The sequence below is a fragment of the Podarcis raffonei genome, chromosome 1 (assembly GCF_027172205.1).
Source record: "Podarcis raffonei isolate rPodRaf1 chromosome 1, rPodRaf1.pri, whole genome shotgun sequence".
Lineage (NCBI taxonomy): Eukaryota > Metazoa > Chordata > Lepidosauria > Squamata > Lacertidae > Podarcis > Podarcis raffonei.
The window spans coordinates 15,143,266-15,258,679 of record NC_070602.1 but is presented as its reverse complement, the minus strand read 5'-3'; the positions used below and the strand labels follow the sequence as shown (position 1 = coordinate 15,258,679).

At 42.1% G+C, this 115,414-nt stretch overlaps 1 protein-coding gene across 7 annotated transcripts; it reads right to left on the bottom strand.

Annotated features, from left to right (window-relative positions):
• Window positions 1-13,683: 13,683 nt before the first annotated feature.
• On the bottom strand, window positions 13,684-105,355 carry CDC42BPB (CDC42 binding protein kinase beta). 7 transcript variants are annotated; one of them, XM_053367842.1, is made up of 38 exons: window positions 104,551-105,354; window positions 80,161-80,252; window positions 70,248-70,331; window positions 68,598-68,693; window positions 66,546-66,694; window positions 63,474-63,567; window positions 62,695-62,895; window positions 61,928-62,176; window positions 61,131-61,210; window positions 59,677-59,843; window positions 59,448-59,567; window positions 56,753-56,886; window positions 53,691-53,933; window positions 52,789-52,899; window positions 51,073-51,320; window positions 50,779-50,884; window positions 50,130-50,254; window positions 48,756-48,861; window positions 44,924-45,072; window positions 43,331-43,425; window positions 42,062-42,141; window positions 39,046-39,096; window positions 37,595-37,684; window positions 37,088-37,162; window positions 35,549-35,654; window positions 34,938-35,074; window positions 33,062-33,201; window positions 32,516-32,597; window positions 30,212-30,428; window positions 29,217-29,279; window positions 25,305-25,901; window positions 22,210-22,307; window positions 22,013-22,097; window positions 21,377-21,497; window positions 21,133-21,250; window positions 19,554-19,659; window positions 19,399-19,469; window positions 13,684-15,652 (listed from the first exon to the last, which is right to left on the bottom strand). In XM_053367842.1, the coding sequence occupies exons 1-38, from the start codon at window positions 104,726-104,728 to the stop codon at window positions 15,521-15,523; spliced, it is 5,196 nt and encodes a 1,731-aa protein (XP_053223817.1). In that variant the 5' UTR covers window positions 104,729-105,354; the 3' UTR covers window positions 13,684-15,520. The 7 variants fall into 7 exon arrangements, with proteins under 7 accessions (XP_053223817.1, XP_053223897.1, XP_053224097.1 ...); XM_053367922.1 differs by having other exon boundaries at window positions 21,377-21,494; XM_053368122.1 differs by lacking the exon at window positions 37,088-37,162 and having other exon boundaries at window positions 104,551-105,355.
• Between the last annotated feature and the right edge of the window lie 10,059 nt (window positions 105,356-115,414).

Sequence of the window (115,414 nt, the reverse complement as noted above, 5' to 3'; positions counted from 1 at the left end):
TAATAAATTATTATTATTATTATTATTATTATTATTATTATTATTATTATTATTATTCCCCGAGAGCTTAGGGTAGGCTTGGGAGTCAAGGGCAGGTGGCATGCCGAATGGCACCCCCCTCAGTGAGGACACCCGGGGCGGTCCGCCCCCCGCCCCCCTTCCTACGCCCCTGCTTGCATGCAGAACGTCCCACATTCAAACGCTAATATCTCTGGGTAGGGCTGGGGAAGACTCTCTGGCTGAAAACGTGTCATGTCTCTGCCACTCAGAATAGACACAGTACCGAGCTAGATGGAGCAATAGCCTGGGTCAATATATGGCAGCTTCCTGCATTGCTGGACTTCTAGCTGAACTCAATAGGTTGGAATCTATATCTGAATTCTCACAGAATTTTGGAACAGTCTCTCTCTTTTAATGATCCTCACCATCAAATTGCTGCCTTGTAGAAAGGCACCTTGAAAGGCGATGAATTCAGGCACACACACTCCCCCAATGAATTCTCAGTGAGAATTCGCATATTTTCTTCTTCTAGTGCTTCGCTCAGCATTGTAGGGGCTGCATATGCAATCAGGCAGTGATTTGTGTGAACAGGACTGGCACAGATAAGTTTCAATGTCACTTGCTTGTTCCTCTGGCTGCTTTTAGAGAGATTATCTAGAGATTTTCTCGGCAGAATTCTTAGCAAGTGCTCCCTTCCTCCCGTCTTTTACTTACGCTCAGATTTTCTTATTTCATTTTATCGGAGTCTGACATTTGGTCTCATAGCTTCTTTGGGATTCTCCAAACAGTTCTGATGCCAGAAGAGAAATACGTTTGCAGAATGAGAAGGTGAAGAGAGGTGAGGTGCAAAGGACCCTGGGTAAGATCACAGACACATTCACACATTGCAAACCCAGACCTTTAAAACAGGGGCGGGGAAGCCTTCTGAGCCCAAAGACTCAGCTATAACATTTTAAACATGTTGTAAAGTGCAATATACAAATGTGACACCAGATGGCAACAGTGAGCTATGCCAAATTCAATGTATTTTTCAAAACACGTTTTTAATAAAAAGCATTTTTCTATGTGTGAAGATTCCACCTATGTCTTGCTTTCCATGGTGGGGAACATTTTGAGAGATGTGGGTCAGTGACAGGAAGGGGCAGAGGAAAATGGGGGCAGAACAGTGTATGTGACTCTTACCTCAACACAATTCACTACTTTCCTTTCATGCAAAGGTCACCCAAACTCCTTGACAGGAGTGAGCCAGCAGTAAATCACACTGAGCAAGTTGAAGCTAATTCTTTATTAGCAAAAACAGGATCTGCAGAGGAGTGTCAGGCCTAATGAGCACAGCAACTCATCTCCGGCAGGTCTTGCCCCCATGAAGCCATGGCTGAGATTGAATGTCCCCACCTTCCCACAGCTGCCTCCTCTCCAGGGTTTTCCTCAAGCAACCTGAGACTGAGCTTGAGTGAAGCTAACTTCTCCTCCCTCTTCATGCCTCTCCTGATTCTGGGAGACCAGGAGGGAGGAGAGCTTGTCACCACAGGAGGGGGAAACACCTGTGACTCTCCACCAGCCTGACTCTTCTCTGCCTCTTGGCCTCCCTCCTCTCCTGCTTCAGCTTCTGCTCCTGATTCTGGACTGCTCTCTGCCACAGACTCCCCCTACCCACTTGTTGTTGTTTAGTCATTTAGTCGTGTCCGACTCTTCGTGACCCCATGGACCAGAGCACGCCAGGCACTCCTGTCTTCCACTGCCTCCCGCAGTTTGATCAAACTCATGCTGGTAGCTTCGAGAACACTGTCCAACCATCTCATCCTCTGTCATCTCCTTCTCCTTGTGCCCTCCATCTTTCTCTTCTCTTCTCATGAGGTGGCCAAAGTATTGGAGCCTCAGCTTCACAATCTGTCCTTCCAGTGAGCACTCAGGGCTGATTTCCTTCAGAATGGAGAGGTTTTATTTTCTTTTTTTTTTAAATAAATATTTATTAAGAATTTACAAAAGAAAAGATTCATCATTTCAACATGTATCGTTTCCATACATAAAGCTCATATAGAAAACACATACAACAGAAAAACAAAGATATATAGCAAAAAGAAATAGAAAAATAAAAAGAGGGAAAAAAACCACTTTCTTAAATTTATGAAGTTCCATGCCCCTCTGTCTTGACCTCCTCACATCCCCCTTTTTTGTGTTCCTCTTTATTCCAATCAAATTCAGCAAGTTCAAAACCTTATTTTAACCATAATTAATTTTATATTCTTCTAGTTATTATGTCCCAATTTTTCATTATTTTAATCCATACCTCATCTTATATACTATGACATAATAATGTTCTGTTCATAGCCCCCTATCCTTTTTAACATTCTTCTTTTCATTCACATTTAACCAAGTCACACAAACCCTGTTACCTTCACTTCCCACATCATATTAACACTCAACAATTTTACAATATTTTTGTAAATAGTCTTTAAACTTTTTCCAATCCTGTTCAATCAAGTCTTCTCCCTGATCACGGATTCTGCCAGTCATTTCAGCCATCTTCATGTAGTCGATCACTTGCATCTGCCATTCCTCCACGGTGGGTAGATCTTGTGTCTTCCAGTACTTGGCTGGAAGTATTCTTGCTGCTGTTGTTGCATACATAAAAAATGTTCTATCTTTCTTTGGCACCCATTGGCCAACTATGCCCAAAAGAAAGGCCTCTGGTTTCTTAGGAAAGGTAAATTTAAATACCTTCTTCAGTTCATTATATATCATTTCCCAGTAAGCCTTGACCCTTGGGCATGTCCACCAAAGGTGAAAGAATGTTCCCTCGGCTTCTTTACATTTCCAACACTTGTTGTCAGGCAGGTGATAAATTTTTGCAAGCTTAACTGGGGTCATGTACCACCTGTAAATCATTTTCATAATATTCTCCTTTAAGGCAATGCATGCCGTAAACTTCATGCCGGTGGTCCACAACTGCTCCCAGTCAGCAAACATAATGTTATGACCTATATCCTGCGCCCATTTAATCATTGCTGATTTAACCGTTTCATCCTGCGTATTCCATTTCAACAGCAAGTTATACATCTTTGACAAAATCTTAGTTTTTGGTTCTAACAGTTCTATTTCCAATTTTGATTTCTCCACCTGGAAGCCAATTTTTTTATCCAAATTGTAGGCCTCTCTTATTTGATAATAATGAAGCCAATCTCGCACTTTGTCTTTTAATTTCTCAAAACTCTGCAGTTTCAATCTGTCACCTTCTTGTTCCAAAATTTCCCAATATTTTGGCCATTTGGCCTCCATATTGAGCTTTTTCTGAGACTTAGCTTCCATAGGTGACAACCACCTTGGGGTTTTGCTTTCCAGCAGATCTTTATACCTTGTCCAGACATTAAACAGAGATTTCCTGACAATATGGTTTTTAAATGCCTTATGAGCTTTAACCTTGTCATACCACAGATATGCATGCCACCCAAAAACATTGTTGAAACCTTCTAAATCCAAAATGTCCGTGTTCTCAAGAAGCAGCCAGTCTTTTAACCAGCAGAATGCTGCTGATTCATAGTACAATTTAAGGTCTGGCAGGGCAAATCCACCTCTTTCTTTTACATCAGTTAAAATTTTAAACTTTATTCTGGGTTTCTTGCCCTGCCAGACAAATCTAGAAATATCTCTCTGCCACTTCTTGAAACAATCCATCTTGTCCAAAATTTGCAAAGATTGAAACAGAAATAACATTTTTGGCAAAACATTCATCTTTATAGCTGCTATTCGACCCAACAAGGAAAGCTTCAAGTTAGACCAAATTTCTAAGTCTTTTTTAACTTCTGACCAACATTTCTCATAATTATCTTTAAATAAGTTCAAATTTTTCGCAGTCATATTTATCCCTAGGTATTTCACTTTCTTAACCACAATTAAACCTATTTCATTCTGAAACCTGTCCTTTTCCATTGGAGTTAAATTCTTCTCTGGAGAGGTTTTATTTTCTTGCAGTCCATGGGACTCTCAAGAGTCTCCTCCAGCACCATAATTCAAAAGCATCAATTCTTCGGCAATCAGCCTTCTTGATGGTCCAGCTCTCACTTCCATACATCACTACTGGGAAAACCATAGCTTTAACTATATGGACCTTTGTTGGCAAGGTGATGTCTCTGCTTTTTTGCCTTTTTTGTCCCTGCCCACTAAGCTCTGTTTTCAGTTTATGACAACTCCTCCTCCTAGCCTTCTCCCTCTTCTCCCTTCGACCACTCATTGTGGCAGGACGGGGCCTGGCAACTCTTACAATCATCCCATCTTATGGTGTTTTCCCAGCGTGATGGATTGGGTGGGAGAGAGAAAGAAAGAGAACATGTATCCAATCAGCAAAAGGGTATGCAAGGTATTTGCATACAGCCTCGGTCCTGTATACCTGAAGGAGCATCTCCACTCCCATCGTTCAGCCCGGACACTGAGGTCCGGCGCCGAGGGCCTTCTGGCAGTTCCCTCATTGCGAGAAGTAAGGTTACAGGGAACCAGGCAGAGGGCCTTCTTGGTAGTGGCGCCTGCCCTGTGGAACGCCCTCCCAGCAGATGTCAAGGCAATAAACAACTATTTTACTTTTAAAAGACAACTGAAGGCAGCCCTCTTTAGGGAAGTTTTTAATGTCTGATGCTGTATTGTTTTTAATATTCAGTTGGAAGCCGCCCAGAGTGGCTGGGGAAACCCAGGCAGATGGGCGGGGTATAAATAATAAATTATTATATTATTATTATATTTGCCCCATTCCCTGGAGTTGATTGTTCAGTAATGTTCCTTCATGAAAATGGGAAGGAGAGATTAAAAGGGATTTCCCCTCGGTTCTTCTTGGACAAGTTATAAGCATCACTTCATAGATTTGACAGGAAGCTTAGGGCTTTGCAGGAAAGCAAGGAGGAAAGTCAGTCCTCCGACCTTTTACCCTCCCTCCCTGAGCATACACACAAACCCTGCCATATGAGGCAACTGCCTTACTCTGCCAATTGATAGGGCCGGCTTTGAGCAGCAGCAGCAGGCAAATACCTCCAGTTTCAAACCAAAGAGAACCAGTTCTTCCCTCACATTGGCATTGCATTACAAGACTTCATTTTTAAAAGGCCAACAGCAGGATCTTCTGCAAATGGGAAAGTGACGAAAACACACACGCAACTGCGGTTTATTGATGGGAGCCTGCCGGCAGATGATCTGCACAGGAAGTTATGGCAACTTGATTCTCCCCCGCCCACCCTTATTCTTTTTTACTGTTATTATTTTAGTGGCTAGAATCCCTCTTCCTTCTCTCTCTCTCTCCCTTTGGAGAGGAGACCTTGGAACTCATTTTGATATATATCACGAGCACTGCCAAAATGTGACAGCTACTCTATAGCATTTAAAAGCATTGCGCACCTGTCTCCAGGATAATGGCTCGCTGGAGATGTGCGGATGAAAATTGAATTTGTCTTCCAATATGTTTCTAGCCCAGATCAGATGTACCTCCTTTTCCAAACCTTGGCATGGGCTGGTTTACTGCCATAAATGGGAGCAGGAGGAAAGCATGGACACAAATGATGGGAAGGTCTTTCCAATGACCTTCAGGAAGGCTTTTGGAAATGCAAGCTAAGCATCAGAAGCAGTGCTGGATCAAGTGGGAGGGCAGAAGATGCTGTGGTCGCTTGCTCCCTCCTGATTTCAAACCACATGTGATTGGTTGGTGGGAGATGGGGCAGTTACAGCTCAGGGGGAAGAACGTAGCACCCAAAACAGGACATGCCAGGATGGTATCGGTAATTCCAGGATGTCCTGGTCAAATCGGGATGGTTGATGAGTATGGGAAAGTGCAAAGCTAGGCTAATAAGGGGTGTAACCTGGGGAGAGTTCCGGGGGGGCCAGGCAGAAAGACTTGGAGGGCCACATTCGCTCCCTAGGCCTGAGGTCACCGATCCTGGACTTACAAGGTTGTTGTAATAACTAAATCGTACACGTGACACATTTTGAACACTCAGAAAGTGCTCTACAAATAATAATAATAATAATAATAATAACAATAATAATAATGATGATGATGATGATGATGATGATGATGATTAATTTATACCCCGCCCATCTGGCTGGGTTTCCCCAGCCACTCTGGACGGCTTCCAACAGAATATTAAAATACAATAACCTATTAAACTTTAAAAGCTTCCCTAAACAAGGCTGCCTTCAGATGTCTTCTAAAAGTCTGGTAGTTGTTGCTCTCTTTGACATCTGGTGGGAGGGCGTTCCACAGGGCGGGTGCCATTACTGAGAAGGCCCTCTGCAAATGTTGTTTGTTTTATTTTCATGCCAGGGAAAGCTTCTCTGTGGCTGATGTTATAGGCAAAGAAGTAAGCCAAGCTAAAAAAAGAAAAAGTTTGCACATCCTATGGCAGAGTTGGGAAAACATTTGTGTGTGTGTGTGTGTGTGTGTGTGTGTGTGTGTGTGTGTATTCCCTTCCGTGCAACCTACTGAGGGTTACACGCCTGTGGTGGGTGGAGCCAGAGGTAAAAGTGGGTGGAGCAACCCATGCAAATTTTCCTTTTGTAGTTTCTGCGTTCCCTTGCCCTCCTTTCTGTATCCTCCTTCCAGCCTGCCAAGAGGTAGCATCCTAGTTGAAGGACATATTCCCACCTGGCAAAAACGGGGGGGGGCGCTAAGCAGGGCCAGTGAGGGATGTGGCTTGGGGAGGGTTATGAGGGCCACGTAGAGAGGCCTCAGGGGCCACTTTGCTCCCCAAGCCTGAAGCTCCCTCTAAAGTTCTGCTGTACACTTCCGCCTGGAAACATTTCAGCGTTTCCTTCCGATCCCTTCTTTCCCGCATTTTCAGTCTGTTTCGGCTCTCTTCATCCTTGCAGCTACTTGTGTCAGTGCTTGGGAGAGAAAAGGAAAGAAAAGCTGTCTGCTGAGCACAACCCTGACTAAGGGGCCAGGAAAAGAAAAAAGCAATAATGACAGGGACCGTTGCCCAGCTCAGCGGTGAAAGGCAATTTCTCAGCCAAGAGGGTGCAGCAGGTGAGGGCATCTTGGTACAAATATACCAGCGCGAAATCGAGTGAGTCACGCAGAGGGATGTTTTGATCTAAGGAGAGCGTGTGCCAGGGATAACATGGCAAACTGCAGGGTATGTCAAGGAGGAGGAGGGCTTCAGCCGGCGTGAAATTTATGCCACCTATCAAGGCAGGTTAGCGGTTTGGTATTTGGGAGTCAGGATTCCCTCTGCAAGCGAGGATGATTTCGCAAGGCATTAGCATCAGCGGCGAGAGCTTAAGGTCACTTACTGAAAAGACTTTAATTAAAGCGGTGATCAATTCTGTCAGCGTGCTAACAAAGCACATTCTGTTCCCTTCCTGAGGGAAGACACGTCCCATCACCCACTCAGGGGCTTTTCAAAGAAGTGGGAGGCCGGGCTGGCTGCTGTGAACTTGCTGGAAATGGTGGGGTGCCCTGATAAGCTGGTCTCACTCCTTTAGGTCTAAGCTGCATGCCTCTGCAGCCTCATCCTTGGAGGGGGCTGAGGGCCGGAGGGAAGGATGGGAAGGGGTGCGAGAGGCATTTCCTCCATCAGAGGACTGATTTCTCTCGCAGAAAGAGTTGGGCTACAAAGCTCCCGGGCGATTCCTTTCCATTTAAAATTTTGTTTATGAATTTCCCAGAAACGCAATACAATCAGTTCCAGTGTCCAGTGTCCCTTCGTGATTAACTTCCCTTCCGTGGTTTCCTCAAATGATTATTCTATTCCTTCTTTCCTCCATCTTATTCTCAAAATAACTTTTTCTGCTGAGCATACTCCAAACTGGCTAGCGTTTTAGCATGTTTACAATAATTTTTTTTAAAAAATAAAAATCTATGGTTTTCAATCCTCCTTGAAGGCTGCCTCATTTGACGAGTTAAACTTGCTGATTCAGCATATTCCATCCATTTCATCCACCACTCCTCTTTTGTAGGTACTGCATCGTCTCGCCATTTTGGGGGCATATAATACGCTCAGGGACGTGGGTGGCGCTGTGGGTTAAACCACAGAGCCTAGGACTTGCCGATCAGAAGGTTGGCAGTTCGAACCCCCTTGACAGGGTGAGCTCCTGTTGCTCGGTCCCTGCTCCTGCCAACCTAGCAGTTCGAAAGCATGTCAAAAGTGCAAGTAGATAAATAGGCACCGCTCCGGTGGGAAGGTAAACAGCGTTTCTGTGTGCTGCTCTGGTTCACCAGAAGTGGCTTAGTCATGCTGGCCACATGATCCGGAAGCTGTAGCCGGCTCCCTTGGCCTATAGAGCGAGATGAGCGCCGCAACCCCAGAGTCAGCCACAACTGGACCTAATGGTCAGGGGTCCCTTTACCTTGAATACGCTCATTGCAGTCATCACCCACCCACCCAGGTTCCTTTGATTCTTCGGTAGACCACAGAGATTGCCAAACTCGGTGCTGTGAAAAGTTTGGAAATGTGCTGTGGGGGGAAAAGCAAGCCATCACATTGGATACGTTGGGTGCTCTGTTACCAAATCTTTTGGGCCACTGGGTGCATTTAAGATTATGAGAAAGTGTTGTGGGTGCCAGTCACAAAAAAATAGGCAGTGCATTTAAAAAAATAGGTAGCATCACAAAATGGTGCCAGAATGGCTTTATATCAGTGGGGAAAGAGCACTGATAACCATCCTTGCCACTCACTCACAGCTCTTGGTGCCTCTTCTCTATTAAGAATGGGAGGGTGGGGGTGTCTCCAATCCTGGCGCCCATCTCGCTTTCAAGCTGAGGGAGCTGGCATTTGTCCACAAACAGCTTTCCGGCTCATGTGGCCAGGATGACTAAACCACTTCTGGTGCAATGGGACACTGTGACAGAAACCAGAGTGCACGGAAACACTGTTTACCTTCCCACCACAGCGGTACCTATTTATCTACTCGCATTGGTATGCTTTCGAACTGCTAGGTTGGCAGGAATTGGGACAGAGCAACGGGAGCTCACCCCTTCGCGGGGATTCGAACCACTGACCTTCTGATCGGCAAGACCAAGAGGCTCAGTGGTTTAGACCATAGCGCCACCCGCAATGTATTCAATACAGGAGAGGTGGAGCCGGTGCAAACAGGAAGCGAGCAGGCAGAGTACACAGTCTCACCTGTACTGTGAATTTTTAAAGAGGATATTTGCTGAAACCTTTTGTGGGTGCCATAGCAGGTACCAGCCGTCACCCATGGGTGCCTGAGGTGCAGCATTGAAGACCCTTGCTTTATGCCCTCTGGGAGACCCAGTGTAGCCCTGAATATTCTCTCTCTCTCTCTCTCTCTCTCTCTCTCTCTCTCTGTGTGTGTGTATTAGGGGCAGTAAAAATAAAAGAGAAACCCAATACTCATAAATTGCTAAAAGTGCCACAGGTGCCAGCACAGGTAAAAGAGCTATCCAATTCCATTTAACCCATGTCCTGTGTGCTTCAAAGTCAGTATACTTTTGTATAGAATGTAAAAGCACTACATTTGTAGCACAAATATGCCCGTAATTTTCATTGCCCATTCATTTTCATATGCCCATAATGTTGACCTTCTGTTTCACTTTTTTGGGCAGCGGGGAGCAATATTTTTCAGCGTATGGATCATGTCATTTCAAACGGATGTTGACCCTTTCAGGCCTCTGAAAAAAAGAAACCCAAATTAATCATAGCTTGTCAGTGGAAAAAGATAACCTTGGATGCCTTTGTCACACCTATGTACCAGCCTCGCTCCCTGCCTCTGATCACTTCCCACTCCCAGCCAGAAAAGGCAGTGCCTGGTCATGTTATTATTGTTGGAAAGGACTGAGGTGCCGGAACTGCAAGGAGTGCAGCAGATGGCTTATCTCATCCATTTTTATACTGTAGCTCTCTGGATCCAAACTGACCTCAGAATAGCTTCTTTGCTGGTTTACACAGCCGCCACGCCAAGTTCGCAGGGTGTAGGGAACAAGCCTTCTGTGATTGATATTGTCCTGAGCGTGCTGACACAAGGAGGAAAATTGCTTTGGTAATCTGTTTTGCCTCTGGGTGATGTATAGGGAACCAGGAGATAGCAATGAGATGGGCTGGTGGGAGGTTTATTTTATTCCATGGTCCCCCTTCTGGTTGAGCCTGTGGTTGGCACCCAGAAAGATTTTACTTAGAACAGACCCACTGAAATCAATATGACGAAGTTCAATCCATTAATTGGAGTAGGTTTGCTCTGACCAAAATTTTGTTGAATACCACCCCGTGAACTGCAGCTTATCAAAGTGTTGGTGCTGACCTTTAAAGCCCTGAATGGCCTCGGTCCAGTATACCTGAAGGAGCGTCTCCACCTCCATTGTTCTGCCCAGACACTGAGGTCTAGTGCCGAGGGCCTTCTGGCAGTTCCCTTGCTGCGAGAAGCCAAGTTACAGGGAACCAGGCAGAGGGTCTTCTCGGTAGTGGCACCCGCCCTGTGGAACGCCCTCCCACCAGATGTCAAAGAGAACAACAACTACCAGACTTTTAGAAGACATCTGAAGGCAGCCCTCTTTAGGAAAGCTTTTAATGTTTAACAGACTACCGTATTTTAATACTTCGTTGGATTCCGCCCAGAGTGGCTGGGGAAACCCAGCCAGATGGGTGGGGTATAAATAATAAATCATCATCATCATCATCATCAATCGCTTGTAACAAGAGCCCTAGGGGCCACTTTCTGTGATCCTCCCGGTGGCCATTCCTCCTCTGGTCACTGATGTGGTTGCATGACCTGTCTGTCTGTCTTCAGGCACTGCAGTTGCCTGCAAGAGATTCCCACACGGAAGGGTTAATGTTGCCAACCTTCAAGTCAAGGTTGCAGACATCTGTGTATTGCAGACTTGGTCTGAACAATGGGCCTGGTGCCTGAAGCTAGCTCCCTGCCATCTTCCATTCTGATGAGGACACAACCTCTAAGGTTTTCCTCATAAACTAAAGGTTCAATTCAAGGGCTAACCAAAGGCAAATCAACAGCCCGTTCAAATATTCCCTTTGGTGTTCTGTATATACAGAGCTTGCCCTAGTTTTCAAATTGCACCATCGAGCATTGGGAAGGTCTTCCCCCTTGGAAACCCTAATTTGAGGCCTAAGTTAACTCTCAGCTCTCTTGGGACTCTTACAAAGACTTTTAGATAAGAGGTTTATTAACCATCTTAGTTTATACTTCAACAGTAATAGCCAATCAAGCTTTTAACATACTGGCTTTTGATGTTAATTCTTGAAGACCAGTTCAAACTGAGTAGCTGTATACTGTCTGCTTATACTTTCTTCATGGCAAACTCAATTTATGTTCTCAAGGAGGAAAAGCCTTTAATTATGACATGGTCCTCCACTAGGATGTTGTACATATGACCATAAACCTCATAGACAATAGTAATGTCCCTTCCATTTTTCCAGTTGTGTTTTATTGTAAGACACATTTCCCAATCCACCTGCTTTGTCTTAGGTTTTCCCCTGTGGGGACAACTATTCCTGGAAGTAGGTCTGGAATGCTGGGGGTGTGGCAAATTTTGCAATCTGTGCCTAAGATAAAAGGCTAGCAAGTTTTCAAGAGATTTGTTTCATCATTTAATTCCTCTATGCTAAAGTGCTCTTCTAAATATGTACTTCTTCTTTGGTTTAAGGCATATTCCAACCTAGCAGTTCGAAAGCACGTCAAAAGTGCAAGTAGATAAATAGGTACCGCTCCGGCGGGAAGGTAAACAGCGTTTCCGTGCGCTGCTCTGGTTCACCAGAAGTGGCTTAGTCATGCTGGCCACATGACCCGGCTCCCTCGGGTACACCGGCTCCCTCGGCCAATAAAGCGAGATGAGCGTCACAACCCCAGAGTCGGCCACGACTGGACCTAATGGTCAGGGGTCCCTTTACCTTTACCAGTTCTGCTCTAGCTATTCAGTCATTTTACAGCATGGCAAAGTTACTGAGAATGAATATAATCTGTTAAAGTGCAATCCTATGTATTGTTTACTGCCCAGAGAACTTTGCTGAATGGGAAGTGTACATCTGTCAATGATAAAAATAAATTCATGCAGAAGCAATTCCCACTGCGTTCAATAAATCTTACTCCCAGGAAAAATGTATTTAGGAATGTAGCTTAAATGACTTTTAGAAGATCCTGGGTCTAAAATAAAGCAAAATTGTGCAGCCACATCATGCTCAATTTACTCCAGCTTTGCCATTAGCGTGAAAATATTTGGAGAAGCAAATATTTGGTGGCAGCGAGCTTGATCTGGCACTTGGTGTCCATGTTAAAGCTCCTGGCCTGTTTATGAAGTTATGCCTTGGTTGTATCCGAGTGAAAATTCAGCAAAAGAGGTCAAAGTATACTAGCATTTATTTGCTAGGATACCTCATTTCAGTGATGCCTTTGCATTAGTAAATTGTGGTTCAGGTCCAGCCTGCAGCTCTCACCTGCTCCCTAAATGCTGCAAATAAATTGACAGCTTTTCAGCCAAGCGCTGTCCCTAGATAGAAGAGGGCTGCTTAATTTAAACTTCCTGCCTTTGCACATATTCTTCACTGTCACTCTCTGTCTCTAAGTAGTGGATTCATGTGGATTCTTCCGCGATTGCTGTTATGTCTGCAGTGCAACCTGGAACAAGTTGTGCATGATCAAATCCGCAGTGTTAAATTACGTCTAGAGGGGCAGCCAGTAGTCTGTTGCAGCAAAACCAATGGAGAATCTTGTGGCACTTTAAAGACCAAAAAGTTTATTGGCAGCACAAGCTTTTGTGGACTGGAATCCACTTCATTGATGTAGAACAGGGGTGGCCAACTCCCAAGAGACTGCAATCTACTCACAGAGTTAAAAACTGGCAGTGTTCTACACCCTTTTTGGGGGTTCGGGGTCAAAGTTGAGTTTTTTCAGGGAGGAGGTAAAATATTGAGCTTTTTTTAGGAGAGCCAGTTGTTCAGCTTCTTTGGGGGGAGCCAATGTTCTACCAGTGATCTACCGCAGACGTCCAGTGATCTATCGGTAGATCACGATCTACCTGTTGGACATGCCTGATGTAGAATATTCAACACCAGAATTTAATTCCTAGTTCTCACCCCTCTCCCACCTTAATTTTTCTAAGTTACTTAAAATATATTGCAGCAAATTTGTTGGGGTGTGTGTGAGAGAGTCAACAGTCCTTTAAAAGCTTCTGCATTTCTGGAACAAAATCCCACATGAATGTTTTTCCAGGGCCTGGTCAAAATGCTTGTGGGTAATACTGGCAATGCCCCATTATGTGCCCCCCCACCCAAAAAGAATAAGAAAAGTGCTTTCCATTTGCATTGAGGAAAACAACAAGGTTAATCAAGACTATTAATACCACTCTCATCTAGCTATTATTTCCAAGACAAGCTGCCTGCTGTCTACTGCTCTGACCTGGCCTCAAGTCTACTGGATGACCCTTGGGCCAAAGGAAAAGAGCAACAGAACATCAGCAGCAATTACCACTCTTTCTGCAATCTCTAGTAAGGAACTGAAAGACTACGGCAAGCTGCAGGAAGCAACTTCAGGTGCTGATACATTTCTCGTCCTCAGAAGACCACCCAAGAGTTGCTGTTTGTATCGAGGTTGCGTATTTGGTTGGTTGAAGGTGAAACACAGAACACAGGGTTGTTCTTCCCCTTTCAAATCATGTCCTGGTGACTTTCAAATGAACCAGACTGGTATAAGAGGCCAATGCATGCTTGTCCAGAGAAGGAAGACAGGAGCTCCGGGTACTTTTTAAAACCTTCCTCTTCTGCTTTATTGACAAGTAAATTGTTCAAAAATGTTCTCACAATTCAATAATTACAAAGACTTCAGACTTACATTTAAAAAAAAAGGTGTAAAAACCAGAAAACCCCAAAAGCAGTAGTGTCCAGCTCAAATTGAGCTTCATTGATCAAGAATCTGAGAAAAGAGCAAGTATTGTCAAACACTTAATGTAACAGGATTAAATGTTGACTAGAGCCACTTGATTTAAAACTAGGGATAAGTGCATGTCCTATACAGTGTTTCAGGAAAGAGTATTAGCCATTGGTATAGCATTAGCCCATAGAAACCAGATTTTTTTAAAAAACAATTGACATCCAACTGTCATCAAATTGGCACAGAAGGCACACTAATGTGACAATGACAAACTGGATATGCCAGCCACAGAATTAATTACACACGCATTTTTAAATGAAACATGATCACAATTCCTCCCGCCCCCCGGGAAGGGGGTGTGGAGAGGTGGAGGTGGGGAAGAGGGAAAATTACTAAATGTATAATACATGGAAGCATGAGATTAAATATACACGCAATATGTCACCGCTGCACATGGGCCGTAGCAAAATATACAGGAGTGTGCTGTGCATTTTTCCTTTTTTCTCTACATGATCAATACTTTTGATTAGCAATCATGGGGTCTTCATGCAGGCGAGGATACAATGAACTGGGGAAGGTGGTGGTGGGGAAAAGATGAGGCACCCTCATATACACATCCTTCAACGTTTCCACTTTGGTTACCAATCAAGATAGACCGATGGTTTAAGTACTACTACACAATCCCTTCGCATAAGCAGCCTTCAAGGGAGCGATCCCAAGAGAACGCTCCCTAGCGTATTTTACTTTATCTTAATGTAGTGTATCTTTAACACTGGAACAAAAGCAAAACAAAAAGAGGAATTACAAGAATGTCCGCGAAGGTGGTAGCAGGAAAAGCAAAGTAAAACCTGTTTCACAGCAGTCTTTTTTTCTTTTCATCTTTTTTTTAAAGCCCTGCCCCGGCTAATGATGAACTGAAGAGGTCTAAAAAAGCAGGGTAAGGATAAAATGTTACCGGCAATAGTTTTATGTACATGACTAAAAAGTTGGGAGAAGGACATTTACAAAGCTGAGAATGTATGTAATGGCTAAATAAGTTAAAAGGCCACAAACTAGAACCTCGGTTTTCAACTTCCTGACATACTTCTACTGATGCTGGGAATGGCCCTACAGCTTCCTATCATTCTCCTAAAACTTGAAAAAACACACAACCAGAATATATTTAGAATATATTTAGCCAAGGATGCAACTAGCCTGCTTTTATAGCCTGCTTTTTACTTCCCACTCAAAAGGACCATTTCCCCCCCTAAAAGGATTTCCTGTTAACGAGACATTACATCATCCTATAGAAAAATATTCCTGACACCGCACTGTAGTAAAAAAAAAACTACCAGCGACTCTTCTCTATTTTCTTTCCAACTTAAATATGAAGACTGTTTACCAAAAGCCTGTAGTGTATGTCACATTAATATCACGTCTGTGCAGAAATTGATCCACCATAGGGTTAAGAACAAACAGTTTTGCATAAAAAACAGTAACAACTTGATCCGTGTCGTAATAAAGAACTCGCTCCTCCTTTTTTTATTCTCCCAAATCTACACCTCTAATTATAGAATTTACTTTTGTGCAACACTAGAAATTCAGTATCAAGTCTTGGCACAGTTGCTGGAGAAGGGCCTCCTGCTCTTGAATACTCCGTGGAGTAGCTGCTCCTGATGCCGATGGTCCCGAACAGGATTTGGGGAGGGAGGGGGGAGCCGTAGTGTTATGCATCGCAGGTCGACTGGTCCAACCCATCTAGCGTCAGCTGATTCCTATGTGGGGAGTTGGGACTTGGGGGCCCGCTTGGGTTCGAGCTGTTGGAAGGAGTCGAGTGTTTGGTAGAATCTGAGTCAGGCTGCAAAAAAAAAGGAAAAGAAAAATACTGCATGTCAAGCGCCTGAAACCATTAGGATGCTTCTGATGGGAGACAGAGGCAGTGCAGCAAGAGCTCCCAAAAGAACTGGGCCCATATTGCACCTATTAGTGTGGACAACTGGCTGACAGTGTGATAAGAGGGAAGGGAGAGACAGGAAGAGGAGGAAGGATGAAAAGAAAGCCTCTCTTTCTTCCCAGCATAGTCCTATTGCGGAAGGCCCTGCCAAGGAAGTGTGGTGTTCCCAGGGGCTGTCTGAGAGCAAATCTTCTGAGCCATTTAGATGGTCTTGGGGAAAATTTCTCAGAGTTTCTGGATTTGGGGGCAGGGGACCCTCAACCCAGCCTGAGGAGAGCTTTAAGACTAGCCCATCTCTAGTTCAAGCAGCTGCCTTGTAGGTTTCTATGCATTAAACCGTCTTCAGTCAGAAGCCAGAGCTCATCATTTCCCAAGTCCTTGCACAAAGAGCACCCAGCCTGCTGTCTTGATAAACATGAAGCCAAAATGGGAGAAAAAGTGTCCTAGGAAGCGGCTGCAGAGGGAAAGAGAAACGGCGGGGTGAGGAGTGTTCAGTACAAACACCCTCCATAGATCCTTCTGTGCTTTATGCTGCAGCCTTCCTACTTTAGAAAGGTTTGAGGCAAAGTCACTTGAAGAGGCAGGCTTGGATCCTAAGACAAATTAAACTAAGGAAGCTCATGGAAGGAAAGTTTCCTGTCTCTTTCTCCCCCAGAACTCCATCCCACGTTGTTCAGGATGGTGCCCTGATGCTTCCAGAGAGGCTTCTCAAGGGTTGCTGGAGAGGAGAGGAGAGGATGAGAAGCCTTCCTTCCGTTGTTTGAACTCGCGGGGTCCAAGCCATGCATGTGATAAGCAGCAAATGTAGTTTGGGCCTCAGCTTGTTATGGAACTCCGATTAGTCTCTGTCTCTCTCTCTCTCTGTGGGGCGGGGGTGGGCATAGGAGCACCTCTTTCATCCACAGGGAGAAAACATTATGGGCATACATTCACCCCCACAGGTGGGAAAGGAGTGGGGCAGGATTGGACAGTATTAAAGGCAGTGTATCCACTCCCGTCTCTCTTCCTGCTCCTGACAGCAGCCTTGGATGGCTGTTTTACATTAAAAGCAACAACAGCAACACACCACCACCCCAAACCCCAGATAGGGGAAAGGAGCACTCACTTGTGAGTAGTGAGTAGCTTGGAAAAGCAGGGGCAAAGACCATTATGTAAAACAGCAGATGAATTTGTCCACCGGTTATTTATGTTATGTCCTTGACAGCCAAAAAAAAAAAAAAAAAAGCAAGCAAGCAAGAAAGAAACTGAAGGTTTCTGACTGCAAATGGTGTCAGGGAAGACACAAATGGCAGCCCAAAATGAGGAATTCACTGGACAGTCAATTGTGCCTATCCAGCCAGCATTATTTTCTAGATTTGTTGCTGATGGCTCTGTGGTGTAGCCCTTCCCTTTTCACTTCAGCCATTTGCTTGGACATTTTCCCAGCATTTTGGAATGCAGTTAGCTCTTTGCAAAGTACAGCAGAACTGTTGCTGCGCCAGCCCATTTAATTGGGGGAAGAAGAATTTATATTTAGCCAACAGATTAAAAGGCGATATCACTGAGAGATACCATCAGCAAGGTTTTGCTGTGGGTGTAAACAGCAACTTCAGACAATCGTTTAGGCAAGATCTGTTAAGGGAGAGCTGTGACAAGGCAAGGAGCCACCAAGCAGAATGACCCCGAGTTTCACAGCGCACTGTTGGTATACAGGCAATAGCTCACATGCTCTGATCTTAACTATTGTAAGCATAAACTGAAAATGCCACCTCAAAACCTGACACTTATGACAACCTGCTGGGCTACAGCTGCAAGAATCATAGAGTTGGAATAGACCACAAGGGCCATCGAGTCCAACCCCCTGCCAAGCTTCGCCTCTTGTTTGGGTCGCCATGGATGGAGTCTGCAGCCGTGTGGTTTCTGCAGTCCTCATGGGGCAAAATCAACAGAATGCTGACCCAAGGTGCAGATGGCAGAAATTTAAAAAAACAACAACCACCACACACCAGTGACAGCCCACAGCCCAAAGGGTGCTGGATCTTTCCACAAGTGCGGCTCTCTCTAGTGCAGTATTCAGTAGGAAAGTGGCAAGGGTCAACAGATATTTGGGGAGTTTTTAGTAGATGATTTGAAGCTCACTTTCACCCTTTCATATGCACCTTCCCGACTCATGCTTCTTTCCCCCACGAAAACCACCAGGCACTATTGTTTATTTAAAGGTATTTTTTATTCCACCTCTCTCAAAACTGGAAGCGCCTCCATTAATGGAAGGAATAGGAGGGTGAGGGAAGCAGATGGCAAACATGACCCTCAGAGCCTGATGCAACTGGACTGCCTCCTCCGCCATGGGCAAACTGGAACATAAGATGCCAGCTCCTGCTCCAGCCTGTCTGTTTTGCTTTGAGCATGTCATTTGTGGCGTACCCTGCATTTTATAAATACTATAAAGCACTTTCATGACTACAGTTGAAAACTGACATATAAATATACTACCTTAAATTTTGTTTACTATTGGCCGTTACTTTAGTCCCCAATGGCTCCTTCACTAACAAAGAGGCTACAATCACTACATATTCATAAAACAGCCTCATCACTGCCACTGCTAACAGTGCTAGAGGGTATCGGAGGAGGAGGAGAAGGAGAAGAAGAACAGATTTAAAAGCTGCAGGCTTCTTAAAAAGGTCCAGCCATCCAGCGACTGCTGTATTAGCATTCTATGATACAACTGCAAAAATAATTTTGCAAGAGATGGAAGGAAAGCATTTGTGCGAACCCACAAATTAGGAAACCAGTGCATGGCTATGTTTGCTCCTGATTTCAGTCTCAGAGACATCCTCCACCGGGAGAATTGTTTTCCTTTGATTAGAAAGGGCTGTAGCTAAGGGTAGAACACAAACTTTGCATGCAGAAGGTCCCAGGTTCAATCCCCGGCAACTCCAAGCAGGGCTTGGAAAAACTTGACTGAATCCTGGAGAGCTACTGCCAATGTGCAGACGATATAGAGCAGATTAGCCAATGGTCTCACTCAGTACAAGGCAACCTCTTATGCTCCTTGTACATGTCATTAAAATCAGCCGTGGCAGCTCCTGGGTTTTGATGAATTAGGAACCAATTTAAAAAATGCAGCTGGTACTGTTTGATAATCTCTCTAACACTCCAGAAACGTTGCTAAAAGTTTATGCAAGGTGGCAGACCAACTTGCTGGCAAGAGTACTCGGATAAGGAATCCAGGCTGTGTTCTTCTAAAGCAGTGCTTGCAAAACTTGGGTCTCCAGCTGCTTTTGAACTACAGTTCCCATCCTCTGCTAGCTAGGGATGATGGGAGTTGTAGTCCAAAAACAGCTGGAGACCCAAGTTTGGGAAACACTGTTCTAAAGCTTATCACCTATTTTGGATCCTCAGTTATGAACTGTTGCCAAGACACCCACAAAGTGTTTGAGCGTGTGTTTCTTGGGAATCAGAGCTTTCAAAACATTTCTCCCTAGTATTTTGTAGTGAAGGAGTCTTCTAGAATCAAGATTCCTGAAGCTCTATGAAACCTGAGATCTGGCACTTGAGATATACACAAACAACCAAACAGCTGCTGTTTACGTAGAAGGCTCTTTCCAGACTACATAGAGAGCTATGCACCAATATGAGGAAACCAAAGGGTGTCTACAGATAGATCTCACCTCTTTGTCAAACTCCTGGTCTGGATCAGACATACTCCTCAAGGGCATAGCTGCTCCTAGGTCACTGCCACCTGTAAAGCAAATATGTCTGAGACTCTCCACTCCGATAGGTTTACAAAACTGCAGGTTATAAATAGATCCATTTCTACTGTTACCTGAAGATGGCCACGAAATGTAGCTTTTGTTTCTCTGAGGTGCTTGGCGTGAAATGTTGGTCGTGGGAGGACAAGCCTTTTCATCTTGTGAAGGAGGTAAGACACTCTGCAGCAGAAATGTAGCCACAGACAATTAGACAAGACACTTTCAACATTATTTTCTGTCTCAGTGAAACATTTAGCAGAGTTTTTTTAAAACACCGAAGGAATACTGCTTTCAGAGCTATTGTATGGTGGTATTTTTTACAAACTAAGCTTTGCTTGCTAAAGAGGGCCATTTAACACAAAGGCACATCATTCAAATAACCGACAAGGGGGCAATTTATCCCTCCTCTCCCCCCCCCCCCCGCCTCCCAAAAAGCAAGCGAAACAAAACTGAGTCATCAGTCTAAGTTCCTTCCAAGTGCTGGAGGCAGGATAACAGAACTCACCAGTAAACCAGACTGTGTAAAAGAAAAGAATGGAGTTTGACTGCAGATCATGCCTCAAGGTTTTTTCCAATTACAAACATATGAAAATTGTTTCTGAGCTATGGTATATTTGACACCTGGAACAGTAAATACTGCTTTCAAAGCATTCTCCAGTGAGCTTTCCCTTTGCCACCTGCTGTTGGAAGGACCATAATCTAGTCTGTGTAGGGGTTTAGCAGGACAACCTGCTAACTGGAGTGGAGGATTCAGAGCAGCAAGCACTAGTTTATATATATATACAGGTTAGTAATTCTCTGCAAACTGCTAGTGCCCCCTCCCAACTTTTCTTTAATGTTGGCAGAGAGGCATAATGCCCACCGTCACCATCCAGTTCCTAAAGAGCTGCTCCTACCCTTGCTACAGAAGCAGAGGAGGGACAGGAAGAGGAGGAAAGCAGTGAGGAAGAATGGTCACTCTGGAGAAAGATTTCAGCAGAGATAGGGCTCATGTGATAGACGTGCTCAAAGCCTGTTGGAGGTGATATCAGAGCAGAATGTCGGGAGAGTGAAGGGGAAGGAAATTCGTTCTGTTATTTTAGACAAGACAAACAAGAAAAAGGAAGGAGGAGAGAATAGTTATTTAGAAAACACTATTGCACTCTTGGCAGTGATGCCTGCTTACTTTCAGTGCCGTGTGCGTGTGCTGGCATTCTCAAAGAAAGTTTTCACACCGCCTGCTCAGGCATCTGCCTCCCCTCCCCTCCCCCTCCTGGATAAGATTTGTCGCAGGGGTTGGGCTGGCATGCTTGCTCCTCTCACTAGGGAAAGACCTGGGGGGTTCCTAGGAGATACAACCCCTTTTAAAAGGGAGTTTGATTTCCCAGGGTTAGAAGACCTCCTACAACTGAAGAACTATCCTGTCATTTGCATCACCCTACAGTGACACGAGCTGAAGAAAAGTGGGGAGAGAGCAGGCATGGCCAAGGCCTCCTCCTGATACTTTCCAAGAGGCATATTAGCCCAGATTAAACATTGCAGCTGCCCCTTAGAAAATGAACAGCCGTTCTGCTCCAGCTATAAGGTTCTTCTGCCGGCTTGTTCCCAAGATCTGCGGGTTGTGGCTGAGCACAGGCCTGCCTATCTGCTTTCCCTAGGAACAAGAAGTTTTACCAGTGGGAGATCCATGAGCACTTGCATCCCATCTCCTGGTCCCATATGAGCCACGTGGTTGAAATTGGTCGGATTGGAAATCATTTTGGATCGGAGTTCAGGGTCTCGGAGCATCTCCCTAAACCAACAAAGACATTAAATGATGGGTTTGCATAAGTAGAGTCTCCTTTACCACCAATTGCGGTGTGTGTGTGTGTGAGAGAGAGAGAGAGAGAGAGAGAGAAGAGAAATAGTAAAGCCACACCTTCTTTGTTGTATTCTTTCTTCTTCGGGGACTTTAAAGACAAATCTTCTCTTGCTTCTGGTGCGAAGCATTTGCTTCTTGCTGTTGTCGGATGTCTCCGGCACGCTAAGGGCGGCTCCTGCTGTAACAAGACATAATGCAGTTTATACAGGTTCTTCCCCTCTTTAGTAGATCCTCACAACAGAACAGCCCTGAGGTAGGTTAGGCAGAAGGTCTGTACAAGCCCTGCTACAGTGAAGGAGACTCATGCAGGAGACCTTTGTGGAATCCTTAAGCTCTTTTTGCAGAGGAACCTAGGAATTTACAAAGCATCAGGTGGACTCTTTGCTGAGTGAGGCAGGGTTACAGCCCTCTCATATCTGATCTACAGAGTTTTGCCCTGCATGCACACATGTGGAGAGTGTGGGCTAACCCCATCCACTACCTGCATGCAGCCCCTAGAGGGCAGGCAAGGCTGAATGTGGCCCTTGGGGCGAAGGAGGCTAGCCACCCATGGCTGCCTCTGTAATTTTTTACACGTGGCTGTAATTTTACACAGACTCTACTTGCCTTCCCTGCATCACCAACACATTACAACCACTCTTCTTTACCCCTTTTCCTTTCTGTCCCCACCCCACCCCCACCGAACGCACTAACCTGAAAACTTGTTCTTGAAATAGATCAGTCGAGGAGGTTCACAGTTAAGGAGATTCAGTGTGCCCATCACATTTAGGGGTCTGATCTGTTATGGAGACAAAGTAAGGGAATCTTAAAATTCATCCTCAACACACTGCCAAGAAGTTTGGAGTAAACGAATAAGGCCCTGTGTTTTACAGTACGGGCAAGCTACTTACCTTTCTTAAGCCGATAGTCTGAACCCATTCCATGGTGCTGACATTAAATACATCGACACCGTATTCACTGTAGACCGTTAAATAGAATGGACTGCAGCCTAGAGAGAAAATACGAAAGCTGGTTATGGCTGCATACTTCTGAGATAAAGCTGAGCACCATCATTATTTCAACTGTTACTGTTTCTCAAGCCATCTCTCAGGTCTAGTTCTCGCTGATATAAGTAAATGAAAAGGCATTGATTCTGGCAGTCAGCATATTAAGAACTCTTCTTCCTGACATTTAGCTTTTCATGTGGGAAAGATTTATTGTAAAGGGAGCATTCCATCATGAGAACACCCTCCCGCTCCCATCCTGCATTGGTACAGCCTAGACAGATTCCTATCTAGGTATTTGTCTATTTGAAACCCTTTTTATACCTCCCATCATTCTATATAGATTTTCAGCACAGTGTGCCATCAGTTATATTGCAACACAAATACAATGACAAAATAGATAAAACCATCAATGACAATAATAAAAAATGCACAAAAAATGAGCAGGTGGACAATTTTTTTTAAGGGGGCACAAAAAAGATAGCAATGTGGCTATACTACATACCATAGTTGGGGGACGAGTGCTGCGAAAGGCCTTTCCTCTGTTGCCACAGACCATACAGAAAAAAGGTCGTGAAGCAGGTTGTAGATCAGGCCTCTCTGGAGCAAGCAATTTTGTTGCAAGTATTTCATTATAGATCATCAGCAGTTTAAATCTGCAGGGTCCTTTCCAATAGCCCCTCTCCACCAGCCTGCAAGGCAGGTCATCCTTCCCATTTAAAGACAGAAAATGGAAGCTGGAAGATTTCTCCTTGGTCCAGCCTAACAAGCCACCCTGCTATCTACCAGCTATGCCTTCAAAGGGTTAATTCTTTGAAGATGGGAGGAGAGTCTTATTTTTCTGAGAGAGACTGGAAGGCTACAGGAAAGCCAAGATTGCTTCAGAAGGTGCTTTTAAAGGCACAGTACTAGATATGTCTAGCAACATCTCTAGAATGAGAAAAATATGTAAAAAAAATCAGTTAGAGGTGTAGCTATGCTACACGCCTTCATTTCTGCCTTTTTGGAAAATACAGCCCTTTGCCTGAGTAGGTGTTTTGATTTATGGTTTCCAAACACCAGCTGGCTATGACACACTTTCTGGGAGATGCATTTGACTTGCTTTCTGCTGTATAAAAGACACCTGCAAAGAAGAACAAGACTGACAAGTCCTTTTACACAGTAGCAAGGCAGAAATACCTATTCCACTGGCAAGATTATCTGCGTAAATACAGAGGAAGAAGGAAAGACGTGGGCAGGGCTGTCACTTCCAAGAGGCAAGCTAAGGGAAGGCGAAAGGGCTCTCCGCCTCAGCCCCTCTGCCATGCCTTGCTCCGAGGAAGGGTCAAGGGGGACCTTCCTCAGAGGACGGCATTCTGGGTATGTTAGAAAGTTTAAACAGAATTCCCAACTGCTCTGGAAGAAAGAAAGGGGGGGGAGCAAGGAGGAGGAGTGTGGCATAAACTCTTCGGCTGCACCTGGTAGTGAGGGGAATAGAAAGGTCATTGCACTCAGTCGCTGAATGAGGATGAGGTGAACTCCAGAAGCTATGGGGTTTTCCCAAAGGGAAGTGTGGTGTGCTATGGTCATAGGAAGTTGCCTACACAAGAAAACCCCTTTCAGAAGTGATTCAGAGGAAACACAGCAGACCATTTCTCCCAACGCGTGGTTGGGTCCCTCGTGAAAAAGAGCCCTCCCCCATAGTTCTAGTGTGCAATGGTCTTTACCAATGGTCTTTCAAAATGGAGCGCCAGATAGCAACACCTCTCCTATTTCCCCCCCCCCCCCGCCTCCAGCTGGAACCATCACAGCTAGCAGCTACTGCAGGGGTGGCACTTTTGTTAAGGACAAGCTCCTGTGCCTTAAATCGTTGAATGAATGAGATGTGCACCAGTTGAAGTATTTCTCATTATTGGAAAAGGTATAGCTGCTGCAGCTATGTTTGCCATACAGCTGCTTAAAGCACAGAAGACTCAGGTGGTGCTGTTTTTTTAAGGGAGAAAAAGGAAAAGACGTGGCAAGTCTAAGCCACTCTTTAGTTTTGTTGACTGCCTTACTCACATTTCTTAAATGTTTCAATGTTTCAAGTGTTTAATCCCCCCCCCCCCAGAATAACTTCCATGATGTTATGTGAGCCCGCTTTGTTGGAAGTGGTTGCTACAGATCGCAGTTGTGAGGGCAAGCAAACTGCAAGAGAACAAGCCCATACAGGACTAAGCATGCCATAAAAAAGGCCCACGGACAAGGCTAACAAAGGTTTGCAAAAATGTGGGAGGGCAGGGAGTACTCCCTCTGTGCACTAGCACTATCAACACAACAGGGTACACATTCACACAGTACAGTGTTACCTCTGGATGCGAACAGGATCCGTTCCGGAGCCCTGTTTGCATCCTAAAGCGAACGTAATGCGCTGCGAGTCACGTTTCACCGCTTCCGCGCATGCCATCATTTTGAGCGTCTGCGCATGCACAAGAGGCGAAGTGCAACCCAAAAATGACTGTAGGTATGACTGTACAGTGATTAGGAGAAGATGGGTTAAAATCTGCCTTTTAGAACAAGACATTTGAAAAGGTCAGTCAGATGTTTTAGGGAGTACACATTTACACACTGTGCTTGAAGTTGACTGAACTAAACTATTGGTTATCAACATGAGAAGTACATGTTTTAGGGGGTGGCTCATATCTTACAATTAAGCCTTTACTACAAAATCAGTGTTCTCCAAGAGCACCTGGATTTGGTCTGTGAACACCTGCTCAAGAACCTTGCCCAAGAAGAGGAGATTGGTAACTGGCCGGTAATGAATGTTTCCTCTCACCCAGCCACCTAGCAGCTGGTATGTAGAGCAATACAGCCTTCACTTAGCTGTCATAATTAGTAGGCACTGAAAGCCCTATTCAACATGTATAGGTTCATCAAAAACAATGGTGGTATAGCGCGATTTAAAACTATGATGGTTAAAACAGTTATTTGCCGATTATTTTTCAGACAAGTGAAGCAGCAACAGAAAAAAAACATATACATACTACAGGCAGCAGGAGTTGCAGGCCACATTAGCTCTTGCATGCGTGACCTTCGACCTTGCGCATCAACGTACACTCCCAAAAGGCTGAAGCAAAGCAGGTATTCCTCATTGCTGAGCTCCACAGCACAAAGGGCGTCAAGAGGCTGTTGTGAGAGGAATGCAAGCGATGGGTCATTGGAATTTACCAGGTTTATAGATTGTCCGTCACCCTGGATGTTCAACAGAGAGAAACCAGATGGGTAGCCAACACAAAGCCTGTCTTTGAACACTGTCATCCACTGTATGCTGCCAGGTGCCTGGATTTCACTGAACTTTTTATGGAAAGGTTTAGTCCTATGAATTTCATAGCACAGAACCTGCCGTTTGACTGCCACAAACAAACTTGTTGAAGAGCTCTTCTTCAGTGTCCCAGTTGTAATGAACTGGCAGCCTTTAGTTTCAGGAAGCTTAACATCAAGACTGCCTTCAGATCCATCCAGAGAGGACCAGGGATACAAGTGAACGTGATGATTCCGGCCACAGATAAGGATAATGATTTTCTCTTTGGGAGCCAGCTCTATCTGGTAGACCTTCTTGCAGTCAGCAGCTCGGACGATCACTGTGAAAACAACAGCTCAATGTGAGTAAGTGATAGGAGTGCAGACAGGCTGAGCCATTTTAAGTGTCAGCAATGTAATTACTTAGGATATATGGATATTTCCATAGTGATAGCAGCCTTCCTCAATCTGATGCCCTCTGGATGTTGTGGTCTACAACACTCGCCTGTTCCATGTAGCATGGCCAATGGATAGTGATGATGGGTGTTCTAGTCCTCAACTTTTGGAGGGCCACGGGTTATGGGAGGCTGGTGGTAGGAAGACATAGTTTTGACCCAGTCTCACTCTCAACTTCCCCTTAAAACTGTACAACAATATTGTAATAGAACTTGTTATAGAGAAATAATATTTTGACCTCTTAAAAAAAATGCAATTTCCATGGACCACTGGTATGTTTTAAACATACAAAGCAGGAGTACATACTCTCATCTTTTAACAATAAGGTATAAATAAACTGTGTCAAATGGTCCTATATTTCCCTTTCTGGATTAGTCCACTCAATCCAGTATTTTTGTAGGAAACATAGTACTATGCTGTCCACCATAAATTAGTTAGTGGCCTTCCAATCAATCATCCCTGATGTAGAGTGAACATATTTTTAAGGTACCCACCGCCGACAGACAAAACCTTCCTATTTTCTTATATCCAGGGAAACGCCAAGTGCACTTTACATTGTATTTTAAAGGTCAACACACATAAGTTATTATTCTATTAATAACTCATTTTTTTTATAAAGGAAAGGTTTTTCATTATTAATGAACAAATGGAACGGGGAAGAAAGATATTGGGAAATGCAAAGATAGGTGAGGATGATGCAGCATTAAAGAAAAAACAATTATTTGACCCAGTTGAAGGGGTCTGACAGCAGGCATACACACGGAGTGCAAAAAAAGTGAAGACTGAAAGATAGGATGGAGTTCAACATTACACTGAGCTTTACTTCAAATAAAATATTCTGCAATTACAATATATGAAATACTAAAACTGGCCAGATGCAATGTGAATGTCAGTGAATCCCATGAAAGCTAAATGCAGCAATTTAGGTCTGAACTATTTGTACCATTCTGAACATATATTCTAGTAATGCAAACATTGGGAAAAGAATTCCCCAAATGGGGAGCCACTGAAGAAAAGGCCTGTTCTTGTGTTGCCACCCTCTAGACCCCTTGTGGAGGAGGCACACAAATAAAGGCCCCAGATTATGATTGCAGAATCTGGGTCAGTTCATAGGGGGAGAGGTGGTCCTTGAGGTATTGAGGTCCTGGGCCATTTACAGCTTTATAGGTCAAAACCAGCACTTTGAATTGGGTCCAAAAACTAATCAGCAGTCAGTACAGTTGGGTCAGGATCTGCAACCACCTGATCAGTAACTCTGCCCAAGAAGGGGAGATTGGCAACTGGCTGGTAGTTACTTAAATTTTCCAGATCCATGAGGGGTTTCTTGAAGAGTGGTTTTTTTTATCACTGCTGCCTTTAAGCAGGAGGGACCACCCACTCGCAGGGAGGCATTAATCACCTCTCCGGCCCAGCCAACTGTCCCCTTCCTGTTAGTTTTTATCAGTCAAGAAGGGCTGATAAAATCTTCCTTTGTTAACAACTAACAAAATTATAGCCACTTCTTCACAGTGACTTAGCTAAAAGGTAACTTTCTGGTTTTTCTTACCCTCTCTGTCTAGCATTATAAATACTGCCATAAATTTCATTCTGCTGGTTCTGTTTTTTGTACAACTCATTTCCTTGATAACAGAAGCAAACCTATACAATTCCATTGCAGCAGTAGCATGACACTACTATTGTTCAGTTTAATCACATGCAGAGAAGCCAGAATGGTTCTCTTGAGCAAGGCTCAGGAAAGTAGTCTACTTTTCTTTGGTAGAGAGAAAAATGTGATAGAGTTTATACTTTGCTATTCATTAGTTTGCCAGAAAACATGGTGCATCATACAATTATTTTCCTCAGGGGCATGCAAGGTGCATACATAAACACACTCTCACTAATTAATTCTAGTATTTAATGAGACTGTTAGAATAAGGAGAGTCACATTGACACGCAGAATATGGCCACAAGATGTACCCATAAAATTAAATTAAAATAAAATAAAATAGCCTCTAACCAGGGGAGAATAGATATTGATGTCTACAGACTAGTTATTCATTTGAGATAGTCAGTTTTCTGAAAGCTCGTTGACAAGCCATAAAGATTTTTCACTTCTACTGTAATAAATGAGAGCATGAGAGGAGAAATATTTGTCTGAAGATCACCACTGCCTTCAGACAGCCAAGTGAGAGAAAAGAATCATTATTCCTGTAACCCAGAGAAAATTGTACCTGTTTCCAATTACTCAAGTCTATCAAGAGTGTACATGGAGCAAACAGCCCGCAAATTTCACTGACATTTAACATGCTTTCATAAGTCATGTTTACTCCATGGCACTAGCAATCAATGCTGGGTGAACTCGGCAGAGATGGCCTGGACAACTTGTGACTCACAAAAACAACAACATACGGCTGACATCTATGGTTTCACAAAGGGCTCAATAAATCTTCTGGTTTTGCTGCCTGCCTGAGATTACAAAAATGGTGTGTGAGAGCAATACCTGGCAGGTCACAATATATAGCTGGTAGGTGTTGATGGGCATGGTGCAAGCCTCCATTAAAGTCTTTATCACCACCACATCATTCCCCTTTCACCGTTGATATGTGTGTGTGTTCTATTTGCTATAATATGTAGCAATAAAGCAGGTCTGTAAACTTTTAAAACTTTTGCTTCGTGTGCAACGAAGCCCTGCATGGCAAACATGCCCAGCGTTAGCACAAGAGTCGATCACAGTTACATTCTTAAACTATATTACACTCCTGCATATTTTGGTTTCAATGCTAGCATGAGCATGGAAGTGTGCAGAAAGAGGCAAAATAGTAGATACCTTTTCTGGCCCCTCTTTCATAGCCGAAAGCTCATCTGTGCAAACTGTATGGGGAATCCTTGGATGATCATTCTTCTAGGGTGTCAACTGCCAGGGGCATGCGAATGCTTAGTACTGCAGGAGCGCCTTTGCATTTATGGAGTTTGGAAATGTCCTGAAAGGGACTTCTAAGGTGTCCATGGGGAACTGCAAACAGTCCTTACCTACCCTCAGTAGTAAGATGACCAATGAGATTCTCTTCCACCAAAAAGGCAACTGGGAGCGGCCAGCTTTTGTCAGATAAACAAGTTTTCTGTATAGGATGGACTGCTGTATAACCAACTTTAAAACGGAAATTTTAAGTGATGGGGTTCAATTAAAAAAAAAAGCTGATTGTAGAAAGAACTTCACTTACCATCACGGGTCACGTCTACAACATAGAGGCCTTCTTCAGCACCAATTGCTATTCTATCTCGATCTAATGGTAGTGGGGAGAGGGGGGAGGGAAACCACTATTAATATAAACAGGTTTGAAAATTGCGAGCTTCTGCTGTTGTAATGGAAGGGACCCATTTGATAGTGATAGTGAGCTGGAGGGACTTCACAACTGTACCGGCTCCCCAATTTATTTCTGGGCACCAATGAAAAGAAATTATTCTAACCTTTAAAATCTCCAGTGGCCAGTTTATCTAATGGAACTAACATTTCTGTACCAGACTCCATGGACACAGAAGTCACTAGAGGATGTTCTACTCTAAATTCCTTCTCTAATTTAGATTGGTGGGGAGAAGGCTTTTTTCTGCAGCAGTGCCCTCCCCCTTTACCAGGCTGGTAAAGCAAGGAAGCAAGGAAGAAATTTCTATCCCAGCAAGCATTCAGAGGGTGAAGGGGATTACTGCTTTAACCAGCCTGGTAATTTACATATCTACAGCTATATGCTCTGTGGTTTTAAGCTGCTCTTAATATTGCATCTTATTTATTGCTCCAAAACTGTTTTTTTATGTGGTGCCATTGTGATAATTTTGGTAGCTGCCCTGAGGCCCATTGTCCAAGAGGCAGGCTATAAATATGAAAATAAATAATACCCCCAAATGAGAAGGTCTGTAGGGAAAATATGCACAATTGCATTTTAAGGCATCATTAGTGTATGAGCTAGCTGTTTTTCCTTAAGCCAAAAAGCAATGGGCATAAGAATAAGACGATTCATTCAAGCACTGCAGATACCTACTGCAAACAGAGTTAATCATAATTAGCTTTTAAAAATCAATTAGTAAATTTCACACTACTAAGCTTCTCTGGGCACATATGCAGATGAGGAAAAATGCACAAGGATGGCAGCACAGGCAACACATTAGCTCCATCTGCAGCTGCAACAGCAAACATTCAAATGTCTCATTATATTCAACATACCTATAATAGTAGCAGCTAAACTGGCTTTAATGAGAGGAAGTGTGCTATCATAGGCTTCCTGTGGAATATGTACAACTTGGTTTTTGAGTTTATTTTTGTGCAGAATAGATTGCAGCCCCTCTAGGATTCCAACCCACTTTCGCTTCTCGTTCTCATTTTCTGTTAGGATCAGCAGAGAGCAGGTCTTTGAAGGCGAGCCTAAGAGAGAGGCTGTCACCTTGACAGCAAGAGGAAGCAAGATGAAAATATTCAAGTGAAATTTGCTGCCTCTCTATTGCCGGAGAAATACATTGGCTAAAGTAAGTGGCAAATACATCACTTGCAATGGCTTCGTAAAAGTGACAGCTTCAATATACACAAGCCCTTCCAGTTCCTCTTAAAGTCTTATGTGTAAAATCCTGTTTTGTGAAACCTCAGTCTTCCTAACATTTCCCTTAGTACAATGATTTGGCAATCTTTGCAGAATCCATTTTAATGCTGAGCTAAATTCTCACATTTACGGTATTTCGGGAAGTGGATGTTGTTTGTCCACACTGCATTCCTTTCAGCATGATGCACGCTTAGGGGGATGATGTGCATCATCTTGACCCACAACCTTGCATTTCTATCTAAATTGTGGTCATTAGAAATATTCTCAAGAATTTACTTTCAATGGGGCCAGTGCCATTTCTTGGCAATGCCATTCAAATCCTGGCTGGGGAGAGGCAGTGGCAAAGTTGCATCTGCTGCTCAAAAGATGGTAGTGGGAGCAGGCAAATCGCTTCAGAGGTGGGGCTTGGCCAGCCCCACTGCTGTCACATGATAACACCAGCTTGCCCATATGACTGGGGAAACAGCTGGGAGAAAAATGTTAATCTTTGTCTAGAGCCTCGTTCCTTATTTCTTGGCTGGTATGTTGTGCTCCACAGAACATTATGCAGTGGGCCGAAAGAAGCTGGGGGAACAGACTGCACACTTCTGAACGAGAAACAGTAAAAAAGGCATGTTTCTTGACACTATGCATACTGACCGGAGAATATGAATATTGCCTAGACAATGCACAAAATGCTCTTGAGATAGGCACATTTCCAAGGGGCCTCTTGGAGATTATGGATACTGATCAAGAAATGTCCACAATTCCTCCTTTGTGGATGTATTATGAGGCCTGGCGGCACGATGGCCACTTGCATTGATCGTTCAACTTACATTACCCCTAACATGCTTATTATAAAAAGGTATGAAAGTCCCAAATGTGTTATGACCCAAAGCAAACAAATGAAAGGTTGGTAACATCTGTAGTACCTATGATAGATTACTAGTTGTTGCTAGGGAGGTATATGTAGGTATAGGTCCATTCAATCAATGTATAGGAATCGTTAATGACAAGAGATGCAGTCCCATACGGCAGGGATGGGGAACTGTTGGCCCTCCAGATGTTGTGAATAGTTTTGATTAGTGTATCTAACTTACTTTTTTACATTTTAATATGCTTTTTAAAATTCTTTGTTTATTTGCTCTTTAAAAAGGTGGCCCTTATATGCCAGTTGTCAAAAATTACAATGGCAAGGAAGAGACAGCTAGTTTAGACGCCTACCTGCTACTAGGCAATGCACCCTGCTAATTTATTAGACAAGGACAACAGCCTAGTCTAATACACATGTATGGTAGAGTTGTGCAAACCAGGGGTGGGAAATTTTTTTCTGCATTCCCTCAGGGGTAATCTGCTGAGGACCACATTCTGGTGTTGATATGGCCAGAGCCCAATATGGGCAGGGACACCCTTTTTCTCTCCCCTCTTCCAGAAGGTTGCCGGGGAAGGAACATGTATCTTTTGCTAGAAGTCAGAAATGATTGTTTTCAAAGGGATTCTCTTTCCTCCCATGGCTTCATTAATTTCAGCATTCCCACCCCTCCCCTTTTCCCTCCTCCCACTCTCTTCATCTCCCTTGGTGCTCCTTCATTCGTATGAAATTAGGGCAGGGCGCTGCAGGTTGCCCACCTCTAGCATAAACCACCTTAATATATTTCAGCAGCATCCCAATTTTAATTTTTTTTTTGCCAGATACGAGCACTTAATTTTAGTATCTGAAAGCACAAATTATTCATATAAAAACTGAATTGTAAACACACAGCCTGTCCTTCACAGAACAGTTACAGCGAATTTATTAATCTTCAAGAAGTGTCCCTCTACCTACATGTTAAATGGATGTTTTAAAACTGAGATTTATACTAGAGACAGACAATACAACTATTTAGCAGTCATTCACTGAAGCAAGGTATGAGAATAAGAAGTGGCAGTAAAATAAAAACCGTATTTGAACATACCCTGAATATGCAAGGAATATCTTTGCGGGTTGCATGTATAACATCCGATGCTAGGACAGAGCTCACGCAAAAATCTTCATCTCTGGTAAGAAACCAAATAATTCAAGTCATTGGCGTTGGATTTTAAACTTATTTCAAAGTACAGCTAAAGCAAAAGCTGTCGGCCCCCTTTCCCTAGGACGTTAACACATGAACTGGTGTTAATTCTTGGTTGTGCAGTTCAGGCAGACCCTGGGTACAGATAAGCTAGTTATAGCGACAAAGTAAACCATTAGGTTTTAGCAGGGAGAGCAGGTGAAGGAACAGACGAACACAGTAACAACATGTGCAAATGCAAGGCTCACTCTAACGTCGTTTTGTAGACCAACATGGCCATTTTGCCAAATCGTTCCCTGAAATAACAAAGCACAGTACACTATTTTGATGAAAATTAAGGGGTTGTATGCCAATTTCTGATTGCTTAATTGTATCCCCAAAAAATCCCGTGTAAATTTACCATGCAAGGGGGGGGGGGGTTACCACCAAAATTACTACACCAATACAAACCTGAGATCCAGGACTTGACTTGCAACCACTCCCGGCTGGGTGGATTTCCCCTCAGGTACATCATAGAGGAATAGTTTACAGTCACAGACAACTGCATAGGCCCGCTGCCATCCTTTCTTAACTCCTGTTGGCTTTGGAACCTGTAAATAAACAAATGCACACACACATCATTCACATCTTAGCAGATAAAGCAGAAGCGGGACCCTTGAGCACATTTCCATGCGACATTTGACTTTGATTTTTAGTGCTACAATTTTTGGTGCTATAATTTTTTATTATAGTGCTACAATTTCTAGTACAGAATATGAGTTCCATGAGCTTAGATGCATGTGCAAATGTATTGAGCATTATGCTATAAACATGATGCGCTTACTGAAGGACCTATGACCTCCATGGAATTCTGGAGTGCTACAGATCATGGAGCTATAAGAAACCAAACGGCATGCATAGTCATATGTGAATTCAAGCATGGAAATGCTAGTGTGTCTGGAAATATAGATAGATAAAGAAACTCCAGGGAAGACAGATTTTTTAAACACTCCTCTTTTACAAAACATTCCCCTTTTACAAAATTAACTTCAGGATGTGTGCACTTCAGCCTTGCAACTGGAAAATATCAAAGAGAGCGTAAGATGATGAGAACATTTATCTCTCCCATTTAAAGTTTGGCTAGAAACAAACCTCTATCACCTTTCCCAGAATTCTTTCTCAACTTTCAGTCTGTGGCAATCCAGCTGCCAGTTTCCAGAACTTTTTATCAAATCACCTGCTGTGCTCACTAGTATAAAGATTAGCACTAAGGGGATTACTATAAATTGTAAACAAAGCCTTGGGGCTTTATCATAATTTGGCAAGATGGATGGATAGAGAGAGAATGGGTTTTCGGCACAATTCTAGGGAAGATCCTCTTATGCAGTTTGCCCCTTCTAGCATGTCAGATACTAGTGCAGAAGATACTAAGCCGTACGCCAAAGGAAAAATATTTCTGTAATATACTAAGATAATCAAATGCCTTCCAGCTACTGCTGCTGTAAAGAAGCAGTACGCTAAAATGACACAAAGCAAGCATTTTGTTTTCTTCCCTTTAGCTTCTGCATAAAGTTTGTATTTTCAGTTGGACTTTTCAGCTTGGAATTCTAATGCCCCATCTTATGTGATATCAAACACACACAGATTCTTTTCTCATATATACTTGCGCGTCTCTGAAAAGCAACAGTTATTTTTTACACTAGTCTGCTGCTTAGTTAAGTGTCAAAGCTATTTACATGTGCAACTTTCCATCTAGCTTTGATGCAGGGTGTGCCTCATGAGTTCATGGAGCGCAACACGATTACAGTACATTTTAGGAGATGCAATAGGAACCAAAAGCATACCAAAACCAACAGGAACCAAGATACACAGATGATTTTGGTACACAGTGTTCTTTCGGTACCCTTGCTTCCTGTTTAACTAAACCAAATCCTTTTTTCTAATTTCTGCATTTTGCTGAAGTGGGGTATGAAACCTGAAAGAAAGGTGATGTCTTTTTAAAGCAGTAAAGAATAAAATATATTATTATATATCTACGACATGAAGTGCAGATCAAACAAACAAAGCCCTCCTTTCAGGTTTTATACCCCACCTGAGCAAAATGCAGTGAAGAAATAATTACACAATATACTGTACTTTTTATTGTACACTTCCATGCTTGAAGATTATTATTTAATGTGGCACTGAATGAATTAGTTGAGTTTGTACCTAATAACCTATGCCAATCAAGCTACTGGATTTTGGGGTAAAAACACAGTAGTGTTTTTAAAGATAGGTGGGATTCAATTAACATTACTGTTAGAATCATAATTCTCTCCCTGCCTCTGCTCCTGTATAATTTTCCTACCTTGACGTAGCCTTTGTAGGCTGTTCCTATGCCTCTTTGAACATCTACCCCAAGGGGTCTCTTGGCTTGCTCTGGAGGTATAGGGCAGACTTGTGGTGCGCTGTCCTTGCAGGAAACATGGCATGCAAATGAACACACTAAGAAAGAAAAGGTGAACTTGTCAAAGTTCTTTGCTGTTACACAATAAAACCTAAAGTTCAGTTAAAAATAAGGAGCACAGCATCATACAAGTACAGTGTATTGCTATCATGAGGCTTTCTGATTAAAACAGTTGACACATGTGACTGATAACACAGCTTCAACTCTACGGGTCAAAATGGAATTGGAACCCCTGCAATCCTCTCTTAATGCCTCGCCCTTCCTGAAAATTTCATGGGCTCACATTAGTAACGTAAATAACCCATTTCTGCAGCTGACCCTTCAAATATGGCGCAAATGACAATCACATTCAGCTCCTTTGCAGTTGCTTTTAACTTCTATTTTAGATCACCCAGCCTTTTGCTTTAATGAGGCATATAACCATTTCCTCCAGGTAACTGTCTTGCTGCAATAAAGATGTAAAAATTATGCTGTTAAGTCTCTGAGTACTTAGAAGACTTAAGCCAACTTACCATCACAAGCGTAGCCCTGTCTAATCAATCCCACCATGAGGGAGGTGCAGTGGCTGCACTGAGTGGGGCTTGAAAAGGATTTGATACTGAGTTGATGAGCTTTAGGCTGGAATATAAATTCAGGGTAAATAACATTTTCAAAAGGTTAATAAAATGACAAGTAATTGTAAAATTGTATCAGTGGCAGAAGTTCCCACTTCAGTGGACCTTGATTTGAAGAGGTGGCCCTGGTTACGCCTTCATTTACTTGCAATGGAATTTTAACAGGAACCATTATTATTATTATTATTTGGGCATCTTTTTGAAATAATACTCAATGCAACTTACAAAATGTTTAAAATATGTAGAGATCTAGCAGTTCAAATTCTCCCATGTTAACCATAACACTTGTAGGAAGTAATGCTAAAAAATATGCTCTCTATACAAATCACACCGTTTTCATTCCTACACTTAGATGCATGGTGGAAGCAGTGGGCGACGCAGTTCTGAGACTGGGACTCCCTTGCTCTGCCACTGGGAGATGATCTCACCACCTATATGAGGGAAGAAGTTTGCCCTTATATAAGTGGCTTAGCTTAGTGCTACATCTGAACCTAGGCTACTGGTTGCTTTGACTTGTTCTAGATTTCAGCCAAGGTGTGCTTTGACTTATTGCTCATGGTTTGTCTGAGGGAGGCAAGCCACAAGCCCATGTTCAGATGCAACTCTATGCCATACCACGCCTTAGCTAAGAACGTGATAAGAATACTGCTAGGTCAAGCTAAATGTCCATCTAGTCCATCATCTTGTTCTTATAGCATCCAACCAGATGTCTGTGAAAAGCCCTATGGGAAGCTCTGGGTAGAGTGGAAGCAGCAGGACCAGGACAGGAGTGAAGTGATCAATATTTTTACTAAGCCTTGGTTTTGCTTAGTATTATGTGTACACTGATCCACTGTGGTGAAGTTGGTTCTTTCACTGGTTTTTCAGCACTGAAAGCTCTCTCTCGGGGTGGGGGGCATATTTGCTATCCACTCTTCATGGTGAAAATTTTAAAATGAACACAGAAAATATACTGTGGTAGATTAGCATTGAATAAAGTTTTGCATCATGGCAAATTTTAACTATATGTAGACCAAGCAGACCGGAACTGCAACCTAAAGGAAATCTACTCCGGCACCCCAACAAAACTAAAGCAATGAGTAAGGACACCACACACAGGAGTGTTTAATAGCACAAGCCTGCACAACTTGCAGCCTACAAAATCATACACGGCTGATCTGCCCCGTACTGGCTTGCTGCGTGCTTAGCAACCCCATTGTTTTTACAGTCCCAAGGAGACAGCAGACCTGTTGGGCTGCTACACCTGGCAAATGGGCTGCATAAGGCTTTGTAAACAGCTATGCAGGACCAATTTAAAATAATCCTAACAGATGAAAATGACGAACTCAGACAAAATTAACATACAGATGGCTTATGAATGGGATACAATCCTTTTCATATCTGCACCCTCCCCTCCAAAAAAGTTCTAAGCAAAATAAGTCAACAAGTGCCCCCTACCTTTGGTACAGCTAGAGAAATGGACTGAATGGTGGGAGAAGGAGCAGCAGGCATCCTCTGAAGCCGATTTGGTTCCTGAATTGCAAAAAACTACAGTTGAGCAATTAAAGACTTCCAGGATCCAATATGCGTTTGGTTTGGCAACAACTCGAGTATCTTTTTTGAAGGTGAGCAAGATATCACAAAATGCAGCATTGTTCCAAATTTACTAGAAGCAGGTTTGCAGATCAGAAAGACTCATAGGAAAGCCTGCACTCTAGCAAGCAGCAGAAGGTAAACAAGGAAGAAGATGGAGCTCATCGATACACAGGGACCCAGGGAAAGGGGAGCAAAACAAAAGGGAGCTCACAAAGCATGTACATTTAAACACTGGCGCAAGTCAACACAGAAAGAAGCTGCGAGGAAAGAAAATGTTTTCTTGCGGACTGATGGCTGTAAACATACATTTATAAATTTAAGGCTCCCCAAAATGCTTTAATCTGGATTAATGAAACAACGGCGGCTTACTTCTTGCTGCTGCTCTGCAGTCACAACAGATGTCGATGGTGAGACCTCTGCTTTAGAACCCTGTGCCTCCTGCTCACTAACGGAATTTGTCTGCAAAGTGGGTTGGAGGAGAGGAGATAGTAAAGGAAGTTAGCTTCCAGCAACGGATCCCTGAGTAGCAGAACAAAACCAAGTTCGCCTGGGGCACAAGAGCCTGTCTGCTCAGAAAATGCTTTGTGTAGAGCATTCTGCTGAGCTCTGTAATGTCAAGCTAGTTAACACCTACACTCTAAAAGGAAACCCTCCACCAACAAAGGCCACAGCTATATTAGATAAGTGGAGTTGGCTGATGCTGAAAACCCCCAGATTGTGACGTTATCAGTTCATTCTGAGATTAAGGTAAAGTATTAATACATGGCCTTCAAATACCCTTTGAAGGTTACTTCTAACTCACTGTAGGAACAGACAAAATCAGATCTGCCTGGCAAGGACTTACCTCCATACAGCAGGTGTGTGATTACACTGTGCTTGTGTGTTTTTGTCTCCTGTATGTGCGTGTATGCACCCACCCAATCACCATAAAATAAGACTTATACAGTATCTACTTTGTTCATTATTGTTAAAGGCTCTTTAATGAGCATTAGATATGGAGATAGTACTAATGATTTCTGTATTTTAAAACAAAATTTAAAAGATGAAATTTCTGGTGGGGAGGGGAGAACAAAACTGAAGACTTAGGAGGAAAATGCAGAAATGCACTATTATGTTGCATCTAAATAAAGGATAGAAAATGTTATAAAAATAACCCTTATTTTGCTAAACTACATGGCCTCCTCGTTTAAGATTTAGAACTGGGTTAGGTAATTTCACTTAACAAAAACAAAACACTGTTCAGCAGCTAGAAGATGCAACACACACAAAATTTCATTCAGATTTTAAATGGGAAAATATAGCTATTAGTAGGTGCAGAGCTAAGACTCTTAGATAATGGGCCTTTAAAAAATGCTAATATTGTTACCAAAATGAAATTCCGCACTTTGGAGCTCTGAAATCTTACATAACAGAGCTAATCTTGAAAAATAATAGTCTTTAATAAGATGCTGTTAGAGAAAGAAAGGTCTTAGAAAATACGTATGCTACAGTGGAGTCCATGTGCTGTTCATCTTATAGCAGGTTTCAATGGAAACAGGAAAAGTTTTGGCCCTGTCACTATTCTGCTGTCCATAATACATATTGCTCTAAAAAGCATAAATCACCTTTAATACACATTGTAATTGCCACAGCAACTTCAAATGAGCAGTTTACAAGGGAACTCTTAGGAAATGAAGCTATTTCTATTTAGTCGGTTAATCTTCAGCATAATTTAATAAGCATGTATAAAGGAAACTAAAAAAAAGGTCACTAGTTTAGGATGGCAATTTTACACATACAGGTTACAGATTAGGGAGGTAAAGCCATCAGCATGAACTTACTTCTTCCCAAAAGGCTAGCAGAGAAGATGAAGACGAGGAAGAAACATTGTCCTTGTTGTAATAGATATGAGAGGATAAAATTGATCACTTTTTACCCAGCAACAAACCACCAGAGCGGTTATTAGCAAACTAACTAGGTAAGTTAGTAATTGGCAAAGTTTGCAGACTGCAAAGGCAACATTTTCCTGATATTCCCAAATTGTGCATTACCAATATTAAATATTCCTCATAATACATCTGAACAGTGTTTGCTATCGAATACAACCAACAAAAAGTTGCCAGAGGAAACAGCAGCTCTGACTTGGTGAGTGGCCTTGGGAAAGTTCCTAGCACTCAGCCTCCTTTTCCCATCTGTAATACTGGAATATACTGATCTGTCTCAGCGGCTATTGCGAGGTCAAATGAGGTAAGGAACCCGAGAGTAAGTGCAACATACAATAATAATCATTTCCTGCAGATGCATATAATGAAGGCAGATATTTGATCTTCATAAAAAATTCAACGCCTCACTATAAAGGGCTTTTAGATCTAACGTGGCAAAGATCTCTCTACTTCCCAGTTGTCGGTAACAGCTAAGGTTTGGCACAACTTGTGTTTGCATTCTAGTTTGTTTTCAAAGAGGCTGCAGAGTGGGTGGAGAGCAGCACACAGCACATCCTTCTGCAAGCGCAACAAACCAGCGCCCACTTTCTGTGAGATGCAAGCAGCCTCTCTACAAAGACTTGCAGCCAATTTATCTTTTCCCTGGCAACCAACATGCCGTTTGAAAAGGAAATAAGGAAAGCCAGGAAGTCGCAAGAATAGATATAATTGTAGTTCCAGTGATCGTATGTGAAATCGTAGACCCAAACTCCATACAGGTTTTTATCTGAGCTGGGTTGTGACACATATCCTCTCTGGGCTTTATGAAATTCCAGATGCAGATGACTAGGCACTTGCAAGTAAGTCATACATCCCCCGAGGAAAGCAAAGTGGCATACAGAATTAGTCATGTCAGGTTAAGCACTCTTGATTTCTACTGACTTGGGAGTTTGTTCTATAAAACATGCAGAGTGGAAGAGAATTAAAAATACTTTCATTAAGATTTCATTTTTCACTGTGAATATGATTGTGCTGAATTTGTAATATGACTCTACACGGCATTTATTATATTACTATTGTTATCTTGTGACCTTCTCTAAGCTTTTGGCTTGCAACGCATGAATTATATGATCGCTTGGTCTGATCAAGCAAGGCAATTGTTAGCATTCTTTTATCTGCTTGTGACGGTCATTCCAATCCCATTCCAATCAACAGATGAATTTCCATACAATAAAACAAATATGCAACCCATTAAGTATTGATAAGGACACTGAATACAAACTGTGCTCAAGTATGTGTTTCTGACAAACACAGAACTCATTAGTTTAAGTAGGTGAATTTATCAAGAACAGAATATATATATTTTTTCCAGTGTCTAGCTACTAATCTTCAGTCACATCACCTAAAAGCTGAAGAAAGGGCCTATTTTTCCTGTCAGGCAAGCTGTAACTGACAGGTTTTGCAGTCTGCTTGGTCTGCTGGATAATTTAGTGGAGTAGCATAGCTTTGGGGATGTTCTTGTGATTTTATTTTTCTATAACCCATCTGTCTTTTAGTAACACTGTCATGTATCCCCTTTCCAACAGAGAAATAAATGAATGGAGTTGAGGAACATGTGGGCCTCCAAATGCTGTTAGAATACAACTGCCATGATATCGGCCCATTGCCAAGGTTGCTGGGACTGATGGGAGTTGTAGTCTAACAACAGTTAACTACTGCTGTACGGGATGAAACACACACACACAGAGAGAGAGAGAGAGAGAGAGAGAGAGAGAGAGAGAGAGAGAACATACAGATATGGGAGGTCTGAAAAATGGATACAGGTGGACTCTCCCTTTTTTTAGTCTTAATGGGAGGTGGGTTTAATAGACAGCTCAAGGGAGGTGAACAGAGGCTAAATAAGCACGTATATATTAATACTGTAAGAAGAGCCAAAGAGATATGGACCATAGAATAGGATATTTAAGTTTATGTTAGTGAAGAAAAAACACTCATTTCTCTTCTTCCACGCTGTGCTCTAACTTTAAACTACCAAAAAGTAAACTTCCAATTTACAAGACACTTTACAGCAAAAGAGAGGAACCCTGCCTCAAGGAGCTTACAATTCAGATTGCTTGGGGGACAGGGTCCTTTTTCTTTCTTTTCTTTTCTTTTCTTTTCTTTTATTTATACAATTTATACAGATTGCTTGGGGGACAGGTTCCTTTTTCTTTATGAACTGCTATTACCTACTTCAATATCATATAATAAGTGAGTCTGAGTTAGAAAGAGATGAACCAGTTTTTGAATGTAATTATCTGTATCCACTTTGTTGCATACACTGCTATGATATCCCCACTTACTTGCCTTTCCCCCTAAACTAAAAAGGCCCAAATGTAACTCCTTGTAGGGGAGTTACACCAGCCCCTTGGTCATTGTGGCTGCACTCTTCTGAACCTTCTCCAGGTCTAGCAATATCCTTTTCAAGGTGAGACAACCGGAACTGTTAACAGTATTTCAAGTGCAGTCACACCATTGATTGATGAAATGGCATTATGACACGGGCAGTTTTATTTTCAATCCTTTCCCTAACAATCCTTAACATGGAATTCACTTTCTTCACGGGTGCCTTGACATCTTCACTGAACTATCCAATAAACACTAGCCCAGATCCCATTGACATCTATGCAAAATCTCCCCAATGTGCTTAACTTTACACTTGTTGATGTTGAACTGCATTTGCCATTCTACTCCCTGTTCATCCTTTTGGAGATCCTTTTGGACCTCCTTTGGATTCCTTTTTGCGATTCTGATGGTATCAGCTACCTCACTCCTCACTCATAACTTTATGTCATTTATCAGTATAGATCCGGCTATCCTTCTTGCTCCACACTCCTTTTTAACATCCCAACTCTCTCTGTTTCCTGTGCAAAGGTTTAAGGGTGCTAATACTCACTCTGAAAGTCAGATCGTGAGCAAGAGGTGATGTATTGAAGTATTCAAAAATAGAATCCTGGAAGTCTGAAAGTTTGAGACCTGGAAAAAGAAAGCACAATTAATTAGTCATCATCCTGCTATTTTACTTTTTTAAAAATTTGCAACAATCATCATGGTGGTGAACAATATTAAATAAAATTACATTCCTAAAACAACTACAAAATGCACCACAAATTAGTAACTCAGAGTAAACAATCGGCATAGCTGGATCACCCCTCTGGGAAAGCCTGGGTGAAAAGTTGAGTTTTGAGAAGGTGCTTTAATGCCAATACTGTAGGTCCCCGCCTGATGTTTGCTGGAAGCCTATTCCAAAGCCAGGCCTGAACCTTGTCTGGAATGGGTCTAGATAATGCGTATATTCCAAGAATGTCTGAATCTTGATCGCCTTCCCCCAAAACAGGGCATTTTCAACTAGTGGATACCTGTCACAAACTGCTGTTATTGGGGTGACTTTTTTTTTTTAAGGAATGGCCATACTGAAGCCTCTTTAAGGGCAGTGGAGTCCACCCCCTTGTGTAAAGGCATGTAAATCACCTCCAGACCCAACCAGACATACCCTGCTGTCTTGATTTGATTAGTCATGAAGGACAGTGATTGAGAGGGCACTTAGCTGGATGCATAGCTGCAAGCACCTTGAGGCCTCATAATCTGAAACTGACCAAACAAAACAGGGCAAGATGTTGTACGGGAGGCCTCACTAGGAACTGTCATAGTCATGACATCAAGGTGAGTGAGTTCTGTCCTCAAAGTGTCATGCAAACATGGCACAACAGACCTTTGAGGAATCCAGTGGTGATCCGTGGACAACTGTTAGACCACCCTGTACAGTTCCACTGGGAGACTACTTGAGGATGCCATGGAGGCACACGGTATGTTTGCTGTCCTCATAGCCACACTGGGTAAGAATGATTATAACCAGTGCTCAGTCGACCTCAAAGTTATTTCTGCCACCTGTGTTCTAGTTGTCATCTGGCCTTTTTCATTGCTTCAGAGTCCCCAGAGTACGAGGGAGCTGTACAGTGACAGAGTAGCTGAAGAAGTGTGCATGCACACAAAAGCTTATACCCAGAACAAACTTAGTTGGTCTCTAAGGTACTACTGGACATTTTTTGAAATTTTTATTTATTTCGACTGCATCAGACCATCACGGCTACCTGCTTGAATCTAGTATCTACTGTCCATTCTATAGCAAGACAAGGGCCTCAACAGGAATTAGTGTCTACATTACCTGCATCTGTCCTGTATTTCTCCTCCAGCTTCTTCTTTAAAGTTTCAACTTCTTCCAAGAGTTCCCGATTTTTTGTTTCAGATTCCTTTAGTTTGCTAAATGGTGAAATGGAAACCTTGAAACATTTGGAACATAATAAAGCAAACACTTTTCTTTGCCCTCGGGGGGCTCCAATGGATGTGGATTTGCTCAAGCTCTAGGTTGCTACACTGCCCAGTTTCAGAAAGAGAAGCCACGCATCAGATGTACAAAACCAACTTCAAAAAAGCTTGCCAAAATCATGACACTTCCTAACAACACGACACTTTCATGACCCATAATCCTGCACATGCTGGCTGGCTGGAGGAAGCCAGCTGCAAGTCTCTAACAGGGACAGAGATGCCCCAGGGCTTGCTGAAAACAACAACAGGCTAGCCAACCCACCCCCCTCCCCGCACTATGACAAAAGCCAATGCAAGAGCTCTAGGCTCAGGCTGCAGGGCTAGAATGCCTTGGCTTCCTGGCTGGAATTTGACCTAGGGTATCATGAGGAAGGAAATGACTGCTTGCTTGGCCACCTTTTTCCTCCATCTCTCACAATCCCGATTCTTCCTCCTACACAGGAAATTAGGAACAGGGCTACTTCTTCCCTTGAAAGAGAAGCAGCCATTGTGGTGCAGGTGCTGATGGAAGCGATATGGGAAATGGTGCGGAGGTGTGGGGAGGGGAAAGGTGTACTGGGGAGGGGGGTAGAAAATATGACTGGATGGGTTCTGCGCTCCATCCACCCATCATGACTTACAACTGAGAAATGAAAAGCAGGCCACAGAATTACATGCTTCTTTCCCCCAGCTTGTGTTGTGTGCAATTCTTCCCCCCTGCCCTTATGCTAATAGCCAAAAACCATGGCTAAGTGTTATGACCATACAAATGTTAACCATGACTAATGCTTGCCCATTTCAACCCCTGGTTTCAAAATGGTTGGCATCCCTATAGTTAAAGCTTAAGAAGGTGCTGCAAGAAAAGCAGGGAGAGGAGGAGGAGGAACCCACAACTTGGCAGTTTGCTTTCAAAACAGACTTAAGGGCATTAGCCAGGATCCAAAAAGTTACGCAAATTCACCAAAGGGCTTTGCATGGTCAGTGGGATTATTTTTTTACTGTTGTTTCTAAGAGCAACAACCCCAATGGCAAATCCCAAACTGCTTTTCAAAGCTTCCCCCAGTTTGAAAGAGTTCTTCGCTTTCCACTTGGGCAGGAAGGAACTAGTTGCATTGTTCTTTGGATCTAGGTGAACCTTCCCCAACCTCGTGCCTTCTAGACATTTTGGACTACAACTCACCCCTAGCCAAAACTGAACTGGCTGGGGATGACAGAGGCTGGTAGTCCAAAACATATGGAGGGCACCAGGCTGGTTGAGGGCTAATCTAGGCCGCTATGCTTAAACTGTAATGCAAGGCAGAGGCTTGGGGCTGTTTATTTTGAGTTCTTAGACTCCCTGGCACATACACGTACTTTCAGAAATATGCATCAAAAAGTCAATTACATAAAGAATTACATGAATGCCATATTTTATATTAGAAAAGCAAAATTAAAGAATCATCTGAAACATTACCTTTCAAAGGACAGGTTGGCATCTTTAACCTTCCTTAACTCTTCCTGGACCAGCTGTTTGGCACGTATTTCGGCATCGAGAGCAGATTGCAGCTCCAACCTTGCTGACATATCCAACTTCTGACTACGTCTCACTTTCCAGAGTGGGTCCTATTGCAAAAAGCAATGGTTAATACTGCTAAAGAATTTATCACATGTGTTTAAATATTAAAAGCGATTAAAAAGCTTCAGTTGTATTCATCATCGTTAGCGAGGTAGGGGTGGAGGGGAGATGAGATCTTAAAAGGAAGACGGCATTCAGGGAACAACATTTGTAATGCATTCCAACTTAAAAATTGGGGAGGTGGGAGTGGAATGCAGCTGGAAAATGTAGCTGAAACACAAACCAAGCAGTTTTACATTGACAGCAAGAGCTGACCAAAAAATCCCCAGAGAATGAATTGACCAAAATACTGCCCTTGAGGGCCCCTGGTGGGCTGGCAGGATGGATGTAAATACAGAAACAAACAAAGCCAAGGAAAAGTTTAAAATTTTGCTTCAAAGGTGCTTCAAAGAGGCATTTATTGGATTGATGATTTGCCAAAATCCATTTCACTGTGGAACTATCTGCTATCCTTTGTAAACAGATAAAATCACCATTTCCCCATTCTAGCCTTACATTTGACATTATTTTTTTCATATTTTAATGTTTTTATACAGATTAGACTGTTACATTAGAGTCTCTAAAGAGCAACTGAGGCAGTAAACAATGACACTGTCCAAAGACTGTACGAGAAAGGAAACTAGCTCTGGGACTCACCCTTCCCCTGGCTTCCAATAGGAGAAACAATTCCTCTCCCTAGGGCCAATTCAGCTGTAACAAGCAGCATGTTGAGAAGGGAGATGGGAATGGGGCAAAGGCACCAGCTGTTTAAGCCAATCTATTTCCTGAGAAGGGCTGCTTCCTTCTGCTATTGATTGCCAAGGGCAACGCTCCGTCCTCATTTGGATCTTTTCTAAGCAGGGCTGCCATGCTAGATACCACCCCATTCCTGCCTTCTAGAACGCACTGAATGATGTGATTCTCCATTTTCATTGATTCAAACTCTGTACACTCCTCTTCCTTCAAAAAGGTAGCCCAAACTGGGTTGCATTAAATAAGTATATACAATGAAAGATAGATAGCAGAACATCCTAGTAATTAAAAATAAAAATAATACCCAAGGCGGGGGGATTCTCAGTTATAATGAGAACTGAAACAAGCCAAATATATGGTAACTGGTTCCAGAATCAGTCCATAAATAATATACATTAGAATTAGGGAACGCAAAATGGATTCTCTTTGAGATGGCCTCCAGTCTCAAATAGGATATTGTAGCACAGGAAAAAGTGCAGAAAATAATAACTAGAATGATCAGGAGGCTGGGGCACCTTTGCTATGAAGAAAGGCTACAGTGTTTGTGGGGAGGTTAGTTTAAAACGAAGTTACCTGGGGAAGGGGAACATGATAGATATTTGTAGAATTATGTATGGCATTGGGAAATCAGTAAGAGAAATGCCCCCCCCAAGCAGTACAGTACCAATTAAACTTATTGGCAGGAAATTCCGTGCAAAAAAAGGAAGCAGTTCTTCACACGGTATATGAGTCATTTGTGGAACTTGGAGACACAAGATGTGGTGACTACTACTAGCTCAGTTGGCTTTTAGGTGAGTCTATCAATGACTACTAGTCACGATGGCTCCACGTAACGTGACACTGAATAGCAGCTGTTGGTGGAATATCAAAAGGAAAGGGCTATAGCTGCTAGTAGGCTGCTGAGGACTACTGGCCTGATCCAGCAAAGCAATTTTTATGTTCTTATGGAGAATGCAGGAGGGAGGCTTTGGGGGAGGAATGGTCTGCCTTTTCTGTCTATATAACAAAAATATAAGAATGTCATCATGCAGCCCCATGGGAAGATCTGTAGTGCAGCATCACAATTCTGAATTTGTACGAAGTCAGGATGGGATAGGGGAGCAACATCAAAGGCAGGTTGCACAACAACATTTGCCATGACATGGGAGCAAAAAGGGAGGTATGATGAGAAGGGGAACGTGGTGGTTTAAAGTAAAGGCAGGCATTTGAGCAAAGCAGGGATGGAGAGAACTGAGAGGAAAACAGTAGTTTTTGAGCAACAACAGATGTTTAAATGAAGCAGCGATGGAGGGACACTGGGAGGAAAAAAGCGGCAAATTTAAACAACGGCAGAGGTTTTGAGTAGAGCAAGCAGGAAGTGATGCAGGGGGAAGTGGAAGTTTAAACAAAGTTTGAGTACAACAGGAAGGGAATTTGGAATAGCTCTGTTGTGTTAGCTTTCTGGTGTTGTATCCATCATTTCTATTTCTTCTTGTTAAAACTGCCCTGTGTTTTTTTTTTAAAGGCAATCCTTCTATGTCCTCCATCCCTGCTTTACTCCAACCTCTGCTGTTGTCTAAAATCACCATTTTCCTCTCAGTGTGCCTCCACCCTCACTTTACTCAAACTTCTGTAGTTATTTAAAACAACCACTTGCTCTCCTTTCAGTGTCCTCTGTTCTCACTGTATTCAAGCATTACATTTCTTATCTGTCTCATGTGTCAGAGATAAAAGATTAAGAGCCCTCAAATATTCTATAGTACCTCCACAAAATGCATTTCACTACTGCTACCATGTGTTGCTTTCAACATGAAGTTCCAGATTCAGTGTAGTTAATTTAGAACAGATATTTTGCTAACAAGCAAATACTCACATCCACCAACTTAATTTAACTATCTCTAACTCAACAAGCTAACCGACAGGCTTGCTCTTAAGATTCTATTAATCTCAAAGATACAGTAACATATGTGGCATGTGCACAAAAGGAGCTGCAGAGTAGGAGAGAGGAATGGAAATGGGAGCGATCTGTGTACAAGGGAGAGTTGAGAAAAGTAAGGAGGAGGAGGGGAAAAGGGGAGTGAATGTGAAAATGAAGGTGCAAAGAGAGTTGCAAAAAAGGATGAAGTAGGAAACGTGTGGATGGGGGTGAAGATGAAAGCATGGCTTCATAATTGGGTAGAAGCTGAAAAGGCCGCTTAGTAGTTGAAATGTGTGGGGATGAGGAATATGCAGGTGGTAACCATGGGGTGGAGGGACGCAGGTGGCACTGTGGGCTAAACCACAGAGCCTAGGACTTGCCAATCAGAAGGTCGGCGGTTCGAATCCCCGCGACGGGGTGAGCTCCCGTTGCTCAGTCCTGGCTCCTGCCAACCTAGCAGTTTGCAAGCACCTCAAAGTGCAAGTAGATAAATAGGTACCGCTCTGGCGGGAAGATAAACAGCGTTTCCGTGTGCTGCTCTGGTTCGCCGGAAGCGGCTTAGTCATGCTGGCCACATGACCCAGAAGCTGTATGCTGACTCCCTCGGCCAATAAAGCGAGATGAGTGCCGCAACCCCAGAGTCGGTCACGACTGGACCTAATGGTCAGGGGTCCCTTTACCCTTTACCTTTACTAACCATGGGGTGGGGTGTCTGCAGGGTGGAGATTACACAGAAGGAGGGGGAGGAGGGGTGGACATGGGACTGAAGATTAAAATGGATGCAAAGAAGGGCTGCAGAATAGAAAGGGGTTCAGAAATGGGGCTGAGAAGGTGAAAACGAGTGTAGTAGTCACCTGGGGTGGGAAGGGGACGCTATTGTTGGCTAATGTGTGGTACAGGGGGTTGGCAATTGGAGCGAACAAGGACACAAGCCCTTAGTCATTTTTAAAAGAACTTCTAGATTCATTGAAGATACACAAAATTGGAGGCCCCTCAAACTGTAAAGCTTTTCAGTTAACCAATTAAGATATTCATGCTTACCAAAGTCCTCGATCCCAGACTGGAGCTTCTTAAAGATTCAAGTTCTTCTGTCATCTTAGAAGCTAAAGCTTGAAGATAGCCACGTGCATCTTTTTCATCACTCACCCTAGTGCACAATCATAAAGAGTCACTCCTTTATATTGATAAAGGACACAGGCACACACACATTCAATAACATGTTATCACCAGTCTCAGTGTTCAAACCCTAAAATGTTGTTTTTCTTGCATGAAAATTTTCAGGATTAAACTCAGCAGACACAGCCAGGGTAGTTTTCCCCACAATCATCCCAAGGTAGACCTATTAGAACACTCCTGCTGTGGAGATAATTAAGCAGTAAAGTTTATTGAGAGGGGAAATTTGGAGTTTGTGATGACCTGTGAATTCCCATCTCTAAGCTTCTAAGAGTGGGCCAACCTTGTTTGATGAGAGCTACTCTTGATGGACAGGCAGGGTCATGTGAAGACCACTCCAAAGAGGATGAGTTTCCCCTTTAGTTCAAGGAATATATTAAGAACCTGTAAACAGCCCAAAGCAATAATAAAATAACAATTTGCAACAACCACAAAAGAGCCTAACTGAGATATTGCTGCTTAACAGGCAGTGCTGGTCTGGGAGCAAAGGGAGAAACCGTTTTCTTTGATATTCTTAGCCCACTTGATAGCTCAGTCGGTAGAGCATGAGACTCAGTAGAGTATGAGACAATCTCAGAGACATGGGTTCGAGTCCCACACTGGGCAAAAGATTCCTGCATTGCAGGGGATGGACTAGATGACCCTCATGGTCCCTTCCAACTCTACAATTCTCTGATTCTTTGTGATTCAACAGAAGGAGCTCTTTCCATCAGATAAGACTGCCCTACCCTTAAGGAGAATGTAATTTGTGTTGAGATTGTGCATATGTGGTTGTTAGGAGCATTATAAACTCCTTTTGGAAAAGGCTGTGGCATAATGGTTTCAATCTCCCCCCTACATGTCCGTGTTATGATGTGAATTTTTACAAAATCTTTGAAGGCTCTACACTGCCTCATTTATAAGTCTGGCACAGGAATCATAAGGTTGACTTTAAAAAAGAAGAACTGAAACAAAGAACTGATGAACAGCCAGGCTGCAACCTTTTCATTTAATACAAATTAATTTTTAATGTATGACCTAGACATTCTCACTTTGGTGAAATCAGTTGACATAGAAGGTTAATAAAGTTCCTGTAAAGGTAATAAAAATGAGGGAGCCAGTATGTATCAATCAATATTTGTGGCTGCATGTGATTTCTGAAGTGTATCATCTACAAGATGACACATTTCCGTTCTATGGGAGCCTTCCTTCTGCTAATACAGCACTAATTTATTTTTCAAAGGATCCTCAAAACACACATACCACTGAATAATTTCTGCAATCTGAGCTTCCCAGTGGGCAACAGATTCCTTCTTTGCCGCCAAATCCTGAAGCTCATCTTCTAGCTGCCTGTTTTGCGATGTTAGTTTATCCACAAAGGAACAAAGCTGCAATGAGAAAATTGGAAGTTTTCATAACTGTAATTTAATGTAACTTTGAACCTCCTGCAGCAAATGTGTAAAACCGCCTGCAACATTTTGTTTTCCAAACAGTCAAATTAAGCCAGCCCAGTTAAGCAGCAAAGTATGTGTATAAGCAGCACTGAAGGTTTCTTCGGTTTTGACAAGAGAGATTAAACACCCAGATTTTCACATTTGACATGGAATAGTCAGACTTTCACACACAATTAAAACCACTGTATTATTTTTTAAAAAAATTTTTGTAGCCTCTCTTGAATTAGGAGCAGGGCAGAATGGTATTTGAATTATAGAAATAAAACATAAGATATCTTGGGGTAGCCAACATGCCCTCCAAGTGTTGCTGAACTACAAATCCCATCATCCCTTACCATTTGCCATGCATGCTGGGACTAATGGGAACTGAAGTCCATAGCATCTGGAGGACGCCACATGGGCGATTACTGTTGTATCTGATGAAAAACTGTGCTTCTTCACAGGTTATGACAATTTACCTTCTCATTTTCAGTTGTTATTTTCTTGTTATCTTCAAAGAGCATGGTTCTCTCTCGCTCATATTTCTCTTTCAGAGTTCCCACTGTTTCCTCCATCTCACTGTGCCTACAAGCGTGAAATAATATCATGTAAATGCCATTTCACAGAACAAAGAAACTATTGCTGCTTTTTATGGAGTTGAGTACATAAATCTTATTTAGTTTTTGGATGCCACATTATGTATAGTGACAATTTTTTTGCGCGTGTGTGTGTGGGGGGGTGTTTCCAAGAAAGCAGTTGTACACAGAACTTACTTCTCCCGTTTGGCCTTATCCAATTTATCTTTTAACATCATGATCTCTTTCTGCAGTGCTAGCTGATGGCTTTCTAAGTCATGCACCTCCTTTTTCACATTTTTTACTTCCAAGACATGGGACGCTTCTCGCCTGACCAGCTCCTCTTCGTAAAACAAGATTTTCTTCTCAAGCTCTGACTTCATTTTGGCCAGTTCCTGCTGATGCTCATGCATGGCCACGCCAGCAGCACGACCTCCCTGCTTTATCTGCACAAGAGCAGGGGGGAAAGCCACACAGACAACACCACAATACAGTACATTCAATATTAGAGACTTTAGTTTTGTTCAAAGTGACATAAAACACATTTCATCTCCTTAATACCAGAAGAGTTGATCATGAAGTATAAACACATACATATTTATTTGTCTCTGCGTAGCTTAGAGACCTCATTTGCTTCATCATAATCTCTCTGAAAGCCATGAACTGAGAGCAGACTGAAACATGCAGAAAACAGTCCACATCAGACTGCAGCGGGAGGGGGACTGCATGCTTCATTCATTTTGCCTTCATGTAGAAGACCTGCATGTCAAAGTGGAAAGGTTTTACTCTAGTCTCATAATCATGCTGACTTTCCACTTTCTTTAGAACCATGGAGCACACATGAACACATATTATTTGCATCCTGAAGAAGCACAGACCACTATTTAGACATCATTTTAGTTAGCTGTTCCCCATTTATGGAAACTATTTTTTCCAGCACCAGCGATTTGCAGGAGTCCCAATCTGAACATATTCTAGTGAGCATTTAAGGTCCCCATCCCTATTTTGCGGGCTGCCATCTGATTGGATTTCACTTTGATTCTGACTTGATTTTAGGATGTAGGATGTATTTTAATTGATTGCTTGATATTATGGTAATGTGTCATATATTTGATGTTAGCTGCACTGAGCCCGGTTTTGGCCGGGGAGGGCAGGGTATAAATAAAATTATTATTATTATTATTATTATTATTATTATTATTATTATTATTATTATGAAAGCCAACTTTCAAATGGTGTCCCCCCCTTTAATTACTGTTTTAATGAACATATTGTCTCTTGCCTTGCACTCCTGGGACTGAACTGTTAAGAATGATAAAGTCTAAAGAAGTCAAACAACAGAGGCCCTGAATCATGTAAGCAAATCTATTCACTGTGGTACAGATTTAGGTTTTTTTGGGGGGTGGGGTGACTGTGTAAGAGGATACAGCAAATAAAATCTTGTCTGGGCTCTGTAAGAGGCTAATTCTGAGCTGGTACACATGAGAACAGCCTGCAGTGGTAGCCCCCATGCAGCTTAACATGTGCTATGTGAGGTTTTTTCCTGCACTACTCCAAACTTCCAAAGAAAAACCCATAACATGTACGGCAATCTAAAGGTCTACCAAAAAAAGAATAAAATAAAGTAGTCAACCTGTGGTGGGGATGATAAATGTGTCAATGTCAATGGTTGCTTCTCACATTAAAATTGTGAGACAGGGAGGATTGCTACCTATCCCGCCTAGATCCAAAAATATCTTGTTGGAATGCCCAATATACGTTGAACTAAATCTTGGGCCTTGCGCATTCTGGCAAGCTGTTTTTTGGAAGTGAGTAAGTTGCATCTGTCATGGGACACCCTGGAGATCTGGATTTCTATCCCTTGTCATGTGAAGCTGTTCTTATATAGCTTAGATGCTTTTCAAATAATGTCACCTTTAGGGTCTCCAGTTCATTTTCAAGCTGCTTAGAGAAACTCTCACTGTGCTCTCGAAGCTTACGCTCTTTTGATGCCTCTGCTGCTGCGTCATCAAGTTGGGCTTCTAGCTATAAGAAGGAAAACAGGCCTGGTTATTGAAACCGCTATAGCTTAACCCTTATTATTTTTATGACTAGAGCAGCTACAAAAAAACAGAAAGGGAGACATATGCCCACCTTGAGGTTTACAATCTAGATGGACAAGGGTCACAGAAGAGGAAAAGATAAAAACAGTTTTGGAAGATGATATATTACCTTTTATTCCCAATCCTACCAACTTTCAGAAACTTCAAAGGAATACACACACACACACACACACACACACACACACACACGCATCTTTATAACCCATCCTCATGCCTATGGCGACTTAACCATCTCATGCAGGCCTGCACTATAATATTTTGTAGCCAACTAGGAGCAAGTTACTTTAAAAGGGGAAACATGGAATCCAAGATCAACAGGACAGATCTGGGTAGCTAGGAAACCAGTATAAGGAAAGAATGACTGTGGCATTTAACTATAAATAGAATAATCGACAGAAAAAAGTTAGTGCTTCTGGTTCTTTCATTGCTTGCTTTCTCTCCTTTACAGACAGACGAAGGGAAGGAGGGAGAGTAAGATGAAAACAGGAAGCCCAAATTATGGTCCAGAATGTGCTACTGTGATATAGCAGGAGTTTTAGCAAAGTGAATCCATGAAATAGCTGGCTCACACAACCCCACAGGGCAGAGGGGGTGTGGAAGGACTGCATGAAGAAATAAACCAGCTGCTTGTATGTGTGGAACCCAGCCACAGTAACTATTTCAAGCTAAAATAGCAGCTGAAATCCATTATCCTCAAGTACCCTGCCGAGCTACCTCTTTTCTCGCTTTCTCAGATTTACGGATTTCCTGTCTCATGGAGTCAATTTTCTGCATGATCACTTCCACTTCTTCCTCTTTGTCACGGAGCTGTCGAGATAGTTTCTGCTTGTGGGAGCGCAAGTCTGCCATCCTCTCGTTCAGCTCTGAGAATTCCTGCATTGCTAGCTTTCTTTGTTGATGGGCGTCCTTTAGTTCTTTGGACTGTGCCTTTAATCTTTCAGACGCTTCAATGAGTTGCTGGTGAAAAGAAAGGTCCAAACAAGTGTTTAGAGATTGACACTCCTGAGCATGAAGTTCAATCTTATTGCAAAATCACATTTTGACAATATACGTCCTCATCTCCACCTCTCCCCATCCCTGCTCTCAAAATAATGACAGGCATTTTGGCAGTATATAAGCAGAAGTATTTCTATATCACCACTCTGATATCCCAACGTATTGTATGCTTCCATCCTTCTCCCAGCTTCTCTATTCTCCCTCCCCTTCTTTCATACATCCCCCTTTCCTCTTCTGTCTCTCCTCATATCTCTTCAACCACTCTTCCCAGCATCATCTCATTACTTCTCTTCCTCTTTTGTCATCTCTGCTTCTTTCTGTTCGCCTTTTCTCCATCTCCCTTCTTCCCTACTCCTCCCTTTCCTCAATCGTACTCAACCTTCTAAAAAGAAAGAAAAAAATAAATATCAGGATAAATTCTTTTATCCCTGTGTGTGCTTCTGCTTTGCGGTGTTCACTTGCATGTGGTGGGGATCAGAGCCAGTCCCAGGGGCAAAAGGAGGTTATAAGCTGATGCTTAAGCTTCTGTTGAAATCCCTGGCAGAAGGACGGTCACTCCCACGAGCCAAAGGACACAAAAGGGTTAAACACCACAGGGAACAAGAGCTGATTACTGCTAGTGATTACCCTTTTTCTCTAGAGAGGACACCAGAAACCTGAGCAGCGCTTTAGCAATGCCACCCTCCCTCAATGGGAAAAGGGGCTGAATAGCTTGGGGAGCCCTCATACACAGCCTACTTCCATCAGCCCTTTAATTTTCTTGTGTTGCCTCTAGCCTTTGCAGTGTATGTCCGGGGTGGGAGGAATGCTTCTCTCTTTTATAGGGCTCAATTTTATTTTATTTTGCTTTTTTTAAAAAATCCCTAACCATTTGTGCTTTATATTATTATTATTATTATTATTATTATTATTATTATTATTATTATTAAACATTGTGCATACAGTCTGGCACAGTCAATATGGACAGAATGGGACTGATACTGACACAATAGCATATCAGTTCTGAGGGACATTCTCAGTGGAAAAGGTGCTACTGGTCAATCCCTCAAAAGTGCTTAGAAATTCTGCCCTATGAAGCCTTTTTCTCATCCTTCCCCCTCTATAATCCTTTTCTTTAAGTTATTCTTTTACATATACAACACATCAACATTTATATTCCATTATAATACAGTTGACTCACAACTTACACAGGGCTTATGTTCTGGGGATTGTGTGTAAAGCCCAAATCACATACAGTATAGCCGGAACAGCCCCCACGCGAGCATCCCTACCTTCTCAGAAGCTTGTGCGTCAAATGGGTCTTGCCCCCTCCTCCCCACGCAAGGTGGAGAGCTTCAATTTACGTGGATTTAATTTCTGTGATTGCAGTTGCAAGTGCCTAACACTACAATCACACAAGTTAAATGTGTGCAAGCTGCAAGTTGACTATATTTCAAACCTAAACAAAGCCAGCATGCTAGTATTATGAAGAAAAAATATTGTCCTGCTAAAGAAACAAAATTACTAATTTCATCTAACATTATTTGGATACTTGGGCATTACACTTGACCACAACCATTTATTTTTGCTGTATTTAGCAAAAGTACTCCATCTCATCTGAAACCTATCATGCCTTTGTTTTCGTTGCCTAAATCTGAGATGGTGGGTTAATTTTGACATAGCAGCAAATTCCCAAAGTTTCTCCATCCATTAAAGAATGGATGTGTGTTAGCTGATCTCCATGACTTAGCAAACAATATTCTTGCCGCAGTTAACATATAAGAAACTAATGCTTTATGTTTTCACACCACCAAATCTTCCCACATAATTCAATACTGTAAAAGGAATTCTGGATGGAGAGGAATTCCATAACCCAAGTTCCTTTTTGTTTCTTAATTTTCTTCCAGTGCTTTTTTGACACATCACATCCTTGCCGTCTTTTAAGGACCCAGAGGTGGTTCAGTTTTTTGCATTACGGTGAATTACCCAATGCAGGCTTTGCTGATGTGAAACCAAGAGTAAGCAAGCAAGCACAAAGTATCATGTGATGTCTTAGTGTGAGGTACACATTCAACTGTATGCTCACTGAATCCAAACGTAATACTGAGATTCACGTGGGAAGAAAACAACGGTATAAGATGGATACATGCATTCACTGCATTGTTGGTGTGCAGCCAGCAGTCCCTACAACTATACAACTATACAGCAACTGCACCAAGTACCCTATTTGCAATGGGGGGGGGGCTTCCCAAGTGGCAGTTGGTAACTGGTTTTCCCCTGAACAAGTTTAACTTGTGCCCCTGCACAACAGTTTTGGGAGAGGGCTATAGCTCAGTGGCAGATGTTTCCAGATCCAATCTGCAGCATCTTCAGGTAGGGCTTGGGAGTCTAGCTGGGAGAGGAGCTGTCAGTCACTGAAGACAAGACTGATCTAGAGAGACCAATGGTCAAATGCGGTGTAAAGGTTGCTTTCCCCTATGTTCCTACTACAGCACGTGTGATCTAATGGATGAGGAGAACTGGATTTGGCTTCTGATTGTTCCCATGAAGCTTGGTAGCATGGGCATGTCACTATTACTGAGCCTAGCTTATACTACAAAGTTGATGTAAAATGGGATAATTGCATGTATGCTGTCCTGAGCTCCATGAAGGACAGGATACAAGTATGACAGGCAACAACAACTCTCTATATGGTTAAAGTTCCACATAATGTTCCACATTGCTGGCAATACCACCTTTATACTTGCATTCCCTAGTCAACACCCACTTCGTTGGACTGAAAAATTTTCTATACTTCATACCTTATGGAGATCCTCTTTCTCTTGCCGAAATATCCTGCATTGCTTTTCAAGTCCTCTTAACTTGTGGGTGGAGTCTTCATGTTCCTGCCGCAGCGTCACCGCATCTTCCAGTTGCCGCTCTAGCCTATTTGAGTCTATGAATTTTAAAAGGGAGGATTATTCCATAGCGTTTTTGCTCAGTTGGCATATGCAGCAGTTCTGCATTCTTCTCTGCCAAGAACAATTTACACTGGGTAGTTCAGAGCGAACTCATTCATTCTTCTCTCTAACATAACACACACTGGCAAAACCCCAAGTCCCATCATCACAGCTCAACGTACACGGTGTCGACAAATACAAATAAAATCCAAATTCTACCTCAGTCCCAGTACCAAAGAATTCCAAGTTCTGAAGGCAGAATAAATTATGCAACATAAGCATTCTTGCCATCTGCTTCTTTCAACAATACTGAACCTGCTTTCAATACTCATGTTTTCAAGGAATGAGATCCAAAAAGCTATTATAGATAAGACCACTGTGGCTTTGCTTGAACAACAGTCCCCATCATATCTCAAATTGCGCTTGAAAGTCCCATCGCTTTTGAAAGCAGCTTGTCGCGTGACTTTTAAGTAGCTTTTAAGAGACACACATGTTCAAAACCCATTTGTGCATGCAGAGCTAGAGAAGAGGAAGGGCAAAGAAGAGGAGGGGCAAACATTAAGGTTAGGGTCAGATAAGCAGTACAGGTCATTTAAAGGAACAAGAAACTAGTTCAGGCAATGTAATCACAGCTCCCTGCCTACTCTAGTCCGACTTAGCCTTAACCTCCCTACCACCAAAGAGATGTCTCCAATCATTGCTGACATATTTTCAAGTTTCCATGCTAGCACAATAGGACTAGAAAGCTTAAAGGAAAAAAGCGGGAGTGGGTATATAAAATAATGTCTCAGAAACTCAAAGTACAATTCATTTTCTTGAGTATAAGAGGGTGGACAGTTTTGGAAGAAGCAGAAGCCCCACTGGATTGCCCCTTTGGAAACTGTTATCTTTCCTTCCCCAATTTTAGCTGCCGCCTGTGAACAGATATAAGCAGGTTACATGATATTACTGGGGTCCTTTCTTTTCCTTTTTAAAGAAAAATTGGATCTTGAATATTCAAAGTAAAATAGAAGATTACAGCGGTGCTGGTTCTGCGGACAAAACTTGCAGGTTTGTTGTCTGTGGGTAGCTGTGGGAAAATGTCAGCCCTTCCCCTGCCCCCAGTTCAGAAAAGGGTTGATCCCTCAAATTCCATCCATCAGATTTTCACCCAAATTTACTACTATGGCTACTTCAACACAGCTAACTATAAACCAACAAAAAAACCAGTTTTATTTTTCCGAAATTGAGAGGTACTTCATGGGAGCAGGGAAAGGAAATGCCTCTACGGTGGGAAGAGAGAAACAAGGCTACAAGTCTAACGAGTGTTTACTTGTCAGCAACAACCACCCCTTAGTTTCTAATACTGCAATGTAGCCTATCCACTCAAAAGCAGCTACTTCAGGTAGGAGATTCAGTATTTTATGCAGCCATTTCTTCCACCTCTAGGGAATGTCTCCTCGCGAGCCAGAGGGGCAGCACAGCAGCAGCAGTTGCTTCCCTGCCCGTCAGTTGATTCGCTCAACAAGCTTCGGGGTTGCAAGGAGACCCTCTCTGGAGCCCAAAGGTAATGTCCTCTACATGCTCTGGAGAGGGTGTCCTCACAAGACAGGAAGTGCTCCCCATTTTCAGCTTCCACTTCCTGGTTCGCTGCACTGAGTGTGTACACGGTTGCACGCAAAGAGGTCATGCATAAAGGGGAGTTGCCTGTACAATGGTGCCAATCAGCCTGGCCTGTGGATCTGACTTGAGCCTCTGAGCAAAATGATATGTAAATTATAATTTAACGTTATTTATAAATTCAGATTCATTGAAGGTGTTGAATATATTCAATAACCTTCGATCGTTTTGTGTCCCTGTTAAGGTTGCACCTGGAGCAGGTTCTCCTACTGCCCCGCTCTAGTTACCCTACTGTCTCACAAAAAGAAACTTCAGGTGCATACTGTGGATACCTAATTAACAAACAAAAAGAGAGTCACCAGTTACAAAGGCATAACCCTATAAAACTGAAGGTTCTCAGAATGGTGAATGAATGTAGGACCACATCAAACAGCCACTTTCTCACATTTCCCCATAGCAGATGTAGACATCGTAAACGAAATATTGTGCACTGCAGCTTAAAATTTTCCATATGAATGGCACTTGTACAAAGTTCAAAGCTTGCCCCTTTCTGGGAAAAAATATTAGAAGAGGATATCCTGGGATTTTTATAGAAAGGATAGAAGTCAAAAGAATTATCTAAGTGAAGCCGTACAAATTGCCTTTTATTCTTGGCTCCCCAGTGGGAATAATCTGCTATCAAGTAAAGGAAGCTTTAGAAGAAAGATAAGCTTTTGTTCAAAAATCTAAATGCTGCTTAAGGTTGCACCTGCCACACTTTCCAAAGCTGTATCATAATGTAATATTTCATTTCCACACTGAGCCTTCTTGGTACTTGAGCTAAAGATCCAAAAGTAAAAAAGAATGAGGCTCACGTCTAATAGGCTGCTATGAGGATTAGCGCTTTACCACTGGACTTATTTTGTATTTTTTTTTTGAGAACTAGAGAGAAACCTATTAAAACACGCCAGACACATACCTGCTATTTTGTTTTTCAAGCGCTCGATTTCCTCATTTAGCTTTTTTATTTCTTTATCCCGGTTTGTGTTTGCTGTTATGCGAGCAGAACCATGAAGGGACTGAACAGCCTGGGTAGATTCTTTAAATTGAACCGAAAGAACAAAGCAAAACAATTTGTTTAGTCCAACCTGAAAAACATTCTGTTGCTCCATCGCAAAGCAACATAAAAGGAAAGCGAGAGGGCGTACCTTGCAACTTCCTGCTCAGCTCCAGCTTCTCCTGCTCCAACCTTCGTATTCTCCTTTCATATGCCTCTATTTGCAAGCTGTTGTCCAAGTCACGCTGCACATCCTCATCTTTGGTTATACCACTGGACTGCATGACACTCTTTAGCGAGCCTCTATCAGAAAAACAACTGGAAACCAGAAACATTGGAGAACACGTTTTAATCAATTTATGCTCAACCCTAAGTAGCCGTTTCCTGTTGGAAATTCAACAGAAGCAGAAACCTTGGAACAACTGTGAAGATTATATAACAGAGATCCTTGCTTCAGTACTATCTGAGCTGGCCTGCAAGTAAAATGGCAGCAATGTGCTGTGTGATCTGTTTTCTCTCACTCCAGCCAGCACAGGCTAGCTTATCGGGGAGGAAGCAGCAGCAGCAACAACTTTTAATTCAGGAGAGACTGGAAATGGAACAATGCTGCTGCTGTGACAATTCTCCCTTAAGTTTAAGAGTATAGACACACTACATTTTCCAGGAAGGGCAGGTAGGCTGCCTTTGAAAGGTGAAGGAACCACAGCTCAGAGCAAACACTTTCCAATAAAAAGTATCAGGCTGAACTCCTAGAATCTCCACCTGATAGGATCTCTGCCCCAAAACCTGGAGAGCTACTGCCAGTCATATCGAAGTGCAACGGGCTAGGCAGAATGATGATCTGACTGAACCTCATATAAGCTCCTGTGCATCTATGATATCAGTCTGTCCAGGCCTTTCACCACTTTGCCCTTTGATCCGCAAGAGAACAAACCACCTCCTCAACATTATTTTCAGTACAAAAACCGGCTTTAAAAAAATATTCTGCAACTCGAACCACGTGGAAAGCCAATCTATTGCCCTTGTATGATCACAGCCAGTGTAGTATAGTGGAGAGAACCCAGACAGGGAAATCCTGGTTTAATTCCCTGATCAGCCTTAAGGCTCACTTCTAGGGAAGAAGTATGGTGATGTTCAATTCACTTGAGGCTGGAGACTGCAGATGATGGATTTTCTTTGTGTTTAGAACTACTGTTTGGGGCACCAGTTAAGTGATTACCTTGACAAAGTGCTCTCGCTCTCTATTTTACTGCTCAACTCCCTTTGTCCTCGTTCCCAATTTAAATTGTGCTTAAATATGCGGAAGTGTATTTGCTTTAATTTACCCTTTTACCTCACCTTGCCCCTTCCTCACTGCTGAATTGTAGATTTCAAGCTCCCTGGGGCAAAGACCTGTCTTCTGCTGCTCGGATTACTCTTTAAAGCACCATATCCAGTGATGGTGCTCATATAAATAAATCATAAGCAACAAAAAAGGACAGGAGCCCAACACACGCAGGGCAAGCATTTTAAGCTGAAGTTGAATACGTTAAGAGAAAGGCAAATGACGAGATCTGAGTGTGGTGCTTTCCCATATGCCCATATGCATGAACTTTTTTCACCTACCTCTCAGTTGTGTAGGTAAAGCCAACGAACGGTAAATGCAATCCAGAAAAGCCAGTGTGAGAACCAGGTGGTATCATTTCCTGCACAAAAAGGAATGCAGGATGAAAACCAAGTTGAATCTGGAAGGACATGTTGGCTTTTTTTGTCCCTCGCCTCAGGGACAGGGAACAGCCACAACCCTATTTCATCCAAGTGTATACTGTCCATCTCATGTAAAAAGGGCCATAGTCATATAAATGTTATTTGGGAAGATTAAGTATTCTGATTTATTCTTTTAAAGTAGGAATACTTCACTCTGGACTTTATCTGCCAGTGTTTTCACTATGCACCAAGGAAATATCAGTGAAATGTTCATCAATGGTAGTCCAGCTTTTCTGAAAGCCTATCAGTTTTCCTTTCTTTCTTTTTTTGTTAAATCATTTTTTATTAATTTTCCAATAAAAAACATCCACTTAACATATCAAATCATAATCCAATAAAAATAAAAAACTAAAATAAAAAAGACCAAATTATCATCCAAAAGAAAGCCTATCAGTTTTCAATCTCGCTGATGATCTACTGTAGTCACATGAGACCACACAGCCACTGGCAAGAATTGAATATGTTCTCAACTGCATTCAGTTCATGCAGAGGAAAGATGAGGCCCAAGAGAATTAACATTAACCTGGTGTGCACATTAGAACTGCCCCCAGAATCCCCTGGGACATACAGGAGTCCTGTCAGTGATGAAAAGGTTTGGTTCAAAGAAGCAAGTTTGAAAACTATTGCCTTTAAGAAGAAAATAAATAATCACTCACAGGGTTTCTTAATACATCGTCATCTACATCAAAGTTTGATGTGTCCGAAGGACTGCTAACTTCTGGAATGTAAGGTGCTTCTAAATTTCGGATATTGTCCCAATTTAGCCCTTCAAAAAATGCATGAGCCTTGAAGTCTTCTATTCCGTTCTGCCCCAGACGACGTTCCCTACTGCAAATAAGCCTCTGGATTAGGTCTTTTGCCTCTTCAGACACATCACTAACATGGGATGGAAACTGGAACCTCTCCTAAAGAAAACAGAACGGGGAGGGGAGACAATGTTTCAGACTTCTACAATGAGAAAAGGCTAGCTAAGGGACTGTTTTTGAACAGGCCTATGGTAAGTCAGAACACAACTGAAAATGTTGTGGAAATTTGAAAAATAATAATAATTAGGGTTCACAAAATGTGCCAAAATTTGGTAGCCAACCATTATTTACACACCAGAATATAATTGTGGTTGAACACACATAGTTTCTCTTCCATGGGAAGGAACTGCCCATCCATAACCACATAGAATTAAGGAAAAGGTCTTATAGAAGAGACAACAGAAGTTCTTCAGAAATTAAACACCGACTCCACTTGCACTCCATACATTAGGGGCAGACAGACCTCATGCTTGCATAGTCTATTCCTGTGTATTTACTAGAACTATCTATCTACTGCAAAAATCCCAAAGCTTCCAAAAACATGTTATATATGTTCAATATATAATTAGTACATAAGAATAAGCATTTTAGTGAATGCAGAGTTAAATAGCTCTTACTTCATGATTCATAATCTTCCCGTAGGTTTCCACCAGCGACTCTGCATAGAAAGGTGTTTCACCATACAACATTTCGTACATGCAGACTCCCAGGGACCACCAGTCGCACTCAGGCCCGTATTTCCCCATGCCATCCTCCATTGCTTGCAGTATTTCAGGGGAAATATAATCAGGTGTGCCCACTGCAACTGAAGATTGCACCTTCAAAAAGTAAAATAAATACCCATGTCTTAAGATTAATTCATCTACACACACTACATTAACTATATCCTAGCATGAGAGAGGGCTATGCATCCCTGCGTAATGAAACGTAATGGATTGGATTCTGGGAACCATAAGCAGTAAGGGATTTTCCCATTCCGTCTACTACTCCACCCAGAAGCCCCACGTACCCCTGGAAAGTCTCTCTAGAGGATCAGGAACTCTCCTGGACAATGTGGCATGGGGTTCAGGCAAAGGCACTTTGTGGGTATGTAAGGGAGGCTTGCAGTTTTCGGGATCCAAGCCAATGTTGCTGAGTTAAGTTCTTAAAATCTTCATTTTGAGTGAACACCTTACAAAAAATATCCTGGTAGCATGATGTTTTAAAAATTCTATTTTGGCCAGCTTAGTGCATGAGGTTCTCCCCGAACCCCCACCCCGAAATCTCTAGTTTTGTTTTCAGTTATTACATACTGCATCTTCCGAAAAATGTACAGATTAACATGGAGCAATTACGCCACAAAAATGCACAAAGTTCCATTTGAAATAAGTAATCGTAACATTTTATTGATACGTACAGTGCCATCTTCACTCATCTTCAAACACGATCCAAAGTCTGCCAGGCGTATATGGCCGTTCACATCCAATAAAACATTGTCAGGTTTTATATCTCTGATTTGAAAAGAAATTATTATTTTCATACAGTACACATATTTGGTCAAAGCACTAACTTCACTGAGCAGTTAGTAATCTAATTTAGAAATAAACCATATATTTTCTCCAGTAAAGCAATCTGTTTTCCTGGCTATAAATGAAAATTATATATACCTCACTACAATTTTATGATGGTACTGGGCATTTAAAAATTGGTATGCAACAACCCACATTGGTTGGAAATATACCCAACTTGCCAATTTCATGGAAATATATTAATGACATTTAACTAAATATGCAAATATGTAGACTACTGATTACTTCTGAGACATCCTCAACATTAAAGAAATTGCCTTTTCTGTATTTGGATTAAGAAACCAGGTGTATGCTTCCCATACTTCATAATTCCATGCTTAAGATAATTGCTTTTCATAGTTTTCTGAGGTGGAAGGTCAGAGCAGAAATGACTATATAAGTTTCCAATATGAAACTACTTTACTTTTCTTCCAAATTAAAGAGATAATGCAATTAATGGGGGGGGAGGGGGGAGTGTCACTTTCCATTTTCACATCATACTGAGGCAACACTGATCAAGTGTTTTGCCTTCTGTTTACCAAAGATTTTTCTGGAACATGCATTGCTAACAGCAGTTCAACAATAAAAATGTACAATGTGTCCTTTGCCTTCCATTTCCTTCCCACAGGAAGGAAGGTGATTAACTATTGGAGAGTGTCAAAAACGAATTCTTCTGTTTTTTTAAGCTTTTCTTGAACATGCAGGCACCGCCTTTCCTCACAACCACCACACAAAAACAAGTTTCTTTTTAGTAAAATTAAATACAATCAAGCAGGTAACAATGTTCTTAGACGGCTATGTTATACATCACATTACAGAGTCCCCTCCCCCATGGCATTTTACATTTGCTTACTCAGAAAACTTGACTTAAATGCCAATTTTCTAGCTAGCTCAATCCCAGGCAAAGTCCTCAAGTGATTTCCTGAGGTAGCAGTAATTTAGAAAGGTCATTAAAAGCCATGTTATGTTTTGCAAGATAAAAAATACTTTAATGACAAAATCATGGCACGCTCATCACAAAGAGATGCTAACACAACGACCAGAAGTGGCTTTAAAAAAGGGTTAGACAAATTCATGGCGGATAAGTCTATCAATGGCTATCAGTCATGATGACTGTTATGTTACCAGGATCAGAGGCAACATGCTTCTCAGTACCAGTTGCTGGGAAACAGCCATGGGAGAGAGATAGTTGCCCTCATGTCCTGCTGTGGGAAGTTGCCCTCGTGGTATACTAAACTGTGTTTTAAAATCATCCCAACATGTGCCCTGGGATTCAGGATGCTCATAAGCATCTGGATGACCACTGTGGATCCATGTACTTCCTATGTCTCTCACATCCCCACCAGTGGTGGGGGTTTTTTTGCAATCACCTCAAACAGACCACCATGTTGAAATCTGTCTTATAAAAGAATTCAGAATGGGGGCAACTACCAAATGGCAGACTTGATTTTTGATGGCTGCCATGTTATACCAATGTACACTGAGGCACTTCCCAAAAAGAAATTCCATATCTCAACAAGTACAACAGAAGACTAGACAATTGTGTAATTGCCCCAGATTGTAATTAATCCCTATTAGTTGTTCTGATACTCTTAGACTGTAATTAAGCATACAAACATGGAGTTTACATATCAGTAACTATTGTTAGGCTTAAGCTGTGACATCAAAATACAGAGGAGTGAATATTCTTTATATATATGCCCCAAATTAGTTTGGTAACTTCCAACTCTTCAGCTGTAACCCCAAATTATTATTTTTTAAATGGCCACATGGCCTCAGAATCTGTGGGCGTTTCTATTAATACAAAATATTAGCTGATCTGTAGTTTGAGCTTCCTTGCTCACTAATCATGTACTGATACACATTAAGAGGTTTCTAGATGAGACAACTTGACATTTCTGATGCCATGTTGTTAATTTTTCTTTCTTTCTTTTCTGCATTGATTGTGTTCCAAATGCTATTATTTGCTATTGCAAGAATAAAGCCATCAAAGCTCAAGAGCACTCTAGCTATCTCCCTCTTTTTCACATATTCAAGCTTCCTTCGTATTATGTACAATTTATCATTCTGGGTGTTCACCCCTTACTAAATGGGGTCATTTTCTTATATGTGTAATTTTACAGTTGTGATTATTTGTGCCAAGCGCACACTATAGACACTTCCACATAATGTCATCCTTCAGTGTGAGGCTCGCCTTAGTTATATGCTTATTTTTCTGCTTATTAATAATTGGGGAAAGAAATATTATTTAGAAGTGCATGAAATGCATATAAAGAGTTGCAATCTGGAAGTGCATATAGCATGTTCTAGTCAGGCATACCTGATCTAATTCTCAGGATCAGAACATCCATTTTGCTCATTCGTAGCAGCTGTACAAAGTACAGATTGGCCAACATCTATAACGTATCACAAAATCCTCTCCCCTGGAGAAAGACTTGCAGCATTTAAAAATTTGATGGTGTGTATTTCTTAAAGTAAGTTGGTGAATTAAATTTTTACTATTTAAGTATAAAAGCTATGTTTTGGAAAGCTGAAAACATGGGACAAAAAGGACATAACTGACAACAGAACTGGTGGTGGAACAATTGCTACATACCATATGTCTGGAAGAGTTGCTAAGCATGTCTATCATTGTGAAGACACCCCACAGGAGGGATACCATAGCTATTCCTGTTTTTACCACATCAATCTTATACTTATTTCTAATCTTCAGGTGAACATGTCAATGCTTATGAAGCCAAAACTCAAAATAAGAAATGTTTATCAGCAGACTTGGTGTAGCCACAATGTATGGAGATGTATAAAATGTTTGGTTGGAGGTGGGGGTTTTCTGTTTTAAGAAAATTGCTTACCCCGAAGTTGTAAGGGTTTCCTCCACGATGTTATTTATTTATTCACAACCAACAAGACAGAATCCTTACCTGTGCACATAATGTAGCTGATGAATGGAATGTATAGCAAGCACCATTTCCCCAATGTAGAACCTGGCCATATCTTCAGGAAGCTTGTCTTCAAACTTGCTAAGTAAGGTCAATAAATCACCACCCACATAGTAGTCCATTACTAAGTACTGAAAAAAGGCAAAAACAAAATAAACAACATGGGTGAGAATCAATGCAGAACGCGATCCAACTGATCACATTCAGCAACTGCACAACCACAGCACAAAAGATGTGTCTACAAAAAGAGGAGTCAAAGAGGCTGATGTCTTTAAAATATTACCATCCAATTTATTACTGGCTCTTCACCAGCAGGTCGTAGGGAGGGTAGCAACAATTTAAAATTCAGCATTAAAAGTTAAAGCAAATCAGAGCCATGGAAATAAAACACAGAAATATCTAAATGTATTCAAAATGTGCTTTTAAATTATTAAGTAATGCAGTTACAGGAAAGATGGAAAGTTAAGCTATTTCAAGCTTTCATACAGCCAGTTGCTAAAGTGGCCACAAGCCATCAAACATTTCTCTTCTGCAAGCTTCTGTGAAATATGGGAATGTGTGTGTGAGTGGCATGGTCCCAGCTCAAGAACTGAAGGAAGATGACATTAAGCTAAGCAGCTCTAAGTCTGGTCAGTTCTAGAAACCTACGCTACCTTGAGTGCGACAGATGAAAGGTGGGATGCAAATGTAGCTGAATAAATTGATCAAATAGTTGAGTTATAATGAAGGTGCCTGTCTTAATTGCATCCAGTGAAAGTTCTATTTATTAACTCATTGTGGGTAACTGAATAGCTTCCAGGAATATTTTAGAGCATTTACACAGAAAACTGAGTGGCGATATTTTGCTATGAAAATAGATTCCAAGAGCTATGGTTATAGAGTTGTCCTTAAGACTTGTAAAATGATGCCTTAGAGACAATCTGCTGGGTCAGAAGTTTGGTATCATCAGTTCTTGACAGGCAGTTAACTCAAGAGAGAACAGCTTGAGAATATGGGTCAGCCAACAGTCAAAGATACTGACTGCTTGTCATGTAGGAATTCTGGGACTCTTGGTCAATACTGACAAAAATGCTTTCTGGGATTTAAATGATTTTATTTAAACTTTTTTTTAAAAAATGCATTATTTTCTCTGTGCTTTCCTGTCTCCAAACCACAGGATGATCAAGAAATATTTTCAAAAAACAATACTTCAAATTAAAAGATACACAGAATAAAATTAAGTGCAGAAACTGCGCCAAAGGTGAGAAGGGTTAATTTGGTTTGGAAAACTGTAAAAAAGTACAAGAAAATAAAAGTAAATTTGGCTACTCAAACATTTGGGTACAGTAACTTTGACCAAGGTTCCCGAGAACTGCATCCATTTTGTATGGATAAAGTTCCCTTGTCTGTGCATGTCTGTTCCTCAATAACTCTCTTCAAAGACACAAGCAAGGTATTTTTTTGCTGCAATTTCTCTGCAATAGCCCTTGGACAGTACAGCTGCCCCCTGCTTAGCCCCAGCCCTCCAAACATATGCAATGGCACTGCAAACCTAGGCATACTTACTAAGAATAAATCCCTTTTAAGTAAGTGAGACTGGCTCCTGGAGAAGCATGCATAGGATTGCACTCTAAAGTTGGAGTTTTTCTGTGTTTTTGCTCAGAAATATTTCAGAGCTGTAACTCAACATTCTAAAAGCCACAGTTGGCCCTCAAATCAGTCGTGCCACCCTGGTTTTGAGCAGAAGCCTTGGGATCTTGTGTATAAAATAACACATAATGCAACTGAGCCCAGTTAAATAACTAGAGAATAAAAGCATTTAATGAAAAATTATCCATCTAATTCAATTCACTCTAGCTCATTACATTTAATGGCAAATCAACATATCAAAAGAGCAAAATAAAGTGAATATGAATGATGTTGGGAATCTGTTTTTCTTCCACAATAATGGCACAAGCAGGCAGGCAGATAATGCTCTAGGTTAAAAAAAGGTACCCAACTGAGAAACTAGGAGTCAATGCCCCATTCCTTTAAAGAATTGCTGCTTTCACATACCAAATAGTTTTCATCCTGAAAGGCATAGTGCAATGTGGTAATCCACTGGCAGTCTCCATTCACCAAAACATCTCTTTCTTCTCGGAAACAAGCGGTCTAAAAAGGGAAAGGCGAGTTCTTTTAAATATCTGACATCTTTGCAGAAAACACAGGTGCAAACAGATGTTTACACCAATTCTGCAACACACCAATATTCATAGCAAGGAACCACTTACTACTTACAATATATCAAAAGAACATTTCAAGACAAGTCCAAAAGGCTCAGTATCTCATTCTATGAATATTTATAAACCACCAAATCATTAAAAAATTGCAGTGTAAAAGTTACATTTTTGTTTTACAAAGTCAAACATTTCTTTGATCACAAAACTCGTTAACCATTCCCAACTGACCAATTTATACAATGGGTCTGATATAGCTTCTTAACTAGTCCAGAATTTTTATTTCTATATTCTATAGCCCTCAGAGGGCACATGAACACAGCAAAACCATTTATAAGCCACCCAGAGTGGCTGGGTATAAATATAACAATATAACAACAACAACAACAACAACAGTAGTAATAAGAAAAAGAAGCTAGCACCGTTCAACAGATAGCAAAACCAAGCCATACAGGGTAGGGAAGGAAATTATGTCATTTTCCTTTCAAACATCTGAACAAGCCATGGAACAGGGAAGTGACAGATTTCTAGCAGCAGCTAGGACTATATCTATGTGTGCAGAATAGAAACTATTTCCCAGGACTTCTTACATGAAAAATAAAGTGGTAACTAAAGAACTGGAGAGCTATGAAACTCTTACGATTGATAAAGGTTGTATTGTACCAGAGACTGGATATGGTATCCCTACAATGCAAAGCAGCATCCAGTCATATATATGTCTGTCCAATGAAAACTAGGCACTAGACTTGTATGTGAACTTTGCAACCAAGTTTCCTTTATACTTCTGAGAGTTCTTGCTAAATGTCATATATGTCTTGTTATAAATTATCATTGTTTAGTTTTTTGCTAATGCATTTTTCACTGATTCTACTGTGATGCTTACTATGCTAAGATGCTTTATTCAGCATATTGTGTCCCAGTCTTTTTAAAGGTATGTAAAGGGTCTATTAAGGAATTTATAACATTTCTGAACCAAGTCTTACATTTATTAAGGGATCAGTGTTTTCCTTTCACAAATACATTCTGATCTTTTTTAAGGAACTGAAAAAATCCTCCCTCAATTAACTATCCTCCTTGAAGACTTGACTTTCAAATTGCACAAACTTACATTCTTTGTCCTGAATAATGCATTTAGCATGTGGCTCTGTATGTCATAGCAACTGAAATCTGAAGCCTCCATGTAGTCTTTAACTTGGTTTTATAGTAAACAAAAATCTGGCCAATATAATTCATGGTAAAAAAAACTAGGGCAGACTGTCTGGTAAACGAATACACAGTATTGCTGAGAACAACAGATGCCTCGAAGGGACTGTCAGACTTGATTGCATTAAAGCAGCTCACTTGGGGGGGGGGGGTTTGCAGGGAGGAATCAAGCTCCTATATGCTCATGCAGTAATTCTTTCTAATCTGGCTGAAGTTCACTGTGATTTTCTTTAATGCCATTTTTTTTTAAAAAAAGAAATGTATGAATTGGAAATACTGCACTTACCTCTGCCCTTTTAAGCATTTCCCATTTATTTAGAATCTTCATTGCATAAATGCGTTCCGTGCACTTCAATTTAACAACTGCAACCTGGATTTAAAATTTTAAAAAATGAAGTCAATGACATTTTAACAATTTTGAATGGATTGATAACTTCTGAAATGAAATACATTTTCTGATGAACAAAGTATATCACAATATGAATGTCATCTTACATTACACCCTACTGTAAATTTGGGGGAGACCAACATGCTACTGATAATCAGTTTCATATTTAAATAAGGACTACTAGGAAATATACACATGCAAACCTGCACATCCTAAGGGTAAACAGTGTGTCATGTGTCACCAAATACTTATGAACAAATAAATGGGAAGCCTTTTATATGAAGATGTGGGGGGCCTGTACAGGTGATGACCATTTCAGGGGCGATCACCGATTTGGGTGCTTCTGGACCCAAAAAGAGGCTTAATGGGGCAGGTATGCTTATACACACTCCACCGACAAACGTGGTGGTCAGGAACGGAACCCCAGCACAAAATGGCCACTGTCTGCACATTATTTACCAAAAACAGCAGTATTTGTTTATTATGGGATGCATATTATTATGTCCTTCCATTCATGAAAGAGTCTTTGATTTAGTAGAAGTGTCCACTAACAGAAGACACTTTTATAACTGTAATTGTTCTCTTGGTTTTAATAACTGAACATTATATTGGTGAAGCCCACTCTGGGATCTTATGGTGAAGGGTGTGAAGAATTCTTAAAAAATAAATAATTCGGCGAGATGTGTGTGTGTGTGTGTGTGTGTGTGTGTGTGGATTCCCACTTCCCCCTGCTGTCCCCTGAACCACTTTCAGCAGGTTCTGGAAGGATTCCCAACCTATGGAATAGATTTTCAGGGTACAGGGGGCTGCTATAGTGAGAAGGAATTGATGAAAATCATCTTCCCCTGCATTAGCAGAAGCATCAGTTGGATAAAAGTCCCTTCTGCAAACAGAAAAGCACAACTGGATCCAGCCCTATGTCTCTAGGCGGCGGGGGGGGGGGCTGGATCTGGCCAGCAGGTAAGGTAATTATTTCCACCACCCTTTGTGGGCCAGCTGTAAAGCACCTGATATTGACAAGTGGCCTGTTTCTGCATGCACGGTTTGAAATCAAACCACACTGGCAAAGGCATAATTCACAAAGCACTGATGATTAGCTACTCATTAGACCTTAAGAAACCACCTGGTTATTGTAGCTTGTGAAGCCTGGTACACAGTAATTTGCATAAGGTTTTGCACATCCTTCTGGCTCAGCTGCACCTTTACCTGCACCACTCCTGATGTTATATATGACTTCAGGTGTAAGGCAGGTGGGCATGGCTTAGCCAAAATTCCCTTGGGGCCAAATGGGGAAGCCTGCCGGACCTAATTAGGTCCACCAGTTGGAAATTTCACACTGCTCCTCTAGTCAATAAGAAGTTTATGCAGTAACCACACATAAAACAAGAGCTAGTACCCTAGAAGGAAACAAATTAGACACCACCAGTTTGAAGGGGGCCAAATTAAACAAGTATTTGAAAGATATGCACATAATGACCTATATGTGAGTATTTAGTAGCAACATGATTTTACTACAAAAACATCTGTCCAAGCTTAGGGTGCACACTCCTAATACGGATCTGCAACCTTTATCACTCTGTCATACACAGTTTAGGTGGCTCAAAGAGCCGTGGAGATTATGAACCTGTCCCCATTCTTCAGCATGTGTCAGATTGGCAAAGCACTGGAAACTCCTAGATCCTAGGGCAGCATACAATTTTTAAATGCCCAAGATTTTTCCAGCTCCAGCTCCATGTTTGCAAATTGTACTTGCGAATTTTCTTTAACGCTATTGACTTGAGCACAAGCACAGAGAAGTTATTCTGGATTAATTCAATTATAATAAAAGTGATCACATACACCCCTCTAAAATGAACAAAGCAGACAAAAGGTTAAGAGAAAAGCAAGTTGTGACCCACGGATTCAAATCTGGCCCTAAGCATAGACCTTGGATGCAAGGAAACATGTTTTATGTTAAGCACCTTGGTTTCTTTCTAGGATTCCTTTGCCTTTGTCTCAGAAGGAATGGTCAGCCTTTTGGTCAGCCTTTCTGGTCACAGCTAATGCTGATAAAGAAGGGATTCAATAATTCTTTGCCTTTGTTTTGGATTGCACAGCAAAGTCAGCATTGCTGGCTCTCCATCTCTTGCTTTATTCAAAATATGATTCCAATTAAAACTCAGTTACTAACCCAGGACTTTAAGGATGTTTCACTCATCTCTGACAGCTTTACTTAAAAGGCACCAGGAAGCAAGTGATGCAAGAGACTACGTTGGGTTAGAAGGCCAAATAAATTTGACCTGAAATGTGGAAGTTCCCTATATTCCATAGCTCAATAGAAACAACTGTGGGTGTCCTGTCACAAGAAGAGAAGAGACTGCTCCTCAATGAAATGCATTTTAGAGACACTTTGGTGGGTGGGGTGGGCGGAACCCTTTGGCTACAGCTAATGTATCATTCATAGGAAGCTGCCTTATACGGAGTCAGACCTACTGGTCCATCTAGCTCAGTACTGTCTATACTGACTGGCAGTGGCCCTCTGCGATTTCAGACAGGAAGTCTCTCCCCAGACCTACCAGGAGATGCTGAGGATTGAATGTGGGACCTTCTGCATGCAAGACAGATGTTCTACTACTCAGGTAGCTCTGCCTCTAGCTACAGCCCTCCCCCAATGATGTTATTTCCTAGGCTAGTATCATCACTTCTACTAACTGAAGTTAATTTTGGGAGAGAACACACACACTATCTTAAAATCTGGGCAGCTAAGTGGGAGACTCATTACAACACTGTAATGAGTCTTGGCACCTTGACAATTGCACGTTTTCTAGAAATCAGTGAAGCAAGCACTAGCAGGTTCTAAAGAGCAGTAGAAAGTAGGATTAGTTTAGCTTTTCACTACTGCTGACATACAATTATAAGCAGAGCTTATAATTTAAGAAATTATGAAATTTCTAATATCAACTGCTTATCTGGTATATGACTGTTTTCTTTTTTAAAATCTAGGTTTCCTGGTTGCAGAGCTAAGTTCTAAAACACAGAAGCCACAACTGTGTGTGCCAATAGAAAACAACAAAATGCACTGAAATCCAAATACTACGATTCATAATAAAAAAGCTACTTAGAAGTTTCCAACTATATTCCTTTATCCCTCCCTAGCCTTGCAAATTTATTCATTCAAATGTTTATACCCTGGCTTCTTGCCTCATATAACACTGTAACTCTACTGACTAGAATGCCATGATTCTAGAGTCTAGGACACCAAATCAGGATCACTGGACTTAGGAACTCAACTCTGTCTTTGAGACCAACAGTGGTGATCGGAGACCCTCTGAACCAGAGGATGTTAAGTTCAAGGCTGCTGGTGTGGATTCTATATCACCAGAGTCCATAGAACCAGAGCAGGGACCTTTGCATCTGAAGTTTTTCAACTCGTAGGGTGCAGTGCTTTTCCCCCCTAGAAAAATGGGTGCTGCTACTCACCAAGAAGTTTTTAAAGTTAAGTGTCACACTTTTTAAGCAGGGGGGGTGCCAGTACTGTGTGACCTTGAGTACCCCACCCCCAATATTTTTTTAAAAAAAACCACAGGAGAGGAAAACTGGAGGCAGAGGCCCAAACAATCATAGGTGACCTCTAGTCCTCATTGGAGCGATTTGCTCCATCGGAGCTCTCTGTGGTGCTGAAGCAACCAGGCTGCCTTGTTGGACCCCATGGACTTCTCTGGAGCACCAAAATACTGAGGAGCACCTCCGTCTGGCCTGCATGGCGGAACCCAATTCCAAATCTTCATTCAAACTCTTCCGGCAGTTCACTACAGATATTAAACAACATGGAAGACGTAACAGAATCCCATAGAGATTTCCTCAGGCCAAGGGAATGAGTAGAAGTTCGCCAGCACCACTTTCGGGAACAGCCTCTCCGGAAAAGAATGGAAGCACCATAAAACAGTGTTGTTAAGTTCCAGCCCAGCCAGGCTATGCAGAAGGATGCCATAATCAATGACAGGCACTAACAGCCAACAAAACCAAGAAAGGCACACTCCCTACTGTCTGGTTTCTGGAGTAGGTCATCAAAGCTATTTCTTTTCCAAAGCCAGACTTAAAGCCAGATTGAAATGGGTCTACATATCATCCAGAAAGGCCAAGAATTAAGCCTCAATGTCTCAATGTTTCTCTATTTTACATTTTTAAAACTTTTCTTCCTGTTATACTGTCATGTTATACAGGCAGCCCGTTTACATACATTCATTTGTGTGCAAACATGTATACATGTATTGGGCCAGAACTCAGAAACTTCATAAAGGTGTCAATGAAACATCACTAAAGGGGTGGGATGGGGTACTTCCAGGCTTTCTCTACGGTTTCAATTATACATGATTTCACCGATGTATGCGTAACCCCTGTGTAAACAGGGGCTGCCTGTAACTGAGCGTGCTGTATTGACTAGCTTGCACTAGTGCATGCGGTGGGTCAGTAGTATATTCTTAATTCAGTCCTATGACCTAGCTGTTATACAAACTCTAACCCCCAAATTTGTGATTTGCCCCCAGACAGCTCATATACTTTGTTGGTGGCATTAATCTATCTGAATGAGGAGTAACTCCTTTGTATTAAGATTAATGCCTATAAACCAATTGATGAGTGCGAGATTATATCCCTCCTTGAAGACACACAATTCCAACATAGGAAGACAAGAGAAGAAGTTACTGTAAGGGGTTGGGATAAGGGGTTATGCACAATAAGGTTTTAGGACCCAAGAGGTTAAAACAAAACAGAAATTGATGGATGCCCTATGCCTGTTTCAGCAGCAACAGCAAATGTAGCAGTACATCTTCCATAGCCACTGTCTAAATCTGGGCACTAGATCAGGCAGTCATTACTGCTTAGATTACATGAGGAATTTTCATCAGTATCTCATTCATGAAAGAACTACACCTTTGCACTGTGATTGGGCACTTAAGGCATGATCTGCATGGTTCATTATCAGTTTTCTGGCCACTGAAAAGCAATCCAGAAAACACAAAAGCATTTTTAAATCTGTCTTCATACTGAGAAAATGGAATAATGATTAGCTATACTGAACTCTTGGATTTTTGCTCATATTAGGCATGGAATGTATTGTTGCAGAAGTGATAAATAACCTATACAGGCAGCTATCCCTTTATATGATTCCCTGTTCAATCCAATCTGCTGCTTGGTATTTTGAAAAATATAGTATTTTTCACACATGCGTGTCATTAATCATTTAAACTGACAACCAAGCTGCTGCCTGTACTTTGAATAAAATTCACTGTCTAGACTAAAATGTGCAAACAACAGCTACCAAGTGTTCTTACTTGCTCACAAAATATATAAGAGTTCTTTTGGGGAGGGAAGAACCATTCTGCTCTTTATTCTATAGGGGAAAAATAGATTTGAAGTCATTTTTCCCTCTATGTCCTTGTCCATTTGTGTGACACAATGGACTTATCAATACAAAGCAGCTGTGGCTTTTAAGGAAGTGGAACCATGGCTGCACCACACAACCAAAACCCCAAATCCTCTGTGTACCAGAAAATAATGTTTAGAACTTTTGGGAGCAAGCTCAAATACTAGGTGTAAACTGAACATTGTATTTTAATGTGAAGATCAGGCTGTATTGTTTAACACAGTTGACAAGAGGGGGTAGTTCTGTTTGTTGTTTTTGCTGCAACAAACTTTTGAGCGTTGAAACACTTAACATTTTCTTATGGCATAAAACAGGGACCAGATTCAACTATCAGTAGCAGCCAGCTCAAGGAATTCTGCTATTTCAATGTTGCTTCCCGCCACAACTCCCCCAAGATCTACTCTGGAGGGTCAGGAGAACCCCTGTTAAAACTGGAGTAGAAAAGCTAGGAGCCAAATGGCTTCTGGGACCTGGGTTGTGGGTACCAAAACAGAATGTCTAGTAGCCGGGGGGTGGGTGCAACACTTTTTATTTATTATTTTAGTAAGCATGGATTAATATACAATTCACAAAAGTGATACATTTTTAGTATCATGTTTGTAGCCTAAATTGTTAATACATGTTTAATTTGGTGTTTACAATAAAAATACCGGTACCATACTTGAGTTTTCAAAACACTCTACTCTTTATTGTTAAACTCCTTAACATATTATCTATCCTTAACATATACTTCAAGGCTTCAAAACACATACATTTCATTAATCCTTGAGTGTCAGCCAAACGCAAAAAAAATGGCACCTAGACTTTTTGAGGTGATCACAAATGGAAAATCTTTAGGTGCAAAATGCACCTGGTGCCCTGCTAATTTCGAACACTGCCCCAGAATAGTGTGTAGAGAGATGAAGGAGGAAATTGTTCTGTCAGGCAAGCACAAATGTTTGCACTGATGGAATGACCTTTGTTACATTGAATTCCACCTTATGTATTTGAGCTGCTGCACGATTCTCTGTTTTAATATAATGAATTTGTTTGCCTTTACCATGAAATAATGAACACCAATAAACCTAAAATTAGCCCCAGAGGCTTATTTATATAAAGAATTGTTCGGAAGTATTTCTTGGGGGGGTGTGACATTAAGCAACTGAAAAAGCCAACATGGGTACACTAACCTTTTCATTAAATGCTTATCATATTAATACATATTAATTTTCAGACTTTTTGAACAATGTTATTTAATTAAGAAAGCTATATAATGTAAACTAGCACTTGCATAATCTAAAACTGGTCTAAGCATTTTCACAAACATGCTTTACTGTTCTAGTGCATTTCAGAATATATCTAACTTGTATGTACTATATTTGGAGGAATCCTTAAAATACTTCTCAGGCTGAATAAATTTCTAATAAACTAAAACTATTTAAGATCCCATGGATTATAGATGTTAAGACAGCTTTCCAGATTAAAGATTAAAGTACAGCAAGAAAACCCGTCTTCCTGGGTTTGTGGACAGAACTTAAGTGCAGAGTCACAATGCAAAACCTCTTCCAATCAAGGAGAGGGATCAGTTGGAGGACTGTTCCCACCCCCGGGTTAGGGAAGGTAAATCAAAACTAAATGTTCTGCTATTTAAAAAATCTTATCATCAATAGTAATAAAATAGGTAATCACTCAATTAATTAATGGAAACCACAGAAATGTAGAATAACAGGATGTTTTTCTCTGTTCCTTTCCCCAAATCGGAAGCCACTGAGAGAAAACACAAGGAGAAAAAGAACATATTCTGTTGCAAATGCTATATGAGAGACAAACACATACACCATATACAAGCCAGGAGCTGGTAAAGCTCTAAAATAGGATACAGGAACTCCACCAAATTAGAACAGACACCAACATCAGGAGCAAAAAACTGACCGATTGCTTCACTGATGGGTTCCTATTTAAAGGAATTTGAAGCATATCCTCTCTTTCTAGGACACATTCTACATACTGCATTATAAAAATAGACCACACGGTTGTAAGCAGAAATAAAATATCTTGATAGTATAGGTAACTGTGGTCTCTTCTTAATATTTTCTCCTTTATCTAGTCTCTTTTCCAAAACACAGCACCACACATGTCACCTTCTACAGATGAGCCAGAGGGGCCCATTCTAAAACACTATAGCACCTAAAGTTAGGTAAACACAGCCACTCTTCATCCACATGGCAGAAAGAGACCATTCCCTTATTGACCAATCAGAAGCCAAAGCAGCACATCATTACCTATACCTTTTCCTAAACATGCAATGAGCATGCACCTGGGCCTTTAACAGTCCTACATATTTACAAGACATGCACCTGTCCTTTGCACTTTGATGTGGAGAACACCAAAAGCAAAATCAGTAGCATCATCACAGCAAATATAACTGTTGGGATGGGAGAACATGCATGCTGCTTAGCCACACCATATTAAGCCACATCATTCCACAACCCAAAATGTCATTTTTATTAATTCAATAGTGTTGTAATCAATGGTTTCTAAACAAAGACTTGAGCTTCCCATTCTGAAGATTATGTAAACTTTTTATCTAACAAAAATACAATGTAATGGTCTGAATTAAAAGACATAGTAATAGCTTATTTAGAACAGTGCCGCTGCAGGTTAGCTAATCTGTTCTAAGTTTGCAAAATGCTATAGAGGGAATCAAAAAATAAAATTCCTAGACTACTGACGCAGAGTATACTCTGAAGAGTATAATGGTCTCTCCTACAAACCACTAGAAGCATGGAAGTGTAGCTCAGTGATAGAGCATCTGCCTTGCATGAAGGGGGCCTCGGGTTCAATCCCCAGCCTCTCCAGGTTGGGGAGGAGAGGGCCCCTGTCTGAAACCCTGAAGAACAGTAAAGACAGGACTGAGATGGATGGACTAGTGAGTCTGATTCAGTATAAGGCAGCCTCCTAAGTGTTCCCGAGGACTGGAAATGTCCCTTTATAAATTAAAGACCTGATTTGTCAGGGAACCAATACCATGCAATAAACAAAGGCTATGAACCAAAGGCTGGACTTCCAGTTCAGGGTCTAGGACTGGAAATGCCACTGATATACAATTTTCAATTCTCTTTCCGTTCCGCTTGTGTTTCCAGAAATCAAGGATGCTGACGCAGGTCAATGATTAAATCTCCCATGGAAATATAACACCAATGCAAGAGATCCAGTTGCACGAGCAATGCCCTTGTTAGTTCAGAAGCAGTTCCGCATGCTTCCCTAGCAAGTGGTAGCTCCAGCAACCTTCAAAACCAGCTTCTGGTGCATTGTAATGAGTTGCTATTGGGAAGGGGGTAGGAAATGAGAACTCCCAGTTCCCATACACAAGCCTAGGAAGAACCTAAAGGGATTATGCAGTTGCAGCCAGATTTTGCTGATGAATCCAAAGAACACCCTGAACTCTTTTCAGCATGCAACATTCTCCCGGGATCCAGTACAATTAGTTAAGTGCTGTCTGAGAAGGCAGAAGTACTTGCCCAGACACCGAGATAGCCCTTTTACCAAAATAAATCTCACAGTATTGTATATGACTGAGAAGGCTCTTAAAACATTTATTCCACTCCCATTTATCATGGAAGCATACATTCCCTTGGATTTAACAGAATGCTATCTTCAAGACTAAACATTATGCGTTATGTCTCTTTACCATCACTTTGCTAATTTAGCTACTATCTTTAGATGTGATTTCCAAAATCATGCCTCAATAAAAAATAATTAACAAATAATTCTCTACATTTTTCACACTATATCCCCATCAATAAAACCTAACATTTTTTCCTGTGCACTTGTAAAATTTACAATTCAGATCACTAGCCGCTACAAACTTTTTGCCTCATGCTAGGCTAGCTGGAATTCCAACACATTATGGGTTCTACTCAATAGTGTCATGGAAGCATCTTTGATCCACAAGTGGAGGGGAGGGAATTTTTTGCCAATTTCTCCTTCTTCTTGCACATGCTGTCTTTCAACTCTCTGGAGCAGATTTTTAGGGTTGCAAGGAAAATCAGTGAAAACTGTATTTTCTCCTCTTCCATTAGTGGAGGCCTCCATTGGATCAAAAGCCCGTCCACAAAATGAAGGACCCAACTGGATTCAGTCCTATATGTATGAACTGTTCACCCCTAGGCTATGGAAGCTATAGAGTTAAATATTCTAAAAGGGCAGGGGAATTGGTTTAATTTAGCAAATACAATAAAGATTCCTGAAGCACCTTAAAACCAAGCTATTTTATTGTGCCATAAGCTTTTGTGGTTTGGAGTTCACTTAGTCCAATGAACTAAAAATAGTTAAAAGAGAAACAGTTTGAAAGTAAAGCATGCAGTATATTTACCAAAAACTTACAATAGACAATGTATCTAAAACCGAGGTCCAATGGTATCTTACCTCACCAAATGCACCTCTCCCAATCACTTTTATGATTTCAAAGTCATCTCGATGAAGCTGCATTTCTTTCACCAGCTGAGTAAATGGCTTCGCTGTTGAAAATAAAGAGAAAATCACAAATTAATGTCTGCATAATAGCCCAACCTTGCAAGTAATCCCACAAAGGTTACTGGAATGCCGTCTCACCTATACAGGTATTAGCAACCTATGGCATGTTATCACTAATTTACAAAAGTTCCCCACCTGAACATCTTCTTTACCTGATACAAGTAACCAGTCACAAAGCTCTTTACAAGCTAACACTAGCCAGTTTCAATCAGCATTTTTCCCCCTAATGTTACCTTGCATTCGAAATAGCAACAGAGGCTACAGGGCCAAATCAAGACCTCTGAAGAGTAACACTTTGCCCCCGACCCCAGTTGTCTGCAGGATGTATTAAGGAAGTGATTGCTAACAGAGAGCTCTAGGAATGAAATTTGTTGAGTTCATGAGGAGTGGGGGAAACAAGCCGGACCTACTATCTTTTAATCTCTCACAAAAACTAGCTGCAGATCAGTGTTGTACGAAGACTAGTCAAATCAGTGTCCAGAAAAATTGCCTTAAAGCATTACATCAGTCACATAAAATATAGAATGAAGCATATACTTAGAACATTTCAAGTCGTATTTAGGAATAGGTTTATGCCCTTTCCCCTATTACAGATAGTCTATGTTCCAATAGGCATACGTTCACTCCCTCAGACAAACACACAAAAATAAGGTGCTAAGGGAAGTGTCAAAAATAAGGCAATAGCTATCCCTGGGTGTAGCAGAGAAGTCAACAGGTCTAGCATTCTCTGAGTGTCCTGTCAAAGTTCTCAATTCAAAAGCAATAATGGCACCACTATTATGACAACTGAACATATGCATTAAGTACAGCCCATTGTTTTTACCACAATGGCACTTGGCAAGAAATTTGCAATACAGACAACTAAGAAATTACAGGAAGATGCTAGGATCCAGCAAGTGTTGCCGCCTGAGCATATTTCTCTCCCAGGCCTAATAGCCTACAGCAGGGGTGACGAACCTTTTCTAGCTTGCTAGATCGGTATCACCCTACCCGTCAGGTCAAATTTGACAGGTGGGTGGGGTTGCTGACCTGCCAATCACCTGATGTCAGCAGTGATTCCATATATCATGTGGTTGTAGACAGTGCTAGTCCAACTCAGAACAGACCCACTGAAATTGATAAACCTAAATTAGTCATGGGTCTCCTCTAAGCTGGACTGGCAATGGATAAAATCCAATGTATTTATACTTCAAAATGAAGTTACTGCTGTGGACTCATCTTATTAAATACAAACAGATATCTTATTGGAGAGGCAGATGTACTCTGTGCATGCCATTAATTTCTGAGGCTCACAATTTTAATTTATCTATCTCACTGTTTAATTTAAACTCCTTAGACTCTATTAAATGCTTTGACTAGATAGAATATTACGTGCAGATTTTCCTTCTCAGGAAGCCAATTGACAAAAGCTTTGTATGCCACCTTTTTGCAAACAAAACAAAACATCCCACCAGAAGATCTGGAGTCTCATGATAAGATAACATATGTTATTAACTAACTCACTCTACACTCCCCTCATATTTTCAGACATAGTCACATTTATTTAGGTGAAAGAAAAGGGCCCCACAGACCAATTCTGCTGCTGCAACCCATACAGACAAGAAGAGCAGAGGAAAGTACAGGAACCAAAGGCTGCTGTGACTCATTCTCATTAATGCTAAGCCATGGCTTAACAGTACAGCTGAACCAGATCACTGTGGTCTGGTTCACAGTCAGAAAAAAATTACTCTTCTTACAATGACTGGTAACATAGCTTTGAGTGGGTTTTTAAACTCCTAGTGTCCTAGGGCAAATTATCCCCACCCCCTTTGAGCCGAAAACAGTAAGTATGATAACATGTTCTTCAAGCTTTAGAATGGAGGTAAAACTTAGTGGAGCCTCCAAACATGATTGCAACACCATTTTAAAAGGTCAGGCTCTCTTGTGAGCCAGAAGGGTACTACTGGAATCAATGCAATTGCACAGATGATAATATTGACTACTATATAAACTTATATACCACCCTTCATCCAAGGATCACAGAAGGGTTACAGTATAAAAACACAAAAATGCATAACAACAAACAAAACAATCACCCCTTCCACAAATGCAGTTTAAAAAGCCATAGATTGCTTAATTAGTCAAAGGCTTGGGAGAATAGAAATGTTATCTCCTGGCACCTAAATACCGTATTTTTTGCTCTATAAGACTCACTTTCTCCCTCCTAAAAAGTAAGGAGAAATGTGTGTGCGTCTTATGGAGCGAATGCAGGCTGCGCAGCTATCCCAGAAGCCAGAACAGCAAGAGGGATTGCTGCTTTCACTGCGCAGCGATCCCTCTTGCTGTTCTGGTTTCTGAGATTCATAATTTTTTTTTTCTTGTTTTCCTCCTCCAAAAACTAGGTGCGTCTTGTGGTCTGGTGCGTCTTATAGAGCGAAAAATACAGTATATGTGATGAAGGTGTCAGGCAAGCCTCCCTGGGGAGAGCATTCCACAAATAGGAAGCCACCATAGAAAAGGTCTCTTCTCTCCTTGCTACCCTCCTCAGCTCTTGTGGAGGAAGCAGACAGAGAAGGGCCTCAGAGGTTGGTCACAGATTCAGGGGCTGTTCATATGCAGTGCACAGTCATTCCTATTGAATTAAATGTACATAGGAATAACATAACCTAGTGCAACATGCAACCTATCTTGAGACAGAGAGCAGTCTTTGCAAATAACTTTTAAAAAGAGTTTTGCAGTCAAGCCAGAGCTACATATGCAAGGCTTTAGGAACCAGTGCAGGAACACATTAAGATTTTTACTGTGAAAACTGCTGTAAGAGAAGACTCTGGAGGCTGATAAGAATGCTGAACAGATACTGAGGCCGTGGAATTAATTAATACTGGGGATAATACCTAAAGTTACAAGAGATTTCAGGGGAAAATATTTTCTGCTTTAACAATCAAAGAACAGAATGCTGCTTTATGCTTTGATTTCTACTGTTACCCCTTCAGAATACTTCAGATCACTGGCCAAGCCTCTTGTTTACATCATATTTCAGTGTGCTTTCTTTTTTAAGAATGTGGAACAGCAGCATCCACAGTATGCAAGATTAGATAGCTGGGTAGGTCTTAATGGGTCTGGCTGCTTCCCCAGGAAGGCATGCTTCAACAGCCTGTTCCATGATATTGCAGTTAATACTTTCCCCATCTGCACACAGACTCACAAACCTGAAAGTCTTGCGCATGTGGCATTTTCCAGACACTAACTTGCCTCCTAATTAATGTAGTCTAGATCCTAATTAATTCAGCATAGAAGAGTGAGGTGGTAGGCTCTTGAAATGGTGGTATGAATTGCACCACTCCAAAGTACAAGCAGAAGATATTTTCGAATGCTTCATGGAATGAAAGACTCCCCGCAAACAGAAAACTAGTTCTCTCCTCAGAAACAGAGCTAAATCATTTCCCCCTCATGAGCTTATTTACTTACGGGGGGGGGGGGGGAGGGAGAGAGAGAAATGAAGAGATGCGGAAGTAGATTTACAACGTTACCTTAAGTAGCACAGTTCATTCTACAACCTGAAGATTCTGCCTTTTCAAAGTGCTGCACGTATAAGATCAAACGATAGGCAAATCATGATTTAGGACAGAAATCATTTTCCAAGGCATTTTTCCTAGACTTAATATGCAACAGTGATAGCCAACCCCTGCTCTTTACTGCCAGCATGTAGTTAATCAGTGGCATACTGACATTTTTTTCACATTTTCCCATCAGCTTCAGCAGGAGCCATGGGCTGTTTCGCAGTACAGTACAGCCAAATTAGGATTTAAGGGACTAAGAGATGGGATTATGTGCATCCTCCCTCTCTTTTGGTGTGAACAACCATCATCAACTCAAGTTACAATGAAAGCATGTTCAGTTCAATGCTTATTTTAAGAACCTTAAAATCTCAAATCTGGGTTCAATTTATCACGTTACTGCATGATAAGACTGGGTGATTTATCCCTCTTTACTTTCTACACCACACCATTTTGTAAGTATCCATTATGTTCTCCCTCAATTTTGTTCTAAGTATTTTTTTAAAAAAGCCTTTCCTAATAAGGAAAAGTAAACTAACCTTCTGATCATTTCTGCAAATGAAATGAGACCATCAGAAATGCACACTTATATTCTAATTAGGAAATACCATGCTGTTTACACAGAGTGATACAGAATGTTAAATTTGTAATGTTACTAAGTGGCCTGGATAGAGCTACATACGGTACAAATTCAATCAAGCCTATCACACTGAAGAGATGTTAACTTTCCCTCTTCATACCCACACTCAGTGTGAGTAGGGTGTCTGTGTGTGTGTTACTGATCTGTACTGACAACACAGAAAAGGCTTTAAATACTTTTAAATTAATAAAAGGAGAACCAAGTTTCTCAAATTGTTCCCAACTTTGTCTGTCTTCCTAGTCATATCATTTCTGTAAACTATGACACTGCAGTGACGTACCACACTTTATCGAACCACTTGTACTCAAAGTTATGCAAGTTCACCATTCAGCTGGTATTCATATTTGAGTGTTGATGCTGTAACCTTAAAGACTTTATAGAGGGCTCATTGATATTCTACGAAGATTTTAACTTTTATTGTGGTTTCAGAAAGGGTGAAATGAGAGCATATTAGAGAACGTATGCTATGAGGAAGTATCATGGAAACTAAATCAGAACAAAAGATATACACCTTTAATCTGAGTCTCCTTCCCAAGAAAAAAAACAACCTCTCTCTTTGTAACCAACTTGAAAAATGAATCAGGATTTCCTGGATCTGTCACTGCATCAGTTTACATCCAAGCAACCAACATGCCTACCTTCAACAAACTGCATGCTTAAAAAAATACTGCAAGAGTACTTGAAAATAAAGTGAGAGAAAAGCAACAGAGGACAATGTGAGCTGTCCGAGCAGCATTATAGATACTATAGTGGTACCTCGAGTTACAAACGCCTCAGGTTACAAACTCTGCTAACCTGGAAGTTACCTTGAGTTGAGAACTTTGCCCCAGGATGAGAACGGAAATTGTGTGCCGGCGGTGTGGCAGCAGCGGGTGGCCCCATTAGAGAAAGCACACCTCTCGTTAAGAACAGTTTCAGGTTAAGAACGGACCTCCAGAATGAATTAAGTTCATAACTAGAGGTATCACTGTACTGAATGACCTCAGAATATCTTCAGAGTGAACTATAGACACATTGATGCTAATTAAGGAATTAACTAATCCTCATAAATTTAAAATACTGTTTGAAAAGGAACTAAGAGAGATTTGCAAACAAGACTAAGGAAACCCTTAGTCTCAAGACTGTGTGTGAGGGACAGCTGTCTCAAGACTGTGTGTGAGGGACAGTATTTTCAGTTGTTTTTTAACTGATCATAGGAAATTTGCCTTATACCAGACCAAACTCTCTGTCCACCCTAGGGCACTACAGTGTATACAGATCTGCAGCAGTAACTTTTGTTCTCTTATAACCCTCTACCTGATCCTTTTAACTGGAGATGCCAGCAACTGAACACAGAAGGCCCCAGTTTCAAAGAAGCAGCTCCACAACTGAGCTAAGAGTGACCTTTCTAAATTTACATATAGGAGGAGGAAAGTACTCAACTTTTTATATCCGGGTTGCCAAACCCTTAAACGGATTGTGTTTTGTGGGTATCAGAGGCATAGCGTGCCACTGACAATATACCTACTGCGTTGTAACTTGCCATAGCCTGCTTTAGTTTAATAACCTATCTGATAAACAGTACATCTATACTCATTACTAGTAGCTTTCAAAGCTGTAGGGCAGGCAACTCTCCCTACAGAGGCACAGACAGCTGCCAAGGAAGGCTCAAGCTCCTGTATATGTCAAAACACCAAACCTTATGTTGATTTATGCACTAGGGTTCAGCAGGAAGGCATGTAACATCTTTGCTCCACCCAGCACCTCCTGTATAGTGTACACCTATAGCACCTCCACGAGGGTCATAAAGAGCATCCGCCTAGTGAAGAAGTCATGTGGGGCAAACTTACAGCTGCTTCAACAGCCAGGAGGTTCAGCTGCAGAATGGCATGTGCTGAAACAAAGGAATGGGGAACTTACCTTTGCCCTGGTGGTAGTGACTGTTGTATCACTGTTTATTTGATTGTGTTTTAGAGATATTGTGAGCTGCTACAAGAACTTCAGTTAAAAGGTGGGGTATAAATACTCCTAAATAAATAAATAAAGCAGCTGTTTTAAAGCTTTTGGTTTTGCACTTTAAGGTATGTTTTGAGTACGTGGAATACTGTTTCTGCGCTTGTCATGACGAGCGAGAAAACAGCAAAATGAACCCTCAGTTGTCTCCAGCCACGACTGTTTGCTATGAGGAGTGGCATCCTTGTGGTGAGGTTCACAGCCCTTCGGACGCATCATCCAGTAAAACTTGCTGCATCAGTTCCAGCCACCACTTAGACAGCTCCCCAGACCAAGCTCTCAGTGCAGGCTGTGACACTCACCACACAAGTGCCCTGAATCACCCAGGAAGACAGGGTGGGAGGCTTGTCTCCATGTGCTTTGGCAGAGACAGCACAATAAGTCTAGGATCTGACATTTGGCTAATATTGAACAGTTCTTTTCTCTAATTAATGAAATCTGAGAACACTTCACTGATAGTCTTTTAATAATAATAAGGCATTTGGCATTCCTTCTGGATTGAACTGATGAGGAATTCTTATGTTTGTATTTTTTGTGAAATGTAACTTTAAATTAGAAACAAAATTAAGATTACTTTTTGTAAAAGAGGGGAAAGAACTAAATAATTGCTAAATAGATTTTCCATAATAATTGGGAATTACAATACCACTGTCCTGTGCTATAAATATAACTGACTTTCTGAACAGGTGAGTACTTTATGCTTACAATTCAGTAATACAGCACGATAAATCTGAAACTAGAAGTCAATGAGATTTGAGAATAATCCTCCTTAAAGGAGAAGTTTTCTATAGAATGCCTGCTGAAAGTAAAAGCAGTTTTGTGTTTACTGTTGGGACAGAGTCTAAAGATTTATACAGAACTTATTTCCTATTGAAGATAACTACCAAAGAGCAATGATCAGAGAACACATAGGTGTGGCACACCTTTCTGTTCACTGTACTTTCGCTTAATAAATGGCAAAATACAACCAGCCATCTTCAACTCTGTCCCACACCCTGTTTCATTTCCTTAGACAAAATTCTAACTGAAAGGTTTGCGAAAGTCAAGCCTCTGCCTTGGGCAAAAATCCATGAAGACACATGAGAGGCACTCATTGCTCCTATTAGCTGTAATACTTGCAGTGATGAAAGCTATCCAAAGACTCCAATTGAGGACTTTTACATTTGTGATGAATGTTGGCCAAAAAAAGTGTTTTACAAGACTTTTTGTTTATTTGTTTAGCAACCTGCAAGTTCTACAAGGGTGGTGTCCCTTTCTGAGCGTGCTTGTTTGTCCACCATTCTCTGGCTTTTCATGCTAGCCTACCCTTAAGAAATGTTGCTGTTTTTATTGTACATTGCCTTAAGACAATTGTGCAGAAGGCAATTAATAAATTGATGACAAATTATGTAGGGGTTACATTCTGGGGATTGCGCCTAAAGCCAAAATGGCATATAGTCAAAATACATCGGGCTCAATGCCAGTGGGGTTGTCAAAGTCATTTTTCCTGGAACTCTGGCCCCCTTTCCAATTTTTTACATTTTTTTTTTTTGCCACGCACATAAAGCTGAATGTGTGTAAGTTAAATGTGTATAAATTGCTGCCCTACCATACAAGGCAACAGCCATAATACAAAAGACTCTGCTAGAAGCAACAGGTACAAAATAGGCCTGGGAGCACCTAAATCAGTGGTTTTCAACCAGCATGCCGTGGTACCTTAAATGATGGTCAGGGGTGTCACGGACAACAATGGCCTCTGTCCCTCTTTCCTTCCCTCCCTCCTCTGCTGCCCTCTTGCATCTCTGCCACCCAAAGGCTTACTCAGCTGTTTGCTGCAGCAGCCCTGGCTACAAGCTCCGCAGGCAAATGGTGCCTCTGGGGCTGACCAGGGGGTGCTTCCCAGGCCCCTGTGGGGCAGTGTGAGGAGGCACTTTTCTTTGGGGAGGAGGCCCAGAGGACTCCCAAGGAGAGAGGAGAGGAGAGGAGGCTGAGGGAACATTCCACAAGGGAGGGTGTTTGAAAAAGATTGAAAGGCTGCCAGCTTTGCAGGCAAGGGGTGACGTAAGTGGGCTCCTGAGCCCCACAGGGTGCCCAAGAATGTAGATGGTCAAGGGAGCCATAGACTCAAAAAGGCTGAAAACCTCTGACCTAAAGGACTGTCAGCTCCTGTACCACAGACGAGAGAAGGCCTGCTGTGTGTCTCACCTCACTCAGAAGTACAATCTTTGTGTGTGTGCTTTTCAACTCATATCTGTGTGATCTTTTCTCCCCCCTGGTGCTTTGGTTTGATAGCTGGTGCTTTTGTTGTGCATTTGAACCTTATTATTGTAATTTTATGTTCTTTTGATAACATTAGCCTTCTTAATTGCTCCATTGAGTGAAAAAGCAGGACAGGAAATCATGAAATCACTAACTGTACAACCATGTGGGATGTTCTTCTAATAGTTCCATTTGTCCCACCTCAGTTTGACAATATCTATCTTCAAATCAATCTCTCACCCTTCTCTCAATCCTTTGGAATCACCATAGTTTTCTGATAGTAACCAGCTTTGTTTGTGAGCATCCTTTTCCATTCCACCATCTGTCAGACTCAAGCATCAGGAATATAGGAAACTGCCTTATACTGAGCTTGGACCATTGGCCCAACTAGCTCAGTATTGTTGACACTGACTGGCAGTGGCTCTCCAGGGTTTTAGTCAGCGGATATTCAACCTGGGACCTTCTGAATACAAGTCAAATGCTGCACAACTGAGTTACCGCCCTTTCCCAATTCTTAACAACTGTTAAAGGCTTTTACCCTGCTCCTACATTCATAAATCACCTTGCAATTTTTTGAACCTGCATTAGTACCCTACAGAAGGTAACACATTACGTCCTCCAGGCCGTATGTGCTGGAAGAGATGTAACATTACGGGAATATTGTCAGTGTTTGTAAAAAGCAAAAAAAAGAAGGAAAGGGTTCTGACCTCCCTTTTGTCTCTTCAGTCTGGTCCTCGGACCCTTGTCTGCATAAAAGAGTCCACGAGGATATCCTTGCAGAGTTTTATTCTTAAAAGTCTTTGTGCAAAACACGACTGAATAACAACACACACCAGCACTAACCAACCAACCAACCCAAACACCAGCCTCAGCCCAAACTAACATTTCTCACTTATATATACAACTTGGTGCAGACCGCTGAGTCATGCTGACCCAGCTTTATTCGCATTAAAGAAACAGCGGCCATTTTAGCCGTGACAAATATTGCTACATCTATGAACATGTACTGATTTTTCAGGTTCAAGTCTTTGCAGGATTGTCTGAGATTGTTCAGGAAACAATTCTCCCTATTCCAGCGTAGGCATTCTTTGATGATGCAGCAGCTAAAGTATAACATAAGATGATGTTTCAGAGTATCAAGTACTGACCATTCACCTTTTTTTTTTTTTTGAAAAATACACATTGCAGTAAATATACAAGGGGTTTAGCTAAACAAGACAACCTTTTTACATTTGGTTTTTATTCCTGGCTAACAGAAACAATGAGAAAACAAAACCACAACTGGCACAAACTAGAGAGACTCTCTATTGTAAAGTGAACTGTAATGGGAACTCACAAAGTAAGACAATGACATTCATTTTGAACAGAAAAGTATCCTGAACAAATTATTCAGAATTGCTTAAGGGGTCTTGGTTCTTGTGAAAATGCAATTAAAAATAGTAATAATGCGGAGCTAAGCATAACTTTTTACAGGGCCCTGTGATGCACGCATTTACTCTACAAGTTGCCCTTCTCCTGATGAGGGCACAAGTAAGCACTGTATTTAAAAAGAAAAAGTGATGGCAACTCCAACACATTTCACTACAATGTGCAAGAGCCACAGAAAGTAGCTGAAAGACTTACTAAATTATCAGAAGATGAAGCTATCTACTACCCAGCTTAGAAATACTGTTGCTGTTGTTGCTTATGCAATCAGAAGAAAGGAAAACTTCTTTGTTTGAAGCTGTTCTGCAAACCTTGGTTAAGAGGGAATTCATGTTTAGCAACAAGCCATGGTTAAGTCAAAAGAGGTAAGGAATACTCCTGATCTCTTAACAATGGGTAGCAAATGGAGAATATTCTGTTTTTGCTAGTCCTTCGAATGGAAGGGGATTCAGGGACTATTCTGTAACACACCTCTTTTGGGAACACTGCCAAAGTTCAAATATTTTCAGGAAGCATTATGAGACTTTTCTATTTCAGCAGGTTTTTAGCAGCTGGGATTAAGCCAGCAAAATTATGAGAGTTCACAAGTTCTGGATGCAGCTGGATTTTAATTGAATTGCAATGGGATACAATTACATGATTAATCTATTTCAAATTTACATACACAGAGAAAGAGAGAAGCAACATTTTCCCTTGTCCTCTTTTATTTTCCATAATTCCTTCTCCACAATGATCAGAAGGCAGCAAGAGCTTGTAGGATTCAACATTATTTGCATGTGTGTTTGTGCACTAGTCTCTTTAGAGCATCACAGATTTGCCCTAGCGCTTGTTCTTAGTATACACATCATTCCTAGAAAAGCTCTACAGAACTTGAATATAGCTGAGCCATTCCTAAGTTCCTAGCTGCATGTTCCAGAAAACTTTTCACATTAAATTGGGTTTAGGAAAATGCAGCAAGAGAGCCATGAAACTAATGCTTAAGATTACTGCTCAGTTACTCTAAAAATGTGTGGATTAGGTAACTAGTCTTTCCTGCCTTACTACAGCAATACAGATACTCATTTGGGCGCAGCTCAGTATAGAGCATTGCTCTACATCACGGGTGTCAAACACAAGGCTCGTCATGTGGCCCGTGTAGCGCCGGCCGTTCTACACAGGAAACCTCCACTTTACATGCATTCAGGAAACCTCCACTTGTTTTTATATTGAGCGCATGCCATCCTGTGATGTGACAGATACAACCGGCCCTTTGAGGGTGACCAAACTGCTGATGCGGCCCCCCAATGAATTTGAGTTTGACACCCCTGCTCTACATGGAGAAGGTTCCAGGTTTGACCTCTAGCATTTCCAAGTAGGGCTAGGGGAAAACTCCAGACTAAAACATAAATAATAATGGCAAGAAGGACCAATAGTCAACTTACAACTTCCTATGTTCCTGTCCATGTATAAAGTGCTTCTCCCTTGTCCATTCAAAGAGTACTTTAGTTTGGCCAAGCTCTTCCTAGCATTTCTTGTGGGCAGGGACTCACAAGTACATAAAAAAAGATTATTTTGCATTTGGAAGGGGGGAACCAGGTGTTAAGTTGATGGCAACACACAAGTTGTGCAATACTTATAGATTATGAGTTCTCTTAGTTTCTGCCTCCCAGGTGGCAATTCAAAAGAATATCCACATGGAATTTCCAGAACCAAACACCCTTTGTTGTCATGACTTCTTAAAATGAGATTTCATTCCTGTCCCCAATGAAAAACATGTTCTAAAGGTGTCACAACAAATTTGATGCTCTCAGTTCCAGTAATGATATTGTCTAGTTTCCAATCTAAGGGCTTTGGATTAATGACTGATCTCATCTTATTTCAATTACGCTTTTCTTGGAAGTGTCTCCCTAGAAAGCTGGCTATACATTTATCATCAAAAAACTGATCAGTTTCAGCTTTTCATAAGTGGACAAGAGAAAGCTAAATTTCCAAACGCAGTATATTACACTATCTGCAGCATTATAGTATGTCATAGAAGGCTCAATGTAGGGCTGCCGTACACCTGGAATTCCCCGGACAAAGACAGGTTTCGTCTGGCAAAAAATGAATTCAGGCGAAATTTTCAAAAATTGGTTAAAATGTCTGAGGGAAACCCGGGCGTATGGCAGCCCATATTGGAAGTCTTGTTGTTTTTTTGCCGAATTTCCTAAAAATACAATAAAAACTTTTATATATATATATATATATATATATATATATATATATATATATATATTGAGATTTTGCTCAACATCTTTTGTGTCTGGATTTTCATTTTTTGAAATATAGCAACCCTAGCTCAATGTAGACAAAAAAACTATTCCTAGACAGTATATATTATTAGAGTAGAATTAATTCAATTTATTCTACAAATTGTTATATCTAGTGCAGCAATGTCCAAACGCGATTGACAGGTAGATCCCCAGGGTTCTGCAGGTCGATCGCAGGAGTAAAAAAAGAGATTGCCCGGTTGCTCCTTAGCGATCTCGATGACCCGCCACAGGCGCTATTTCCACTTGCTCAACAACTCTGGTATCTCCCCCCTACTGGGAGTAGATTGCAGTCTCTATAGAGTTGGACATGCCTGATCTAGTGAATATATTATTGTGTCTACATTCCTTATATGTAAAGAAGCTTTAAAGTGAACATTGTACAATTTTTCATCTTTCTCACTCAAAAACCAGGAAGAGTATCCATCCACAAGGATTTCAAGAGGCTGAGAGGGAGGATGCATCCACTCCTCTTCCCCCAACCAAGAAATAATCCATTATCTTCTACCAGCTGTCACCCACTTCAGTCTTCACCAGATGAGCATTTTTGCAGCAGCCCCAGAGACCTAATGCATTTCTTCTCAGGGCTTTCATTTTAACATATATTTTGCAGGTCTTAAACACACCTATGCACTTAACACTGGCACCTGCGGAGTGAAAGTGCATGCAATTTTAGAGATTTACAGTATTAAAAAATGGAACTGACTTTTGGGAATGTAAGCAGCAGGAGAGATTCTTAAGAAACAGGTTCACTGTCCTAAAATAACTGTAACCAGAAAGAAACTTAATGTGTGCAATCTACCAAATGATCGGTTATTATTCCTTCTTCTTATTCTTATTATTATTAATTCATTTTCTCAACTGCCCTTCACTATAAGGCCCGAGGGTGGGTTACAGCTACTGTATTTTAAAAATCCAAAATGTTGAAAGTGGCATCAAAATGGATAGAATCTTTTATGTAGGAGCAGTCAAGCACTTTTAGCAACGTCAATATATTATAAAGCTGAATAATCGGATCCAACTGAACAGTAGAATGAAAACGAAGGGTGCTGGCTGCTGTTTTATACTCTTGCTCCAAGCACACAAAAAAGAAAGAACATGAAGGGCACAGCAACAAACACTCCTGCAAGTTCCAGCATGACAGGTTACACTGCACCCATCCCATCTATGAACTGTAAAATAAATAAATAAATTAACTTATTAAGGCAAACGTGGCATTAAGACTATTGTGCTGCCTCAAAAATGTCCAGTTCCACAGTAAAAATAGAACAAGTACAATGGCACTTAAAACACGTCTGTATTTTAAATAAGTTGATCAGTTCTAAATTATAACATGTTATCTAGGAGAGTACACTACTCCTTTATTTTTGTATTGCAGTACAAGATATTGCTATCTGAACTAGACTCTTTTTTAAAAGCTCATCAAGAGTCATTTTTCAATGATCTAAGACCTATTTCTTCCAGCATAACTACCTTACACTCTTGGGAAAAAATGTAAGAAACAGTTTTTCAAGCCTAACGGAAACATGAGATAGGGCATACTCACAAAAAACACATATGAATATATATGAAAATTATTACATAGGGGAAAATGCACTTGTGCAACATTCAACGTACCTATCATCTCATTTAAACTGGATTGCCTCACCTGCATTTGCAGTGTAGCACACTAGACAGTAACCGGGTATGCAATTTAAATGTTAAGCTGGCCATGTGGCACACGACCACAAAGGTACCGTAATTCTTAGTGAAATGTAATCCTGAGCTTTACATCTAACTAAGAATTACATCTAACTAAGCAGTATGAAAATGCCTTTTTAAATTATAGCTGTTGCTAGCAAGAAATAGGTGTAGCTATCTGAACATGATCATTATAGCAAACTGTATCACTGCTTTCTTCACAGAATCGGTAATCACTGCTATTTTCCAAGAGGAATTAGCAAAATACAAGGGGAAATGAAGCAAATACTTTTATTCACACTTCTAGTCTTTTGACAAACATAGAACTCAACCTTTGCCTATACACAGAGAAAAATCTAAGTTCTACTTTATTAATGGTGGGTAAGATCCAGAGTTCCATGAGTGGGACAATCCTCCTGAAAGCGTAAGGGGAAGTATTTTCATCAGTTCCTCCCCACAACCTCATGCCCCTGTAAAGCTGCTACAGAGAGTTGGGGGGCTCACCAGAACTATATGGGAGATGGAGTGGGAAGAAGAACAAATTTACAATGCAGACTCCCTTCACCCTTCTTAGTTATTTTCATTTGCTGAAAGGATATTCTGTCCATTCCAGTGTGTATGTGTAATTTTATTAATATACCCCAGTATATTTTGAAGCAGTGCTTCATTATAGGAATAACCTCACTGTACATAAAAAATTGACATTAATCAGATATAAGACATTTGATCATGTGCTCTTGCTTGTGACAATTTAGTCATATCAGAAGAAGAAAGAATAGTGTTCAATCATCTGTTTATTCTCATTGTGTGACCTACTTCTTATTTAACTGTTTATACATTTTAACACATCACTGTTGAAAGTCTCTTGCAATCAGAGGAGAAATGTTCCTTTATAAACAGCTCACCAATCTGAAATCACCCACACACCCATTTTGCAAATATCAGAGCAATAAAATAAAAAATAAATGTGAAATAAAGACTAACAGTAAGTTTCCACAAGAAAGGATTTTGCAGCTTCATGTTTCCATCGGCTTTTAAAGGCATCCAAGCTGGTGACCATCACTACATCTTGTAGTAGTAAATTCTATAGTTTAACTACACTCTGTGTGACTTCCTATTGCTTGTGCTGAACCTTCCTTCATGATCCAATGTATGAATCACCATAAAACATTTCCTTGGAAAAGAGTTTTGCAAACTTCAGAATTGAAATTTAATAAATAATAATACAGGTGGGCATTGTTTTTGTTTGTTATTATGGTTTGTATATATTTTTTGTTTTTATATTGTAAACCACCCTGTGATCTTTGGATGAAGGGAAGTATAGAAATAATAATATTAATAATAATACTAATAACAACAATAGTGATTATGTTTTACGTAAAAATCCAACACAAATATTTTTAGTTAGAACTTTAACATATTACTTAAAATTAAATGTATAATGATATCAAAGTTATGTGATTGATATTCTGAGCTTTATCAGGCATTAGTTTAAGATGCTCCAAACACTATCTTAATAGTCTCCCTTTCTCACCACTTTAGTCTAGGGATTTCCTTCCTTATGGACAACACCAGCTAAATCTACCATGGTTATGTGCTGCTGTGCGTTCACTGGTTCCTATTACAAGAATGATAGATTTCCACAAGATATGGAAGCAACCATTTCTAATGTAGCTTGAAAATAAAATGATGACGATGATTTTAGCATTTTGTTCACATTTATATACCACCATCATAATTGTCTCAGCAACATATGATATAAAGTTTGAATAATTCTGTGAAGATAATAACTACATTGATGCATGAAAATAAGTATCGTCCAACATATTAAGTAAAAAGGTAATTTCTCAGTCACAGGAAATACTGATGGCACTTTCCCCCAAATCTCCTAATGACTGCCTCCAGAAGATTCAAAAAGATATTACATTGCACTGAAGATAAAATAGTGCTCTTCCGTATCCCATAGCAAAACTGACAGAGGGCCCAAAAGCACTTTCCCAATGGCACTGTCTGAACTTGGCCATGTAGATAGGACTGGAACCACTGTAGCACCATGCGCCCAATTCCCAGTCCATGGTCTATGTTGTCAATAGCTATGGAGAAGCTGGGGACCAAGGTCACCCTCCCCTTGTCCTGCAGGGTTTCAATCCCTACCCAGCCATGAAGTTCACTGGGTGACCTTGGGTCAGTCACCATTTCTAAGCCTAACCTATCACACAGGGTTGGTGTGAGGATGAAATGAGGAGGAGAATCATGTACACCACCTTGAAATATTTGGATGATAAAGGTGGTATATAAATTTAATTAATAAAATTAATAAAAGTTTCCATATATTGCTATGTATTACGATCACCCCAGTCATCTAAGTGTAAGTGCTGTAAGTGGGAGAACCACCATAAGATGGTGTAAGCTGGAAATGACAGCCATAGCCTCATTTTACACCAACTATTATGTAAGTTTGTTCATATGTTTATGTTGTATGTTGATGGTTGAATCTTTTATGGCTATGTACTTACCTTCTGTTTTAAGCAAATTACTGACAATTACTTGAAGAAAGTGGACCTGGGCTCTGTAGCTCATACTCTTAGTTATAAACAGACTGGACTACTGCAGTGCTTTCTACCTACGGCTGCCTAGATCAGTAACAACAACTTGCGTAAAACACAGCTGCCAAAATCCTGGGACATGCTCAACAATCAGATTATAGTGTGATGACTCTGTGTCCACTGTTACTTACACATTTCAGAGATCAATTTAAAGTGCTGGTACTCATTTTTTAACTCCCTTCATGATCCAGAACACATTTACCCCCAAGAACTGCCTTCACCTATCTGAACCAACCTACCCAAATCTTAAAGATGGCCTGCTCTCTATCCCATGAACTGGACAAAACTGAGGACAGGACCTTCTCAGTGATGGCACCACAACTCTTCCTGGAGAACTCTTATAGGGCTCCTCTCTTCCCAGTTTTAGGTGGGCTGTGAAAGCTTCTTTATTTAAACAGACATTTGATGTGCAAGTTTTCTATTTTTACCTGTTCCAAGTGCTTTATAAGTTAGCTTTGTTTCTGTTCATACCATTTTTAAATTGGTTGTGTTTTATAATAATATTCCTAGAAACAATAGATTATTTTGGTTTGCCATTTCTGAGTACATTTTATGTAGGAAAGCAAGCCAAAATGGGCTCAAATTGCTACCTTTTTAAAAAAAACTACTATTAACATAAGCCTCCAGACCATAATTTGAAACTATGGCATGAAATGAGCTTGCAAGCTATGGTTTGACGGTTAGCACTAACCATAATCTCATTTGGACATCACAACAAGCCTCAGTTAGAGGAAATGAAGGAGAAAAATCTGAGCTTCACAAAAAGTGAAGCGGAACTATGGCTTACAGTGAACATGCAAGCTCAAAGACAGGAGATCATGTTTACTTTGCTCCTCTTCCAGTCCTGCTGCTGCTTCTGTTGCTATCTCCTGTTGCACTGCTGTGTGTTCAGCTATGATTTGGCTTAGCAGTTCATCCAAACACAGGCTTATGGTCTGTCTCACTCCAGACAAGCTATCAGCTGCAAACAAGCTTTGTTCTTAGGTTTACAGTTCATGGTTTGTCCAGAGAAAGTCCAACTATAAGCCTGGGAGTAGACAAAATTCTAAGCCACAAACCATGACTTGAATCACAGCAAAAGGAAGATTGGGAGAGAAGCACAGCAGCCATGCTCTCCTCACACTGAACCCTCATACTATGCCATGGTCTTGTTTAGCACTGTGTGCAAATGAACTGTATTGTGAGAGGGAAGGAGGAAAACGATGGAGCCGGAAGGCACATAGGGTACTCCCAATCTTCCAAATCATGGTTTGGACAATCAGAATGCAGCATCTAAACAGGCCAATGTATATGACACCTATAAAACCCCAATATACTTTGTCTTTTCTTGCTTTCTGTGGGTCAGAGTTTCAAACAAGAAATCTTCAAGTACTAAACAGATATGTTGCTGTTGATTTCCAAATTCTCCTAAATGGCTTAAATAGCAGTTGAAATTTCTGTGCTGGACAGATGTTAAATAATGATGCCACACTCAGCTGTATCCTTCAAATAATGGAAGTGCAGATAACCCATCTCATCAAAATATTTTCTGTCCTTCTGCCATCCCCATTGATGTGTATGCCATTCCACCCCACCTCAGCTTCCATGCTCCAATACACTCAGATGGGAAAATGAAACATTTTCATGCCTTTGAGTCAACGCTTGCAGAGTAAGAACAACGTAGAATCAAACTGTGCTTAGGCACTGTCCTTCCCCAAAGCACTTCATGCTCCATATTTTAACTTACACAGAAGAGCTCCGAGTTCTGTGTGTGCATGCAGAGGCTACTCAAATCTTCAACATGAAAATAATACACCCTCAAATCGTGTAATACTTTATAAAACCAAGCATCAGTTTACTCATCTTTTTTTGAGTGCTACCACCTGTTCCAATATGCACTGGCTAGGAACCCAAGCTAAAGGTAAAGGTACCCCTGCCCGTACGGGCCAGTCTTGCCAGACTCTAGGGTTGTGCGCTCATCTCACTCTATAGGCCGGGAGCCAGTGCTGTCCGCAGACACTTCCGGGTCACGTGGCCAGCGTGACGAAGCTGCTCCGGCGAACCGGCACCAGAGCAGCACACGGAACGCCGTTTACCTTCCCGCTGGTAAGCGGTCCCTATTTATCTACTTGCACCCGGAGGTGCTTTCGAACTGCTAGGTTGGCAGGCGCTGGGACTGAACGACGGGAGCACACCCCGCCGCGGGGATTCGAACCGCCGACCATGCGATCGGCAAGTCCTAGGCGCTGAGGTTTTACCCACAGCGCCTTTCTGCAAAAGGAAAGGTGCCTTCCATTCACATAAGGGACTCCAACACAGAAAAGGCTCCAGCTGGCAGAAGGGGAGGGAATAATTTTTGCCAGTTTCCTTTTTTCCCTTGCAGCCACCTCCCACACTATTCCAGAGGCCCCTGTCCCAATCTCCCAGAGCAGATTTTCATGAAACTACAAAAGCAATTCTAACCTCAACTAACAAATTCAGAGCAACAATTGATATCTACATTCTGCTTCTCTGAACTAATAAAAATAGCTGTTGCTAGTCATACACCTGAACATACGAAGTTGTCCAGTATTGAATCAGACCATTCATTTAGTCCAATACTGACTAGTCCAACTGCCAGCAGCTCTCCAAGGTCTGAGGCAAGAATAATTCCCAATCCTGATAACCCTTCAGTTGTAGCATACCAAGGACTGGAACTGAAATCTTCTAAATGCAAAGTATGTAACTCTTCCACTAAGCTATAGCGCTTCACTATTTGAAGTATCTTGGTCGCTGGCATCAACCATCTGAATTAATGTTCAACTATTTGCTAACTCTGCTAGAGTGAAACTAAAACTATATGTACCATTTAATAGGTGAAGTAATAGGTTATCAATAAGGTATTTCTTCTAAAAAGACCGAAGAGCTTTGCTAAGGGTTTGCGGCCTGTCACTAATAGTTGCATAGCAGAGTGTTGACAAATTTCAGGATGTTCAACAACTAGGAATTTCCTTGTTGTTTCCTTATAAGCACTAGTAGCCTAATGGGAGATGGCAAGTCACAGAAATAACTTGGGCCTTTAACAGAAATTTCTGTTTAGGTATTAGGAAAATGGTTTGAAATGTACTTTTTTGTAATGGGCTTTAAACACATCCAGTTATCCTGTATAGCACCAGATGGTGGTTCACACATGCATTTCAATTACTTAAAAAAAACTACTTTCACTTTGTTTAGCTATAGTCTGCTAAACAAGGCAAATGTGGGTAGAAATGGGTGCTAAGGGTCACAATATGGGTCACTGCCCACATCAGAATTGAATCAGGATGTTGCACCGATGCAAGAGTTCAGGACAGTGTTAATTAACTACACACTAGAACATGATTTTTGTGTGTGGAAAAGCAGCATACAAATAAAATGAATGAATACCTCCAATTCTTTCAATAACTGCAGTCTTTCTAAATGCTTCACAAGGAACTTTACAGCGCAGATAGTCTATAAAAAAGGGAACTCCATGGTTCCTGCAGCAAGCAAGATGGAGTCATGGGTGGTCCTAGGCAGCCCTTATGCTTCTGTTCAGAGATTACTGCAGAAATAGCAGGAGGCAAGTAGAAGCTTTGTTATGCTGCTAGATCTGCCCCAGACTGCTGCAGGTTAGAAGACAAAGAACTCTCCTCTCTTTGCCGACACGATCAAACAAACAAAAAATTAAGATGTACTGACAGAATAGTATTCTTGGTTTAATGGGCTATTTAACCAGCCTTGTATTTAAACAGTAGCCTGGTAGTCACAAGTAACTAGAAATTCCATACAGACAAGTGAGTGGACTGGCAAAGGAGGGCTCAGTTTCCATGCTAGTTATGGGGAAAGCCCATCCCTGAGCCCACTCCCTCCTTGACCAACCTGTTTTGTAGAACACTTTAAAAAGAGCTGCCTGCTAAGAGGGCAGCATCCTGCATTTCCATGCTGATAATGGAAAGAGGGTTTCCCCTACTCTCCAGCCAGCAGGGAAACACAGGCTGCTGGCCTCTTATCAGGCTAGGAATTTTTGTGTGCTTCTTTACAAAACAGCATTGGATTTCAGTAAAGAGTGTAATCAGTTGACAATATTTCACCAGTTGACTGAAGGGAGTGCCAAACCTAAACACAGCAGAATGCAAGTATTATTAATTTTCACACTCATATATACTTTTTGTGGCCAAAAACAGGATGTGTGTAGGGCAAGATGGGAGTTTAATCAGTGTAATTCATTTTTTTGATTAACCTATGTCACTATCCCAGAGCCTTTAGGATGTAACAAGTCATATATAAAATAAAAGCAGTTAGCTAATTTTTCTTTCACTAAGTTACTTCTTTTTGAACTGTAGTAACTGCTTTTAAAATAGTAGCTGTAAATCTTTTCTACTTTTTTAAAACATTCATCAGTCATACAATGATGACATGGAAGCTACTGCACTGGTATGGGAATATAAGGGTGTTCACTTCCAAAAATATGCGGGTCGATTTCCTCTGTCAACCAGTACACAAAAATGACCTGCACATGCAAGAACACTTTTCCCTTCATGAAACTATATTACAGCAATTTATCCACATCAACTGGTTTACATAAATACAGAGAACTCATGATGGAGGTGCACCATATTTCTGCCACAAAAGAAGCAATCAATGTGGTGGGCTTCCAAAGCAGATGCTGGACAGTGTTTAATTATTCAGTTGGCAATTATTGACGCCAATACAGATGACTCCAGGAAGTGAATCCTCTTAGTTGGTTAATGTATAACAAAGAGCAATGGTCCCTACAGAAATTGAGAGCCAGCTGTTCACATTTTAGAGCACTAGGATTGAGTAAGAAATACTTCTCCAAAATTACAAAAAGCTCTTTCTAGGGAAGTTCTGACACTTTTTAAAAGAAGTCTTCCAACAAAAACCAAGCAAAACAACAACAACCATTTGGGAGAAAAGGAATCGTTTTTGAAAGAAGCGAAATGGAGCATTAATACTCTTAAATGTTGGTTCTCCACCTGACAACTTTTTACTGAATGGAAGTTAGTTGTCCTTAGCAATAAATCTTGGTCAAAAACAAATTCTGAAACCATTGCCAGTTTCCTTTGGACCTATCTAGAAGCAGACAAAGTACTTTCAGAATCAAGAAAATGTAACGTTCAGCATTTAAAAACAGTATGCTGATTTATATTTCTATTATTATTGTTACAAAGTAACTTGAAAAAATAAATTCTCGGTCCTTTTTTCCTGCTTCAGTCTGTTTAATTGCTGAACACTTTTCACTGTCAGCATGCTTAAAACTATGATCACAAAACACAATTATTGTGTATTCTGTATAAAATTTAAAAAATTAAAGTTAGCAAAAAATATCATGAGGATTGTGCAAAACTGACTAAGTGCATTGAACATTTACTCACAAACATAACCCTAACAAATCTGACAGAATAGGATATGAAATACTGTTGAAACAGTGGAACTTGAGTGCCTGCTTCTCCTTTCCTCTCCCTCCACCCATTCCAGGTAGAACAGGCTAAGAAAGGTCATGGGATTAACTTGGCATTTCAGGCTAAGCTAAGCCTGGCACCAAGCCGAGGATATTTCACTGCTGTGTTTTCTACGTACATTTTTATTTATCTTCATTTTTTAATTCCTTTTGGTGCAAAACACTTTAACCAGTGTTAAATAACACACAGTATCAGCGCAACAAGAGTGTCAAAACACAGAAGAGCTCATCTGAAACCATGTATAAACAAAAGCTTTTTTTCTCTCCACAACATCTATACGTTTTTCTCAGCAGCACCTCAGCTGTAGGTGCTGTACTTCTGAACTGGCGTCCCCCTCAGTACCGTATCCTGGAATTTCCCAAGAAGGGGGTTTATGAATTTCATCTCCCCCCCTCCTGTCTAATCCTTGCTGATAGGCAGGCTCATTATTGCTTCCAGGCAGGTCAGCTGACAAAAGAAATCACTTGGTCAGTTGCCACATGACCACCATAATTCGTGGAATCTCTTCCCACTTGGAGAATTTGTGACGTGTAGCCTCCAGATCAACTTGCAGCCCAAAACTGCAGACAACCTGACTACACACAGTTAGGCCCACATCGTTTCAAAACTCATAAGTAAACCAATTACTTGGTAATGCAACAACTATGAAATCCAGTCCATCGAGTTGTGCTCCAAAAAGTTTGATCTCAACCTTTAAGTCACTTGCCTTCAACTGATAGGTAGGGACCCACTATTAGACTGTGATGTGATTTAAGGTGGACTGCAACAGGAACACTTCCACCATGCACATATGACAAGTATGGTAAGAAAATGCACAGTTTGACTGAAAGGTGGGTCCCACATCTGGAAAAGTTGAAAACTACTGCTGTATATCAAGAGGTCCATTAGCTACAATAGCTTAACTCCCAATCCAGAATGCTGGCAAATGCTATCCTCCTGCTCCCCAATTTGGAAAAGCATCTCTTACTGTAACCAACAGTCAAGAGGGCTTTTTCTCCCCAAATTGGGGAAGGGGAGATAATCATTCATCTAGATTACCAATATGAAGGCTAATCCTGAATTTACTCTCCCAATATGCCATCCAACTCCCTCACTCTACCACTTTATCAGCCAGTAGGTGAAAATCTTCTTCTTACAACCATATATATATATTTCTGCCTGTATTTCTGTACTCCTACAGAACAGTAGTACTTCCTTGCTGGGAGCTGCTTCTGCTAGGTAACAGCATCAATTATTTCCAATACAATATTTATCCAAACTGCCACCAGCATGCAGCATTTTCACAAACCACATAACATATTCTCCTCAACCATGATCGTGGCCAGTCCTTGCTTCTACCTGGATCACGAATTATTGTTCCACATCTCGAAAAATTCTGCTATACAAATCCAGCCCTCCACACCCCAGCAAAGCTCCTGTTCCTGATCTTGCATATGCTTCATTATCTTTCTTCCATATCCTTGCTACTTCTATTCATGAGTCAATGCTTTTCCTACCCCACCCAACTTCCTCACCCCATCACCAGCCAATTCATAGGCTGACAAAACCCATTGCCAGACAGCTCACTGACTGATCCCTCTTATTTCAAGGCTCGCTCTAACCTATGTTTGTGCTACTCATCATCTTCTTAATAATATTGTATCCCATTTCCCACTGCAAGTATCCCCACACATACTCCAAATCTGGATACCACCTCAGCTTTCGCTTCCTTTATGTACACCATGCTTTATAATTCGATGTGTCCTCTGCTTGCCAAGCGCCACTAAACACTCATTCCCTCACCCTCATTGTTGTCACCATTCCCAGAGTCTCCTAATGGAACAATCATCAACAGGCTATGATGCCGCCCTCCACACCAATACCTGTGTCTGGGGCTAGGCTAGGCCCTGCTCAATCCCGGCCAACACTTCCTTCATGCAACCACCATGCAGGCCCTGTTGTTGCACCATGCCCATTGTCCCTTCACATCGCTGTCAGATCCCTCTCCCAACCCGCTCCCTAAGAAAAACCACCCCCGAGCACCCGGAAGCATTCTCCAACTCCCAACCCGGTGTGATCAAAACTCGCCTTTCCTTAAAAGTTTGCTCTCTTCCTTACCCTCCCCCCGCCCCGAAACTATCCCGTCCTCTCCAAACAGACCTGGGCCCAACCCTCAGCTGACAGGTCTGCACAAAGTCATCTGCGTGGGTCTGGGGCTACCTGCCCCTCCGTCGAAAACTCCCGTAAGCAAATGTGCGGCGGGCCACCCACCCCCCAAAAAACCCTTCGCTCCCCGCCGGAGATTTCCTCGTATTTCTTCTTCGATTCAGGGCCCGAGCCTCGCCGTGGCTCCTCGAGAGCAAGCCCTGGCGATCCCTCCCCAAGACAGCACCCCCACCCCCACCCCTCGCTTCCCCTCGCGTCCCCGGCTCTCACCCCACTCGAGGAAGTCGGAGACGAGCCTGTCCCTGCGGAGCGGCGAGTCCCGGCTGCACTCGGTGTAGAGGCCGACCAGGAGGTCCAGCAGCGCCTCGACGCTCAGGACGCTCTCGTTGCGCCGCGGCCCGTCCAGCAGCAGCTGCTCCAGCTTCTTCAGCCGCACCTTGGCCGACATGGTGGCGGCGGCCGCTGCTGAGCGGAGCGGCTGGCCGAGCCCACCAGGCGGGAAGGAGGGAGAGGCCGCGAGGCTGAGGGAGCGAGAGAGAAGCGAGGCAGGGAGGGAAAGACGAGAGAGAGGAGGGCGACCGAGGAAGAGGGAGGAAAGGAAAGAGGCGCCGCCTCAGGCTCTGGGCAGCGGCGGCGGCGGCAGCATCCGGCTGCTTCCTCCCTCAGCGCTCTCCGGCGAGAGACCCGGCGCCCCGGGCCCGGCTGAGGCGCTGGCGACGGCCGCTGCGCCTCCGCGCTACGCCCGCATTTCCACAGGCCTTCCTCGGCGGCGGCAGCTCCTCCGGGCTCGGCTCCAGGCCCGGCTGGTCCATGGGCCGGTCCCTCCCCCTTCGGACCCGCCCTCTCGCTTCGCCTGGCAACCGAGGAGGAGGAGGAGGAGGAGGCGGTGCGTGTGTGGATGTGTGGAGAAGAAGGCGGGCGGGGAGGGGGGGGTTGCTGTCGCCGCCACACAGGCCGCCGCCGCCGAACCGGTGGTCCCTTCCCAACGGTCTGAGGGAGCTGCCACTAACGCCGGCAGCCTCTCTCTCTCTCTCACACACACACACACACACACACATTCACACACCCCTCCCTGGCGCGCCCGTGCGCACGCGCGCCTGGGATCGCGATGCGTTGGCTGTGGCCATCCGGGCAACGGGAAAGGAGGGCGAGGGGCGTGGCCGGGCGGGGGGCGGGGCTGTGTCGTCCCGAGGAAGCTTCCCTCAGGTTGGCCGCTTGCGCAACCGTTGGAAGCCGTTGCCCGGGGAGAAGGGAGCCGCCGAGTCATAGCTGCTGATTATTATTATTATTATTATTATTATTATTATTATTATTATTATTATTATTTATTTATTTATTTATTTATTTATTATTTATTATTATTATTATTATTATTATTATTATTATTATTATTATTATTATTTCTTACCTGCCCTTCACTGCCAAGTCCCAGAGCGGGCTGCAACCATATAAAAATACAGTATTAAGTTTCGTTAAAAACAAGCTACGCCTCTGACATAAAATGCAGTATGAAAATGAGTCTGAAGGACCGTTCACATTTGTACGGCGCTTTCAAGGGTTTTAAGCGCTTCAAGGGCGTTATTTATCTGTTTTGTGAAATTCATACGCTGCTTGATTTGTTAAAAAAACAAACCATCGCACAACAGTTTACGGAAAGATAAAACATTAAAAATCAAGAGAAGTTTAGAGCCCTGCTTGGAAATACTAAGATTAAAATCTCGGTTTCCTAAGCATCTAGGTTGGCTTGTCTGAACAAGGATGTTTTTAGCAAGCGCTGAAAACAGTGCAGAGAAGGCACCTGCTTGGTATTGATAGGCAGGGTTATGCCGATTTGTATCAGGGGAAAGAGGCTGCTATTTTATGGAAACAATACAGTGGTTTAAGGTTGTTGTTTTTCACCTCTGTCCCACTCCCTGTGACTTGGAACAGCTGCATCAATGGTGGAAATTTTGACGGGGTGGGAGCAGCAGCCTCTCCCAGCACAGACAGATCACTTTCCCTCTGCTGAATATCTGTCTGTCACACAGTTGTGTGTGGTGACCTGTTTTCTTTTCTTTCCTCAACTTGGGGTGAACTCTGCCTTTGTAGGGTAGGATGGGATCTTGCAGTACGCTCAGAGACTCGGGCTGCAAACCTAGATCCACACAGGGAGATTAACATCAGAGCAAGCATGTGTAGAATTTTTCTACCTGGTTTAAATGTCATTCATATCCACACTGCACATTTAAAGGTAAAGGGACCCCTAACCATTAGGTCCAGTTGTGACCGACTCTAGGGTTGTGGCTCTCATCTCGCTTTATTGGCCAAGGGAGCCGTTGTATAGCTTCTGGGTCATGTGGCCAGCATGACTAAGCCGCTTCTAGTGCACCAGAGCAGCGCACGGAAATGCCGTTTACCTTCCCGCCGGAACGGTACCTACAGTGGTGCCTCGCAAGATGAAATTAATTCGTTCCGCGAGTTTTTTGTCTAGCGAATTTTTCGTCTTGCGAAGCACGAAATCCCATAGGAATGCATTGAAATTCAATTAATGCGTTCCTATGGTCAAAAAAAGTCCAAACAAAGCCAAATTTAGTACAACAAGAGTTTATTAAGTGCTCTTTAAAGTCACACATACTGTAAAGAGCATTTCAAAAATTGAAGGAACAATAAATTAAGTTTCTGAACATGACAGAAAAACATTTAAAAATCAACAAAGTGTACAGTACATTTTCTAAGACTCTGGGGGACAACTCGAAGAAGGTTCCTCTTCCACTCTTTGCTTCTTGCTGAAGAACCTGTCCATGGTCTGCTGCTTCATCCGCCTTTTCAGCACCTCCCTGAAAGGCGGTATCAAAAGTGTTCACAAGGTCATGTGCCACGTGCTTGTCAGGGTGGTGCCGCTGTGCAAAAGCCTGCACATCCTTCCACTTCAGGCAAATGTCCCTCAGTTCTTTGGAGGACAGCCGTTCCTCAGTTGCTTCCTCCTCTTCCAGTGAGGCCTGCTCCTGCGCAGCCTCTGCCTGCAGTTCGACCAGCTCCTGGGTGGTCAGCTCGTGGTCGTGCTCCTCCACCAGCTCGCTAATGTCCTCCTCTGTGACCTCCAGGCCCATGGTCCTCCCCAAGGCAACAATGTCCTGCACCACTGTTGACTCTGGTGCATCAGAGTCACTTGGTGCCACACAGTCCGGCCACAGGCTGCGCCAAGCGCAATTCAAATTTCTCTGGCTGATCCCGTCCCAGGCAGTGGTGATCATCTTCAAGCAGGTGACGATGTCGAAGTGGTCCTTCCAGAATTCCCGCAGGGTGATGGTGGTGCAATCAGTCACCTCGAAGCATCGCCTGAAAAGCTCCCCCAGCCCCTCCCCAACTGTTGCAAACCCCTCCCCAACTGTTCCCCCAGTCACCCAGCACACAGAAATTCAAATCCAGATTTTTTTAAAAAAAAAACAGCAGAGTGGCCCAATGGTCACAGAAAATCATAAAAATGCAGAAAAACACACACACAAGCTTCCAGATTCTTGCAAACCCCTCCCCAACTGTTCCCCCAGCCACCCACCACACAGAAATTCAAACCCATAATTTTTTTCGTCTTGCGAAGCAAGCCCATAGGGAAATTCGTCTTGCGAAGCAGCTCGAAAAACGGAAAACCCTTTCGTCTAGCGAGTTTTTCGTCTTGTGAGGCATTCGTCTTGCGGGGCACCACTGTATTTATCTACTTGCACTTTGACGTGCTTTCAAACTGCTAGGTTGGCAAGAGCAGGGACCGAGCAATGGGAGCTCACCCCATCGTGGGGATTCGAACCGCCGACCTTCTGATCGGCAAGTCCTAGGCTCTGTGGTATAACCCACAGCTCCACCCGTGTCCCACTGCACATTTAGAGCACTCTAAATACCACTGTAGCATCCATTGTTTCCCAAAAAGAATTCCAGGGGCAGGGGGACGTTTGTAGCTCTTGCGGGGGTATGGGGTCCTAAAAAGTCTTGAGAGTGAAATTCCTGCATTGCAAGGGGTTAGACTAGTTGACCCTCAGGGTCCCGAGTCCACAATTCTATGATTCTATGAAATACCCATAAGGACATAATAGCTCTTCTGCATCAGGCCAGTGGCCCAGCTAGTCCTATTCTCACAGTGGCAATCCAAAGCTCACAAGCACTACGTTGATCATTCATTGTGACTTTCCTTAGTGAAAAGAGTACGCCTTGAACTATTTGAGCATGCCCCCCCCCAATTCCCAGGGAATAAGGTATACAGCTACCTTGGATCCCGAATGCCTTGCGACTTGAACGTTTTGGCTCCCAAATGCTGCAAACCCGGAAGTGAGTGTTCCGGTTTGCGAACGTTCTTTGGAACCCGAATATTCAGTGGGGCTTCTGCAGCTTCCAATTGGCTGCAGGAGCTTCCAGCAGCCAATCGGAAGCTCTGCGTTGGTTTCTGAACATTTTGGAAGTCGAACAGACTTCTGTAACAGATTCCGTTCGACTTCTGAGGTACTGCTGTAGTTTGAATTTGAATATATGTATGTGGGGAAAAGATTGGTGCCAGAATTATCGTAATCTGGAATTCTCCACAGGAGCCCAGTGCTTCCTGGGACCCAGATTAAGGTTACATAGGAAAAGCAGGAGCAAATCTATTTTCTGCATTCCCTATTGTTGCTATAATGGCCAAAGTAGAATACGGATTGTCCCTGTAGCAGATTCTCTGAGCTCTAGAGCAGCTGTGGGGAACCTTGAGCCCTCCAGATGTTGCCAGAACCCCCATCATTCCTAGCCATTGGCCTGGTTGATGAGAGCTGCAGTTCAGTAACATCTGGAAGGCCAAAACTTCTCTGCTCCTGCTGTGAACACAGTTTAACGAAGGCAAAAGGCCATAACAAATAATAAATATTTAAATACAGTTTTTAAATGTGACTATCAACTCTAGATTTACAAAGCTAGAGCAACAGTTCTTCTTTCGCCCATCACCAGCGCAACCCACTTCTGTGGTTCCAACAAAATAATACCGGTAAATGGCATATTTGTCCTTTGCTACTTGAAAGTAATATAGTATCTGTGTTGCACATAAAATATTTATTTCACTTACTATAAGATCAATAAATCACTGTCTTGGAGCTACATATAGGCTGCATGCTAAAATGTAATGCAGAGGTTAGTGGACTACCAGCTCCCATCATGTCCCTTGGACATACTGACTGGGGCTGATGAGAGTTGAGAGTACACCAACATCTGGAGGACCACAAGTTCCCAGTTGTGACCATACACCCTCTCTATTATTACTGGTGCAGCACAGACACATAATCTGGCCCCTAAGTGTTTTTACTGTATTGGGGTTTCCATCCCATACAATCTGCACAATTTAAAATGATACCCAGTTTTCTCGAAGCTACCAGCATGAGTTTGACCAAACTGCGGGAGGCAGTGGAAGACAGGAGTGCCTGGCGTGCTCTGGTCCAGGGGGTCACGAAGAGTTGGACACGACTAAATGACTAAACAACAACAACCCAGTTTTTTAGGTAGGGCATGCCTCTACAGTGTTACACACCAAGCCAAATACAGGGTAGCCCAATAATATTATTTTGCTTTTGCAACTAGCCTGGGACTGATGAAAATAAAGAGATTCTCTGCAGCCTGCATTCAACCTGGTGGGTCACAAGTTGTATTGGCCTGGGGTAGGTGTTGTCTGTCTTGAGGGACGTGCTAAAAATAAAAGTGACTTGACTAGAAGGAAAGAAAACATGCCCTAACAGTTCCTTTTTCCTGCCTGATGTCTCGGTGGAAAAATACAGACCTCTCTTCCTCACTCCAGTCCTATGAAATTATGTTCAGTTCTTGCTTTTGTTGAACCAGTGAAAATGAAGAGACTCCTACAGTGTTTTTCCTGAAATGGCCCTTAATATGAAACATTTATGTGAAGTAAAAGTGGAGGGGATATTCTAAGCCAAGATGCTTGCCCAGGTTTCTTGGCATTGTTCCAAGAAATGGAGTAGATAGCACAAGAGGAATATCCTGTGTTAGATTTTGATGGCAACAGGAAATGGCCGTGTCACTGCTTCAGGAAAATCCACCCAGAGATCAGGGGTTTTGGACCAACAAATGTGAAGTAACCAATAAGGAGATAGAAGAGTACCGATTCTCAAAATGTTAGGATAGCTCATGCTGTGGTGAATTCAAGACAATCATTCCTGGAACTCAGGAATAATGTTGGTTCCAGGATTGGAGGGCAGTCTTTGGCACTCTCAGGGAGCCCTGTTAATCTGAAAGAGGGTGTGCAAACCAATAATTCTCTCTTAGGTCTGAGCTTGGGTTCTTTGTGCAGAATAGGAACAGGAGCATTATTAAGGGGGCCTTGGCAAATGCCCACACTTGTCATTCTCTGGAGCGACTCCTGAATAAAACCTGCCAGGGGGAGACGCTGGGCCACGTCAAGTGGTTTGATGAGTCAATTAAAAAACCTTTCAGCCAGCAGAAAGGTGATTCAAGGCAGCAGCAGCAGACCTCTTTAAGAATTGATGTTTGTTTTTATTTATTCATTCACTTGTGATCCCCCAATAACAGTGTTCTCTGAATGGACTACAACAGTAGAACACTAAAACACAGTAACCACCAGCAATCAATTTGAAAATCAATGAAATGATACAAAAACAGGGTGTGTGATATGAATAAAAAAATTTAAAAAACCAATGAAAAGAATAATAAAAGGATCAGTTGTAGCAAATTAAGATGCACCGCATCACTAAAATCTGGGAGAGTAAAAATACACAGATATCAGAAGTGTGGCCTGATGCCAGAAAGAGAATGAGGAAGGTGCCAGATGAGTCTCTGCATAACTTGGGTGCCCCAGCTCAAAAGGCATCTCAGTGGGGACACCCAGAGAAGGACTCCTAAAGATGATTTCAGGGTCCAGGTAGATCCATGTGGAAGGCAGTGATCCTTCAGGTAATCTAGTCCCAAGCTGTCAATACAAGACTTTCAAAAACTATGGTTGACTGGCATTGCCTTAAAAGAGGCATTCTTAGAGTGGCTGTGACTCCCTATTCTGCAAAAGAAAGCCCTCGTTTGAAGTCATACTCTATTTGGAGAGCTGTCCTTTCCAAGGAGATGACAGGGAGAGCAGGAAGAATTTTGAATTGCCCCCCCCAACAGCGGGCAACTGGGCAGCAGCCTGAGCAGGCATACAGATCTACTGTACTCCCTAACCCTTGGAACATGTCGATGCAGCCCCTTGCACATACTCATTCTACACAGTAGGTTAAGTGAAGGGCTTTAAATCATTCATTCGTTCATTCATTCATTCATTGAAAGCATTTTGACGAGAAGAGCTCTCCTGAGCGCCTTACAGATCAATAAAAAGCAAGAGAGTCCCTGCCCTTAGCCTGACAATCTAAAAGAAGGAAAAGTGAAAGCGAGCTCAAGCACCCAGATCTCCCAAGTTGGGGTGGAAACAGGAGGTAGGGAACAACTGAGAGGGCTAAAAGAAGCTAGTTTCTCAACAGAGCTTACCTTCTCTTCCTCTGCTCAGCAGCCTGATGGAATGGCTTTGAATGTGGGAGTGACAAAGTTTCACTAACACAATGGGGGTACACCTCTGAATAAGGAGATGGTCAGTTCCTCACAGAGAGACTGTACCATCCCAAGTTTTCCTTCGAGGTGCATTTCACTCAAATCCCACTTCAAGACCCATCTTCTCCATGAAGCTTTTGGCACACCCAGTTCTCATGCCGCACTGTAACGAAACCTAAGTGGGCATAAATAATAATAATAATAATAATAATAATAATAATAATAATAATAATAATTTATTTATACCCTGCCCATCTGGCTGGGCCTCCCCAGCCACTCTGGGCGGCTTCCATAAAAACCAAAAATACAGTAAAATATCACACGTTAAAAACTTCCCTGAACAGGGCTGCCTTAAGATGTCTTCTGAATGTCAGGTAGTTGTTTATCGCTTTGACATCTGCTGGAAGGGCGTTCCACAGGGCGGGCGCCACTACCAAGAAGGCCCTCTGCCTGGTTCCCTGTAGCTTTGCTTCTCGCAATGAGGGAACCGCCAGAAGGCCCTCGGCGCTGGACCTCAGCGTCCAGGCAGAATGATGGGGGTGGAGACGCTCCTTCAGGTATACTGGACCGAGGCCGTTTAGGGCTTTAAAGGTCAGCACCAACACTTTGAATTGTGCTCGGAAACGTACTGGGAGCCAATGTAGGTCTTTCAAGACCGGTGTTATATGGTCTCGGCGGCCGCCCCCAGTCACCAGTCTAGCTGCCGCATTCTGGATTAGTTGTAGTTTCCGAGTCACCTTCAAAGGTAGCCCCACGTAGAGCGCATTGCAGTAGTCCAAGCGGGAGATAACCAGAGCATGCACCACTCTGGCGAGACAGTCCGCAGGCAGATAGGGTCTCAGCCTACGTACCAGATTAACTTATCAAACGTTCCTCTGCTGGGTCAAATGTTAGATTGTGAGCTCTTTGAGGCAGAGGCCTGCACATTTCTACTCTGTCGAGTGTCGTGCCCATTGATAGCGTTATATGAATGAACGGTTTGAGAGCACCCCTATCTAAAAATGACTCCTGTGTCAGTAATTTGCCAGACTGAAGAGAAGGCCACGTAGCAGCACGAAAGCCAGAAAATACTGATTAAGAAGCATGTGAGTTGATAAGATTGAACGACTCATACATTTCTCCCTCATTTTGGTCCTGAAGTAAGTACTGCTTCATGGTAAGAGAGAAATTGTTCTTCTTCTTCATCATCGTCATCATCATCATCATCATCATCATCATCATCATAATTTATACCCCGCCCATCTGGCTGAGTTTCCCCAGCCACCCTGGGCGGCTTCCAACCGAATATTAAAAACACAATACAGCATGTAAATCATATAGATGTAATCCCAGATGAATCTGTGTCACTCAAGTAGGACTTCCAAGTCTAGCATGCTTTCCTGTCTCCCCCTGGTTTGTTGTATATGCGTGCAATGGCACACAGCCCAGGAAACCAAGAGTGATTATGATTGGAGGAGCAGTGTACAAATAAAATCCACCATCTCCTTTGCCCATAAATGTCAACAGCTTCCACAGACGTCTGTTGGGTGCCACAACATAAAAGGTCTTGTACCAAATCACACATACGTACACCTTGCCTTGGAAAACACAAGACATATCCTTCCTGTGTCCCTATTTTCCAGGGACTGTCCTGGATTTACAGAAGCCACCCCAGTTTCTGATTTGATCCCGGAATGTCCCGCTGTTCCTTAGGACGCCCCTATTTTCACTGGAGAAATGTTGGAGGGTATGCAAGGAGCTTGTTATGTACTGAAGTTCTCACCCTGGGCCAGCAGGGGGATACTGTAGATAGTTTTCACTCAGGTCCACATATGCAAATAAGGAATTGAAAGTGACGTTCAGTGATTGGATAGTTACAGAAAGTTGTTACTGTTGCTCTGTAGTGGAGCTCTATATAAGCAGGTTGGCTGAACCCTTCAGTTCAGCTCTGTTCTGGCCTGTGAATAAACAAGAGCTGTCTGAAGAATTGCTGTGTTGTCTGATACGTTCACTCGCAACTTAACAGAGCTACTGGGAGAATCTTAATACCTGGGCAACAGTGAGAACAGAGGCAATCCTTGAAGTATCCTGGTCAACACCAGCACCTCAGATGGGGCCCAGAAACAGACATGGAGCCAGTTGGGGGGGGGTTGGTCCTTGCAAGATATGTCCCATATGCCCAGTCCCAGTCACGAACCTAGTTGTCTTACAACAGCTGTCTTATGGGGAGAGGTTCAGTGGTAGAGCATATTTACAGACAGAAGGTTCCATGTTCAATCTTCAGCATCTCCTATTAGGGCTAGAAGACACCCCTGCCAAGGTAAAATAGCAGGCCTAGCAAAAAGGTGATTGGCAGCACTTCAGGTTTGTTTTCAACTCAGGCACTCAGCCAAGGCCACATGTCTTCTACACCTCCACCCCAATCACCTTTAGGAAGCTGTCTCACACCAAGTCATAACTTTATCTAGCTCAGTATATTGACTGGTGTTATGTACTGAGTTGAATAGGATCCAAAATGCAGCAGTCTGATTGGTCCTACAACAATAGGATCCAAAATGCAGCAGTCTAATTGGTCCCAGAACAATAGGATTCAGAATGCAGCAGTCTGATTGGTCCTAGAACAATGCAGCAGTATGATTGGTCTGCAGGAGCCACCCAATCCAGCTCCAGGTGGAAGTGAATCCGCAACCTGATTGGCCTACAGGAGAATTCCAGAATTAGCCAATCACATGCAGCCCATTGTGTAAATAATGTATATAAAGCTGATACTTTGAGGGGACTTTCATTCCTCCTCACCACTATGAGCTGAATAAAGAGCATGAAATCCACTCTCGACTCTGAGTATATTTCAACTGGCAGTAGCTTTCCAGGGCTTCAAGCGGGGGTCTCTCCCAGCTATACCTGGAAACCGAACCTGCGACCTCCTGCAGGAGCTCTGCCACTGAGCCCTTCCCCGACAGATGTTAAACATTTCTCCCGTTATCACAAACCTCATGCTGTCACCTCTCTGGAATGGGCCTGCCTGACTTGGCAGCCATGGCGCAGGCGCCAAGACTCTAATCAGCCCTTGGACTAGAAGTTCAAATAAATGCAGGTTTTTAAAGGGGCGTTTTGTTCCGTCTAGAAAGGTGAGACGGAGACAAGAGTCTGGAGAGGGATTGCAGGAGCACTTATACTGCCTCCGTCTCTCTATTCAAGGTGCTGTACAGGGCAGCGACTGGCCCAAGTGAGCTTCATCGCCGGGCGGGGATTTGAACCCTGGTCTCCTAGGTGCTAGTCTGACAGTCTAACCCAGGGGTCAGCAAACTTTTTCAGCAGGGGGCCAGTCCACTGTCCCTCAAAACATGTGGGGGGGCTGGACTATATTTTTTTGGGGGGGATGAACGAATTCCTATGCCCCACAAACAACCCAGAGATGTAGTTTAAATAAAAGGACACATTCTACTCATGTAAAAACATGCTGATTCCTGGACTGTCCGCGGGCTGGATTTAGAAGGCGATTGGGCCAGATCCGGCCCCCAGGCCTTAGTTTGCCTACCCATGGTCTAACCACTATGCCACATTGACTCACTGGGGTGCACTTCTTTGACAGCCAAGGTACCGTATTTTTTACTCTATA

Bases quoted from the DNA above. Each gene is read 5' to 3' on its own strand.
- CDC42BPB (XM_053367842.1), bottom strand. From the start codon at position 104,728: ATGTCGGCCAAGGTGCGGCTGAAGAAGCTGGAGCAGCTGCTGCTGGAC. The intron at 37,685-39,045 runs GTAAGTTCATGC...CCCACTTTGCAG, and splicing joins TGCTAGCCTTTTGGGAAGAA to ACAAATTCCGTTAGTGAGCA. The intron at 35,655-37,087 runs GTAGGGGGCACT...TTTATATTCCAG, and splicing joins TTTCTCTAGCTGTACCAAAG to CCTAAAGCTCATCAACTCAG.